The 129803-nt window shown below is 39.9% G+C and overlaps 2 protein-coding genes and 1 long non-coding RNA gene across 3 annotated transcripts; 1 reads left to right on the top strand and 2 right to left on the bottom strand.

Annotated features, from left to right (window-relative positions):
- Positions 1-35381: 35381 nt before the first annotated feature.
- ankef1a (ankyrin repeat and EF-hand domain containing 1a) lies at positions 35382-57429 on the bottom strand. Its single transcript, XM_041805697.1, has 11 exons — positions 57243-57429; positions 55312-55519; positions 54753-54914; positions 50632-50831; positions 50316-50465; positions 46247-46370; positions 45316-46138; positions 42388-42614; positions 40366-40505; positions 38077-38232; positions 35382-36209 (listed from the first exon to the last, which is right to left on the bottom strand). Exons 2-11 carry the CDS (start codon positions 55499-55501, stop codon positions 36054-36056), a joined length of 2328 nt encoding a protein of 775 aa, XP_041661631.1. The 5' UTR covers positions 55502-55519; positions 57243-57429; the 3' UTR covers positions 35382-36053.
- Positions 57430-63815: 6386 nt separating this feature from the next.
- emilin1a (elastin microfibril interfacer 1a) lies at positions 63816-116273 on the bottom strand. The gene is made up of 12 exons (XM_041805816.1): positions 115851-116273; positions 84066-84182; positions 80248-80435; positions 79743-79842; positions 79333-79441; positions 79077-79241; positions 75106-76383; positions 70869-71283; positions 70400-70525; positions 67473-67490; positions 67242-67376; positions 63816-65468 (listed from the first exon to the last, which is right to left on the bottom strand). The coding sequence occupies exons 1-12, from the start codon at positions 115958-115960 to the stop codon at positions 65149-65151; spliced, it is 3081 nt and encodes a 1026-aa protein (XP_041661750.1). The 5' UTR covers positions 115961-116273; the 3' UTR covers positions 63816-65148.
- Positions 115828-121016, top strand: LOC121521683. The gene is made up of 3 exons (XR_005992871.1): positions 115828-115942; positions 116617-116691; positions 120603-121016. It is a non-coding gene; the product is annotated as an uncharacterized LOC121521683 (long non-coding RNA).
- The last annotated feature ends 8787 nt before the right edge of the window (positions 121017-129803 follow it).

The following is a 129803-nucleotide window of genomic DNA, read 5'->3' as shown; positions in this document are numbered from 1 at the left end:
TTAACCTCATTTTTGCCACTTTGAACCTTTTTTTGACAACTTTTAATCCATTTTTGCCACTCATTAACCACTTTTCACCATGTTTGCCACCATTTTTTATGCCTTATACCCCAATTTTTGCCACTTTTAACAATTTTTGCCATTTTTTGCCTTTATTTTGCAATTATCTACTTATTTTCCCTTATAGTTGTTTCAGTTCCCTCTTTATTCTGTAGAATCTTTGAGATTCTTCTTTGATTTTTTAAATTTTTAATTTCGTCTTTCTTTGAGAGAAAGAACAGGAAATTTCCATCAAGAAAAACCCAAAAAAGGTGAAAAGGAGACCTCAGTCTCAACTACAACTCCTGGCTAGCTTAAAAGCTAAAAACTACCAGTAACTGCAACGGACCACTGCCTTATCAAAAGGAGATTACTGAATGGTACTTATTGAGGTAGCATGGGGGGGTGCGTACGAATGCAGCGGCCCAGCTCTCCATCACTAGCAGCAAAAAAAGAGCCCTGCACTTACACCAGAACTGACAGCCTGCCAACGGATTTTATATCTTTCCTGATGGAGATTATCCAGAGAACGGAGCGCTCAGAGACTGACAGGAGGAGGACGTGGAGCAGCACGACACCTACAGCCAATGGGGAGGAGGCAGCGACGGCATTGTGCGAGAAGGGGAAAGCGGGGCAAACAAGCCGGGCTACAGGCTAGGCTAAAAGGGTTCCCATACAAACCTGTCGTACTGAGCATCTTTCTCCCGGGTGCCCGCTCCCTCGCCAGCAGGATGGAAGATGTGAGGCTGCAGATTTCTAACTACTGCTTGGACGACCGTGTTTGCTGCTACAGAGGAGACTGCCAAATATAATTTTGTTGTGTTTTTACAATGGAATGACCATAAACGGCTATCTATCTATCTATCTATCTATCTATCTATCTATCTATCTATCTATAATCCTAGCATTTGTGCAAATAATGACTTACTTAGTCTGAAACAACAGAGGTAAGAAAATATGTTTACATTTTTTTAAGACTATATTGTACTACTGCATAAACAAATAAAAGTCATTTTTTGTTGCTTTGATAATATTCAGGTTAAAAATAAAATATGGTTATCACAGATCACCTTTACAATGGACCACCATGGGCCCCCAATTTGGCTGGGCTCCAGAAAGCTTCCCCCCCGCATCCCCCTTACAGGTTGCCCTGATCAAAGCACAAATAGCTGTCATATTTCCTTTAGGGTTTCCTTTGTTCCTTTGCTGGAATCAGCTGTTAAAAACCCTACAAATACAGGCTGAAAGCTGCATTATCTATGTTTTAGTAAGTCTTTTAATGTCAGTTATACCCCCACAGCTCCTCAAATCAATGAATTCTTCATCTAATCATCACTCCTAGAATCAGAATCCAATCATGAGGTACTGAAAAATTCACAACCCTAGGTAACAAACCTGTCACATTAGTTTCTGCAAGTCCTGAAAACGTGTATCTTTTCACTGTCAGATATTGAAATAAAAAAGGTTTTTGCCCCTCTGTAAATTGATTTTGTTAGTTGCTCATTTGCTCTGTATCTGTTCTGCATGCCACTGGTAGGGAACGTAGTGTAAAAAATTGCTGTGTCACCACTAATGTCCATTATTAATTTGGTGAAAGTATTGTTTCTTCTCACAGTTGTTTTCTCACTCCTTCACATTCAAATGTTAGGACTAAGTGTGCGGATTACTGCTGGAGGTTTCTGCTTCGGATCAATTACTGAGATGAACAAGAGAGCGATTGATGTTTTCTCAGCACGTCCACACTGAATCGTCTGTGGACTCAGCAGTGTGGGAATGTCCCCAGTCTCTTCTCCCCCAGCTGCTTGGCACTGTAACAAATGTGTCTTCAATTGCTCTGAAGCGAACCTGTCTGCTAAATTAATGATAATGATAACTCTGCATGAAAAATCCATTTGGAGAGGAGAGCCAGAGGAGATGAGCAGAGAGGAGAGGGGGGAGCGTGTGCACAGACTCCATGTATGTCTGTAAGGGGGGTAAATGTGTGAGTGTCTGTGGGTGGGTGTGCAGGTCCCCTTCTCTCCTCTAAAACAATATTTCAGGAGTAAAACGAACCAAATTAGGACAAAAATGAAACAAATGAATGTGGTTTCTTTTTGTGTGATGAATCAGGTTAGGGTAAGGTCTCAAACTGAGGTTCATTGGGGTCTTTGGGGTAGATTCAGGGGTCCCAGCACCATGACACATCCAGTTATAGTTCTCTAAAATTTAAGTGTTTAAAGGCCTAAATTTGGTCATTACAGCTAAACCAGTATTCTGGTCAAGTCAAGTGGAAATGTCATTTGTTTATTAGGAATTGGTCATAAAACAAATCAGTTATATTATATAAGACTATAACTACACACACTGAAATGTGTGTTTGTTTGGAGTACCCATCCTGATAAGGATGTGGATTTCTGTAGCAATTTCATATCGATACTCCATACTTTGAAATAAGCTACCCAATAACTGACATGGCTACCAGGTAATGAATAACTGCAACTAAAATCAGGTTAATGGAAGTCCAAGCAGGAAGACCGATACTACTCATTCATTAGTCACCACACATGCATCTCCATTCATCCAGTCTTTCTCTCCTCCCGCTCTGGTGATTAGCTGATCATGGGTGTTCACTCTCTTGAGTACTAAACTAATCAGATTCTGCCCTAGCCTCTTTGGACCAATCATCTTTCACCTGTCAACACTCCTCCAACCCAGCCACCTCCATTCAGTTCATCAGCATCTAGTCCAGATTCCCACAGGTCACCTGCTCATGTCATCCTGCATACCTCAGTCTCCTCCTCCAAGCCATGTCATCAGGGTCCAGGTCCGGCTTCTCAGAAATCTACTCTCATCTGATCCTGCATCCCTCATCAACATCACCACCAGTGTCTAGTATCCATAGGGATGGTATCCTATTCCTGCCATTCGCCTCACTATCCCCTATAGTTCAAGAAGTCATCACGATGGAGTCTAATCGGCAAAGATATTGCACAGTTCTCTTTCATCAAAATGTGTAAAATAAACTCTTATTAAACTCGCATTAAGTCTCTCCTGATTGAGCTGCTAGTTAACCAGTTAACTACAGTTGCAATTGGAAGCTATCAATAGCTGCGGTTACATGAGCATTTTTTTCACAATCAGATTAAATTTTTTCGGATCAGAGATAACATGGATGCTGGAAGATACAATCTGATTCAGATAGACGTGCTCATGCATCTCAATCTGATCTGAATAAAAACATCTCGTCTTACTGGTTGAATCTACCGACAACTTGACATACAAGAATTCTTCTTCTGCACCTGTAATCAAACTGCCATGACTTTATACCATCAGGCATTTTTTTCAACTCATCCCAACACGCAACAGGCATTCCTAACATTAATCCACCATAAGCAACATTTAGAGTTTTAGTGTCAAAGACAGACTTTCATTTACCAGGAAGAAAAACCTGGAGCAGAAACAGATTCATGCTGAACAATCACTCTCATGATTGCCCACTACCCTCAGCATTGTTTTGATTAAGAGCCTGCCGCTGGTGGAATTTACATACTGTGAGTTCAATATGACTAGAAACTCCTGAAATCAATGAAGAATTGGTTAGCTGAGACATGAGTGAATTATAGACAAATATCAGTTACTTGTGGTGGCCATGTCCTTCATCGACAATGTTTCAGTCTGAGCTGAATCTTCATTAACTCTGAATGTTTTGGTCAGTGGTTAAAGCACAGACCACATACCCACAGGGCATCCAGATTGACCCATGATGTGTCAGTTTTGTCATTTTTACTGCAATTATTTCTCAGGAGTTGTACTCTGCAGGGACAATAAAGTCAGGCCAAGTTTGAATGTTTCAACACTTATAACCTTGTATGTCATTTACAGTCTACTGCCATAGCAAATTTACCATCTAGTATTTATCGATTAACCTCTTCAATTCCTCTGAATGTACCTCCTGAGATTCGATCCATATGCAGTGATTTTTTTGTCATCAAATATGTTTTTATTTATACATACAGATTCTATATAGAGTGTTTTCCCTGTATGTTGACTCTTCTGGTTTCCGTTTGAAGAGCATTTTTAGTCTAAACTGTGCTGACCAAACTCATATATATACAGCAGGATTTTGTGTATAGAGATAAAGCTTTAAGGGCTAGTATAGATGCTTGAAATCCTTGAAAATGCTTGAATATTTATATCGTGTTTTAAAGGCTTGCAAAATGCTTGTGAAAACTGTTACTATCACAGGGGCTCATGTTTCATCAAACATTCTGCACAGTAATACCATATTATATTATATATTTTCAGCTATGAAGAGATATAAATTGGCATTAAATTAACTATGGTTGGATAATTCAGGTCTGACTCTCAACATTTGAGCACAAAGTTTTAGATGTGACATTTTGTGTAAGAAATGTGCATAGTGACTGCCCTCTACTGGTTGAAACCAGGCAACTTCACCAAAAATTTTCTATTGGCTGAGCTTCTACTATATGACATCATCACTTTTGAACCGTCACCGCAATAATGTTTTTGTTTAATGCGGCACTTTTAGTAAGCTGTTTTATCTAAACACACTCAAAAGGTGTAAAATATTTTGAAGGTATATCACATGAAACTCAGCATTAGTTCATGCAGAACAGCAAGCTGATCCCAATTATCGCCTCCCAGCTCCCACAGCTAATCACAGCTCTTTTTCTCCACAGCAGTGTACTTAAATATGACGCACTTCTCACTAATCCCTGCTTGCATTAATGCTGATGTACCATGTTGCAGCTGCTGGCAAAGCTCAACCTCCTCCACCCCAGCCTCCTCCATTATAGCATAAAGCTGTTGCAACATTATCCTCAGATTCATGCTACTGTGGATTAATTACTTTTGAACTTATTTTATTGTGTTTAATACAAATTGTCATAAAAGTGTCTATCCATACGGGGGATTTAGCCATGCACTCCCTGGAAAATCAAAGCATGCTGCTTGACCAACCCAGAGAGAATCTTTTGAGCTGAGCTTTCTTTCAGTAAAACTGCATATCCAATTTGCAATAAAATGGCTAAATATGCGACAGAAGAATTCCTGAATGGAATACTTTTCAAAATTCCAGGGTGGATGCAATTCAGCAAAAACTCTACATACTACTCCATCTGTGCAGTTATCTGCGTGTAAAGAGCACTCCAGGGCAAATGTTCTTGTCCCTTTGTAGTCCATCTTTGTAGTCCAATTCCACAGCAGATGCTTTGGAGTGTCTTTGTTGTGTGCTAGAAGCAACACCATGCTCTGTTTTTTTTACAATCGTGATACACACCAGGTTCATTTTGAGAGGAGGCTGCTGTAAAAATGTGACAAGTCTATGTAGAGCAGATTCCCTCTGCATCCCCCTCTTCTCTCTTCTAGTGCCGCTTCGGCAGATGGCTGTCAACATGAGTCTGGTTGTGCTTGAGGTTCCTGTCTGTTAAAGTGAAGGTATTCCTCGCCACTGTAACAAGGGTAAACAATAAATAAATAATGCTAGGTCTAAGCTCATAGTGATTAGCATTGGCTCTTTATGATTATGTATCAGAGTGTATGGCGTAGACCTGCCCTCTTTGTAAAGGGTATTGAGATCATTTTGTCAAATTGGTGCTATACAAACAAAGACTGATTGATTAATTGATTGGCCAAAATAGGAGCGCACAAAGCATCTGGTCAGTTTTACAATGCACACAATCCCAACTGTAAATTTAATCACTCTCATCATCACGCATCAACAGGGGCAGAGGTCACAGGTCATCAGTCGGTCAAAAAGTCACAGGGGTGAAACGATGCCATGGATGAGAGGAGTTAATGTTTGAGATGGAGAAACTCAGGATTTTAAATGACACAGCAGATCCTTTCTAGAAAACATAAAGTGTATTATTTCCTAATGTACTTGCACATGCAAAAATATGATGAAATAATATTGAATTGAAAATCTGTTGTTTGCATGCTATTTTATATGCTATGCATCCAGTGGGCGATGTCGCACACCAGTCAGAGCAAAATCTCTGTGTGCATGAAACCCTGCTGTATGAAGTATGTGAAATGTGCAGGTGAGACCAACCATTTCCTTCATCAGAATTTAAGAAAAACCCCTCCAATCCCAGAGGTATAAGGCCTTTATCCGAGGATGACTGCCGATGAATTCTGAGACTGGATGTCTTACAATGACTCAGCATAATCAGCAGAAATTCCTGTTCATCCTTCAAGAGCACCAGATTTGTGAGAGAATACTGTACTTTCATTTGAATCAGGTTAAACCTACTTTAGAGTCTCTTCCATCAATGCAGTGAGAGTTTAAATCAATATTAACTTTTGTCTACAAGGGTTATCAGCAGCCAGGCATTGTCACTGCTGCTGCTGCTGCTTATCTGACACTCTCAATCCTCCACTGAGCAGTTCCAGATTGGACATGTTGATGTCTCTAGTCTTAAACCTGCAGGCTTTACTCCTCTTGCAAGTGGATTTGAGGGTGAGCCTGGAAGTCTTTAAGGGTTTGATTACAATAGGATGCCTTCAGATGGTTTATATTTAGGGTAGAAATAAAGGGAACAGAATCACAGAGAGAGGGAGATCTTTAGCATGTCAGCCTTTCTTTGTGTTTCTTGTTCTTTTCATGAATTAAACCGGCTGTATTTTGGTTTTTGGAGCAGATTAAAGAGAATGGCTAACTTTTTCTGAGGCTTTTGAAGTCTTCGAAGGGACGGTGGTGAGGGGTCTAGGGAACTGAGAGCTCGGCTGTAGCAGTGATTTGTCTCACGGTCAAAGAGCAAAACACAGCAAGTGGAGGAGAAGATTAGCCGCAGCATTATCAACCCTGTAGCAGACAAGCTCGTGCACTCTGATCTCCCTCTCTCTCGCTCTCTTCTACTGATTTTCTTTCTTAATTAAACTTCACAGGGAAGGTGGGAGGCTGGAGGGAGGAAACAGGACGGGGGTGAGCTGTGAAAGAATGACACGGCAGAAAAAAACAATAGGGACAGGTTAGAAGCAAAAAAGAGGTGTGAAGGATCCGTAAAGGATAATCGACCGAGACAGAACATTAAAGATGAGGAGAGACAGAGACGGTACACACTCGTGAGATGCCAGGAGGGACTGTGTCGATGTGTGTGTGAGAGGAGAGGAAGAGGAAAGGATGAGAGATGAAGCCAGTCAGCCAGGCTGTGTTGTTCGGTGTGGGGGAGGGTGCTGCTGCAGCAGGCTTGCTGTGACTCAGCATTAAAATCTGCCTCTCCCTCTCTCTTTTCCTCAAATATCAGCCCTTAGTCATTGTACCAAACACACTATTACAGCGCTTACTTATCAGACTGTGAGTGTGTCACGACAGTTCATCTCTAATGATTTCACTGTCATGTCTGAATGTACCATTACATGAAAATTTTGGCATGTCTGAAAATGCAAAGAATGCATTTAGATAGATCTGATTTTTTGGTTTATTAGTAGGCATGCACAAGATAATCAGCATCATGTCTGTGCTCGCAGGTTGAGCAAAAGAAGTCGATCATTGGTAACAGCAGGTATGGACATTTCTGCAGATATCAGCCTCACAGATTGTACAAATGCACCATAATGCTTCACCTTAGAAGACAGAGCATTATGTTTGATGACTTTTAAGCAGCACTACTTCAGAAATTTCAATCTTTTTCATCTCCATTCATTCAATTTTAAAGAAGAAGAACTCTCCTAGGATTGTTTCAGGGAAGCCCCCATGCAAGTCTGTAGTTTGAAGGTGACATATCATACCAGGGCCATCATGCAAGCCAAAATTTGGAGGGTCTAAAGGCTGGCTCAGACTTCACAAATTCAGCCAGATTTGGCCTGACTGCAATGTCGCAGCTCATCATCAAAAACTCTGATTTTGAGAGTCGGGAACAACAAACAGTCTTGTAGTGTGACCAGGGCTGCCCATAACAGGGGATAAAGGGGAGAGCTCTCTGAGGCCCAACCAGCCAATTTTATTTTAATATTGTTAACAATGAGGATGGCCACACTGAACTAAACAGTCTGTAAAGAAATGTCACACTTCAGCTAAGCATGATGTGCAAAAACATCAGGATGCCAGAGAATAAAGTAGAAGGAACTGAAATACCTTAAACGGAAAAATTAATCTATCAATTTAGAAAAAGGACAAAAAAAAAGCAATAAATTTGCACCAATAGGCTGGAAAAGGGTGGAGAAAATTGGTTAAAAAGTGGCAAAAATGGCTGAAAAGAGACAAAATGGGATAGCAGCAAACATGATTTTGCATGGATGAGTAGGAAAATTGTGAAAAGTGGGTTAAAAGTGGCAAAGATTGAACAACAGCTGCAAAAATGGGTTAAGAAAGGCAACAAAATGATGAAAAGTTGTTAAAAAGTGGCAAAAACGAGTCATAGGATGGCATGAATAAGTAACTTGAATCTCAGTATCCACTAACAGCTTGGCACTTTTCAGCTCCAAAATGAAGCAACTGCTGGCAGGACGCTAGCACCAATGCTACCGATCCAACACACATGCATTATACCATCATTAAACAACAGCTGGGGAGGTTCCCTTTGCTGTTTTTTTCAGGGGTCCAGCCAACTCTGTGGGCAGGCATGAGTGTGACACAATTAGCAACGCCTCCAAGACGCTCTCTGGACCACGATTCAACAAGACTAGTAATGTCAGAATTTTTCTTGCGTTGCAGTAATCTACCTGATGTGAATCTTGATGCCAACCAGTGGGAGAACCTTGGCTCCTTATGTTTTTAAAATGTTTGTAGGGCATTTCTGCATTTATTTGAGTGGGGGGAGACATGCATTAAACATGTGCAGAGACTGGGAATTGATCTTGTGACCAGTATGCTGAGGACCTTCAAACCTCAAGTTCTGTTTAAAGGAGAGCAGGTCCATAATTGTTATCCATCGTCCATAATACAATCAATAATTGCTTCTTGTTTTGTTTTTTTCTTTTTGTCACAGCAGAAGACCCCTAGCATCACACGGAGCACTTCTATGATTAGTTCACTTTGGCCCGCCCCCCCGACAACCTGTGAACCCACACGGAGACAGTGGTGATGTCAGAATATGATGAGCGGTCAGGATCACATTTGTAGTGTGACAAGGCTGTCAGCCAAGACGGGACAAGAGTCTTGTCATGCAGTCTGATATGGTGCCGACCAAAATAATTATGTAGTCTGAGTTGGCCTAAAGTTAGACTGGGATCCCCGTAAGAAACAAGGATCATGATTTCCTGAACACGCTAAGTCATTGATGCAAATTAAACTGGACTCTGGCAAAATGTTTATGTTGTATATTTGTACTGTTTTGTGCTGTGGTATTCTGTTTGTGCTCCTGCTTTGTATTTGTCTTTGAAATTTAAAAAAAACATTTTCTGCATTTAGAAACACATATATAATCAATATCATGAGGTTTTTTTTCTATCTGTCTTAAAGTTTTAAGAAAACTTGAATCAAAATATCATAATTAAAAAAAATTGACAACCTTAGCCTAAACAAGTACAGCTCTGGGTTTCCATGTCTGTAGGAGGAGAGCAGGTGACAGGTATTATTATAATGACATCATTATGATGCCACAAGGATTGCAGATTCTGAACAGACAATCATATTTTGTGTTTTCAGCCGCTTTAGGCTGCTGCTCAGATTTAACTGAAATGAGACAGTCTTGCTGTCAGATAATTTCCCATTTGCACAACAAGTCAGCCAAGCCCTTAATGTTACATTTCTGAACTCCGCCATGTCCCCTATCAACTTCAACAGATGTAGATTAGCTGATTTTATAACAGCCTAAATACTATCCCCAGTTAATTCATCCACAAACGTAGATCTATTATTATCAGTAGCAGACTGCTGTTCCTAAGCTCCATGACAGAGCCGGCAATCTTGAAGAAAACACTGACATGTGCTAATATAAACAAGTCATTTTGATGCACAAGGCTTGAGGCTAAAGATAACAGGCCTGATTAGACTTTGGACTTCGTATTTTGACCTGTAAAATCTTCATACCTGTATTTCATTGTGGTTTGTTTCTGAAAACTCATGCTTAGACTGTAATTGCACACTGTGAGCCAGTTTGTAACTGCAATGTCAGACTGACATTATAAATAAAGGTTTACAAAATAAAGGAAAAATAGGAATTTTCTAGACAGATCTTACACTGAATGGGCAAAGAAGTCCAAATTTGTGAGACACATTTGGAGGAGTCTCAGAGTGGGACAGCCTTTGAGGCTCCGCTGTGACGTTACTGGTCTTCAAACGCACTCCATCGACTGCAGACTCTTAAATGGGACAGCGATAGACTACCACAGAAAGGGTGATTAGGTGAAAGACTTGGAGCTTGGTGCATATTACTATACTCCAATGAAAAACAAAGATATTTTAATATGCACTGTAACAGACTGTCACTTTTCATCCCTTCAGGATTCTGTTTCATCACTGATAGCGTCTACTGCAGCTCTGTTGTGTTGTTTTGTCCTCACAGGGGCACTGAACTGTGTGTGAAAGCACATCAGCAAAGACATGCATGAAAAATAGTTTTCACCACAGGGGAGAGTGATATTCAATCTGATAATTGAGGTATTGATGAATCGGGAGTGAGTGGCGACATTGATAAGTGTGGGACTGAAGGTCTTGCATCCGACAGTGAGGATGGCTGTCAGAGGGAGAATCGATCCGCATCGACCAGCCGCTCTACACCTTACTGGCTCCTTTATTCTTGTCTTTTCTGTCCTCGGCTATTCTTTCCTCTTTGCCCTTTTCTTATTTATTTACCTTCCTGTTTTGTCAACCCTTCCTTGCATCGCCCTCCCCTTCTATCCTCTTTTTGACAAGGCGAATAAAACCGACTTTGGGCTGAATTTGCTATTTTAAAATCCACAAAAAAGCAGGGGCTAAAGTTGGAAACCTTGTGTGTAAACAGCTAAGTAGAGTTCAACAAAGCAGACGAGATGAGACTAAAAGAGAACAGTGAAGCAGCTGGACTGAGCAAAAAGAAAAAAAAAAAAGAAGAAGAGCACCTCATGATGGAACATGAGGTTATGTAAGTAATCAGGTACCAAAATCTAGCACAACAAAACATGCGCAAACCCTGTGTAGAGACACACAAATGATTGAAGTAATGTGACATAATGTAAACTAAGGCTATTGTAGGAGTATAACAGAAAGTAAAGGGGAGAAAAAGGAAACAAATGGAATAGAATTTGTGAGGGTGCACTGGCCCAGAATCTAACGTCCCTCCTGGCTAACTTGCAGGAAGTGGCACATTACTGTCGACTGAACTCAAAATGTGCGTACTCTCAATCTCCCATATGTGCATATGTGTGCATATAAAGTGTGTGAGTGTGAGTCTAAATGTTTGAACAGCTGAGATTGCCCGGCTGCATGACCAGAGTTGACAGCCCAGTGGGCAGGGAAATGCAATGAGCTCTGTATGAAGATAGGGACAACTGAAATATGGTCAATGTTCAGATTCACTGATAGGATCTGAAACATACCCGTTATTTTTATTGATTTTAGGCCATTTTCCCTTTGATAAAACAGCCCAAAAAGACAATCTGTTGGCGACAGTGAGGTCTTTATGTACAAGAAAGTAAGACCCCAAAATTTATTTTACAACCCAGTGAAGCAGAATCAAAAACTGTGATTCATCTTCTCCAAAAATAGCATGAATCTCTTAACCTGACATACCAGATAAACTGTTTCACATATCCAGTGCTTGGAAGATATTTCACAGCCATCTGGGCAACCATCCGTCTATGTTTGGAAGCAGGCAGAACACTGGACAAATAATCTGTCTATTTTATGGAAAAAAATATTTGGCCACACCTGTTAATTACTGAATTCAGGTGTTTCAATCAGACCTGTTGCCAAAGGTCTACAAAATCAATCACTTAGCCATGCAGTCTTCATTTACAAACATTTGTGATACAAAATGGGTCATTCTGGGCTCAGTGACTTCAGCTGTGGTGCTGTGATGGATGCCACCTTTGCAAAAGACAGTTTGTGAAATGTTACTCTCAGCAGTAAATGCTATTATTAGAAAAGTGGAAGCGTTCAGGAACAACAGCAGCTCAGCCATGTAAGATCACAGAGCAGGGTCAATGACTGCATTGTACGTAAAAGTCACCAATGCTAAGTTAAATTAATGGCTGAAGAGTTTCAAACTTTCATGTAAGCTCAAAAACTGTATGGTGGAAACTCAATGAATGGGTTTCCAATGGCCAAGCAGCTGCATGCAAGCCTCACATCATCAAGTCCAGTGTCAAGCATCGGATGGAGTCATGTAAAGCAAACCAACACTGGACTGTGGAGCAGGGGAATCGTGTTCTGTGAAGTGATGAATGGGGTGATCTGGGTTTGGCAGATGCTAGGAAAACATTACTTGCTTGACTTCATTGTGCCAGTTGTGAAGTTTGGTAGTGGAGTGATAATGGCATGGAGTGTGGGCCAGGCACCTTATCTCCTGTTAAGGTCAATCTTAATGCTTCAGCATACCAAGACATTTGAGCAATGCTATGCTTCCGACTTTGTGGCAACAGTTTAGGGAAGGCCCTTTTCTATTCCAACATGACTGTGCCTCAGGGCACAAAGCAAGGACTATAAAGACATAGTTTGATGAGTTTGGTGTGGAGGAACTTGACTGGGCCACACAGAGCCCTAACCTCAACCCCATTGAGCACCTTTGGGATGAACTGGGATGAAGACTGTGTGCCAGGCTTTCTCATCCAACATCAGTGCCTGACCTCATAAATGCTCAGCAGAATGAAGGGTCACAAATTCAAACCATTCAAAATCTTGTGGAACATCTTCCAAGAAGAATGCAGTTGCAAGAGGGGGGCCAACTCTGGTAGAAACTGTCAGTGTAGGTACATCCTTGCTTATTGCCTCACAGGCAGCCATTGTTTACCAGTTTGAAATTCAGCTGAGCCAAGCCCAGAGCTACCACCTCGTTCTCCTCAAACAGTGCAGGGTGATCTGTCTTTTCTCAGACTTGGCACAAATGTTTCAGACTGAAGCTTTTCAAGATGATCTGGCCTGTGCACAGAAATGCCTGGGCCTCTAATAGACTCAGTAAATGGGCTCATTACCATTACTGGAGCTGTTAATCTCTGTAATGATAGATTTGATTTGATTTGATTATTGTGTCATGTGCAAGCTCTTTGAACAGCCCAAAGAGGTTTAAGAGACACCATCATTGTTAATACAAACAGACCAGAAGCCAAAAGGAGACACTTGACAAAAACAACACTAATGATATAAAGTAGTCTGTCATTTCTTTCAGACTTGTGCAACACAACAAGCCAACTTATAAACACTGAACATGAACATCTACTCCATCCTGTCATCATCAGTGCTCCAAAATTTTAAGAATATGAGCACTTACACTAAACAAAAGATTTTTCACTGTCATGAGTTTTTACAAGAACAAATCTACTTAATCAACAGACAAATAAAATCAGCAGGATATACTCTAGTTTAGAGAGAGTTTAAAACACGGCACCTACACACTTTGACCCCTTTCTATGACCTTATGTAGAGCCACAGTCTGATCATTCAACTCATAGTAAAATTGAAAATTAGAGCGCTCTAGAGTGGCTCTAGAGCCACATGTGGCTCTTTTGTGATGATTCGTGGCTCTTTTATTTCTTAATTTGAAATATTATTGCCCCAGAAAAACCTCAGAAGTTATCCATTGCAAGTCACATTAATCAGTGTGTTTTCCACGCTCATATAGTTGGCTTTAATGGTCAACTATTATGTTTGTCTGTGTATAATCCCATTGCCCTTATTTATGCCACTTATCAATTTTTACTGCTTTAAGCCCACTTTTTTTTCTTCTTTTCACCCGTTTTTTGACTCTTTTATCCTGCTTTTTACTATTTGCAATTGTTTCCCTATTTCTGCCACTTACACCCATTTAAGCTGCTTTTTGCCATTAAATGTCACTTTTTCCCCCAAACTTTTGCCACTATTTGCTGCTTTTTGCCCATTTTAGTCACTTTCCACTCATTTTTTTTGTCATGTTTTCACCACATTTTGACAATTTTTGCCACCTGGAACTGATTTTTTTTAATCAATTCTCACCCAAATTTTGCCACTTTCTGCCCATTATGCTAACTTTTCTTACCCATTTTTGTCACTTTTAACCCAGTATTTGGCATTTTATGCCGATATTGCCCCTTTTCACCCCTTTTTGCTGCCTTTTGACCATTTTGCCCCCCTTAACTTATTTTCATTGCCACTTGAACCAATTTTTGCAACTTTTTACCATTAAGACTATGGCTCTTGCAAAGGTATTTTTCAACAATTTGGTCTTTGGTTGAGCAGGGTTAAGAACGCTGTGCTAGAGCAATGCATGCTGATGACTGAACTCAGACAGAGCTGCTTTCTGTCACATATCACTCTGCTACACCAGCGGTAGCAAATCTGTTCAAAAATCTGTTCTTTTGCAGAAATTCTACAGGTGATACCAGTTTACTGCCCACTATCGCTGAGCACGGTGACTGTGGCTCAGTAGGTAGAGTCGGTCAAAGGCTGTGGGTTCGATCCTCAGTTGTCACAATTATGTGTCATTGTGTCTTTGGGCAAAACATTTAAAGGGATATTTTGGGAGTTTTAAAGCTGGGCTTGGCTAAAGTCGAAAACGTACAAAGCAATACATTTCTCCCAAAAACTCCCTGTGTTAGGCGCTAATTCATGATGCAGCTTTCGGCATTTTATCTTCTTCTGCCGTGCACTGATGCTCTGATCAGCTGTGTGGGTCTGCGGGCTCCTACAGGAATAATTACACCACACCAAGCTAAAACAAAGAGTTTACTGTGGATACGAGAAGATATTTGTATGGACCAGAATACACCGAAGAAGAACATATGCAGATGGAGAGTCAGCAGGCTGTAAGGGAGAGCAGAGAAAATTCATTTGAAAGTTTTGAGCTGGAGAGATCCCGAGGTACCTAGTGGTGTAGTGTGGAAAATGCAAACCCATGCTCGGGAAATAGCTTGATCCCTATGCAACCTCACAGAGCCTGGACAGTTTTGCAAAGAAGAATGGAGTAGAACTGCAGTGCTCAGAGGTGCAAGCCTGATTGAGACCTGTCCACACAGACTCAGTGATGTGATTGCAGCAGAAGGTGATCTAAATACTGACTTGAAGGGGGTGAACATTTATGCAGTCACTTATTTTACCTTACATATTTTTATCTAACCCACATTATTTTGTTTACTTTGACACTAAAGAGTTTTTTGCATTTGTTTTAGGTAAAAAAAATTACATGGATCTTTGACTGATTTATAAAATCAATAAAAGGGTAAAACATCCAAGGGGGTGAACACTTTTACATGCACTGTAAGTAGAGTATTGCAAAGCCCTCTATTGCGGCTGTATGCCTATGCCTAAACTTCAGAGGCTTTGGTTCTTCTTCACTCTGTCTGCCAAGTTGTCAGTTTCTTTCTTTCATAATAACCTGACAACTTTTCTAGAACAGAAACTGTTTATAGCAGCTCCAAATTTTCCTCCTTCCTACTCCCCCTTCTCAGCTTCCCCACTTCCGATCCTCCTTGTCAACCTTTTTTCTCTTTCAGTCTCATCGACCCCTCATCCACCCCCTCTCCTCCTCCTCCTCCTCCTCCTCTTTTCTCTTCTTCATCATGTATTTCACCCCCAGGGTACGGATCAACTCTCCTTTCCCCCCCTTTCCCCCCTTTAATCTGTCTCTACTGCCTCAACCATTCCTCTCCCTCTATGCCTTTCTTGTCAGCTCCCTTTCATCCTCGTCCCATCCCTGTGTATCTTCAACGTGTCAGGCATTCCCATGTACGGGGTCAAAGATGTCAGGCTTCTGGTTGGCCAATTACATTTTCTCTCTACCAGCTAATATCAGTGAGCGTCATGGTACATACCCTGATCTGGTCTTGGTTTGAGCTCAGCAGGCATTTCCTTTTTCTCATATTGTGTCGTCACATGTCTGAGTGTGTAGTCCCTCTAAGAATCACATGTTCATGTGTTAAATGCCTTTGAGTCAGTGCATGTGCGCGTTTGCTACTCACACTGCAGTGTGAATGCAAATGTTTCACCTCAGCAGATCGAAAAAGCAAGATTAGCTCTCAGTGTCTTGCACCTGCCTGTTGCTATGGAAACTGGGTATCCTCTGTGCGTCACCTGTGCCCATGTTTGGTCTGGTTTCCTGCTCCTTTTTATCAGCTTCCCCCTCGCTCTCTCTCTCTGGTTTCTGCTCCGTGCCTGTGTCTCTTACCCTAAACCACACTTGCTGTAACAGAAACACACAAATACACACACGATAAAGCCCTGGTCACAAACCACAGCTTCAAAGTCTTCTGGTCACCGGATTAATAACAGTGTTTACATAAGCTGTACACTAAGCAGGAGTCATGCAGCGCTCAGACACACTCATACAAAAAGTATGAAACATTTTGAAAACATGCGGATCATGAGGGAAATAATGCTGCTCTGTTATGGTCTTAATAAAAGGAGCAGAGCAAACAGATGTCTTTTTCCTTATGGAACAGCTCTAATGGAAAAAAAATGTCGTATTGAAATCTGTTAATTGTGGCTAACTAGTGTTCAAGAAAAAATTATAATTAATGCTTTTAGACTGTTGAGATATTTGTCCAGAATGCTTACCAAAGTCTAAGTAATTTAATTAAATTTGGGACAATATGCCATTTGGATATTTCAGGGTATTTGCTTGGAAATTTTCAAGAATTTTCATGGAAATTTAGCATAATTTTTTCAATATTTTAAAGAGCTGAATTGGAAGTTCTGGGAGAAATTTGCTTTGATTTTTTTCTTTTTGAATATTCATGGGAATATTGGAAAATCTGGGGGATGTTTGGGAAAATTTGTTTGGAATTTTTCGAGCCTTTTTATGGAAATCAAGGAAATTAATTTGTAATTTTTTGGGAGTTTTCTTTTTTTTAATTTAGAGGTCAGGGGTGTTCCTTAGAATGCTGAAGAACTATCGTGGAAATTTCAAGTAATTTTTTTGAATGTTTGGATGTTTCGTGTTTGTAATGAAAATTTGGAGAATGTTTTTGCAAATTTTTAGGAATAAGCTACGAAATTTTTTGAGGGATTTGCTTTCAAATTTGGGGAATGGGGGGGTCCTTTTTTTACTGTTAAAAAAAGGACTTATGATAAAGTTTTACCAAAAATTTGGGGACTTTTCGAGGAAAAGTAGTATTTCTATAACCTTGCAAAGCAGATGGATACGCCTGTTTCCTTGTTTTTCACTGGCGAATCCATCTTGCAAAGCTCCCATCTGAACCGTTTGGGCCCGGTTAGAAAGTGACAGGACCAATCAGCGACGAGGGGCAGTTCTTTCAGGCACGGCAGAGTCGTGACGTAAACAAGCAGTAGCAAGGGGCCGGTGCAGTTATGGAGGAAGAGATTAGCGTGGATGCTGCTAAAGCACCAGTTTGTCAGAACTTGACAACATTTCTTCATTCAAAGAAGAACAAAGAACAGCAGTGAGTTGTTTTCTTTTCAAAAACAACAAAAGTCGAGTACTTACATGTCTGTAGTTGCCATGTTTCGCGTTTTTCATCAGTGGCTGCGCACGCGCAGCTTGATAGCGGCTACGTCACGTGTTCTGTTGCTCTGATTGGCCCGTAGAGATGTGACAGACAGAACGTTCACCCAATCATACTCCGAGTTTTTTTTCAAAGCTTCTGCCTTTTCTCAAACGTTTTTCTCAAACCTATTGAAGCTTTCCCAGATGGATGTGTGAAACACATCCATCTGGTGTGTCAGGTTAGTATTTCTATAAAGCTATGAGAATATGTCTTCACAGAAATTTTAGGTCATTTCTTTGAAATTTTGCAGAATTTGTGTGGATTTTGGAAAGGAATATCTCTGTTCAAAGACCAGGTTGATGTTTTAAACTATCAGATCCTCTTTAAAATGCTTTCAAAACAAAAGCTCAGATCTCAGGAGGTTAAGTTCTGGCCAGAAGTGTCCTGATTAATTGGCATCAAAAAATAAATTTTGATTATTGAGTCATAGAAAGCACACTGACTTCATCACACAACTGCCCACAGTATCTTTGTAAATCTGATTAAGAAAATAAGTCCAGGCAAGCGAAATTTGTCAAAAAATGGCTTAGGGCTCAGAGGGTTAAACACATGCCAGAAAATGTCTGTGCTCTTGGTTTTTATTATTTTATCCATCACAAAGAACATACCATCTGCCTTTGGAATCTCCTCCTCCCATACCTGTCTGCCTTTAGTGAGACTGTGGCTGTAACTATGGCTCAATACCATCACAACAGCATGGCTTCACAATTGAAAAGTCTGGATGCTGAACTGGTCTGCCTGCAGTCCAGACCTTGCACCATCATCATAAAAGGAAAAAACACAACAGAGAAGACCCAGGACTGTTGAGCAGCTAGAATCCTATATCAGACAACAATGGGACAACATTCATCTCCCAAAACCCCAGCAGTTGGTATCCTCACTTCCCAGATATTTACAGACTTTTGTTAAAAGAAGAGGGGCTGCTACACAATGTGAACATGGCCCTATCCATACTTTTTTCAGGTGTGTTGCTGCCTTAAAATTCAAAATGAGCTTTTCATGAAATGGTAAAATGTCTCAGTTTCAATGTTTGATATTTTGTTTATGTTCTATATGTTCTATAAAATATGTATCCCATCATGACAGGGAAAACAGAAATAAATTATTTTTGAAAAATTATTAGAAAAAACCCTGAAAAATCACAATGACATGAGTATTCAGACCCTTTGCAAAAACAATAAAAATCTAGCTCAGGTTCCCATTTGTCTCAATCTTTGCTGAGATTTTTCCACACCTTGACTGGAGTCCGTCTGTGATAACTGAACTGTGATAACATCAGATCTGATGTCAGAGCAAAAACCAAACCATGAGGTCAAAGGAACTGCCTGCAGAGCTCAGGGACAGGATTGTTGCAAGGCATAGATCTGGGGAAGGCTACAGAAAAAAGTCTGCTGCGCTGAAGGTCCCCAAGAGCACAGTGGCCTCCATAATTCTCAAATTGAAGAAGTTTGGCACAATCAGGACTTTTCTAAGAGCTGGTCACCTGGACACAATGGGCAAGGAGGGAGAAAGGGCCTTAGTAAGAGAGTTGACCAAGATCCCAGGGTAACTCTGACTGAGCTCTGGAGATCCTGTGTGGAGATGGGACAAAGCTCCCCTGCAGTCCTCCACTGCCTCCGCCTCTCCTCAGTGCAAAACAAAGAGGCGTACTTGGAGTTTGCAAAAAGATCCAAAAGAAAGCCAAGCATCAGGCTGCAAAATACATTAAAAAGTAGAGTCTGAAGACTTTCTGAATGTACTGTAGAACACAAGTTGTAAAAGCATCCTAAATAAGGATGACTTTGTGCTCCTTTAATCAGTTTATGCTGCCACCTGTTGGACGCCTCAGTACATTGCAAAGCTAAGTAGACTGAGCAACCATTAAACCAGGATCTAAACACTAAATATGATCAGTATCAGCAGATCCCACCCATCCTCGGGTGATTGGTATCAGCAGCAAAACTAATAATTAGGGCTTCTTTAATCATGATTATATCAGTGCTCATTCTTTCAAATTTAGCAGTGTTGCCTTGATGTTTTTTTATTAAGAAAGAAATCATCAATCACTTTTACCTCTAAAACAAGGGTTTAGATATTCTGCTAAATTTCTGCAGCTGCCGCATCGACCATCACTGGGTTTAAAGCTAATATGCTGTGTCCTGATCGGTGAAAAACTCATGCAGGACACATGTATGATTCTAAGGCAGTGTAAAATGCACTCTGCAAGAGCCTGAAGTGGTAAGTTAATGCAGAAAACTGCCCATTTAATCAGGACTGGTATGATAAGTTTATATTTATTATGCATCTGTTTTGTCTGACAGGTGGATTTCTGCAAAACAGACTGAAATTATGTCATTCCTGATGAAACTGATTCAATACTAGTCATTTTTAGGGTCCAGGCAATGGCTGTATTGCTGGATTTAAAGACAAAAGACAACCTGAAAACCACATCTTTTTCCTCCTCATAGTTTCTGAATTTAATCCTCTTTAGAGTAAGCTTTTGAGGGCCTGATATTTCAATTGGGCTGCCAGTCGATGATCACCCCTCTAAAAGAAGTTTTATGCAATAATGCAGAGTCACTATCTGGCAGACGCTGATGCAGCTAAAACTTATAAAAGTGTGCATCGTGGCTAACTTCACAACGCCTGGGCACAGCAAAACCTGGAAATAAGCGTACCAGAGGTTGCCAGATTAGTTCTAGACAGCGGGGCACCAGGTATCAGAGAGCAGCAGACGTCCTGAGGGGAACAAGGATAAGGACAGAGAGACACAGAGCTATGCAAAGACTTAAACGTGAAACTGAGAATGACAGCAGATGGGGTCTATCAACTTGGAGCAAAAGGGGGGGAGGACAAAAAGCTCCCACTGCAGTGAGCCAGTCCCCGACCAAACTGACCCTCCTCCCCTCTCCTCTCTCCTCCTCTCCTCATCGATTCAGTGCAGCAGCGCTAGCAGCATAACAAATCTCTGGCAAAAAAAAAAACTCCTCAGTCTCAGGCACTGCAGTGGTTGAAGCTTTGGGAAACCACCCACCCCCTTTTTTATTTTTTTTTTTACCTTTCTCTGCATCCCCACTGCAAGTTTCAAACAGTACCCCCTCTAGGACAGCCCCTCTCTGCTGTTTGATATCTTTCAATGCAGCATGACAGGTCCAACAGCACTCTAGTTTATCCCAGCCACACTTACGAATTCATCACTCGCCTTCCTTTACGCCTGACAGTCACAAAACAACCTCTTGACCTACCGTAACCCCATATTGATCCTCATTTTAGCCCCCTTTTCTTCTCCCTTTTCGTGTTACTCACTTTCACTCTTTTCCACAATCTCTATAGGGGTCATCTACTGCAAGCCCACACTCATCTTTACATAGGAGAGAATCAGGAGCATATGAGTCGAATGTTTTCTCGTGAAAGCTTCAGAATTATCCAAACTACAGCCATAAATCCATCATCATAACCACCCAGTGAGAGATTATGCAGAGACAAGATGAATTTGATGTGCAGAACTGTAGGGAATAATGCTAATGAGAAACTCTCAGGCTTCTTCATGATCAGATAAATACTCTGTAGAAGTCATGTTTTTCTCATAAATTGCACATCTAAAATCGGATATTTAAATGCTGCATAAAGAAATGTCTCGAGATTTAAATACGGTCATATGTTGATGCATTAGAGGCAGACCGATTTCTTAAAGTCATTTCTTCTCCTTGTCAGCCTCCCCCCTTTACATAATACGCATCTGTATTATTTATATTCGTATCAGAAAGCCTGGCTGACAATCCCTTATATAACATTCATATTTTATGACTGTTTCCTGGTTGAAGTTTGATTAAAATATCCAGCTTGCTCAGGAATCCAACTACAGCTGAGAGATTGGCCACTGAGGACGCTTTAATCAACTGAGAGAGGGAGAGCGAGAGAGAGAAAGTGACTGGAGGAATCAGATTGAGGATGATGCAGTAAAAAGCAGAGTCAAAATGCAACAGCATTACAAGTTAACTTTTCTCAAACTGTTGGAGTGGGAACTTTTCAACATATTATCTTATTGTTAACAAGCTAACCTTGTAATGCCAACAGACTGGCCGGATTATGTCTGTTATCAGGCAGATCCATCCTGCTAAGCTTCAAGCTGAAGCGCTTGTCCCTGGTCAGTGAATGAACGGACCAATCAGTGTCATGTTTGGAGAAGGCGTGGTTTAGCTGAAACAACTACAAGCCCGTAAACAATGGCAGCTAGAAAAGAGACTGGTGTGAATGCAGATATGGTGGCAGTGAAAGGTACACGTACTGATACATACAAAATGGACAAAATTATTCGGCCACATCTGTTAATTACTGAATTTAAGAGTTTCAATAAGACCCCTTGTCACAGGTGTGTAAAATCAAGTACTGTAGACTCCATTGTCAAACATTTGTGGTACAACCTAGGCCGTTCTGGAGAGCTCAGTGACTTCAAGCATGGTACCGTGATGATGCCACCTTTGCAATAAGATGGTACATGAAATTTCATCCCTGCTGGATATTCCACAGTCAACTGGAGGATGTAGAAGCGTTTAGGAACAACAGACACTCAGCAATGAAGCAGAAGATCACTTAAAATCACAGACCAATGCTAAGCATCAGATGGAGTGGAGTGAAGCACACAGAAACTGGACTGTGGAGCAGTGGAAACGTGTTCTGTGGAGAGACTGATCACACTTCTCTGTATGGCAGTCAGACAGGCGACTCTTGTATGGTGGATGCTGGGAGAACGTTACCTGCCTGACTGCATTGTGCCAACTGTGAAGTTTGGCGGAGGAGGGGTAATGGTATGGGGCTGTTTTTCAGGGTCTGGGCTAAGGTCTGGGCTATCTCCAGTGAAGGCCAATCTTAATGCTCCCACATACCAAGACATTTTGGACAATGCTATGCTTCGAATTTTGTTGCAACAGTTCAGGGAATGCTCTTTTCTATTCCATGACTGTGCACAAAGCAAGGACTAGCAAGCATATTTGGGATGAACTGAAAAGGAGACTTTTCAGAGCTGTTCTTTGCTTTTATTTATTAAAGAAACATGGTCCATTTCTGACAAAAACGCAGCTAAACTATAGCTCAATCCAAGCTAATCACTACACGGCTCGGAGCTATTGTTACTCTCTTCCAGTGCAACTAAACCCTCATAGCTACCACCTCGTTCTCCTTGATCCACTGATGGGTTAGATCCGTTTTCATACCTGGCACAATCGTTTGAGATAATAAAAATGAAAGACCATAAATGAATAAGTAAACCTTGTCTTACATGATCATGATAGAAACTTGATCATAATATGATTTTCAGTCTCTGACTTAACAAAAAAATAGCCGGAGTTTGTGCTCATATCACCTTTTCATAGCCATTTTGTCTGAATCAGTGTGACAGTTTAACTGGTTTTGGATAAACCAGTGACACTCTGTCAAACTATGATGCTCACTTCCAAATTGTAGGACATCTTTGAAGGCATGTATGCTACTAGAAAAGAGATTTCTGAGCCACAAAGTATATTAACAGAGATAAATACTGAAAAAAAAAATTAAGTGATTTACATATGCCTGATAGAAACAAAATGAATGGTAGTGACTCACTGTTTATACTTTGTGACTCCATAAACACTTTCAAAGTGATGCTAATGTATCTAAAAGAGAAGCATTCACCAAGCATGGGTTAAAGGTAGCAATATGTGCTGGAAAAGAATTGAGAAAAGCGGTTACAGAGTGGCAAACATGGGTGAAAAGAGGCAAAAATAGGATAAAAGCTGCAAAAATGAGATAAGAAAAATAAACAAGGCGCAGAATTCGGTGAAAAGCAGTTATAAAAAGATGCAGAAATAGGCTAAACTTTGAAAAAAGGGCAGACACAGTGATGAAAAGCGGTTAAAAAGTGGCACAAATAAGTCATTTGAACATCAGAACCCATTTATAGCTTGACAGCTCCAAAGTGGACAGGATGCTAGCATCAATGCTACTGATACAACACACACGCATCTGATATCATCAATAAATCACAACTGGGGAGGGCCTTTTCATTGGGGTTTGCCTTCAGATAACTGATGCTTTTAAAAAGGGCTGATAGTGGCCAATACCAATCTAAAACCAATGCATCCCTCATTTAAACATGCCTACCATTTAAGGGTAACTTGTCCTCCAGTTCCACAAAACTCTAAAAGCGTGCATTTTGTCACATGATGTGGTTGTTTTGACATGGCACATTTAGCCTTTAATAGTTCTTCAGTAACTATTTTGTTTTTTACATCTTTGTGATAAATTTGAATGTTGGAGGTAACTCTAAATGTGTGTTAAGGCACTGATGATGTGCAAACATATTGCAGACTAAAATAACTTCAGAGTTATAAAGCGCAGCTAAAATTAGAAGTTTTATTAAGGTATTCGCCAAGCAGCATCCCTCTGGTTTCTATGATCTCTGCTGGCAACATGAATGAGCTATTTTTAGGGCAGGAAAAACTTCTGTTCCTGTCTTTTAAACAAAGCATCAAAAAGCCCTTTAGTGCCAATGTGCTCCTAAGAGAAGCCACACAAAAAATACAGTCATGTTTTCAAAATGTAAGCTCTTTAGTCTGTCTATAATCTGGATGTAAACCACTCACATCAACAATTCTTCAATTTATATAACTCTTCTTCTTCAAGGTATTTCTTAAATAACCCCTTGCATGGATAGAATTAGATGGAATCTCTCATCTTTAGCCATTAAACCTTTTAAATCCTGCCGTTATGAAGTAGGTACTGTCAGTAAAATTTTGCAACTGTGGTCTGTTTAATGAGTTATTTATTGCATCAGTTTTTGGTTTCTTTCCCAGGAACTAGTCTTTTTTTATCAGCGCCAACACTCGGTCCTGTGTTTACCACCCAGCATTATTGGTCTCACTATGAAACTCTAATCAATATCCTCATCATAAAAGTCCCAGACTGCAGCAGATTTAAATCTATAACTAAAGAGATCTATGGAACAGCCTGGGCCGCTCTAATGAATGACGAATCACAGAGATTCACACATATCTGCTCACTCAGTAAACCTGCAGACATCCGTGGACAGGCCACTAAAGATGCTTACACATGCCAACAGTACACACATGCAGATCTGTTGTGTCACATGCAGCCAGTCAGGCTGGTGTGAAACATGACTCCCTCATCAATAATGGATGATAAACCAGAATCTGCACAACACTACCATTGTTTCAGTAGACGCAGCATTTCCATACCACCCATGCTGTGTTTACACTTATTGACTCGTTTGGGAAGAGAGACACTACAAGCGCTCAATCCATCTTAGCATGAAATTACAGGAAATGGATTTTTTTTGAACCTGAAACTGTGAATACATTATATCATATATACCTTCTGAAGTTATTGAAGTCTGAAGCCATGCTGCATTACAAATAGTGTATTGAATTTATGAGGTAGGAAGAGACAGCCAGATAACATCTTACATAAAACTGTTTTACAAATCCTTCTCCACCTATTTTTCACTTGATTTCAAGACAAAGGCAAGATATTTATTCAAAAAAGAGCACTTTTAAAGGGCTCAGGTATTCAGTGTCAACAATGCTGTGAGATTCTTCACTCTGTGGAAGACTGCATCAGCAAACAGTCCAACAGTTTATGAACAATGTTCCTCAATGTGCCAACTAAAGAGAATTGAGATTTCACCATCTACAGTCCATAATATCATCAAAAGATTCAGATAATCCGGAGAAATCTGAGGATAAGGGGATACCTAATAATGCTGCATCATTCTGCAATAGCTATTACAACATGGGCTTGGAGGCACTTCAGAAAATTAAGACTCTACTATGCAAAGTCAAAGCCATATATCAACAACATCCGAAAGTGCTGCAGGTTTCTCTGACCCAGAGCTCATCTGAGATCTGACCTAAAGTGGAAAATGCTCTGTGGTCTGATGAGTCCACATTTCAGCTGTTTCAGGGAATAATGGTTGTCAACTCCTCCAGGCTGAAGAGCATCCAGATTGTAACATAAAGTTCAAAAGCCAGCATCTGTGATGGTGTGGGGGTGTATTAGCGCTGATGGCATGGATCACCTGCGCATCTGTGAAGGTACCATCAATACTAAGAGATACATGCAGGATTTGGAACAACATATGCCTCCATCCAGATGTGTTTTTCAGGGAAGTCCCTTTATACTCCAGCAAGACAATACCAAGCTACATTCTGCTTAAGTTACAACAGCATGGCTTCACAGTAAAACTAGGATTATCAGTCTACGATATGTCAATGATCTGCAACAAAACTGGTTTTGTTAGATAACTGCTTTTTGTGAAATTACAAAAAATACAAAAAACTAACACCCTCCCATCTGCAGCTCTAAAAGGGATACCATAAATACATAGCCTTCATAAATAATGAAAACATGATACACTAATATTACATTACAATTATTTTATAAACTTTTTAAACTGAAATGAAATTGATGTCAAACATGTAAATATTGTTTTTGTTTGCACACAGATAGAAATGTACAATTCTGTCCCTGGCTAAACTTCTAACTCTATTAGAAGGTGAATCTGAGGTGCCTGGCTGCATTGTTTACATTCTGCCCTGCTGGGGTTGGCTACTTCTTGGTTCACAAACGTTTTTATGATGCAGCCATGTTTGCAAAGGTCAAGGAACACAAAGATGCCATTTTCAAATGAATGAACTTGGCTTACGACCCTCAAATCCCTTTAATCCTAGAAGTAGCATTTGCACCATATAATCTAACCTACTGGAAATGCCATGTAATGACGAAAAACACTAAAAACTACAACTTTGAAGGTTTTAGTCCCAGATGCATTCCTCACATAATCAAATTCATGTTTATTTTCATATCATGGCTATGAGATACAAAAATGCCGTTTTTCTTGGTTTTCATGAAGACATTTTTTTCAACAGATTTCAGTTTGGGTCTTGGCTGCGCCTACACCCTCACCAGCACACACACTAATTTCTCAATACACATACACTCCAGACTCTGACATCCATAGTAAACACCCAAAATAGTTTTAGTTGAAATAATTTATTCCACTGGCTTATAGTTTTTTTATATGTGCATTTTTTTGCCTTTGAAGTAGGATTATAGAGGAATTAACAGGATTTAATATTCCTGTACTGCAACAGCAGTAGAATAAAAACAAGTGGTTTTAATGATAGTCAAGGGGGCCAAAAAGGGCTAAAGGAGGAAGACTGTCAGGTTTTTTTTTTTTGTGTACACAGTGGAAAATTTTGTCAACATAGTGTGGATGCTGAAATTCCCAAATTCATTAAATAGTGAACATCTTTGTCAGATATCCTCAGGGTTATAGGAGGGCCTGAGGGTTAATCTGACTGCATTTCATAACAAGCTGATAAATGAGTCGTCATAGCCTGTTATCTAATTAGCAGCATGGTCAGCTAGAACACTGCCATACTGTTTCTCAGAAATCTACACAAAATATCAACTTTTTCAACATACTTGTGGCACATGTGGGACGCAAATATTACAGAGAGGTGTAGTTTTGGATGCAGGTCGAACATCCCAGAGATTCCTGTAGTAATGAATAGATGTCCGGCTGACTTATCTCCACAGCAGAGCAGGCGCTGGCATTAGTACTACACTATGTATCAGGGTTGGAAATAAACTCTTTTGCTAACCTGCCACCATGGCTGGTGGATTCAAAAATCTACCAGCCACTTTATTTTATTGAGCAGCACAATGTAATGAGGTATAGTATAATGGTCCACGTTGAAACTATTTAAGTTATAGGTTATTTTAATACATGAGAATGTTCTAATTATTAAAGAAAATACTGGAAATCTCTCTCTTGTTCATAAATATAAAAAGTTTACTTTTTGGTTATTTGAGTGGCCATAATTTCCATTGCAGTCAGGTTTTTAGAACTACTTAGACCTACATGTACAGGACAAGATCAGAGAGGACAGATGTACTATTTTCTTTACAGGGCTCTGGGTCTGCAGAGCATTATCAGAGTTTTATTTTGATCCATGGTCAAAATAATAATCTGACTTGTCAACATAAGGGCAAAAATAGTCTTTAAATGCTTATCAATACCAACCACCACACTCCTGTTTCTCCACATTCAAAATAAGAGCTCTAGATGTCATAATATTTACAAGGGGAAGATAAAATTTAGACGTCAGAGAATTAAATATTTATGCAGTGTGGACAGAGAATGTGCAACGCTATGTGATACCTGACACTCAGATGCTGTTGGGATACTGTGTAGTACTTGTCTAAAAAAATGATGTGGCTTTCAGTCATGACATAATTATATAATACATGCTCAAGGGTTCTAAGAAAAACTGAAAATTCAATGCTCCATGAAGATACAATATATGAAAGATGTACTGAATACATGGATTGTGAATTTGCACTGGGCTATTTTTAGCTTTTTTTACCTCCTCATGCAAATTTCCCCTTGCTGTAATTTGTGCAATTAACATTCTGACGAGATAAATCCCAGCATGCATGTACCGTGAGGGTTTTGTTTTCTCTGTGGCTTTCTGCCTTTCCTCAAATCAGCACTTATAAGGAGGCAGTGTGGGCCTATGTGAGAGAAACTTCTGACAGTGTTTGAGGTTTAAATAAAGAGTCTGTTCTTGCAAAAAGCATTAAGAAATATTCAACCAAATAAAGGGTTGAATCCATCAGAGGAAAAATAAAAGGATGGATGACATGCATGACAGTGTGTTGCATGGAATGACTGAGGATTTGACACTCAACTTTGTACAATTTTGTGCATGAATGCAATTATTTCTTTGATCCTATTGCTCTGAATGAGACTAAGACAGGGCTGGGGTAGGATCTAAATCCCATGAGGTCCCCAGGTAGTCCTAGTCCCATGTGTTTGAGCTTCGATGTGGTTAATAAAATAGCCAGGAAGAATCACAAAGCACCTCCAGTGCATTACTGTGTAGTTCAGTGTTTGTGTGCATGTGTGTCAGTGCATGCCTGCTTTCATATGTAATTATTGGATCATATGCATGTGTGAGCACATCTGTGAGCATATATACTTACTATAACTGAGAGTAATGCTTTAATAGATCTAAATTATAACATATTATCATGTGGTAAACAGTCATATGCTGAGAGTTAGTGCATGCTTGTGTGTGTTTGTGTGAGTGCATGTCCCAGTGGGTTGTTTTGGGAAGTGAAGGGTTGGAGAGTGGAGTGCTGAGTAAGCGGTGCAGGACCAGAGCCGGGAGACTGCAGTGCTGCTGGCAGCAACACACACTGATCAGAACTCAGACGGATACTCAGCAGAGGAGGAGAGGAGAGGAGGACAGGAAGGAGAGGAAAAGAGGAGGATCGAAAGTTTGAAAAATACTCCAGGACATAAATTATTAGTGTCTATTGTATTACACTCTTATTTTAGTGTAGCACACAGACTCCCTCTCACTAAGACAAATTCAACACCTACTGCATTGTTTTCCTTTTGTGATGCACAGCAGAGCCTTAGTTATGAAACACATAAACTCCCATGTTTTCAAATAAACATGCATGTGATGCAATTCATCCACTAAATTTGCAATTAATCTACCTCTGCTAGAGAGGCAGTATGACACATTAACTCTTCCCCCTGCATCTTTATCATACTGATAATGTGTAACATCAGGCTGTGCGACTCCTACAACTCCTCAACATTGCACATATAAACACAAAAATACTAAGCTAGCTAAATCATGTTATAACTAAGATATCTGCTGAGAATACCAAATTTCCCATGGACAATTTTGGCTCCAAGAGACTTTACACTCTAAACATATTAGCTCATATAGTGCCATGTGTCCTGCTCATGTGCACAGCTGATGGAGGAGGCAGGAATGTTTATAGGCTGAAGTTTCTGTGTGAGAAGTTAAAAGATGAAGCTATTTCCATGATTCACAGCATGATCATGAATTTTCTTCTTCAAACATATATATGTTGGCATTTATAGCCCAAAATGAGATTTCCATTTCACATCAGCTGTTCATCAGCAGCAACTGTCACTAGTGATGTTCCAAAATGGTCCTGTTGCATCACAAGTCTTCGGTCTGAGCTGGGCTCAAGAGAGGCATCAAAATAAGGTGTATTACAACAGTCAAGATGTACAGTGATAAAAGACTCCACAACCTTCCCAAAATCATTAAATGATAAAGAGAACCTTAGCTAAAAGCTGAGGATGGAAGAAGCTGGCTTTCAAAGCTACATTTATCTGCAGACCCAAAATCTTTACCAAGAACCCCCAGATTCTTTGCAGAAGGTAAAAGACAGGGCTCAAGAGGGAGCAGATCCATACTCAGGTTTGTAAATCAACCATGAGGTTCAAATACAATGACATCAGTCCCACTGTTGTTGAGCTCGAGAAAATTTAAAGCCAACCAAGCTTTAACGTCTCTAAGACAATCCAAGATTGGTCACAAAGAGTTTGAAGCTTTCATTTTCAGCTGCACATAAAGTTGTTTATCTTCAGCATAAAAATGGAACGACATGCAGTGTTTCCTTGAAATGAAACCCAGGAAAAGCATGTTCATAGAAAAAGGAAAGGACCAAGTATGGAGCCCTGGGGTACTCAACAGTACAAAGAAAAAAGAATAAGACCAAGTATGGAGTCCTAGGGGACTCCACATCCAACCATTTTCTATACCGCTTATCCCGTTGGGGGCTGCGGGGGGCCTGTCGCAGCTGTCATTGGGTGAGAGGTGGGGTACACCCTGGACTGGTTGAGAGCGAATCACAGGGCTGACGTATAAAGAAAGACAACTAGGCGCGCTCATATCCACAGCCAATTTAGGATCACCAGTTAACCTAATGAGCATGTTTTGGTGGTGGGAGGAAGCCAGAGTACCCAGAGAGAACCCATGCATGTGCAGGGAGAACATGCCAACACCGCAAAGAAAGGCCCTGACCGAGAACCTTCAGCACTAACCCCTGTGCTGCCGTGCAGCCCAAGATTCCACATGTACTATAAAAAAGAACGGGACCAAGAGGAAGAGAATGTGTATTCCTGAGAGAATACACACGTACAAAGAAAAAAGACTAGGACCAAATATGGGAACCAGGGGGGCTCCACATGGAAGAGGGGCTGCTGAGGAGCTGAAATCACTGAAGCTGACACAAAACCTCCTGTCAGCCAGGTAAGACCTAAACCACTCCAGAGCGTTATCCTCAACCAGTCTGGTCTACAGTGTCAAAAGCAGCAGGGAGATCTTAAGAGAAAACTTAGGAGCAGCTGAACACCAGAATCAGTAATTAATAAAAGGTCATGAAAAACCTTTAAAATGCAGTTTTAGTGTTGAGAAGTGCTTTTAAACCTGATTGGAATACTTCAGGGATACCACTTGTGTCTAAAAATGCTTATAACTGACTAAAATAAGGTTTCCTCAAGATTTCAGAAAGGAATAGGAGTTTAAAAACTGTTTTGAAGTCAGACATTTTTACACAGAAACCACAACAGAGATGGGAAAATTCCAGTTTCACAAAAGCAAACCTCTCTGTTTATGCCTCATAAATGATGCCTCATTACTTAAAAACGAGCATCCCTACATGCTGAAAAGCCACATCTTAATTAGACACATGCTTGCACAACAGGAGTATCTCTAACCACGCAAGCACACAAGCACGCATACTGCAAGAGCCGGAGCCCACGCCCTGACAGACTCACTGCGTCACGGCCAGCAGTCAGAGCCAGCAGCCTTGTTTACTCCCTTTAACCTGTGTGCCACTTATTGTGCTAGAAAAGCCCTCATCTTCTCCTCCCGCCCACTCCCCAGCTCCCATCTTCTCCCTCCGCCGTGCTGCCTCCCCATCCTCTGAGTCACCCTCTGCTGCTCTCTCCACCCCACCCCCTCTCCTCTCCTATCTTCACGTCCTTTCGCCTTCCCTCGCCTCACTGTCAGTCCTCTCCTTCTCTCATCTCTTGCCTCATTATGAATGGCTCTGCTGAGCTTACAGAGATGTTTTCATTCTCTATTCACCGTCTTCCTTTATTGCATTACACATGCCTCTTTCTGCCTCATCTCTCTGCTTTTTCCCCTCTCTGTCTTTCTCATCGCTCCCATGCATTGCCTCTGTCATCACATCTATTTCATCAATCGTACTGCAACTGTACATTTAAATATGAAAATCCAGGCCTTGAATAACGACCCTCAAAGCTCTAACCCCCGCCCCCCTCTGCCTGTATATTCGATTATATAACTGTGTCCCTGTGGACCTTGAGGACACTGCAATCTAATTTTATCTGTTGATATCGGTGTGATGATGGGAGAGTGCATCAGTGCAACATTTAACACAGAAAATTCTATTTCCTCCTGATTCCTGATACATCAACATCATGAAACATGACCCAAAAACTGGCTGCAGTCAGCTGCCCTGAAGCCCTCTAAGTATTGCATTTATCCAGGCAAAAATACTTTCAAGAGGGAGGCACTATCTTTTAACGATACCCTCATTAATATTGTATGTGAGATGCAGATTCCTCTTTCATTGCTCTCTGAGCGACTAACATGAGAACAGTAAACACATGGCTGCCATTTTGAAGTCTTTCTGTGCAAGGAACTCGAGAGCTCCCTCCAAGTTTTTCTGTTCTCTCTGCATACAGCAATAAACAGCCCAACTAGAGCACTGTTAAGTTTGACAAACAGCACCACCTGGTGGTTGCACCATAGAGCAGCATCAGGGCGAAAAAAAAGTTATTTTCTGCATGCAGTTTGATGTCTTTGCGGTTAGTTTAAGCCAAGGTTATCATAATTAACTAAACCTAAATAACCAAAAGTACAATATAGAAATAGTTGCAGTCATTTGTTTTGGTTTTTATATATTTTCGACTTCTTGTCTTCAATTTCAGTTTAGTCTTTCTTGCTGTTTTTTTTAGTTTCCTTTTAATTTAGCAAAAATGCTACATTTTAGTTTAGTTTTTGATTAGTTTAAATGTGACTTTTAGTTTTCCCACAAAAATGGGCTGCTTATCAAGGGTTAGACCCATAGGGACCAGAAGAAATAAACAACAGATGGTTTTAAAAAAACATTTACGTAAGCAACTCTTCCCTTTTTATTTATTCTTATTCAAATTTCATATCAGAGGACAACTCAAGGCCTAAAATCACCATTTGAGATCCATTAAATCAGGCAATTTTACACTCACCAGTCTTGAGTGGAAGGGTAAAGGTGGCAGGGTCGGTTGGTCCCATGCATTTACAATATTCAACCCCCATTGCAAGTCAGGTTTATTGTGAAAATTTGCAGACTTTCAGATGCTGTAATAAAGACATCAAACAAAAGGAATTGATATAGCTCAATACAACTACTTTAAGTGGTTTCCCCAAATTCAACTGAAAGCACAACATATAGAGACTTCTATATATAAAGACTTCTCCTGTCTAAAAAATTTTCAACCCCTGAAAGAATCCCTCACAACAGCTCAAATATGATAAACCATTGGTGTTTTAAGCACACCTGATGCAGCTAATCAAGGACTTCAATGGTTGTACCAGGTTTGCTTGAGCTAGAACACATGAAATACCTGAACCGTGAGGGGTTTGTTGAGTGTCACATTTAACTGCACATTAGAAACATGGGGTTTAATCATTTTTAGACTGGAGAAGTCTTTATAGGTTGTGTTTCCAGATGAATTTGGGGAAAACATTGGAAGCATTAGTTGTGTTGACCTATTGCTTTTGTTTGATTTGTTTCAGTTGTTGTTAACAGCTGTACATTTTTACAATAAAGATTTGCGATGGAGGTTAAATAATTTTGATTGCAACTGTACATGAATAATAGAGGTTAAAGTGAGTGTTTTGTACTGATCAGAGGCTTCCAGCTAACCACTCTGCCATGAGCCATGATATATCATAAGTCACTGGTTTTGGACCTGGGGACTGTCTTTTGCTTGGAACATGTGTTAATAGGCCTTTTCTGTATATTTTCTTGGTTATACCATTTAAAATGCATGGATCTTAATTTATATGTAACGCGAGCATAAATGAGTTTATGGCGTTCACAACTTTGCTGGTCAGGAGGTTAATATTGTTAAAGGTGCAGAGGTAAAACTGGGAATATCAGCAGCATCTAAGAATCAATTCTAGGTTGTGATGCTTATTTCCCTCGTGGAAACTGGCAACCAGTGGAATTCATAAAAAAATGTATCTGTGGTTTGGTTCCTACTGTGCTACCATAGAAACATGCATAATACAAAAATCCAAGATGGCAGCATCAGTGAAGAAAAACCTTATTCTGAGTTAATTTATTTATTTGTTATCCATGTGCTTAAACACATTATGATAGCCCTACCTACAAATATTACATTTCATTTTTACCAAGTTTGTTCTGCCGAGTGCTACAGGGCCAAATATTACACAAAACAAAATGGAATATTCAGTTAAACATGCCATGCTAGTTGAATTAAAGAGGTACTTTAGTCTCATTAATTGAAAAAAAAATAAGCTGATCATGTCTGGTTCTGCTAATAAATTTGAAAAGACAAAGAATCCATTTTTGTCATATGATAACAGCACAGCATGCCATTTGTCTTTGGACTAAGCTCTGCTTTGGTTTACTTTGCTCTGTTTAATTTACTTTTTCATAATCTTGTGCTGCTGTGCCTTTCCAGTTGTCCAGTATTAGAGGATATACGCTGAGGAGGGGGAGAGATTAAGTTTGTTTTTCGCTGTTTGTTTGTCTCTTTGTTCTTGAATAAAAACTACTTTCATCAGTCAGTGTAAAAGTCAGGGTCGTAAATCTTCAAGCATTTATTATGGCAGCATAACACGTTGTTAGGCGTCAGACCCTGGCTTCATTGCTCCTCCCAGATTTATTTTCCATGCAGAATTGAGGCATGATGAGAAGACATTATAAACCCCCAGTTAGAGCCTACAGGAGGATGCTGGGGTGGAGGTGGGCTGAAAGCAGTGTGCAGTACTGATTCACGGGCAGGGAACTGCAGAGCAGAGGAAGAGACTGTGAATCTAGCAGCTTAAATAAACCACTGAGTTAGGAGGGTGTGCATCAAGGGATTTGATTATGATGCATGTCAGGTGTGAATCATTAAGTTTGAGTTTGACTGCCTGACCTAGCATGCAGGCGTCGCTCCCTTCGTTTAATATGCAAAAATCAATAGAAAGCAAAGACTCCAAAGAGGAAGCACAGAGAAAATGCTTGGATATGTAAATGTGTAACTAATCCGATGCTTTTTTCTTCTAATTAAGAAGAACTAGTGCCCTTTTGTAACTGTAAGAAAGAAAGAAGGACAGAATGAAACACAGAAAACATTAAAGCCAGGGATGGGTATCACTGAGACAGAAAAAAGAAAAAGTAGTAAACAAGAATGGACAAAAGAGAAGACCAATGAATAAAAGGTTTAAGAAAGAATGAAAAGAGAAAAAAAGAGAAAGAATAACAAAGAAAGGCTGAGCATTTTTGTATTCTGTGAGCTAACGGCCTCTGCCATTTCCTTTCCTCAGCAGCTTCCTCCAGCTACTTCTAAAAGACTCTTCACGTCTCTCACTGCAGATCCAGACACTGCAGAGTCAGGGGAGGATTTTACACAACTTTATGACTGCAGTCCGTACATACAGCACACTCTCTGCTCTGGCCTGCACTCTAAAGCCTGAGTTCTTTCATCAAAATGGTATCAGTCTATCCAGGATTATTTGACAAAATTAGACTGAAGTAAACCCATGTCATCACACATTGTATAAATAACTTGATCTTTGCTGCAAACCATTCATCTATCAGTGAGTGCCAGTGGAGACAAAGAGAAGGTAGATATAGATGGTTTTATTGCATAATGTATTTGCACAGAGGAAACCTCAGATGTACCTCCACTGCTGCTGCAGAGTTTTAGATTTAGTGTTTGTACTGAGATGAAATATGTATTAGTTGTTTAGTAAGAGTATTCTGATCATTTGGCTTGTCAAAGTTTAGGTTAGTTTGTCGTTAATGCCAACATCAATAAGAGGATTAATTAAGTTTATGAGTTCCTGACTCTTTTAATGATAGAGTTTAAAAAATCTGAGCCAAGACTAGCTGACCCAAAGAGCTAAAAGGTTAAATTAGACCTCAAAGCTTTATTAAGTATTGCGGTGCCGGTCACTGCCGCATATTGAGGATAACAGTACTAAACCATGTGTACCTGAGAATTAAACCTTTTCTTAAAATTGCTTTTGAAACACTTAAAGGAAATATGTCTCTTTTGACTCTTAACACAGATTTTAACCCTGCTAAGTAACTGTTATGTAAACATACATCCAGTACTGTACAACCTGCTGAATATTTTGTATTGAGAGTGTAAGGCCTTAAATTATTATGCACATAAAAAAAGAGGTAACATGACATCCAGCTGTATGTTGATAGAATCTGTTGATAAAATGAATTAACCCAAACAATCCTGTGTGAATATTTGTAACAGCTGGCCAGTCAGCTCATGATTCAGTTCTAAAATGTCTGAGTGTCTCTCTGCCTAACCTCCTCTGGGTCTAGTCTTTGGTTTTGGAAGGCTCCGGCGGTTTCCTCTGGATGTTTAGGCTGAAAGGAATCATGAAGTCGTCAAAGTCGACCTCCAGGGACAAGAGCTCTTTCCGTCGTTCAATCTTTGACATCAGCTGGCTGGTGTTTGGCGGTTTCCCCCAAACCTGAGCAAGACAGACAGATCACAAACGATACAGTATAGATTGACAGTTAAAGAGTGTGCAATTGTTTATGCAGGTGGGTAAAACTGATGCTCACATGAGGGGAAGTATGCCTAAGTAAATACAACATACCTACTTTAGTAACGCATGCTTTATAAGAGGGAAGACTCCTCAAACTGAAAAGTACATGCATTATTTATCTGTCATCAAAATGCAGGTAGTGCTAACCAGAAGCTAATAAGTAGAGCCTGAGTGGTGGTATTAGTAGTAGCAGCAGTAAATGTGGCATCATGCCAAAATAATTGCTAATATGGGGACCTTAAAATTCTCACAAATTCACAAAAATGTGCACAAAATTCAGCTAGAGACAGAATTTGTATGTGATAGTTGTTCCGTGGAATTGCTTCACAAAATGGCTCCAAAGCACTCCTTAAAGTCAGTCGGGGACTGGATAAGAGCTGTATGCATAAAAAAATCAGTACAAATACAGGTGTCTAATATATGTATATAAAGATCAAGTTAAATTTTTCCTGTGACTTACACCAGAAAGTTCTAGACTCATTTCATACAAAGTCAGACATTTCAAGAATGTTTTGTTTTAATCTTGATGATTAAGGCTTACAGCTAATTAGTGTCTAAGACCCAGTATCTCACCTTTTTAGAATATTTTGGAAAAGTCCAATTTGTAAAGGTTCCACAAGCCTGCTGACTTGACAAATCATTGTCATCCTCCATAAGGAGGGTAAGCCACAGAAGGTCACTGCTGAAAGGGGCAGCCCGTTCTCAGAGGCTGAATCAAAACATATTCATGGAAAGTTGACTGGAAGAGAAAAGCATGGCAAGAAAACAGCAGGGATGAGCTCAGCCTTTAGAGGATTGTCAAACAAAGACGATTCAAGAACCTAAGGGAGCTTCACAAGAAGTGGACTGAGGCTGGAGTCAGTAAATCAAGAGCCACCACACACAAAGATGGGTCCAGGAGATGGACTACAAGTGTCATGTTCCTTGTGTCAAGCAGATCCTGTACCACAGACGTTATAAGCTTTTCACCCAATCTAAGGAGAAAAATAACTGGACTGTTGCTTGGTGGTCCAATGTTCTGTTTTCAGATAAAAGTGAATTTTGAATTTCACTTGGAAATCAAGGTCCCAGAGTCTGGAGGAGGAACAGAGAGATCAAGAATCCAAGGTGATTGAAGTCAGGTGTTTCCACAATCAGTGACAGTTCAGGGTGCTATGTCATCTGCTGCTGTTGGTCCACTGGTCTGTGTTTGACTGGCCAGCCAACTGGTCTGACCTGAATCCCGTAGAGAATCTCTGGAGGAATGTTAAGAGGAAGTTGAGACACACCAGACTCAACAATACCGACGAGCTGAAGGCAGCTATCAGAGCAACCTGGGCTTCATAACACCCCAGCAGTGCCACGGACTGATCAGCTCCATGCCAGGTCACTGATGCAGTAATTTGTTTAAGACGAGCTCAAACCAAGAACTGAGTGCAAAAATTGGCATAATTTTCCAGAAAGATCAACATTTCACTAATCACTTTTGGACTGATGTTTTGTGATTTTCTATTTTTGTTTAGCTGCAAGCCGTAATCATCAAGATTAAAACAAAGCAAATTCATGAAATATTTCACTTTGTAATGATGAATATAGAATTTTTTAGATACTATTTTCCAAGATGGAGGGTCCAAAATATCTAAATATGTCAAAACTTAAGAGTGTATTGTACATGTTGATTATCACCGATTTATTTATCTTAAGACCAAGTAATGTGAATCATCCATGTATTTTTAATAGAATTCTTAAAAAGAGATATCAAAAATGGCAGATGTTATAATGCAGTAAGTAAAACGACAATGAATCCTACTGTTTTTGGCACAAAGGTGATATCCACAGTGTTGGTTTGCCCTATAGTGATCCTGTTGTTCTGCAGGATGATACTCTTTAAGTCCTTCTGTGGAGACGTTTGTCCTGCTGTTGCTGTTGATGCCCCAGCACGCGCAGACATCGATGCAGAAGCACCCTAGAAGACAAAAAGACTGTAAGAGTTGCCATAATATCAACCCAGTATTCTTGCAAAGGTCTCCATGATGAAATAGGATACTGAAGGATTTAGCAAAATCTACTTGTTCTAAAGATGACTAACAGCATTGTTATTATTTCATAATATTGGCAGTGAGTTCAGAAATACAGACCATATTTAAATTAAGAAATCAATAAAAGGGCAAAACATTCAAGGGGGTGAATACTTTCATAGGCACTGAATAACAGATAGAATATGAAAACTATTATACTGAATTATACCATGAAGTTAAGTTTTTGGTTCAGTCAAATCTACCTGTGTCATATTCGAAATGAAGCACAGGCAACTGTGGCCCCAGTAGATAGCATCAGTCAGGGTCTGGTCCCCAAATTCTGCACTTGAATGTTGACACTTCTTTGGTCACAATACTGCTACATTAGTTGTGTGTTAATGAGTAAGGATGCGTATAAATGGGGTTGGCAAACTTTGCCGTCAGTGTGTGAATCTGTAGTGAATGGGTGTGAATGGATGAGCAGGACCAGCGTTGTAGTTTAGAGCAGTGGTTCCCAAAGTGGCGGTCCAGGCCCCAAGGGGCATCACAAGTCATTGATGAGGGGTCGTGGGATGCTTTTCAAAAATTGTCAAATTTAAACTAGCATATTCTATCCATTATTGTCAAAATATCTTCAAAATGAGTTCAATTTAAAATAAAATTATTGAGTAAGATTTGTACAAGAATGCCCTAAATTATACATCTGTACATAATGCTCTGCAGTATGTTACACTTTTACCACCTCCAGGGAAAGGTGGGGGTCCCCAATCTCTGGCACCATTATTTTGGGCGTCACAGGCCGTAAAGTTTAGGAACCTCTGCTTTGGAGGAACTAATGTCACTTCTAATCAGTGGAGCAAACACATCATTGAGACTGTATTTCACCAGTGGTGTACATTTGGTATTTATAATCATAAGTTAGAGCAGCTCTGGAGAAGTAGGGATTACTCCAAACGCACTACAAGAAAATCCATCAAGATAATCTTTGGATCCATCTGATAATTGGACTCTTGCTGACTCTGTTCGAAAGAGGGAGTCTGGCTAAAAATCAGCATGATAATCTTGTGGTATGTGCTCGGTTTTGGAAAGACTCAGTCAACTTTTAATTTAATGTGTTACCCACTTGACTTCATCCTTGGGATCTAAGACACTGACTTGTTGTCGAAACACACAATGTGCCCTTTATTCTAAAACCAGCTGTTAGTGGCTCTGCAAACTGAAGTAAGGAACACCAGTCAGGCTGATTCAAGCTGCAATGGCTTGGATCACATTGCTTTAACTTTCCCTCTTTGGTCTGAACCAGGCTTTATACTGCAAAGAAAAACTATGAGGATAAATGAATCTTTATAGTTGCCTCTTATTGCAGTCAGCCTAAAATCCTCATCAGGTTCTCATTTAACTGGGTAAATTTATGAATTTCTTTACATAATATCCATTTTCTTTATCATATACACTGAAACAGCAGGTGGAATTTATTATCCCAAAGTTTTCTCTCATTAAAAATGCCAAGTTGGGAGAGAACTCAAAGTAGTAACTGTGTGTAATTTATTTCATTGATCCTTGCCCCCCTGAATAACCACTTGCTGCTTTATTGACCATTGAATATTCTTTTGAATCTGTGCTACTGCACCACCTGGTAGTTTCAGAGCTCCTAATGAAAAAAAATCTATACTTTTTGCCCAATTTAGGTCAAGTTACAAGAAATGCAAACTGGAGCAGCAGTGTGGAACAAAACACTGCTGGTCTAATTTGCTCACAAGTACCTTACAGTAATCAGATCTCTATACAGGCTAAGGTTTCTCATGCTGAAAGACAAAGCAGGAGTAAAAGGATGAAATATTAGAAGAAAACCTCCAGTCAAGTGTTGTTTAAGTTTCAGTCCGAGTGTGTATTAGCTGTCTATGTCTCCATGATTAGAAGCAGCAGGGAGAAGTGTGAGGGTCGCTGGGACCAGTGAGAGAGGAAAGAGTGAATTTTTGATCCAACAGATAAACACAAAATCAGTGAAGTTTTGAAGGCAGAAAGTTTTAATATTTTTGATGTAGAGGGGTAGGAAGGTGTTGATTGGATTACTTAGATACCTTTCCTTTAGGCTTTTTAGCCGTACCCCCCTTTTCCTTCACTGTCTCCTTTGGTTTTGGTAAAGAATCCATTTTGTCCTTTACCAATTCAATTATCCTGGCATCTCCAAAAGCTCTTGCGATATGAAGGCAGTTTTGTCCTGAGGGGAAAGCAAATAAATGATATTTATTTACAAATAGTCATAGTGCTTAAGTAGCGCAATGTGAAACTTTGCATTTACATTTCTACTTTAATTAAAAATGGAGTAAATCCATTATAATAATTTAGCTGAGTACTTTCACTACATTTGGTATTTCCAACACTTTTCAAAGACAGAAAAATTCTAAACTTTTATATCTTTAAAATGGTGTGTATTGTCCTGGCAGCCTCCATGACAGCCTTTTTAAAAATTGTCATATCTACATTAAAAATGTGCACCTAAAAAACATACTGGTGCAAAAACAACTGCCTGCTGAGATTAATTTAAAAATGGAGGCAGAGAACTAAAGGGAGCTCTCAAATGAGTGTTTAACACTGTTGTTTCATATCATCAGAACAAGATATACTAATGATTCATGCCTCGCAGCATCAACAGTCGTTCTCCAGAGTGAGATCCAATCATGTTCTCGTTAATGACTTCAAAATTAAAGAGTTCAGTTTGAAGTTCATGAAATATGAGCATGTTCAGGCATAAAATACATTCAGAATCCATTAAGACATCTCCACTTTTTAAAGATTTCTCATGTTGCAGCATGATGCTACAGTACAAATATATATGTATATATATATATATATTCTCATTAATCTACACTCGGTACCCCATCATGACAAAGTGAAAACAGACTCTTTGCAACAACACTTGAAATTTAGCTCAGGTTCCTCTCATTTCTCTGGATCTTTGCTGAGATGTTTCTACATCTTGATTGGAATCCATCTGTGGTAAATTAAATTGATTGGACATGATTTGGAAAGGCACACACCTCTCAATAGAAGGCCTCACAACTGACAATTCATATCAGAGCAAAAACCAAGCCATGAGGTCAAAGGAACCGACTGCAGAGCTCAGAGACAGGATTGTTGCAAGGTACAGATCAGGGGAAGGCCACAAAAAAAATTCTACTGCACTGAAGGTTTCCAAGAGCACAGTGGCCTCCATAATTCTCAAATGGAGTTTGGCACAACCACTGGAGAATCAGAGAAGGGCCTAAGAAAGAGATGTACCAAGAACCCAATGACCACTCTGACTGAGCTCCAGATATCCTGGATGGAGATGACTAGACAGGAGACAGTGCAAAACACATGAAAGCCCACTTGGCTTTCACATGGAGGGTTTTTTTTTACAAACTCCATGCAAAGATAAATGTAATATTTAAGTTTTTGTTTTTCATAGATTTGCAAAACAATTCTACAATTCTGTTTTCACTTTGTCATTATGCGGTACTGAGTGAAGATTTGTAAGAAAAAAAATGTTTTTTTTTTTTTCGACTATAGCATCAGGCTGCAAAACACAAAAACTGAAAAAGAGTGAAGGGGGTCTGAATGCTTCCTGAATGCACTGTAGCACTACCCATGATTCCCTTCTACATCATCTTCTGATATTGTTTTGATTAGACGTGTAAATTTTTAAGTATAAGCAATTCTGATTCAAGGTCTCATTGTTATTATTATTATTATTATTAAAAGACCTTAAATCCCTTCAAGACTCCAGGGTTATGTGATATTGACCTGAGTTAGCTCAGATTTAACAGGATGATCAGTATTCTCACAAAATGTGAGGAAAGTTTCAGAATATTGGGGGGGTCTGAAGGAAGCTGTCTTCAGCTGTCTGAAGGAAGCTTGTTTTATATTCAAATAACCTACAAATCTGCTTTTACTTGCAACTTTAAAAAGGTTATTATGCTATTCTATCAGCAATATATTATGTGTTATATGTTATATATTATGTGTAGTATAATGTCATTAATACTTTCACATATGCATTAAAATATGAGTAGTGTTTTTAAAAAATCAGCCCAAACATGCAGTGTGTTAGCTGTACAAACCTTTTTTGTTCTCTGCGTACACGCTGGCTCCAGCTTTGATGAGGAAGTCCACACAGGAGGGTCGTGAGCTTTCAATGGCCCTCATTAGAGGTGTGCCTCCACTGAGGGCCTTGGCATCTATGTTGGCCCCTGCTTTCACCAAGAGCTCAATGAGTTCTAGTTCTCCAGCGTGAGCAGCGTGGTGGAGAGGCGTCCAGGAGAACTGGTCACAGATATTCACACTGGCCCTGTCAAAAAAAAAAAAGAAATAAAAAAGATGTATCTGCAATATTTCTATAGCTTTCCAAATTCTGGACAGGTGGGAAGACAGCCGTGAAACATCAGAAAGTAAACCTATTGCTGTGTCAGTGTGCACCCGTAGCAAGGTGACCGAGAGGACAGCAAGATATGAGCCAGCCATAAAAAACATATGACAGGATTTTTCTTCATATCGCCAACCCTACTTTAATGCCACAGATTGAAAAACAACAAGTATTTGTTTCTCTTACTTAGACACTGACACTATAATAGAGGGAGCAGGAATTTTTCCCTATTACGTATCTCCATGTCATAAACTCTGTGGGAGAGGCTGGGCGTGTCATGTAAATGATGATTGTTTCAGCCTATTCATCAACTCCTGCTTAGTCGTTGTTGGCCAGATATGCACAGTTCATTAATCACACGAGCTTAGCGTAAGACGGCGGTGTCCAAACTATGGCCTGGGGGCTAAATGCAGCCTTCAGTCCAATATTGACTGGCCCTGCAGCAAATTCTAGAAATAAAGTGAAACATGGCCCACATTGGAACATGAAGCTTGTGCTCAGCTGTACTATACTTCATGGTTTCAGCACAAACAAGGTGCTACCATGCTAATTTTATAAACAAACATCTCAGCAAGAAGAATTTATTGATGTGTCTTTGTGAATAAACCAAGAAAGTATTGTAAATGGTAAAAATATTGGCAATCAAAATAATAATATCTTGTTTTCTAAAAACTTGATGAGTTTCGGCAGCAAACATCAGTACTATTGATATTCAAGGGGCTGAGCCAGAGGTAGCTAGGGCCAAACAGGGCCCCCTGAAATCTGATTGGTATTCCCAAAAACCTGGAAATGATTGTCTTTTTGCTTTGTCAACTATTAAACAAGTGTTTAGCGTTAGTTTAGGCAGGCCACAGAGTCAAACTCTGCCCCAGTCAGCTGATCTAACGCAAGCCCCTATCAGATGCCGGCCAGCTGATTTACTCTAAGCATGCTGTTAGCCCATCCCTCTCATGCTGCCTTATTTAAACTGCTCTTGCCTGGTCACACTCTGCTGCTCCCTTTGCAAGCTATTCTTACGACCCTCCTCCACCCCAGCTCCTCCTTTATTCTGCTTCTGACGTAATCAGTGTGATATACCTCGTCTTGTGGATATCGAAGTGGCTCCACCGTCCTTATGTATTTCTTTGTGTGGCCCTCATTGGAAAAAGTTTGGAAAAAGTTTGGACACCCCTGATGTGCAGTTGGTCAGGCTGCGGTTGGTCATCATGTGCCCCTTTACATTGCACGACAGTGCAGGATCAGCAACTCTAAATCTGCATCTAAATAGACTGAAAATTTCTCAGTGTGCACCCGGCTTTCCTCATAACACAGTGAAGTAACAGTAGATTTTTACAATGTTACAATGTTACAATGTCATTTAGCAGACGCTTTTCTCCAAAGCGACGTACATTTGAGAGCAAGAACAACACAAGCAATGATCAAGACAAGAAGAAACAACATCAGTAAGTGCCATCAAGTGCTTCAGGTCCAATTGGACGCAAGTGCTGCCATGTAGAGTTTAAGGCAGAGTACCTAAAATATACGTTGTTTATGGAGTTTTTTTTTTTTTTGTTTTTTTTTTTTTGTTTTGTTTTTTTTGTTTTGTTTTTTTGTTTGTTTGTTTTTTTTTGTTTTTTTTTGTTATTAGACAGCAACAATGAATCAAGGAAAATGTGGGATCACTAATCGCCATTCATTAGACTTCACAACAACTATTTACCAAGTACCAAGTGCTGGATCATTCCCAAAGAGCTGGGCAAAGAAATCCCAGAAGTAGAGCAGGACAGTGCGAGCCAACTATAGTTGGGAAACTCATTCAACCACTGGGGGCAGCAGTGGAGAATAGTCTGGCTGAGACTCAATCTACTACTGGGGACAACAGTAGAGAATTGCCTAGCTAAGTGCAAAGTGTTCTCTGAAGAGCTGGGTCTTTAGCCTTCTCTTGAAAGTAGACAGGGAGTCTGTAGATCGAATGGAGTTGGGTAATTCATTCCACCATTTAGGGACAACAGAGGAGAAGAGTCGAGCTAGTGACTTAGGAGCATGATGTGCTGGAAGTACCAGGCGCCTTTCGCTGGCTGAGCGTAGTGGGCGAGAAGGGGTGTAGACCTGGATGAGGGACTCCAGGTAAACAGGAGCAGTTTTAGTTACTGCTTTGTAAGCAATGATTAGAGTTTTGAATTTAATGCGAGCTGCAACTGGAAGCCAGTGTAGAGAGATTAAAAGAGGCGTGACATGAGCTCTCTTGGGTTGGTTGAAGACCAGACGTGCTGCTGCGTTCTGGATCAACTGCAGAGGTATAACTGTGCATGCAGGTAGGCCTGCCAGTAATGAGTTACAGTAGTCAATATGTGATATTATAAGAGCCTGTACCAGGAGTTGTGTAGCATGCTCTGTCAAGTAGGGTCTGATTCTCTTGATGTTGTAGAGGGCGAAACGGCAGGACCGAGCAATCGAGGCCACATGGAGCTTGAAGGTTATTTAAGCTTTTTAAGCCAATAGTTCTGCTAAATAATGAGTTACTCTTCAAAATTATGTTAACAGACATTGAACTTGACTAAACTAAAACCTGACTATGACTATTGTTGGAAAATGTGGGAAAATTACTGTTTCAAGGGGTAAAAGACAAAAATAAATTTTTCCTCACCCATGACTGAGGAGAAACTGAGCCACCTCATAGTTGCCACTGGTGCAGGCTGCCATCAGTGGGGTCTTGTAATACTGATCTTTAACATCCACAGGAACACCCTGACTAAATGCCAGGTTCAGGGACTCCAGGTCTCCACTTCTTACACAATGGTTGATATTAACAAAGATCTTTTGTGGCTTTTCCAGATACCACCCTGAGTCATTCATGATGGGATGTTCTGGAGGGTGATCTGGGTCAAAACGAAGGGGGTCTGAGCAGTTGAAGTAGCTCTCAATCATAAAGTGAGGGGGGCCTCCATCGTTTCTTCGTGGCATGAGCTCTGGTGGGAGTGTGCAAATAGGCAAAGGAAGGACATATTTACCCTTCTTCTTTCCTCCTTTTCCTCCCTTCTCCCCCCTCTTCTTCTTCGGCATGTAAGAGGAGATGAGGAACTTTTTTTGGATGTACTTGACACCTCTGAAGAAATCACTGATGTTGATAAAACCCTCTCCACCTTTGTTATGAGCTACGATGACCGTATTGAGCTGGTCGAGTTCAGCTGGAGCTTTCAGTTCTTCCAACACTGAGATAAACATTTCAGTGGTTACAGTTTCAGATTGGTCCCCAAAGGCTTTCCGTAGCTCTGTCTCATACTCATAAGACCAGTCATGGAGGGTCAGGGCCCACAGGTCTGACAGGGGACCATCACTGCTTGATTTTTTGTCTTTTCCCTGTTTTCTCTCTGCTTTCTTCAGCTCCGAGGCTGCCGCTTTGTGACCAGATTCTTTGGCAATCTGAGATGGCAGGAAACCTTCTAGGTTCTTATGTTTTGGGTTACAACCTAAAGAAAGAACACATTTTCAGGATATAATAAACAAACGTGACTTAATCTAGTTTATCATTTTGATGGCTGCAGTAAAGCCTGATATTGTAAACCCTCTGGTAGTACCTCTTTGAGCCAGGAACTTGCAGCAGTTAACATTGCCTGTGGCAGCAGCGTAGTGTAGGGGTGTGCAGTCCTGTAGGTTGATTACACCCATGTCTGCTGCGTACGCTGACAGCACCTGAATCACCTGAAGGACACAGAACACCCAAAGACAACTCATCTAAATCATGCATCTCAAATCCCATTTTCACCACAAGAAACAACAGTCTAATAAAGCTGAAATAACAAAAGTTAGAAAAACTGCAAGAAATTCAATTAATGTAACTTTATATCTGTAACGAGACATGTCTTTTCATGGAGGTAGCTGTGCTAAGACATGTCCTGGGCCAGTGCTGTCCAAAATCATCAAAAGCATGCAAAAAGATGTAGACTGAAAGTGTAAAAACTGTTGACACAGACTGTATCAGGAGTTAACACAGCGAGTATGTCTCTCCACTCTACTTCCTGTCTGTGTTTGAACACATCCCAAACACTTTATGTGTCCATTTCAGACTGCATCCAAGTACAAACATCCCTGTATCCATTAGTCATACTGATGATGATACAGTGTTAATTTTGGCAGCTATTTTTAATTTAAGCCATCTTAGCCACTTTCTATCTAATTCTGGTTCAGAAAAGAGATTTGCAATGTGATGAGACAGCCTTAGAACGTCTGAACCGAGCCATAGCAGCTTGAATCAAGCCGTCTGATGCAGTCATTAGCTACTCAGCTCATCAAACTGCAGACAGTTGCAGGCAGTTGCAAGCATGTAAATGTGAAAAAGGGAACTATAAATCTTGTTTTGAAAGGCTATAAAAGCCAAATTCATAAGATAAAGTCCTGCTATGAATTTTGAAAATGACAACAACTTTCTTTTTTTTAAGTTTTCACATGGAAAGTCCAGCCTCTAAACACTCCTGTAACCTCCATCCTCAAGGTTTAACCCTTTATTGGGCAAGGAACCATATATGGTCACTTCAGTCCACTTCCTTTGTGGCAACTAGGGGTGTAAATCACCAGTTTCATCACGATACGATACAATATCGATTCTCAGAACAACAATTCGATATTTGCCGATATCACAAAGTCTGCTACGATTCGATTTCAATTTGATTTGATTTAGAGGCCTGCGATCGATATCAGATGATATTGTGAACACATTTACCACAATCTGTTACTTTTCACATAAAGGAAAAACACACAATATTGATACTCTCTTGGCTGCTAGCCATTACCTGCTATCCGCGTCTAGTGGTGTTGTGACTCGTGGATGGGCATAAACTGTCATAACCAAGCACGTGAGGGAACTTTCAAAATAAAAGGTGAGGTAAAATGGGGATTAATATCGATGTTTTATACTTTCAATCGATTTGACTAAATCATTGCTCAAACAATCGTTATATCGATCCAGATCGATGAATTGTTACACCCCTAGTGGCAACCCACTACTCTCTATGATAGAACCAGAATGATTTTGCTCAGCCAATCAGTGGAGATGAGTCAATGTCAATAAAGGTGACATCACACCATCTGACCAATTAACAGTAGTCCAGAGCGTCTCGAACTACCTGTTTCCTCCAGAACTAGAAAATTCCTCTTTTGGTCCCAAACAAATAGCTCTAAAATGAAAACTTACCATGATAAGTTCATAAAACCCTCACATTATTGCAGATTTCTAGCAATTACTAAAATTTCAGCATGAAAAATGGAAGAACCACATTTGGTCAAACACCATTTAAGGGGTATAAAATGTTGTCTATATTAGACAAATGGCAAACTCATTTATCATTACCAGTATTTTCTTGACATATAACTCATTATAATTTAGGATAGCAGTACTATATAGCAGGGGGTCCCAAACTTTTCAGCCCCTGACCCCAAAAAGTGGCGTCAGAGATCCGGTACCACCATCTTCCCTGGAGGGGAATAAAGTGCACGTTATTGCACAAAGCATCATGAGCAAAACTTGCATTTAAGGTTGTTTTTTTACAACTTTTTTTGCATTTAAGCACAAATATCACTTAATAACAGTGTTTTGATTTTATTTTTTTAAATAAGAGATCAAATTTATGATTTTCAATCATATGAAACTTCTTGTTTTATGGAAAGCATCTCATGACTCCCACTTTGGGAACCACTGCTCTACACTGTAAAAAGCAACATCCATCTTACTCATAAACATTGAGTTGAAATGACTCAGTTCTTCTTAACCTGTTCTAAATACTTACTATAAACAATTTAATTGTACTTCTTGGCCATAACAGCAAAAGGGCTTGATTTACTTAAGTTTACTTAGTTTAAAAAAATTAAGTAAAAAGGGGGTATAATTAAGTTGTGTTAACTTAAAAATCCAAAACAGCCATTTGAACTCTATTTTTATGAGCTGATAGAACTTATTTCAGTTTTAAGTGAACAGTACTCAAACAATTTAAGTATTTTTTGTTATAACTCATATTATTTGAGTTGTGGCAAATCTGCAGTTTTCCCAGAATGCCTTTGGGCACTAAACCTTTATGCACTGTGTTTGCTGCAGCTGTCTTTGCCAGGACACTTTTGAAAAAGAGATTTTTAATCTCAATGAGGTTTTCTCCTGGTTAAAAAAAGGTGAAATAACATAAATAAATAAAATGCACCATGAGTGAAGTTGCTGTCTCAATTAAAGATGTCCCACCCATAGGGGGCAGTAATAATGTCATCAGCATCAGTGAAAGCTGTATGGCACCCTGTCATTGATGAAGTGGGTCACCAACAGCCATTGTTGCAAATGGTGGCACAAGATAATCCACCTTAGGTGAAATAATAACTTACAAAACTTTTGTACTAGCTGTTGTTCTAAGGTAATCAGTTATCTAAGATATTTTGAGTCCTATTTACTTATCAGTGTTTACAATGCACTAAAAATATTAAGTATTACACACTCAAAGTAGATGATTTAGGCTAAGTCCTGCAAACTTAAATTAACATTTGAATCTCAGTTGCAAAAATTTAAAATAATTGATTTTAAACTAGTAGTGAATACTTAAATAGTTCAAGTAGAACAAGTACTGCACACAACTAACAAACAAGTTTTTTTAACTCACAAAAGTCAAGTGTAGTTTACTTGTTATTTTTGAGGCAACGACTTTCCATAATTTTTTTAAGTAAGCTCAACTAATTTTTTCTTACAGTGTATAGCAAAGTTGGATGTTGCCACAGTTTGTAAAGAATAAAAGAGTGATCCAATGTTGAATTTCAAAAATCTATAGAAATTTTCAAGGTGTAACTCGTAAAATAAGTGTGATTTATGGTCAGTTTTATTAAAGTTACAGTATAGTATAGTTATATAGTTTATCGTTTACATCAGTTTTTATATTTACTGTGAGCTTATTTCTGCTTAAATTAAATAGGACATTTAATGTTTGTAATGTTTTTTATAGGCTTTCTGGTGGAATTATAAAGAAAAATAAGCAATATTAATAGTGAAATAAATGTAATTTTAGTCTGTTTTACAGTATATCAGTTTCATGATACTTTAATGGCATGAATCAGTATTAATTTTAATGTCAGCCACATCACTGCTTAAATAAAGTTAGTTACTCAATATTTGTGATTATTAAAGGTGTCCTGTATAAGATCAAAGGTGGTACCACCATTACTTCTACAGTATTCTGAAGCTAGTCATGTCTTGCCTCTAAAAGAGGCAAGGAACTAAGGGCAACCTCACTATGTCTTGCAAAATCAATATTTTGTATCCAAATAACTTTTTAATTTGCAAGTTAATACTTATTAGACTCCATGTGTTTATTTTCCATTATTAGCTTTCACTTTATGGAACTTTTTTAATCATATATGGCAAGAAACCATTTATGGTCATGTCATTGACTTTGATTTTTCACCATGATGATGTAAAATATATAAGTGACAAAAGTTTAAAAAAGAGGTGTCCACCAATAACATTCTAGGGCTTAACTTTTAATGTTTTCCAATGAGTACCCTATAAAAGGTTAATCCCGACTCTGAGTGAAGACTTTCATAGCCTCCTCTGAACTCTGTCTTATGGCCCATGTTTGTTAAATGGTAAAAAAATGTACATTGATTGAGCTGATGAATTACCTCAAAAAAGCCACCCATGGCAGCATAGTGTGCTGCTGTCATGCGTTTTTTATCCAGGGCATTGGGATTTCCACCTGTCCTGAGGATGGCTCTAACAAGCCGGAGTGAGCCGGCCTTAGCCGCCCCCATCAAAGCTGTGACGCCGGTTTTCTGAAGTCAGAGCAGAGAAAAGGAGAGTACTTTAAGTCAAAAAACATCAAGAGCATCTCAGCTCCATTTGTAGCAGAACATTGTGTCTTACTTAAAGCATTAGCTGTGATTTCCAAACACTTGCTGAGCACACACAGTATAATGTCTCAGTTTGATGAATTTTCACCTGGTTTGTTGCATTCGGGTCTGCCCCTGCATTCAGCATGATGAGACACATGGAGGTGCACTCCTCGGCTCTTTCACACATCAACTGGAGGACATGAAGTCCCTGAGCCGACACATTGTTGACATCTGCCTTGTACTGCAGTGCCACCTGCAGGCAGCGAATGTGACCCTTGGTGGGGTAGATGCAGTAGAACAACACACCTAATGAAGGGAGGGGAAAATACACGGTCAAACTGGCTGCAAAGGTGAGTGGTATCATACTGACATTCAGCCTCTTGGACTGATGAAGGAAAAAATCCTTTTATAGACATGATCAAAATGAATTCAGAAAGGTCTGTCCAAGAATTCCAGTGGGTGTCAGCCAGCTCATTTTGTATACTACAGCTGATAACAAGGATCAGAGTCCATTAATGTATTTTTAATCTGATCTGTCAGCTACATTGAACCGTTCTGAGCATAATATGATCTTTTGTTTGAAATCAGCTGTCAAACTGTGATTGGAAAGACTTTTAAGCAGAAATGCAATGATGGCGGCTGTCTTCAACTCAACGCCCTGTCTGTCATACACTTGGCTGAGATCCAGGAACATGTATGAGAAGAGGTCAAGCCCTAGTCTGCTTAGTTTATGTTAGCTTTCATATTTCAGAGTCTCTTGCTGTCATCTGTAGTGCAGTGTTTCACCACATAGAGGCCATTTCTAATAGGGGACAGACAGTGTGAAGAGCCAACAACAACCATGCTCACTATGTCACTGCAAGTGCAATAACAAAGAAAAAAGTAAAAGCAAAAGGCCATCAGGAAACCTGCTAGTTTTTGCATTGATAAAGCCCTGATATATATTTTTTTCATCAAGCTTTTATTCAATGTGTCTGAACTATGTGGGAAAATACTTAAAATGCCTGACTGATCCACCAACATGGACTGTAATGGCACTATATTCAAATAAATGTACTTTAATATGGAGTTGGCCCCCTTCTACAGTCGGGGTGACAGCCTCCACTTGTCTTGGAAGGCTTTCCATGAGATTTTCTGTGGGAATTCATTCTGTGGAGCATACATGAGGTCAGGCAGTGATGTTGGACAATAAGACCTGGATCACAATCTTCATCCCGAAGGTGCTAGATGGGGTTGAGGTCAGGGCTCAGCGTGGGCCAGTCAAGATCTTCAACACCAAACTCATCAAACCATGTCTTTATAGTCCTTGCTTTGTGCACTGGGGCACAGTTATGTTCGAATGGAAAAGGGCCTTCCTCAAACTGTTGCAACAAATTTGGATGTATAGCATTGTCTAAAATGTCTTGGTATGCTGAAACATTAAGATTGCCCTCACAGGAGATAAGGGTCAATGCCTAAACCCTGAAAAACATTATCCCTTTTCCACCAAACATCACAGTTGGCACAATGCAGTCGGCAGTCTTGGCATTGGACTTGGTGATGTGAGGCTTGCATGCAGCTGCTCAGCTATGGAAATCCATTCCATGAAGCTCCATGCACAATATTTGTGCTTACATTAATGCCAGTGGAAGTTCAGAACTCTGCAGCTATTTAACAGGCTGAGGCTATGGTGGATAGGACCCAGCCTTGGCTGAACTACAGTAGCTAAATACATGTAAAAGGACAAATTACCATGGAATCAAATTATTTTTCTTTTAATAAATGTGTTATTGTTGGATATAATTATTCTCATGCTAATTAATGCATTGACACTGACAGCCCTAATATAAAGATTATGTACTCTTCTATGATGTACAACTGGGGAGATGGAGGGCTCTGCACAATGGTACTTCTGTCAAAGTGATTGAGAAGTACACGTGTGGCTCTTTTCCAACCCTAAACCAGACACATATGACTATTGACACGGAGCCTTCAGGGGAAAAGACTTGGCTGTGAGTGTTGACTCTTAGCTGAACTGGTCCTCGGGGACTGTGGAGTCAGATCAGGTTTCTCAGCATGGAGCACAGGAGAGCAGTGCCATCAGCAGTTGATCTGTAATTAGATGTACCAACACTGCCTAACTCACATAAGCACACAGCTGTGAGCACTAATCCACATACATCTGCTATAAACATAACAAAAAAGCATGTGTTCATGCACCCCAGCACACATCCTACTACTTTTGACTTATCCGACCTCTGCCTCTCTCCATTTCTCCCTCCTCTCTCTCATTCACTCCCTCAGAGCGGAGTGCCATTTGCAGTAATTGATGCCCCGAGTACACAGTAATTACAGCCATTATCACAATTGGTTTAAAATGGTCCTGAAGAACAAGTTTGGGCGCAGTGACTGGAGTTGTCCAGGATACTGTCTCCTCATCAATATGTAAACAGAGGCAGCATGCATTTTTATGAGCTGTAAGACAAGGCAGGGCATTCAGAGCCAACTGGCTGGTCTAACATGAGATGGAAAACACCTCTATTTGAGAAATCGACACTTCAGGCTCAAATGAGAATACATTAGAGGAAGAGAAGTTGTTTCATAACCTCTACCATTGAAACCACTGAATTATTGACATCACAGGTTCATGTATGAAGTTAGTAGGGATTGATTTTTCCCTGTCTAATATAGGCTGAGCTTTGGCAATTTTTGTATTTTCATGGCATTTCAAAAATGTCTGTCTTATCTCATACCCTATGCCTATAATGCAGTGTGTACAAAAATCCTGACATTAGTCTCCCTAGTGTCCATTTTGGTCTCATCTACTTTCATTATAATTTGAGTTTTTGTTCCTGGAGCCATTAGAACATAAAACACGCATTCAAGAAATGCTGGGGATTTTTTCTTCAGTATTTTTGTGAAAGTTGTATTTCTACTACATTCCATCAGATGGTGGCATTTTTCCTATTGTGGTCTATGGGCCAATAAAGGGTTAAAAATTGTCAAACTTATTAATTTTAAATTTTATGATAAGAGAAGATGTTGCTTCAAAAGGCAACTCAAAAAAGTAGAAGAAAAACTGAATGTATAATAATTTAATAGTCTGATATATGAAATCAGCCATTTTGGTCCAAAAGGACACAAAAATCAGGGTTTTGTTATATTCTGAATGGTATGAAAAATAACTAAGCATAAAAACCCATGTTGATGAAAATCATTGGCATTTACCACGTTCTGATAACCAGAAAAAATGTGACTGCATGCAGTATATTAAAAATAACTGGAGGTTTAAAAAGATATTAATGTATGGCATTTTTATAGCCTAACTTATGAAATGGGCCAATTTGGTCCAAAGGGGCACAAACGAGTGTGAAATCAAAGGGATGCATGAAGGTAAATCTTTGCATTTTTTTGTCAGAACATGTTGTGAAAAAAGTCAAACTATTGTGTTAGACCAACTATAACTAGACTTTTAAAATGCATGCAGCCATGTTAGTCTGATTGACATTGTACTAAATTGATTCTCAAAGTCCAGCCAACACACCTACATGCAGTTGGAGATCAATTTTCTCTTGCACATTTACTCTTCAATCAGACCTAAATGGAATTTAACCTGGAAGTTGAACAGCATAAATGCCAAACATAACAAGACCTAGGTTGTTGTTTGCCAGCAAGCTATGAAGGTACTACACTCCTATATTTGGAAAAAAAGTAAAATTTGAGGTGTGCACAAAATTTATGGAGCCGTAATTTTTTCCCCCATGTCTCAACTGTATTATATGGAGCCGATCAGCTGCTAGCTAACTTGTTAGCAAGGTTAATAGGAAGAAAGTCAAAAAGTAACTAGCTGAAAGGAGCATACCATCATCCACCATAGAGAAGACAGATATGCTCCCATCATTAATCTGATTCTGATGCTGTGCATGCACTCTGGGAAAAGTTGCTATTGCCTGATCATGCTATAACTGTAGACAGACTTTACAATGCATGTAAATACACAGCACAGACAATCCTCATAGATAAGCAGAACTCATCCTTGTTGTATTGTCTATGTTCGTTATACTCAAATCCTTCAAATCCCTACCTTTTTCAGTGTCTTCTGGTTTTCCCAGGGTTCTGTCCCGGCCCCCTTCTATCCATAATCTGTTTTCTACCCCTGGTCATATCTTCCGTAAATTCCACATCAACTTCCACTCCTACGCAAACAATACCAGGCTCTACCTATCCACCAAACTTGTCACTGCTTACCTTTGCCCTCAGCATCTTGTAGCCTCATGTTAGCATTGTTTTGGGCCAGCATAGTCAATATGAGATTATTTCCTCTCTCTGCAGCCAACATGGCAGGAGTGTGACCCTTCTTGTCCTGGATGTCAGGGTGAGCTCCGTGTGAGAGGAGGAAGCTGACCAGGTCTGCAGAAGAGTTGGTACAAGAATGGACAATCAGGAGGATGAACTGACATTGGAACAGCACAATAGATTTTACTGAATGGCAGGAATTTTAAGTGTAATAATAAAAGAAAAACAAAAAATGGAATTGTGTGCAGTACAGTATTAAGACCTTGCACTTGAACAATACTTAATAAGTTCAGAAAAAATCTTAATTTAAATAGGCAAAGAAGAAGTTGTCAACACGTTGGCATAATAAAATGGCATTAATATGGATTTTTACTGTGCTTAAGATAATGAAAACTGCTTGTGTCAGATTCTGGCCTCTACCAGATCAGACTTAAACTGGAGATGATCAGATGATACTGCAGGTCAGTTAAGCAGCTACAGTATCTGATGGAGTAACTAAAAGGTCCATCACCCTGGTTGTTGGCTGAAACTGCCACGTGAAGTGCCCCTACGCCGTCTTTTGGCTCAGTGAGATTGATGAGGTCTTTCACCCCATGGTACACCATCTTCTCTATTTGCTCCACATCTCCCTGATGGATGTACTGCAGCAGGCGGTAGATCTGACAGACCTCCAGGTGCTCCTTTGCTTCTCTGCTGCTCATTGTAAGGTCACACAAAGGCTGGTAGGAAGAAGGAAAGTGAGATACTGTATTACTACAAGTAGTCACATCTATGATTGACCAACGTGAAAAAGTGTATTACAGTAGAATAATGCCAATCCAAATTTAAGTGGTTTTTACAAGCCTGATTCTGCAGCACTTATTTACAGTGCCTCCACACCAGTGGAAGCCATCCTTGTAAACCTGACATCTCAAGGAAGCTTGGACAGATTTTCTTCTAACTTTGCTTACATGTTCATCCTGAATCAGTGATGAACTGATTCGATTTTGGAGGTCACTGATCAAAGGTCACAGTCATGGGGCCTGTATACATTACATCCCTTGCTTGTAAGAACAAAACATTGAGAATGGCTTCAGGCTCACTTAGGGATGACTGATTTAGATTTTGGAAACCATATTTCAAAGGTAAAGGTCATGGGGGTCATGGTCAGTTCTTGTTTATACAATTGACATTTCAGAAAGCACCAGAGCCAAAAAGAAAAAAAAAAAAAAAAAAAAAGGGTAATTTAATAGTAGCCTACATCAGTGATACTCATCATGTGGCTCTAGAGCCACATGTGGCTCTTTTGTAATGATTTTTGGCTCTTTTATGTTTTAATCTGAAACACTACTCCCATTTTTGACACTTCTTTTTGACACTTTTATACCTGCTTTCAATTTTTTGCCCCTTTTTTCGCCTTCTTTGCACTTTTTGCCCATTCAAGCTGCATTTGCAATCAAATTCTACCTATTTCCCATTTTCCCACCTTTTTGCTGATTTTTGCCCATTTTAGTCACTCATTTTTTTGCCATGGTTTTGCCACTTTTGGACAATTTTTGCCACCTGTAACTAATTTTTTTCCCACTTCCTACCCATTTTTGCCACTTCCTGCCTAATTTGCCACTTTTTCTCCTTATTTTTGACACTTTTCTCCCAGTGTTTGCTGCTTTTAGCCCATTTTTGCCTCTTCTTTTTGGCACTTTTCACCCATTTTTGACACTTTATCCTGCGTTTTGCAGATTTTTTGCCTATCTTCGCAACTTTTTTGCCCATTTAAGCTGCCTTTTGCAGTTTAATGCCACTTCATTCCTGTTTCCCTACCATTACTCTGATTATTGCCACTTTTTGACAACTTTTGCCACCTTTAACTTATTTTTGGGTCACGTCCCTCCCATTTTTGCCACTTTCTGCCCTTTTTTGACACTTTTCTCCCAGTGTTTGCCGCTTTTTGATCACTTTTTCCAACGTTAACTTATTTTAATTGCCACTTTTCACCACTTAGATTGTGGCTCTTGCAAATGTGTTTTTAAACAGTTTGGCTCTTTGGTTGAGCAGGGTTGGTTAACACCGGCCTACATAGTTGTATCAAATGATATAAAAAACTGTAACATCACTTCAGTTGAGCTACTGTGGCAGGCAGCAAAGCCTTACATAGTATAAAACTTCGCTATAAAGATTAATCTTTTTATTTTAGTGTATTTCCAGGCGTTTGACCTCAATACAAGTCTGAGCTAAAGCCTGAATTTCTTATTATTTGGCTAACTATACACTGAACATTTTAGCTAAAACAGGCTAAGTTTAGCATGCTCCCCTGAATGGTGAAGTGACTTTTAATTCCTGCTCTACCTTTGACAGTTTGAAAATATACCGTATGAAACTTTAAACTGTGATGGCTAAAACGTTGAGACGCCTGAATAAGACGTTACAAAAAGCTGATGAACGTCAAGTACTGATTATACCCACCTGCTCGCCTCCTTGAGCTGTTTCCTTGTTTGGCACGAGTTTCTGAAGTCACAGTCCCCTCACTTTACAGTCCACATACCGAGCATTTTAAGACAACGGGAGCAGAAATACTCATCCTTTCATATGAGGTCCGTAACTGATTTTAAAGCATGACTTGTCACTTCGTGTAAAATATAGGAAGGAAACAAACTCGTCTCTATGGCAACGGAACGCGCGAAAATCCCGGGAAGGATCTTTTGAGCTTTGGTGGTTCCTCGTGCTGCCTTCATGTACTGCTGCAGAGCTCGTTAATACCAAACACAATAGAGACACAGTATGCCTGCTGTAACGATAGCTCTGCATTAGAATTAATCATTTTACAAAGCTGTGAAAAGTATTTGCCCCGTTCATGATGTCTTATTTTTGTATATTTGTCACACTTCAATGTTTCAAATCATCAGATAAATTTTAATATTAGACAAAGATAACCACAGTAAAGAAAAATGTAGTGTTTAAAAGATGATACCTAAAAACTGGCTGTACCCATATAGACATAATATACGTAGACGCCTCATTGACTGGCTGGCTGTACGTGGAAGCTTTGTGCTTTCACTTAATAAATCCTAGAGCAGCTCAGAAGTCGATCGATTTTCTTTTTACATCCTGTAACTGGTTGCAAACATGTTCTCATTCAAACCTACTTATATATTAAAATGGGTTACCACTACAGTTATGGCGGCTTGTGCGTTCTTTGCGCTTCACATGTTTTGTTTTTGTCTAATAAATGTTGCAGATGTTGCTGAGAACATATGGCCTCAGTCTTGAGATGTTGCTTCATTATTTCCACATAATGTTCTTTCTTCATGATGTCATCTATTTTGTGAAGTGCACCAGTCCCTCCTGCAGCAAAACAACCCCACAACATGATGCTGCCATCCCCATGTTTCACAGTTGGGATGGTGTTCTCAGGCTTGCAAGCTTCCCCCTTTTTCTCCAAATGTAACGATGGTCATTATGGCCAGAAAGTTCAATTTTAGATTCATCAGACCACAGAACATGTCTCCAAAAATTAAGGTCTTTGTCCCTGTGTGCATTTGCAAACTGTAATCTGGCTTTTTTATGTTTCTTTTGGAGTAATGGCTTCTTCCTGGGAGAGTGGCCTTTCAGCCCATGTCGATACAGGACTCGTTTGACTGTTGATAATGACACACTCTTACCAGCTTCAGCCAGCATCTTCACAAGGTCTTTTGCCTTTGTTCTTGGGTTGAGATGCACTTTTCGGACCAAAGCACGTTCATCTCTGGGACACAGAACCCGTCTCCTTCCTGAGCGGTATGATGGCTGGACATTCCCATGGTGTTTATACTTGCGTATAATTGTTTGAACAGATGAACGTGGCACCGTCAGGCATCTGGAAATTGCACCCAAGGATGAACCAGACTTGTGCAAGTCCACAATTCTGTTCCTGATATCTTGGCTGATTTGATTTTCCCATGATGTTACACAAAGTAGCAGTGTGTTTCAGGTGTGCCTTAAAATACATCCACAGGTGTGCCTCTAATTACCTCAAATGTTGTCAATAAACCTATCAGAGGCTTCCAAAGACATGACATCATCATCTGGGCTTTCCCAAATTGTTTAAAGGCATAGTAATCTTAGTGTATGCAAATTTCTGACTCTCAAGAAAATAATAAAAAATTGTCTAAAAAATGATCTCTCTCATTATTCTGGCATTTAGCAAATAGAAATAATTTTGGTAATCCTAATTGACCAAAAACAGGAAAAGTTTAATCTGATTTCATGTTAGACGGTGAGAAAAAAAAGTTTATGTGCCTTTTTATATAGTGTATGTAAACTTCTGGTTTCAACTATACCCATTTTTAATCAATTTTCAATCTTACCTTTAACTTTTAAAAGGACCTGTTCCATTAAAATAATTGACTAGTTAACAGATCATTTTCTGGAAATTAGAAATTAAATGTTTCTTTCATGACACATTGTGCAAAGTGAAGATGAAATTTAAAATTCTAATTCAATAATTTTGAGTCAAAAAATGCACATTTTTCCTTTTGTGTAAGGGGGCCTCTATGTTTGAGTCATATAATCTCATTTGCAAAGACTGGCATTGAGTCTTCCCCACTGATGTGGAGAAATTTTGGCCCATTCCTCTTTCCTCAGAAATGTTTAAATTAAGAGGGGTCTGAATGGACATCTCTGACGGCCCCTCTCACCGAGCATTCATGTGAGATTTGTCTCTTTCAAAAAAGAAATACACACTCAAACTTTTAAAATGAAATTAGATTAAATTTCCATTTAGGATTAGGGTAAGGGGTTAAGCTAAGAGTTATGATACCAAAAGTTGAAAGTGTAAAACCTGACCTGAAAAACCTGATTACAAAACGTTAAATAAAGCCGTATAAGCAGTCTGCTAACAGGAAAAAAGCTCATTCTCCTTGAAAACATTCTAACCCAGCAAGCATAGCTTACGTATCTCTGTTAACTACGTAAGCTACGTAGATAACGAAGCCTAGTAGCTTGTGAAGCTTCTGAGTTCAACTAAGCTCACAAAGCATCTATGTAAGCTACAAAGCCATGTTATCTACATGGCTAACTTAGCTGTAGTTATGTATGCTACAGCCCACAATGCTTAAGCCTAAGCTGCTAAGGCTAACTAAACCATAGATAACTGAGCTATGTGGCTAATGTAGCTATGTAGCCAATATAGCTAAAGCTAAGCTAACAAAGCAGCTATGTAAGCTACGAAGCTATGTTATCTATGTAGCTACATTAGCTTTAGTTTTGCTTGATAAAGCTCACACTGCAAAAGCTAACTTAGCTACATTGGCTTATGCAGTAACTTTTATTATGTAGCTAGCATAGTTATGTTAGATTTAGCTTAAACTATCAAAGATAAAGCGAACTTTCCCAGGAGTAGCCAGCAATTTTGGTAGGCTGGCTCCTCCTGGTAATGTTCACCACAGTTTCAAGTTTTCTCCATTTGTGGATAATGGCTCCCTAAACCTTAACTCTTTCCAGACTGATGTCGATGACTTTGTAATCTTTCAGACAGGTTCTATTTAAGAGATTTCTTAAATACAAACAGGTCTGGTAGTCATCAGGTCTGGGTGTGGCTAGTGAAATTAGCTTTTATAAAAACGTGGTTAATAACGGGGGAGAATGCTTTTTTTCACAGCACCATATGTGACACATTTTCTCTGTTTGGATTAAATTGAACACATGTGAAAATAATCACTTACCACTTCTCACTTTTCCCCAACATTTAGTTGTAAATTTTCATTGTGTTATTCATTCAAATCCAGCACTAGGTCATTCATTATCTATACATAATTTAGACCCGCTGGCCCTCATAGACTGCTGCTCAGATAATCAGCTTCTTATCAGTATAAACCCAGTAGCCTACTTTACATGCCCACCATGTATCCTTACATCTTAAATACCCTAGATAGAATTACCACTTCTTTGCCCTTGACCGCCACTGCATGGATCATCTTACATAGTCCTGGAGAAGACTTTGTCTGTGTGAGTGACAGCTATTGAGAGCAGAGGGGCTTAAAAAGACTCCCGTAATCTCTGTTGATAAGTAATAGCCTGAATGCACAAAGACAGGAAGCACTCTTTCCTTCAGTGGATTTCCTTACAGTCTCCAGGTTGTTCAGCTGAGACATCACAGCCAGGCAAATAGGCCCAATCATGCTGAACACAAGGTGTCACTGCAGCGCTGCATAACAAATAGCTTCTCAAGCACCTACTTGAAGTTTGCAATTAAAATTATCCCAAAGATGATACAAGACAGACCCAGGAGGGTCGAAAGTATGAGCCAGAAATAAAAGTACATCCAGCTGTGTGTATTTGTGAAAGCCAAAAAGTGCCAGTTTAAATATATGAGGTCCAAAAACGAGCTAGACAGTGGATAAAATACAACCCCTATTCCAAAAAAGTTGTGAGATTATATAAAATGTGACCAATAATGTTATTGAATTTAGCAAAAGGACAGGATACTTACTATCAAAACTGATCAACATTATTGTATGTTATTGAAATACACATTCATTCTGAATTTAATGCCTTCGACATGTTCCAAAAAAGTTGAGACAGGGTCAAGAAAACACTGGGAAAAGCTCACCTGGAACATTCCACAGGTAAGCAGGTTAACTGGTAAATGCTGATTGTACCATGAATAAGAATAAAGAAAGGACTACTGACTACTGTTCAGTCATTCACAATCAGTGATAGAGCAAGGTTCTCCTTTGTTTTGGCATGCGTTGCAAGGAATTTAGAGAATTCACCATCTGTAGTCCATAATATCATGACAAAAATCTGAGAATCTTGAGAAATCTTTGCTTGTAAAGGCAAAAATCAACATTTAATACCCATGACCTTTAATCTTTTAGGCAATGCTGCCTTAAAAACAGGCATCATTTTGTGATGGATATTACAACGTGGGCTTGGGAACTCTTACAAAAATATTGTCAGCTAACACAGCATGTTGGTGCATCTACAAATGTTAGACACTGGCATGCAAAGCCAATGTCATATGTCAAGAACATCCAAAAGTGCCATTGACCTCTCTGGGCCTGAGCCAATCTAAGATAAACTGACCATAGTTTTAACATCAGCAATTTTGATGGTATGGGGGTGTATTAGTGCCAGTGTCATGGGTTACTAGCACATCTGTGAAGGCACCATTAATACTGAAAGATACATTCAGGTTTTGCAGAAACAGACATCTTGTTAAGGGATGTCCCTGCTTATGTCACCTAAACAATGTCAAACCACACTCTGCACACACTGTAAAAAACCCAAGTTAGTTAATGTTGAGTGATCAAATTATTAAGTATTAAGTGCACTTTTGTTAGCTTAACTAGTTGATATAAATCATTATATTAAGTTTTTAAATTATGTAATGTATGTACCAAGGGATATAGTTGGTGTAAATACTTTAACTGAGCCAGCTGGGAAACAGATTTCTGTTAAAAAATAAATAAATAAAAAATAAAAACAAAACTTGAGATTTTAGCTATGAGCATTTTCTGTCAACTACCCAGCTCCTTGAAGAATTAAGTTGGACCCATCAACTCAAAAGAGCTGTGAAACTTGTTACCAAACTATTTTATGTTGGGCTCTCATATTTGTTACAGCGCAAGTTACAACAGCATGGCTTCGCAGTGAAAAACTAGATACTAGACTGGCTAGTTTGCAGTCGAGACCCGTCTCGGATTGAAGATTTATGCTATCTTATGAGGGACATAAAACGAGTTGAGCAACTTAGAGGTGCAGTTTGTGAAAATGGGGAATATTAGCAACATCTGACTGGCAGATTCGAGTTTGCGATGCTCACCTCTGGTGATAATCATAGCAACCAGTCACATAAAAAAATGGGTTCCTGTTATTTGGTCCCTTCTGTGGTACTACAGAAGCATGCAAGATATGGAAATCCAATATGGCTGAGTCCATGGAGGGGACCCTCCCTATGTATGAATAAAAGCCTTATTCTGAGTAAATTAAAAAAAAAAAAAAAAAACATTTTTTATACAGTGCTTAACAAATTTATTGGACCACCCTAACCCTAACCAAAGTAAGGTTGATGCCACAGCTGCCCTAAATTAACAGCATTGGTAATTACCAAAATCATTTTTTATGTTTCTGCAATGGCTAATACACCAATATGTAGAAGCTCTTTAACCCAAATGATATTTTTAATGCTAAAATATCATTATTATTGTTATCCATGAATTTTCAAATTTCCTGATTTACAAAAAACTGAAAAAATAGTAAAGCACATTAATATTTCTTGATTAATATGTCAAATTATAGTTATTTATTTGCATTCCTCAACAGAAAATGTTATTTTTAGTGGTTGAATGTTATGCTTGATTAATTTCTGACTTCTCAGAGAAGCCCAGTGAGCCGGCTCAAATTTAGGTATAAAAAGGTGAATTCAGTTTGAAATTCCTCATTCCTGTTCAAAATAGTAAAACATGGAGAGCTCACTGAAAATGAAAGAGTCCCCATTAAAGCACTTCATGATGCTGGATGGTCTCTGAGACAAATATGACAGGTGGTCTAGTAAATTTGTGAAGCACTGTACATTCAGATAATCAAACACTAACTTGGATGGGCCTTTTTATATATGCAATGTTCAATTTTTTACCATAGTTTTTCCACTAAATGCTACTAAGATAAGTCTTACACGCTGCTCCTTTAAGATGTACATTAAGCCAGAATGGAAAAGATTTTAACTTTTAATATTTCAACAATCAGTGTCTTCCGTCCCCATGCTTACAGTGTTGTAAACTTGATATATCAAAGTGGTAAACATGTTTCTATCCCAACTTTTCTGGAATATGTTGCAGGCATCAAACTCAGAACATGTGTATATTTCCTTAAAAAAACCCTGTAAGTCTGAGCATTAAATATCTTTGTGATGTGTTAAATTGAATATTAGTAAAATCAATAGTTTAAAAATCACTGTTAATCCTGTCTTTAGTCACCATTTTGTCCCGACTTTTTGGAAACAGGGGTTGTTCTTGCTCTATAAAGGGAACAGGTAAAACTGAGACTGCTGACAGCAGCTGTGTAAAACTTGGTTTCTGTATTCGAGGCATACTTGTGGAAAATCATACAAAACATATACAGTACCTGACAAGGTGAAGTGGTATCACAAAAATATTTACATTCCTTCAAGGTTATACAATACATAAAAATACATTAAAATACAGTTTCACACCTTATACAGAGGGAAATATTTTTGCATTGTAAGAAAAAAAAGCTTCATTTGAAGATATTTTAATGAATTAGTTCCTCAATATGTAAGTAGAATATATTATGTTTATCATTAGCTGTATTGTCTCTGCAGATAAATGTGCAATGTTCCTTTTAAAATCCATTTAATAATATGTACAAGCTTGACATCATGCACACTTTAAGAGACAGCTTAATATAACTACTGAATGCAGCTGTGTCTTCATTTAAAAAGGGGGTGGTATAAAATAAAAAATGGAAGTGTAGCTATGTTATTTTTCTAGCCTTACATAATGACTCCCCCATAAGATGGACTGATAGTGACAGATTATGGCCTCAAGTACTTGATCTTCCTCGATGTTTAGATGTCCCTTATTAGGGCGGAGAAAGAAATCCCCTTCCTCCAGCCTGCCCTTTGTTTCTGGGCAGAGCTGATGGCCTAAAATGGTCTCATTATTTTGCTGACATATGATTTATAAATTCCTATGGTTGCCTAGCTGAACAGTCACTGACTTCATTTGTGCATTTCCTTCTTAAGAATAGTGGTTTGGACCGTGACCCCCTCCACCTACATCTCTAATTTTTTCCAAACAATTGGCATTCAGCATTATGTTTCTGGGAATATGCTTGTGGTCTAAGAGAAACAATGAGCATGAAGAAATCAAATCTTGCCAGGAACAGAAATGTGAGTGCAGACATGCGATATGATGTGTGTTGATAGCAGAAAAAATAAGAAACCCACATCTTTTATCTTCTGACAGAATTTCCTTTGTTGGCAGGAGAGAGCTGAAGGCAATCTGGTGTAATCAGTCAAGAGTTCAAGTCTATGGCACAGCGTGATATATAGAATAATAATAAGATTACCCTGCAGAGGCTTTCTCTGAGCAAAACATGAAAAAGAGAATGGCTTTTTGTAGAAACTGCTCTCTTTAAAGCTGTGTGTCACACAAACGATTGTAGATGAAAAGGAACTTTTTTCCCTTTCTTATCAGCACATAAAGTAGAATACAAAACACATCTCTCCACACTGCATGAATCTGGTCCAGTAATTTCAGTCTCTTTGACTTTCCAGCCAGTGTGATCTGTCTCAAACAGTTCAGCAGACAAATGCGACGCTCTGTGCCAAAGTTTCATTGAGAGAGACTGATCATAACACTTGTTCAAATCAGACCGTCTTATACAGCAGCATCCCGCTGAAGACGGTCAACGGTTCGGAGGAGTAGGCCAGTTTGCCCGTGACGAGGTCGATGCAGACGGTGTCTCCTGCCTCCATGGGCAGTATGATGTTGAAGACTGCCACAGCTCCGGGGATGTGCTTCGTCTCTGCCATGGGTTTCTCCAGACCTTCGGGCTGATATCCAGCTGAGTCTACTCTGGCCACACCTGTGTTGGACTTGGACAGCACTGCCTCTATCTTCATGTTTTTATGGCCTGTAAGGATGCCACTGAAAAAGTACTTTCCACTCACTGGAGCTGTGAAATAACCTAGAGAGCAGACATGGGAAAAAGAGGCTTAAAATTGTGAGATATTTTGAAAACTGGAAAGCCATTTAATATCACCTGTTGGATAACTGTACAATTTCAATGTATGGAAACAACACTGATACAAAAGGTCAGGCAATACTTTAAAACATGCTTAAATCTAAGTGTTTGCACCGTTATAAATCAGACGATTTTTTAATTGTTGTTTCCATATTCCAATATCCTAAAGTGGGCCAAAGCAAACCATTACAGTCTGACTGCAGACCATTCATCTGAGACGCCATATATCTCAGAACAGAAATACACTCATAAACTTTCAAAATAAAATCAGGTTAAACTTCTACTTTGGGTTAAAATAAGAGTTAAGGTAAGGGTTAGTATAGTCAGAATTAAAAGACTCAAACCTGACCTGCAAGACCATGATAAAACATGTAAAAAGCTGAGTAAACAGTCTACTTACAGGGAAAAAACATGTCTCCATGAAAACAATCTAATATAGGAAGTGTGGCTCACATAGCTCTGTTAGCTAATTAGATACGTAGATAATGTAGCTACATAGCTAAAGCTATGCTCAAAAAGTAGCTTTGTAAGCTACATTATCTACAAAGCTAAGTTAGCTTTAGCCATGTTTGCTTAAGCTCAAGCTGCAAAAGATAAGTTAACTACAGATAACAGAGCAACGTAGCTAGTGTAGCTAAAGCTAAGTTCACAATGCAGCTATGTAAAGTACATAGATACGTTATCTAAGTAGCTAAGTTTACTTTAACTACATTTGCTAAAGCTTTTGTGCTAAAGCTTACATTGCAAAAGCTAATTTAGCTATACTGGCTTATGTCGTAACATTAATTATGTAGCTATATTAGCTTTAGCTATGGCTAATAAAGCCAAAGCAAGCCACTGTTCCTGTAACTAGTTCAAAAATGAATCTATAAAAAACTTTGTCCTGAAATAGACCTCTGACATTTTTCTCTTTTGAATTTATGAAACAGTTCTTAGTCTGTAATGTTTGCAATGTGGTGATTTCATGAATGTAACTGCCGGACTTTGTTTATGATTACAGTTAAATTTAAACGAAATAGATAAACTGGAAATACTAGTATGTTGTGTTGGCAAATTACAGCACGTCCCTGCTGAGATATACATCTTAGATGAAAGGTCTGCAGCCATGTAGACACCAATGGCAGGCCATTCTTACATTGCAGCCTAGCTTTACCTCTGTGTATCAGTAAAAATTGCTCTGTACACTTTCATGACAACAAAACAAAATGTTGAACAGTGTATGTTGTCATGTGAGGCTCATGTGAAAACATGATGAGTAACATTAGCCTGTTGTTATTCTTCTGCTAACTAGTGCCCTATTTGATCAAAAATGATAATTATTACTTTACCATTGTTTGTAATTCAAAGTCGCCCTTTGACCACAGCTACTGTTTTTTACAGTAAAAGCTACTGGAGAGTGACGGGACAACCAGTTTTTTGTGCTGGTTGTATTCTCACTGCAAACAAATATCTTCAGGTTTAGAATGAAAGCGAGCCGAGTCAACCTCTGTCAAGTGCTTGTTCTGTTCTGAGAAAGAGTTTGATTGTCATGTTCATTTATGGTTTCTTCAATTTATTGTACAGTGGTTATGTCTGAGCAAATATCAGCACCTTTCCAGTGTGTCATTCCTCACTCTCTATCTCCCAAGTTTAAGACTCTATTCACTATCCTATTTTGATTAAGGCATAAAGGCCAAAAAAATCCATCTCTGAAAGTAATATCTTACATAGACTCACCTGTTTTCGGATTGTAGACATTATTTTCATTGACAAAGACGTTGTTGAACACTATCGTCCCTGCGCTTCTCATGGGACGAGTCAGTGCAGCAGAGAAAGAAAGGCGCGGCACGTGGGCATCAGACCCTGCAGGACCTGACCACAATAGAGAGGTACAGTGAACAAGTTAGTACGGAGCAGAAGTCACAACAATTAATACTTTGATTACTGTAGAATAAGAACAGCACATACCTTGCTCCCCCCTGAGACCTGTGAAATAACAATAGATAAAAATAATCATCCAAATGTAAAATCCTGTATTTATCATCAGCACAATACGAGCAGATGCACAGAGAGTAATAATGGTCCTACAGCGTTTGATGTGAGCGAGCCTCAGCAACCAAATCATCCTGGTTTATTATTTTCCTCTCTGCTGTTCAGGTTAAGGTAAAGAGGAACAACAAAAAAGGAGATAACCAGGTATCAGGAGTGTCTGACAGAAATATTTTTTGATGTTCTTTCACTTTCCTCACTCAGCAGAGCTTTTAGCTTGCTTTACAAAGAGGAGATAGTTCTGCATGAACATCCCTAATTGAAATGTGTTGTGTTGACTCGTACTACCAAAGTTATACGTTTTGCTCAGCACCACACTTCTGTTTCTCCACTTCAAAAAAAGCTAAATTTCAAACTTTTTTATAGGAGAAACCTAGAGTTTCAAGAGTTAAATATTTAACAGATTGCGCTAGGCAGGTAAAGTTATCCACCTTATTCTGAGCCCTCATGATACTTTGTGTGAATTCTGGTTCTGACTTCTGGTGATTTCAGTCAAACCAGCATTTTTCCAAAGTAATGTGACACCAATCCTGATTATTAGTGATTCAGAGATCAAAACTATGCGGGGATCATCTGTTACATCTCAAATAGGATGGTATGATTATTCAGCTGCCTTCTGCTATGGAGGACAAAAAGGAAGAAATGGCCTCTTATAATGTACACAAGCATATTTAGCTAACTTTATTAGCTCTCTATCAGTATTTACATAGTAACAAGTTGGCTGGCATTCTGTTAGAGGTGAGACACAATTTTATATACTATAAAGCAGACACTTAACAGATAGATTAATGCACGCTTCTATCACTAACAGGCCAGACAATTGTAATGCATCCATTACAAAGTCCTTACACTGTTAGTTTCCATATTGATCTTAAAATTCTTTTTTAGTTATCACTACATGGCCTTTGCTCAAGACAAGTTCAAGGGATGGTTTAAGTCTATGAACCAAGACTGCCCCTTAGATCCTCTAGTTCTTCTTTCTTGGCTGTTCTACAAGCAGAATTAAAAAGTTTGGTAATTCTTCAATAAGCCGTGACAGAGCCTGCAAGAGGGTCTTAGGGGATTGTGAGTTGAAAAAGCAAGCTAAAAACGTATTTATTCATTTATATTTAAGTAGTTCTTTATAATTTTATGAGAATTAGTAGCAGTTTTCCAATTTAAAGACTTTTAATGACTTCAGATTTTTAATCTTTTATCATTGATTTATTATCTTTTACTAACTGTATTGTTTCTTATTTATTTATTATTTCCTTTATTGCTTTGCGTTTTATCTCTCACTTTTTATTTTAATTCTCTTTCCATCGTTTTGATCATTTTATTAAATAAATGTTGGTGTACACTGGTCTCTAAACCCTTTAACCATTATAACTTTATGTCAGTCACTTTTGCACTCTCCTGTAAAGCATTCTGAACTGCAATTAAATTTGTTTGAAACGTGTTTTTTAAATAAAGATCTCTAAAAAAACTGTCACAGCCTTATTATCCCACACCACAATGCTTGGATTTTAGATTCAGTGTGATTTGCCATACTGTTAGTTACTGGCTAACACTGTATTGTCACACTTTAAAGTAAATGAAGAGTCTGCAGAAAAAAATAGACATGGTTAACATGGTTCATGGTTTTCTCTAAGCAAGCTGACTTAAAGCTCAACATTAATATTAGCATAGATAATAAGAAAAGTATCATCACCAGCTTTAGTTTGTGGATGCTCTGACAATCTCATTATTCCACAAATAACTCCCTCTTTAAATGTATTTTTTGGTTCAACTCTTACATTATCTTAAATATTTCCAGTTTTCAATACATTTTAAATTCTATAAATGTAGCAGGACGTGTTCTGTCAATTTGGCTGTCATGGTGGATCAAACATTACAGACAGGACTTTGTTAATGTTGACATGAAACCATTGGATGCTGCATGAAAGACCGCTACATAACGTAGTCTGACCTGCTACAGGACGCTGTAAACACATGTAAAATCTCATGATTATTCTCTGCCATTAGCTGCAAATTCAGTCAACCAAGCTCACCCCCACAACACAGAACTCCACCCCCCAACAGTAATGCCCCATTAGGCATTTTAAGGTTGAGTAGAGACCAGCCCAGCTGACACTGCACCAACCTCTGCAAATTTATTCTTGATTTTTATCAAAGACTCCACTGATTGAGCATGACACTCCATAGGGTATATATACTGAACAATAAACCACTGTTTTGGATTCATGGATGAACTTAAAAAGGTAGAAATGCTGTTAAAAATAGTCCAGTTCATGCTGCAAACAGTCTCATTTGCACTTTTTTTCCCCCTTCAGTATGTGAAATTCATCCATGAAACCAAAACATTGGTTTACAGTGTAGTAGATACACCTGATAGACTGTTGGTTTTGTTAAACAGTCCTCAGTTCAAAACCAGAAGTAGACAGCAGAGACAGGCAGAGCTGAGCAGCGCTGGTTTCTACCTATTATAATTTGGTGTCTTGATTGAGTGCCCCCTAGTGGCAGAATTTATATACTCTGTGTTAAAAACATGATATAACTTAACGTCAAGATTCATTCTGGCAGGATCAAATCCAGTCAAACAGGGAACAGCATGCATAAAGCTGTTCAAGAAAAACATTTAGCTTCATTGTACAACCATAAGGAGAACAGGTACCAGAGCTCGAACAATTCAGAAAATAGAGCTTGTTGGTGGTTAGCCAAAGATAGAAATTTATTTTATCTACCTCTAGTATATAACTTGAAGTTCCCGGTAATCATATCTACAGTAGAGACCTCAGGAATAAGGTGGATAGTGATTAAACTAAAATTAATCCAACAGATCATAGGGTAAATGTCTCATCTTTTACCTGGAGGACCAACGATCCCCTGCTTCCCCTCTCTGCCAGGAGGTCCCACTCTCCCTTGAGGACCTACAACTCCTTGGGGCCCACGTTCTCCTCTCTCTCCACGGGGTCCCGCAGGACCAGGTGGACCTTGATCCAAAAAAAGAGACATCACAGCTGTGAAAAACACTCCTGAAAATCCTCTTTACCAGTAAAGGGTTCACTTGGGAGATTCTAAAAAAAGCCTGATCAGTAAGCCCAGAAAGCCAAAACATTTAATCTGGTGTGCTTTGTGATCCGCCTTTCACCCTCATGTTTACTTTAACTCCTTTATACAGACTTAATAGGCTCTTTAAGTGAGTGCTTCTCAGAAATGCAGCCAGGATTCCTTCTTTGGCCTATTTTTCCTTCATCCTGACCTTGCCTCCCTCACACTGAGAGCTATCTCTTATCCTAAAGTTAAATCCCATGCCCTCTGTACGCCGAGACTCACCCATGAAGTCCTGCTGAACGAAATCGTGGAACTCCTCAGCTAAGTCCAATAGTGAAGAGTTCAGTCTGTGTATGTCTGAGTGGACTTTCTCCAGCTGGATGTTCTGGATATCATCAATAATATCTCCGTGAGACGTCACCGTGACATTGAGTCCATTAACACAGTTCCACAGCCCAGACACGTGTCTGTTCAGGCCCTCCCTGATCTTCACCAGGCTGTCTGAGAAAGAGTCAAAGCGGTCACACACTCCCTCCAGCTTGGTGAGTCTTTGGTCCAGGCCGTCACTGGAGCGCCGGCACTCTCCAATCTCTGTCACAAAGTTGCTCCTTATTTCTCGGATCTCTTTGCCCAGGTTGCCAAACCTTGTCTTGGAGTCATCCACATGGTCGGTCAGCTCTTTCTGCAAATTGTCCACCTTGTAGAGAATGTAGACACTTGTTAATGTGTGTATTTTGGAAGACTTCCTCAAGAACAAATATTCTTCTCCACCTTTGCTCTGATTTGTTTTTATATAGTATCTTAAACACACACAAATATGTAAGTGTATAATCTAAACCATGTCTGTCAAGAACTCAGGGTTTGTAATAGGCTCAAATATTTTTACAACTATAATAATATTATGTCAAAAGACGGTTGGCAAGATAACTAGAAGGAATGTTTGATTGACGCTGAAGCTGTTTGGAAGTCATTGAAGAAAAGTTTTGTTTTAGTATGTACAGTTTACTGGAGCAACAAACGCATCATGAGCAAAATTAACATTAATGTTTTTACAATGATAGTTTGATCTTCTGTGTAGTTTAGATGGGGAGTCTAACATATCATAGTGCAGTGTTTCTGGTTAGTCATGGTAAACCTTCCTCTACTCAGGAGCCACAATGGTAAAAAATGTTTAAGCAAAAGCCACAATTAAAAAAGAAAGCATTTTAGAATAGGGACTATAGTGATGGTTGATCAAGGAATGAAATCATGATGTACAGTGTAATAAGAAATAAGGATCAAAAGTTTCAAATTGAAACTGATAGTTTTATCAATACATTTCAACAATCCTCATCCTTTTTACCACTATAGATACTTTTCTGTAATTTGGGGGAAAGACAAGATGACTATACATTTCAAACAGACCTGATAGCTGAGATGATCTTGTAAGTAGAAGTTATAAAAGGCTTTTATTCCAACTGTCATATCTGTTTTATTTAAATTCACCCAATACAGTTCAACAGTGCCCAGCCCACTTTTTCAGGGGCGCTGGCTCAGAGGCAAAATTTGCCGTTCAACCTCCCCGAAAAGTAAAATCCTTTTAACAATAACATTAATATATAAACACGGCTAAACAGCTACCTGAAAACCATCACTGTACCTTTTATCCGTGCTTGTCTTTATGATAGAGTTTACATTTTCAGTGGTTACTGAAGACTTCACCAATCAGAGAGCTGCTGTCACACTCTAGGATTGTGGGTACTGTAGTATTCTTGGCAGAGATTGAGAATAAACAATGCTTTTCCTTAAAAAGAGGTTAATATTTTACAAACTTCTGTAGAGGAGAGCATATATCATCGTTTTACACTCAGGTGGCTTGTGGTAAGTCAAACTTGGCTATTTCGGGTCATATTGCTCATAATCAAATCCACTATGGAGAAAATAAATGGGATTTTCACTTCCTGAAGCAGTCAGGTTTGGTTCAGTTCAGTTTTGCACAATTCAGCATAATAAACCCTGAACTTGCTTTTGTTTCCAAATCCTGTCCATTCAGCCTTGATAAATTTGGAAATCTGTCCTTCATAAGAGAACGAGACTAGATGTGGCTCAGCTCAGTAATAAGAACCTTTCATTTGGCTTGTCATTTGGTACCCATTTGCGCTTTTACATGTGTATTTAATAAAAGAAAACAGGAAACTGGCTCTGAAATGGGAACCAGCTCCTGTGGTTCATATGAAAGAGCCGACTCAGAGAACTGGCTCGTTTGTGAACAACTCATCATTACTCAGTCCCTTTCCCAGCAAGCTTTGTTGCTGAACAGTAAGTCAACATTTCCATTAAAAGCATGTTTGTGACAAAACCGAAAAAAATCAGCAAAAGAGGCTGAGCTAGCCTTTTAGCTCTGTATGAGACTCCTCGACACTCCTGTCTCCCTTCATCTGGCTTGATGTGTAGCATGAGGTCTGCAGGACTAAGCCATTTGTCATACTGATTTCCTTCAAGTCAGGATATTTGTTAACCTGTGGCTTCTGTAAAGTCTAGAAATCACGCTGAATTTTCAAATAGCTACAGCGTGCAGCTCCAGCTAGAGCTAAAACATAGTAAACTTACTTCCATTACAATTCATTGCTAGCTGGTGTTCGTCACTTCCTGTCCCCAGTATGACTTTCTCGCATCATTACAATCACTTGATTGTATACAATCTAAAGTCATTTCACTGAGCTGACCTTGACCACACTATAGTTTAGCCTGTCACCTTGTGTAGTTAGCTATCCACCTTTTAAAAGGAATCCTGCTGGTTAAGAGTTTTCAACTTTGTCAAATGAACAGTATGTAAAATTCCACCACCAGGGAGCTCTCACCCAAAACAGAAACCCAACATGACAAGTACAGACCAGAACTGCCCAGATCTGCTGTTTACTTCTTGTTTTGAACTGATGACTGTGTTCAATAAAAACTTCACACCATAAGGTGCATGTACTGAAAGGAAAGCCAATGTTTTTTTTTATTCATAAAAATGTTAATCTTGCAAAGCAGATGGATATGAGCGTTTCCATGTTTCTCACTGGCAAATCCATCTTGCAAAGCTCCCATCTGAACAGTTTGGGTTCGGTTAGAAAGTGACAGGAACAATCAGCGTCGAGGGGCAGCGCTTTCGGATGCGGCGGAGTCGTGCAATTATGGTGGAAGAGATTAGTGTGCGTGGATGCTGCTAAAGCTCCGGTTTTATCGGAACTTGATGACATTTCTTCATTAAATGAAGAACAAAAAACTACAGTGAGTTGTTTTCTTTTCAAAAACGACAAAAGTCGTGTACTGACATGTCTACAGTCGCCATGGTTCGTGTTATGCAGTTTGGTCTCTAGGGAGTTTACTCTTTCGGTAGGGTGCAGGCACAGCTTGTTAGTGGCTATGTCATGTGTTTTGTTACTCTGATTGGATCATAAAGATTTGACAGACAGAACGTTCATCCAATCACCCTCCAATTTTTATTTTTAAAGCCTCTGCCCTTTCCCAAACGCTGTGTATGAGTGGTTTTCCAGATGGATACATGAAACAAATCCATCTGGATGTCAGGTTATAAAAATCTCATAACAAGGCAGAAATTTTTTTAAAAAGGCACTTCTGTGTTCACGCTGGAAGCAGTCCCAGGATGCTCATGTGCCCTGGAGGCTGCGCTAGAGCACATGAGCATCCTGGTACCACTTTAAGTGCTTTTCTCTCTCCTTCTAAGAAGTTTAGGAATGAAACCAAGATGTTGGTTTTCTGTTGAGTAAACATGCCTTATGGTGTGCCATTTTTATTGAACAGAGTCCTCAGTTCAAAACAAGAGGTAGTATTGAGAAGGAGGCTGTGGAGGTGGCTGGGCTGAGCAGTGCTGGTCTCAAGTCACTAGAAATGCGAAGTGTGGGGGCATCAGTGTTACAGAAGTGAATTTGGGTGATTGGAATCCCAATCCATGGCAGCCTCCATAAAACACACATCATTTCAATTATAAAAAATTAATAATTTATCTGTCTTTAAAAATTTTAGGAAATATCGAAGACACTGTAAGATGCCAATAAAATGTATATAAAGTAGCAATGGTCAAAGTTCAAAATATCATAGACATTTCAGTCCTGAAAGTCTGCATACTGTATCTGTAAATTAACATAATTGTCTTTAACATGCATGTATGGGGTTAGCGCTGTTGCCTCATAACATGCAGGTCCCTGGTTTCGCTTCCTGGTCAGGGCCTTTGTGTGGGTTCTCTCCAGGTACTCTGGCTCATTAGGTGATTTTGATCACTCTAAAATTGGCTGTAGGTGTGAATATGAGCATGCCTGGTTGTCTGTTTTTATATGTCAGCCCTGCGATTGACTAGGGACTAGTCCAGGGTGTACCCTGCCTTTTGCCCAGTGACAGCTGGGATAGGCTCCAGCCCTCCAACCCAGTGATAAAACTTTGAGTGTGCAACATTTACGGCTCAATTAGACTAGACATTTTTAAACTGCCAATTAGTGGCCGTCACACTATCCTTATAATCAGCAGATCACCTTACCTCAGAGAGGATGTTGTCCTTAGTGTTGGTCAAGTCAGTTATTGTGTTTCCATGCCTCTGTACAGTCCTCCCCAGGCCCTTTATGGTATCGTTGATGGAGTTAAATTTAATGAAAAACCCAGCCAGCTCTCCTTGGATGGACTTCAGGTCCCCTCCTAACCTCCCAGTATGGACGCCATGACCATCTAGACGATTCTTCAGATCATCTATGTTGATTTTACACTGCCCGGTACATTCCTCCACCTCCTCTCTGAGTCGTCCTACCTCCTCCTGAAGGTTGGAGCATACTTGAGAGCAAACAGATTCTCCTGAGTCCACCTTTCTCCGCAGATCTGTTAGTTCTGTCTGGCATTTGTTAAGGCGGGTGTTGGTGGAGTTGGTGAGTAAACGTAACTCGTCTTCTATACTGCTGCAGATGTAACAGTCCTCTAAATCACGGCCCAATGTTTCGACATCTGTGACGATCCTGTTGAAATTCTCACCATCTTCTCCTGTTAGATCCTTTATCTTTTTAACATCATTTGATAAGTCGATCACTCTGTCAAGCAGTGAGTCTCCGGTAACGGACAAATCTTTTAATCTTGTGTTAAACTTTTGAATCTCCTCTTCATTGGCTACAACTCTCCACTGTAAGGTTTTCACAGTTTCATCAGTCTTTTTGCCTTTTCCGTTAGGTCCACACGTCTCATTGCACATATTTGTGGTTGATGTTAGCCTTCTGTCCAGGAAGGTTGTAATGTTTTCTAGCTGACCTAACCTCCTGCTGTGATCAGTGACTGTGTCTCCAAGAACAGCCACGTCCAGCTCTAGCTTACCAATCTTGAAGCTGTGGTCGTCCAGCCTGCTGACGACCATGTTACGGAGCTGCGTGACGTCTCTCTGGACACTGTCCTTCACGTTATTCCCAGTGTTAGTACACCTCTGCTCTGCTTTTCTCACAGTACTATTCAATCTCTTTTCCAGTTCTCTCAGTCTGCCATTCAGCCTGTCCTCCGTCACTCTTCCCTTTCCTCCACCTGTCCCAGCTAGCTCTTTATCCAGGCGTCCTTTAATGGTGTCACATTTACTTGCTGTGGTTGTGACACGGACTTCTACGTCAGACATCCTCTTCTCTAGCTCAGTGACGGTGTTACAACAGGCCTGAGAGCGTTCTGTCTCTCTGCGGGAGATGTCCAGACTTTGTCTCAGGTGCTGGTCCAGTGAGCCAACCAGCTTCTCCAGGGCTTGGATACGCTCCCGGTCCTCTTGCTGCTGGCGCCTCAGGTCCTCCACACCCGCCTAAAAAGAGACAGGCAGAACAAGAATGGTTAAATGTATTGATCTTGTTCTTTACATGTTTTTTACATGTTTTCTGAAGTAAATGACAGGAAAAAATGAATCTCTACATGATATTCTTATTTTTTTAGATGCACCTGTATTTCTCATCCATTTGGAAACCCTCTTATACAAAGTGTTTCAGAAGTGCAGGGCTTTTAAAAAAATTCTTGGAGGGTAACTGGACAAATGTTGTCAACAAGAGCAACAAGATAAAATGAGGCAGTAGACATACACAGCTCAGGTAAGTAACATGAGCTTAGCAGGCTGGTGCTGTGGTATTTTTATGAACAGGGGAGCTTGTTGGTGGATCAAACTAATGGCGAGGCTGGTTGAGAGAAGAGCAAACACATCTCATCCACCAAGAAAACCTTTGAGTGCAGTTCCTTGCTCCTCTTTCAATAAAGAAAATGTTGTTCAGATTTAAAATAACTGCTGCTAAAGCTACATACAATCTAAATGCTTGGATTGCCCAGAGCTACCACCTCATTCTCCTTAAATGATGCTTATTGGTCAGGTCCATTCTCAAACTGGGAATAGTCATTTAAGGTCTTGTACACACGTAGCTGAGTATTTTCTAAAACGAATATCCCCCTTCATTTGTTTTTAAAAACACTTTTGTCCACATCTGATTGTTTACAAAAATAAACTCGTCCACATGTAACCGGCAAATCCGCCGTTAAATGCTGCCCTAAGTATGCCAAACCCATAGATGGCAGTGTTTTTCAGATGTGAAACCCATGCCAGCCAATCAGAATAAACTTCTGTCATTCTGTCTCTTCCGCCAGATTCAAACACGACGCAAGCTGTGACGTTTGAGAACCAAAAACTTCATTTCCCGGCGTACACATGTAACCACAAAACCGGAGTTTTCCAAAATCTCCACTTTGGCCGGAGTTTTCAGAAAAGATCATTTTTAGTGACGTAAAACTGCGGTTTCGTGTGGATGACAGGCCTAAACGTATAAAAATATATGCGGTTTCCCAGATACCTGGCTACGTGTGTACAAGACCTAAGATTGCAGCTTTGCAAGATGGATCAGCCTGATGACAGACATGGAATCTGGCCAATACATCAGCTTTGCAAGGTTATGTCCATGGAGCAGGATTGCAAAAACAGTTTCTAAATATGTAACACACTTCCCTGCTTGTGAAGGTACCTTGCAGGGGGTGGTGGGGGTTGTCTAAGATGCAGAGCAGTTTGTTGAGGGTGCTTCTCTCTGCCACAGTCGCAAGATAGACTATCTCCCACCCCATCTCACAGAGATAGCCTTCCTTGCCAGCCTGTCCTGCAGCTTCACATCCCTCCTCATGCTGCTGGCCCCCACAGACTAGTAAAACATCTATAACAGCTTTTTAAAGATGTTGAAGGACCCTGGCCTTTTAAGGAAGTACAGATGGCCCTCTCCTTTTTAAAGCTGGGTATCATTGGGTTTTTTCCCATGCCGGTGCAAAATTAGTACATTTAAAGGGTGCCAATGCCTCATCAGTGCCTGAATTGATACTTTTAAGAGGAAGAAATCATCTTTAAAGTCTTGAGTTAAATAAAAGTTGCCGTGGTATTGTAAATGATTCAAAAATAGGATGCCAAATGAGCATATAAGCAAAGGAAACAGGTGCCATTTCTTTACATAACATATTTCGTCCCATTCCTTTGGAGTGGCGGGATCGCGCTGGGGTTATGAAATGAAGCACCAAAATCTGTCTTGCAATTCGACACAACGGGTATTAGACGTGTTGGTACCAATACTATGGCGGTACCAGATTTTGATACTCATCCAGAGTTGCTTCCTGTGGAGAATGTCTGTGTTTGCTGTCCTGTACAGCCTTTTTTCCAACTGTAGCCCCAGGTATGTGTAGGTCCTCACCATCTGTAACACCTCTGCAGTGCCACAGACTGATTGCCTCCATGCCACTCCATACTGATGCAATAATTTGTGCAAAAAGAACCTGCCCCAAGAACTGAGTGCAGAAATTATATACTTGGCAGATGGTCAGCATTTCTACATTATAAATCCTTTTTTGTTTTATGTAACATTTTAGTTTTTGAAATACTGGATTTTTTGATTTTCACACTGTAAGCCATAATCACCAAGAGTATTACAAAAAAAGGCTTAAAATATTTTTACTTTTTATGTGAAATTGATCTGGAATTTATGAAAATTTCACTTAACACATGTGATATAATGATATTTTGAGATACACCTGTATTTCTAGATACTGAAAGTCAGGTTAAAAAGGAAAACATGACAAAGACACTGAGTAAAAGAGTCATTTGCAATTCCTCAAGGGTGTAAGATTAACAAAAATTGCTGGATTTTCGTTCAGTCCTAACCTTCCAATCCTTTAAAAAAGCTCAGTCATAGTGGTTTGACCACAGGATACATGCGTCCCATTTCTTATTCTTCAATGATGCAGCGGTTTATAGAGGAATGCATTTTTCATTTATAACAGTCTGCAGGTGGCTAATATTTGTCTGAGCTTCAGGCAGCGGAAATCACTGACAGAAATCTATGTGAAGCAAAGTTAATACATTTTATGGCTGAGCAAACTATGACTAGAAATAACACATCATGACATCAGTAAATACCAGGAACAAAGGAGAGCAATGTCTGCCCCTGAGGCCTGCAGCTCTGATTTGTCCATACTAAGCCTTACCTGGCAGGAGGAGCAGGACAAAGACACCCTTCTCTCCAGCTCCGTCAGTATCTCTTCCTTCAGAGTATTCAGCTGGTTTCCCCCTCCTCTGGCCGCTCCGTCCAGCTCATTTCCCACTCCATTCACAAGGTGGTTGTTGATGGTAAGCAGGGTCTGGTCATGGAGCTGAAGAAGACAAAGTCCAATCATGGTAAAATGGTCTATCTCTGAATTATGGTTACATTACATACAAGACATGCCCAGAGATAAAGTTTACTTGTGTCCTGTTGTAGAGCTGGTCCAGCTTAGTCTGGATGCTGTTGATGGTTTCCTTCATGTGTGGCTGAGCTGAATCAGCAGGGACAATGGCCCCATTCAGTCCAGGTCTACACAGAACAAGGATAAAGGTCTCTTTAAGTTTAGGATGTTTTTTAGATATTAAAGAAGTACATGATGGATTAGACAAAAACAAGTATTCAAGTACAAACTAAAGTATTTTCCAGTGGATGCTTGGAGACAATGCAAGATTATACACATGCAGTTTGTTTATGTAGCATCACATTAGGTTTTTTGAAGATTTCCTTTCGTATGTCTTCTCACCCTAAAAAAATATCAATATATCTTGATAAAAAAACTGTTTTGTCAAAAACTTGTGTGAATTATTAAGCAAAAACAGCATTTACATACAGCCTCTGATTTATGCCATGAATGGTGGTCTGCATGTTGTGGAGGTCTTTGGTCAGGCCACGGATTGTGTCCTCAAGCTGTCTGATCTTCTCTGAGTCACCTGAAGTCAAAAAAGAAGGGGAAAAGAAGATGTAAAATTGAAAAAAAAAAAAAAAAAAAAAATATATATATATATATATATATATATATATATATATATATATCATTTGTTAAGATGCTACAGGCAAAAGCCAAGGACTGTAAATAGGAAACAAAATATATATATATACACATACATAATGCAAATGTATCAATTTTCTCCATAACCCATTGTTGCTTCTGTAAAATAAAACTCAAGCGCGTATGAATTGGATATCAAAAACAACACAATGCGCAGATGGTCCAAGCCAACAAAACCATGTCAAACAGAAAACTATTCATTAAAAATTGAAATACCAAATGAAAACATAAAACTATTTCCAGAGTAAGTGTGGTTTGCCTTTCAGGGAGCTTTTAAACAATCTACCTTCTCCACTCTGTCCGCCGCCATTGTTATACCCAGTTGTTGTGACACGAGGTCGACCTCCGTGGTCTGTGGATCCTCTTGGCCCATCTTGGCAGTCTTCTCCAGAATAACCATGGCAACATTTCCACTCCATTTCTGTCACCATTTTGTAGGCGACCTTATACCTGGGCCTTCTGTACGTGCGATACCTGCGGATAAAAGGGAAAGATAACATTGTGACTAACAATGTCAGTCACAACAGCATTTAACACTTGTATTGTGAGCCTGATAACATAGAAAAGGACCCAGAGTGTTGCCTGTACCCATGTGAGCACTGTTAATGTTATTTGTGTGACAAACTTAAGGCCTTATTTTGATGATTTAACCCTCTGAACACTGAGCCTATTTTTTAGGTTTCTGCTTGAAAATTGCATACCCATAATAAAATGGGTAAATCTCTGCAACCACAAGGTCTATTTGAATAATTTGGTGTCATAGTAAAGGAATTCTGTTTTTTTTTATTTTTACAAAAAATATATATTACAGCTATAGTCTGAAAAAGTGATTTCTGTTTTTGTGATTCTTTGGCCTCTATCTCTCTGATATTTTGGTGTAGACTGCTTTGGCATATATCATTGAAATCTGTGGAGTCTCTGCTTTCATTTGAGGTGTCAATCGTGTGTTCTGCATTAAATGTTGTAGTGGTAGTGCCGGAAATATGGTGAGTGGGTTGACACAGCGGAGCTGTACGGAGTTTGATATGTCGTAGATCATTTAGTTGTTATTTGAGTTGTGTTTGGGGCAAGTAAAAAAGGTTTATATAGTCTTGTAGCCCAGGTTCTGCTGTTTAGTTTGATGTGCAACATTATTTTATTCTTTCGTGATTAGTGCATTATTTCACACTATTTTTGCCAGTGCCTCCAACAACTGGGGCACCTGAGGGTTCAAGAGGTTAAATTGCATTTCCTGAAGTGCATGATGCACAGCAATTTGGTGCATGTCCATCTACATTTCCCAATTTAATAGCGCACATTCCTAGTGCAAACTAAGATACAGAGAACTAAAGATAGATGTAGAGGCTTGATTATAGATGCATCATTGTGCCAATGACAGAATGCACACGCCTGCTGATGCTTAAGTATTTTAACAGCTGATTACAGTTTTTATTTCTTTAATAAACTGGACTCCAGCCAGCTCTTTAAACTTCTCTCATTTCGTTGTGCCTCTGGGCACAGAAAACACTAGTGAGCTCTGTGCCTGACCAGTCCTCATTTCAGGATACACATATAAGCAACCTGAGTGTACAAAATAAAAATTATAACTGCATCAGGAGGGAAAATAGCAAAGACACCTGTGCCAAAATGCTTTGAACAGGGTGAAAAATTTGGCTCTCAACATGTGGAAATAACTGAAAATCACAGGACCACTATATAAAAATTTTATTTTATCAACTGCTTTTAGCTGGTACTAAATCTTCCTATTTTGACTGTAAATGATTCAAATAAAAAAATCATGTGGTTTTTGGATCGTTTCTATATGTGTCATATAGCTAGCTATGCAGCTGAAAAGACTGACTGTTTGAGTAACAATACAATAAATAGACCAGAATTGGCCGGAAGTCTCCATAAAGATTTACGGCAGTGACACAGGCACATTAACAACCCTCACTGTAAAACCTAAGCACGCTGCTTTCCTTTCTGCCAGCCCACAAACATCACAGTAGGTATCACAGGGCCGTTTTCTGTGCCATAGAGAGGATTTCATCCCCAGTCTTGTGCTTCGAGAGCGTGAGAAAAAGGAATTTGACGTCCTCTCAGAGGAAAAACAAAAACAGGGCTTGGAGAGACGGCTGTAGGAGGAGTTTGTGGAGTAAGGAAAATTGTCAGAAGGGAGGAGAGTTATAAAAGAAAGAGAGAGTAAGAAGAAGAGATTGTTTTTACAGGACAGGAGGCTAGACTGTGGTGCCTGGAACCCCTGTCGGCCTCATTCTTAGCATAGCCCAGGTTTAGGCCAAGGCCTCTGGCAGGCATGGGGATCAAGCTGCCAGGCCGGGGTCAGAACTGGAGAGAGCTTCAAAGAGGTAAAACATCAGGAGAGTTTGATTAATGTTGTACTGAAAACATCCATGTTTGGAGTAATTATGCAATCAGGAGATTTTTATCCCAACATAAGTATTATCAAATCTCCCCTGGTCTGCATCAGGCACTGTGGCCGTGTCTGAAATGACTCTGTTCACTATATAGTGGTTAAACGACTTTGCAGGGGTGTCCATATTCTAAATGAGCATTGACCAATGGTCACTGTCCCTGCCGTATTTACAGTGCCTTGGATGTTTAACCCTTTTATTGATTCTATACATCAATCATGGTCAATATAATTTTGTTTTTTAACTACAAAAATTGCAAATGATTCTGTTTCATGTAAAAGTGAAAAGAAATTTCTACAAAACAATGTAAATTCAATAAAAATATGAAATATAAAATAAGTGGCTGTATAAATATTCACCTTATTCAAGTCAGTATTTAGTAGAGTCACCTTTGGCTGCAATCACAGCACTGAGTCTATGTGGATAGATCTCAATCAGGCTCGCACATCTGGACACGGCAAATTTCCTCCATTCTTCTTTGCAACGGTCTGGGCTTTGACTCGGCCACCTTGTTCTTCTCCCATGCTGCAGTTCTCTTGCAGACTGGATAAGATTCTCCTCCAGAATTTTCCTACATTTTGCCACATTCATTTTACCCTCAACCTTTACAAGTCTTCCAGGACTGTCTGATGAGAAGCATCCCCACAGCATGATGCTGCCACCACCACATTTCACAGAGGGGATGGTGTGTTTGTGGAGATGGGCAGTTTGACATAACATCTTGTCTGATGGCCAATAAGCTCCATTTTGGTCTTGTGAGACCTAAGAACTTTATTCCACTTGACCATGGAGTCTCCCACATGCCTTTTGGTGAACCAAAAGGCATGTGGGAGACTCCATGGTCTAGTCCAGATTTAATCTGAGCTGTCTTTAACACTGGCTTTCTCTTCGCCACTCTCCCATTAAGCTTTGACATGTGAAAAACCTGGGCAACCTGGGTTGTATGCAGAGTCTCTCCCATCTCAGCTGCTGAAGCTTGTAACTCCTGCAGAGTAGTCATTGGTGTCTTGGTGGCTTCTCTCACTTGTCTCCTTCTTGCAAGGCCACTCAGTTTGTGAGGACGACCTGATCTGGGCAGGTTTACACATGTTGATGATGGATCTAACTGAACAAAATAACCTTTTCTCTAACTTTTTTGGAGTGTTCTTTTGTCTTCATGGTGTAGTGGTAGCCAGGAATACTGATACATTGATATATATAAAATCAATAAAAGGCTAAAACATCCAAGGGGGTGAATACTTTCATAGGCACTGTACAAGGCGTCTATTAGAGTATGATAGAGGATGATTGCCAGTGGGGCTCTGCAATTGAGGAAAGGAAATGAGTGTGATTTCAGACATTATGACCACAGTAATTTGAGTATGAGACCAGGATTTAGTTCATGGGAATAAATGACCAAATGCAGGTCTATCAAAACATCTGCAGTGATGCTCTGCCTACACAAGTAAAGCCACAACCTGATACTCCTCTGGCTAGACTCTCCTGATAAATAGCAGACAGAAAATGAAAAGAGCAGAATAAAATCCGTATCTAAAGGCAGGAAAGGATGGATGAACAGAGGATACAAACTTCTGTGGAATTCCAGGACAGGAAGTTGCTGCAGCTAAATTGAATAGCTTACAGATTAAATTTCAGTCACAGAAGAAGAATCAGGGGAGATAAAAAAAATACCAAAGATGTGATGGATACTCACGCAACTCTCGGACACTGGCCCCAGGTACAGCGTTGGTAGTCTGGTTTGATGTATGTCTCCACTCCATCCTCCATCACACAGCTAACAGTGCGTGTCACCACATAGGCACACCAGTTCCTACAAAACCACACAAAAACAGAAATGGAGAATGAGAAGTGTGAGGAATCAGGCGTTGACACAAACAAAGCAGACACCCTACATAACACATCCATACTCCCTGTACACTCTGTTTGTCTTTAGGCTAAAAGAAGAAAGACTTGGACAAATATGAATGTAAATTCTTGTCACTTGTTTGACTGTTTAGCTCCAATATGAGGTCTGAGATACATATCTCAAGCCCTGGACTGATTATTTTTCTCTGCAAGTTTCAAGAGAAATTGTTCCCCCACACAAACGTCAGATCTGCTCAGGATAACAGCATGATTTCAACAATGGCTGCCATTGTATGCTTCCCAAACTCAACATCAACCAACCCACAAAAAGACACAAACACACACATGCTCACATACTCTTGAAGGATTGAAACTGCACAAACATGTAAAACTCCACCACTGGTTATATTCAAGCCATGAAAAACATGGCATTGAGATTAAAATTTCCTTCTCAGATTTATATAACTCCATGTTAATCCTTGAATATTTGTATTAGTTTACAGGGAATGAAATAAATGACCTCTAGGATAAATATGTTGTTATATTTCATGATATGAGTCTAATTTCTTTAGGACAGTGGGTCTTAACTGTTCTTACCTGAGCATCCATCACTGCCTCTGTAATAAAAAACCACCCACATTTCTGAAAAACGTCATTGTCTCAAATTAATTTCATGCACTTTGGACCTTGAAAATGCATATTCAAAAAGCATTATTAAAGAAGCTCAGAAGACATCCATACTCATCATCACACTGTTATCACTGGTTTAAATGCATGCCTTGTGTAGTAGGAGATGTAACTGATGCCACTGCTAGCATAGCAAAGTGATACGTAAGCTTAGTCTGAGTCCACACATCAGCATGTTTTGCTCCATCACTAAAGAGAAGCCAATTAACAAGCCAAAAGCCCTGTTTGTGTCAGTATGAATATTGTGAAGCATAGCAGTGAGGTAAAAAGTTTGTTCCCTCCTATCTAAGTTTCATGTCTGTAATAACAGTAACATACAGTGAGTAGGCTCGCTATGCGGAGTGTCTTTGTTAGCCTGTCTGAGGCTTTAACACAAGCTGTGAGCTGCACTGGATTAACTCGGTTTGACTTAAGACCAGTGCCGCAGAAATTTGTACAACAGTAGGACTAGGCAAAAATTAGATTAAATTGCAATATGGTCTGCTGCAATTTTTAAAATCGCAAAAGGTGCAATATTTCTTTGACCCTAAATCTGTGTCAAAATACCAGTTTTAAACTTGTTTTTTGTAGCAGAGATGTCATGCATGGCATATCATGCAATCATTCAGGTGCCATTTATTTTAGAACAATCTTCAAAAAATCCCACCTTCTTCATTTTAGTCCTTTTTTCTTATTAAATGTAAGAATGACAAAAACTCTTCAATGCAACAATTCATACCCAATTTGCAATACGAGTCAGAATGATCAGAATTAGACACTTCAAAAGAATTGTTCAGCCCCTGTTTAGGAATAAAATAAAGTTAAGTTATAATCGCATGTCAAATTGCAGTTGCAAAAGTGGGGGGAAAAAAACGCAACTAGATTATTTCTCAAATCGTTTAGCCCTCTACAACAGCAGCTTTAACAGCTATTTAAGGGTGTGTTTAAACTAAAGAATCACTTTTTTTAAAGTCCACAATGCTCAAAGAAGCAGAGTGTAGTATTAAATAAGGTTGGAGAAGCAGCTATAAGCACCATAGCTCCGTACACTTACCTCTACCTCTGCTAAAGGTTAGTTAAATTAATCGTGAACATGCTGTCTCCTGCAAATTCTTCACAATAGAAGTCTGTTATGTTATTTTGCTCATATGCTTTAATAGTTAATGACTACACATGAGGAAATGTGTTTCTCCTCAGCAGGAGAGAAATGAAACTGAAAACTGCAAGTGCATTTACAAAGAAGTGCACACAAAGTTGCTTATAAAGTCATTTTTTTGTGGTTGGAGAAGGGTGCTGTAACACCTGAATATCACTGCCATTGGGCCTTAACCTCTCATGATTTTATTTTTTTCATATTTTTCATACATCAGTGCTTTGGTCACCTTTCCATCTGTCAGTGGGTGTTAACAATATTTTAAGCAATAAAACAAAAAAGAGAGGTTTTGGCCCCACGCCAGCGATATGCAATAAAATGCATCAACTATTTTTATTTATTTAGTACAACGATATAATACCATTACTGTAAAAAGCACAAAAACACTTTGATATAAATTCATGGCCTTATCGCCAGCCCCAATGCATGCATTTTATTTACATGTATAATGCTTTGTTGTTTTCTAGAGATCTTAAGAAGTAACATCATTATGGTCCCCATAAGGCTTCTGGTTCTGTTTTACCCTGGGGGCAAAAGCCAAGTTTTGGGGGCTTCCTGTGTAGCTAGAGATTAGCGATAAAAGACTTCCTGCCAAGACTTCCTCTACCTTGCACTTTATTGTTTTCAGTCAAAGCAGTAGTGTGAGACACAGGAAGGGAGGTGGTGCTGAGAAACAACATCTTAGAATTAATAAGTGTCTATTCAGCGATAATAAAGCGAATAGTAGAATATTTCCTATGAGATGTTCTGCTCAAACTTTGTACTGTTCAAACTGAAGTTTCACTGTGGCTTTGCTAAATGTTGCATAGTGCTGTTCTCATGGTAGATTAACAATGGGTCTCTATGAATAATAATACAGATAGTACAGTCTAGACCTGCCCTCTTTGTAAAGTGTCTTGAGATAACATTGGTTAAGATTTGGGGCTATCCAAATTAAGATCAACTGACTGAGTGATGAGTTGTCTCGATTTATGTTTTTATTTGAATACTTACATTATCTCACATATTTTTAACAGTTTTCTAAGCCAGAGAAATCCTTAATTTTTAGAGTTAGAGTACATATACATGAGTGAAACGTCAGAGCACAGCCTGGTTTGAGGGCAAGAATGAGGGTCATAGCACTTCAACTTACATTAAAATGAGTAATCCTTATGAATTTGTTATACTAATAGTGCAATTAGAGAAAAAATATGATATATTACAAATTTCAGGTCATATCATCTACCTCTAGTACCTAGCATAATGGAGTATAATGTCAAAAGAGATACACAACTCAGAGATTATACTGGTTTATAGTTATTACACACTCTTTGTAGTGTACAAGCTTCTTAGAAAACCACACTAGGGCCATTAGTTGACTAAATGTTCCATCCGTTGGCTCTACTCTTTGCTGACTCGGCTTATCTGATCTCTTGTAGCTTTAAAAAACACTGAAACAGCCCTCTGTCAGTACTGGATGGATGACAACAAGAGCTCATCTTAAAGTCTACAAACAGCTGGAAAACCAATGCATGGAGATAAAAAAGTGGCCGTGTCAAGCTTGTTTGCCAATTCTTTGTGTGTTTGGCACCAGCAGCAAATGAGCTGCTGTTTTAAACATCCAGACACACAGAACAACTTCAGATGGAGTCGTGTTTCTGGCAACCTGGCAAATGAAAGTGGAATATTCACCCCCAGACATAGCTTGTTGCCCTCCATCGAATCCTCTGAGACTAACTTGGTCATGGCTGGTAGACGTGCTGGCAGTTAGTCTTCAGCTTTGTCTCCTTTAGGAAAAATCTGGTTGTCTATAGTGGAGATTTAGGTGTTTTGCTCAATACAGACGGCTGTTGCAGGGGGTTTGTCGGAAACTTTTTGTTGTGTTTCATAAGAGTAGCCATATATTCAAACCTCCAAAAAAGGGACACTTTCATGTTACCACAAACCTTCATGTATGAGCACATAGTACAGTCTGATTTTTCCTACCTTCACCCACTGTTTGTGTAAGCCAGTTTCAATATGGCTTCATCGATACCATTTCCATCACGGGTGACTGAAAATGGAACCATGTAGTGTGTGTAAAATGCAACATATTCATTGCCTAGTGCTTTTCCAAGAAAGCTCTACCTCTCCTGGTGCTCTTTGGAAAACACTGACTTCCTTTTCAGGTAGACAAACCGCCTGATGTTATGCAGCAGGTCCTGTCAGAATGATAAGCTGGGCCAGCTAAACAACGCTGACGCATGCATGGACTGAGACGCACTGATTGTGGAAATTAGGGCCAATGCAGATGCCGGTGTTTAAAATAACAATCAAACTGATGCTAAACTGGTGCAAAACCCCCACCATGCAAACATTTTCTCTTATGTTTGACAGTAAAAACAGAACAGAGTTTGTCCAACAGGTGGCTACTTCTGCCCAGTAAAATAAGTCTGATCAGGGCTGAACAATACTGGAAAAAACAGACACTCCATACTTCACCTTTCTATGATATATGTTGGTATTTTTAACGTGACACTTTTAACATGTGTTTCACACATCCATCTAGAAAACCTCCCATAGGTGGTGTTTGGGCATGTTTGGGCCCTTGCCGAATCGTTCGAGAGAAGGGCAAAAACATTGTTTCCGCAAAGAAATGAAATGTCATCAAGTTCTGATAAAACTGACGTTATAGCAGCATCCATGTCCATGTCTTGTGATGTGACTCTTGAGTTAGCTTAGTTTGGTGTAAATCGTTCAGCCCTGCAACTGATATCTGTCCATGCCACACTGTTTGCCAATGGGCAATGTCGGTCCACAGGGTGGATATCACCTGTTACCGATGGTAAAGACATACATTAGTGCATCCCTTGCTGCAAATCTAATAGGCCTTCCTGCAATCAAAGAAGCATCACTGATGGCACGTTTTTGTGTTTACAATGCATGCTCTGCCCATAAAAATTGCCATGCGGTCTAATGTTTGATAATATCTTAAATATTTCAAGAAATACATTCACCTGTTCACTGAGGCTTTCAGCATCAATGCACTAATCGTGATGAAGAATGGTCCATACTTGGTAAATTAACTTTTTGAATCACTTTATTGCAGTGCTACTTTTGACAGCTATTCTTAATTTTAGTTTTAGTCTTTTGATTACATGTCTTTTAGTTTTAGTCACATTTTAGTCATTTAGTCACTTAGCTCATTCTCTCCACTAAGTGAGAGCGAGGTCACCAGGCTTCTGCTTGACTCTAAGCCCACAACCTGTCCCCTCGATCCGATACCATCACATCTCTTGCAGGCAATTGAGCCCACAATCAGCCCTGCTGTGAGTTGTATCATTAACTCCTCTCTGTCCACAGGTGTTTTCCCAGCTGCTTTCAAGCAAGCGCGGGTTACACCACTGCTCAAAAAACCCACTCTCAACCCAGCCCTGGTTAAAAATTACAGGCCGGTCTCACTTCTCCCATTCCTATCAAAAATACTGGAGCGCACAGTCTTCAACCAGCTCTCAGAACACTTGCAGAACAATGATCTACTTGATCAGAATCAGTCTGGCTTTAGGCGGGGCCACTCTACTGAAACTGCACTTTTGTCGGTAACGGAATCACTTCGCTTGGCCAGAGCAGCTGGTCAGTCCTCAGTTCTTTTACTGCTGGATCTGTCTGCTGCCTTTGACACAGTAAACCACCAAATCCTCCTCTCCACACTCTCTTCACTTGGTATCTCAGGATCTGCCCTACAGTGGTTTAAGTCCTACCTCACAGGGAGATCTTTTAGAGTATCATGGAAGGGAGGAGTGTCTAAACTGCATGGCTTATCAACAGGGGTGCCTCAAGGGTCTGTGCTTGGTCCCCTACTTTTCTCAATATACACCACCTCACTTGGTGCAATCATCCGCTCCCATGGCTTTTCTTATCACTGCTATGCAGACGACACACAGCTATTCCTGTCCTTTCCACCAGATGACACAACTGTCTCAGCTCGGATCTCATCCTGCCTTGCTGATATTTCTAAATGGATGAGGGAACGTCACCTTCAGCTCAACCTGCCCAAAACTGAGCTAATTATCATCCCAGCCAGTCCCACTATGGAACCGCAGATCAGTATCCAGCTTGGATCAAATAATCTCTTGCCCACTAAGTCAGCCCGGAATCTGGGTGTCATGATTGATGACCAGCTAACCTTCAAGCTCCATGTGGCCTCGATTGCTCAGTCCTGCCGTTTCGCCCTCTACAACATCAAGAGGATCAGACCCTACTTGACAGAGCATGCTACACAACTCCTGGTACAGGCTCTTATAATATCACGTATTGACTCCTGTAACTCATTACTGGCAGGCCTACCTGCATGCACAGTTATACCTCTGCAGCTGATCCAGAACGCACCAGCACGTCTGGTCTTCAACCAACCCAAGAGAGCTCATGTCACGCCTCTTTTAATCTCTCTACACTGGCTTCCAGTTGCAGCTCGCATTAAATTCAAAACTCTAATCATTGCTTACAAAGCAGTAACTAAAACTGCTCCTGTTTACCTGGAGTCCCTCATCCAGGTCTACACCCCTTCTCGCCCACTACGCTCAGCCAGCGAAAGGCGCCTGGTACTTCCAGCACATCATGCTCCTAAGTCACTAGCTCGACTCTTCTCCTCTGTTGTCCCTAAATGGTGGAATGAATTACCCAACTCCATTCGATCTACAGACTCCCTGTCTACTTTCAAGAGAAGGCTAAAGACCCAGCTCTTCAGAGAACACTTTGCACTTAGCTAGGCAATTCTCTACTGTTGTCCCCAGTAGTAGATTGAGTCTCAGCCAGACTATTCTCCACTGCTGTCCCCAGTGGTTGAATGAGTTTCCCAACTATAGTTAGCTCGTACTGTCCTGCTCTACTTCTGGGATTTCTTTGCCCAGCTCTTTGGGAATGATCCAGCACTTGGTACTTGGTAAATACTTGTTGTGAAGCCTAATGAATGGTGATTAGTGATCCCACATTTTCCTTGATTCATTGTTGCTGTCTAAAAAAAACAAAAAAAAACCATAAAAAAAAAACATAAAAACAAAAAACAAAAAAAAAAAAAAACAAAAAAAAACTACATAAACAACGTATATTTTAGGTACTCTGCCTTAAACTCTACACGGCAGCACTTGCGTCCAATTGAACCTGAAGCACTTGATGGCACTTACTGATGTTGTTTCTTCTTGTCTAGATCATTGCTTGTGTTGTTCTTGCTCTCAAATGTACGTCGCTTTGGAGAAAAGCGTCTGCTAAATGACATTGTAACATTGTAACATTGTAACATTTCTAGCCTTTTTAATTTTAGTCTAGTTTTAGTCGACAAAAACTCAAACTTCAGTCTAGTTTTAGTCCATAAAAAGTCCTCAAATTCCAGTCTTTACTTTTAGTCCAAGCCATTGTTTTCTTGTCTAAATCTGGTACCAAATCATGGTATTGTGTTCTTTGTACCCTGCCAATCCTGGGGTCCCTGCTTTCTACAGCAGAGAGGAAGAATAGATGCAGATGCATTGGTTTTTGACAGATTTACCCAGTGGAGAAATATCAAGGAATTTTAGTGTCGGACAAAAACTAAATGACATTTTAGTCTAGTTTTAGTAAATTTGACAAAAACTGAATGTACTTTTTGTCAGTTTTACTCATCACAGATCTATCTTTGGCTAGTCTTAGTCTACTTTCGGTCATGGAAAAAAAGGCTGTTGACGAACATTAACACTGCTTTATTGCCCCTTTTGGCGCACTTTGGTTAAGCCACAGTGACGTAAAATAAATCCATCACTGCTCCTTAATGTCTAATTTCACCTAAGAAATCTCACAGACAGCTCAGTGGACCAGTCAAAAGTCATCTTCACCTGGTATTATCAAAAATATACCTTTTTATTTGTCCCTTATTTCCTTCTATGTTCTCTATACTCTAATTTACTCAACTTGCTTCTATTAGTTGGTTAAAACAGCAGCAGCTTCAACATCTATAGAGACTTATCTGTTCTTAAACAGGGTGCATGTTTGGCCCAAAATTAATGCAAATTCCCACTTAAACTGGGATGTGTGATCAGCCTATATTTGATTGAATTTTTGTTAAAAACACTGATTACTGCAGCTTTTTGAGTAAACATGATCTCATTAAACCATGACTCCTATCTCCTAACTTCCTAAATAAACCCTGCAGTTAAAGCTATGATTATTCCACAGAGGAAAATTGTCGACACGCACGTCATGAAACACGATCTGAAATGCTCAGAGTTATTAGAAGCACACAAACACTCCCACATACTCCCCCATGTCTACATGCTTCTCAATTTGTCCTTATCCCCACTGACCTCCTCTGACCCACAGATATCTTTCATGATAAGAGCCACAGATAAGTTTAAGACACAGACGTTCTTCAGATGCTTTCTATCATCATTTGCCTATTACCCTGAATCCTCATCCACTGCTATTTCCCTGACGGTTATTATGGCCAATTAGTGTCAGTCTCACATTCATCTGAGCAGAACTATGGAGGGTTGATAGATACAAGGAGTTCCTTCATGAAGGACAGTCAATCAGCAGCCTCCGTCTCTCTGTCTGTCCGTCTGCCAGTCTCTCTGATGTCTCTTTCTGACTTCATGTCACTTCTTCTCTCTGCTCGCTGCAGCTCATTTCATTTCCCCTTTCTGGGCCCTCCCTGCCCGTGTGGAATTCTTTCTTTCCATCTCACTCTGGCTGTCTCTGTTAATTCGTCCCTCTCTGCCTGTGTCTCCATCTCTGTTTATTATCTGCTCTTCTTCCTCTCAGCTTGACTTTATCTCCTCCTCTGTGCGACTACACCTCTCCACTGTTCCCCGAGGACTAACGTAAGACTGTTATCCTCCTCTTCATTCCTGAGCCGGTCTGACTGACAGAGAGAGTTTATCATGTTTCGATCCTCCCCTGGCCCTGATGACCTCCTGCCCATGACCCCTATTCCTGTGGCTACTGTACGTGGGAAAGTGAACAGGACTAATTAACTGTCAGCTTTATCATAAAAGCTTTTACTCTACAATCACGAGGAGCTGGTTGACCTGTGTGACATGCATGTAGAAGAACACATTCTCAGTTTCAGCAGGTGGCATATAGAAAAATGATGCATACATATGTGTTTAAATCTTTCAACTTTTCTGAACTACTCAATAAAATAAAAACAGTTTTGTCGTGTTTGGTAATAACTGGTTTAGTGGAGAAAGGGAAATCCTGTAGTAGTTTGCAGATATGTTTGGTTATCAGGAGTGTCCACCAGTCCACGAAACCAGAAGTAAGCCAACCACCTGTGTGCGAAAACCTAACAAAAAGCTGCAAAAACCAACATAACCAACATGCACTATATGAACAAAAGTATTTGGCCACACCGGTTATTTATTGAATTATTCAGGTGTTTAAATCAGATCTGTTGCCACAGGAGAATAAAATCAAGCTCCTAGCCATGCAGTCTACATTTGCAAACATTTTTGAAACGGGTCGTTTTGAGGAGCTCAGTAACTTCAAGCGTGGTACTGTGATGGATGCCACCTTTGCAACAAGACAGTTCGTGAAATTTCAAGTGATAATTTTAGAAAGTGGAAGCATTTAGGAACAACAGAAACTCAGACACAAAGCAGAGGACCTCATAAAATCACAGAGCGGGTTCAACAACTGCTAAGGTGCATACAATGCTCTCCTGATTCCACAGCTAAAGAGTTCTGAACTTTCACTGGCATAAATGTAAGTACAAAAACAGAGCAGCAGGAGTTTTATAGATGCATCACCTTACATCACCAAGTCAAATGCCAGTGGACGATAAAGTGGTATAAAGCACCATGACACTGGACTGTGGAGCAGTGGAAACGTGTTCTGTAGAGTGATGAATCAAGCTTCTCTGATTGGAAGTCAGATGGCTGAGTCTGGGTTTGGTGGATGTCGGGAGAACAACGTTACCTGCCTGACTGCATTGTGCCAACTGTGAAGTTTAGTGGAGGAGGGATAATGGTATGGGGATGTTTTTCAGGGTTTTGGCAAGTCCCCTTATCTCCAGTGAAGGACAGTCTTAATGGTTAAGCATACCAAGACATTTTGGACAATGCTCTACGTCCAACTTTGTGGCAACAGTTCAGGGAAGGCCCTTTTCTATTGAAACATGACCGTGCCCCCAGTGCACAAAGCAAGGACTACAAAGACATGGTTTGATTAGTTCAGTGTGGAAGAACTGTCTGGCCTGCACAGAGCCTTGACCTCAACCCCGTCGAGCACCTTTGGGATGAACTGGAGAGGAGATTGTGATCCAGGCCTTCTTGTCTTACATCAGTGCCTGACCTCATAAAGAATGAATGGACACAGGCTCCCACAGAAACACTTCAAAATCTTGTGGAAAGCCTTCCAAGATCAGTGGCAGCTTTTTTCACTGTTTATCATGCTGATACCTGATTGGTCAATTGAGCTTGGATTGCAAATGTTCTGCAAACTGAATTGAGAAGACTCAAAATAGTGAAAATCCAAACCACTGTGAACAGATTCTGTCAAAGATCAGTGGATTTCTAGTTTTCCTGAAAACAGTTGAATGGATTCCACTTCAACAACAGGGAAAGTTTTCACCATGAAGATTTGACTCATTTTGTAAATTTACGATATATCATGTTTCTTTGACCTGATCGAATCAAAGAATGTCTTTTAAATGAGTCAACCAGCTTTCATACATCTAAAGAGTTCTGTCTAGCCTTTTCCAAACATGTGGCTTGTCAGATCCATACTCTGCTCTATTGATGCACATGATTGCATTACAGTTTTCCATTCTGCGGTTGGTGACATTGCCTAATGTTGCTGTCATCACTCAGAGCTGGTGATGTTAAAGATCTCTACCATCATATCTGGTATCCACAAACCCAAGAACATCCAAACACAGCTGTGCCTCCCCTCATGTGTTTCCAGAAAGCTGTGGTTCCTTGCAGCGATCTTTATTTCATTATACCCTTGGATGATTTGCTGGGTTATCTTGTACTGCGGCTTGTTATACTTTCATGTGTACATTGGACTGAAAGTTTCTGAAAAGCAGTCTAACATCTCCATCAGGAATTCAGAAGAGATCAGAAGTGTTTAAAATAAGACAGTGGTGATAGATCATAACAGCTCTGTCTCCTCCCCCTGCAGTCCCACCGTGTTGCTCTAAGTCACTATGATTCAGTGGGACAGTTCTGCCCATCTATTATCCTGACGTAGCGACTCTCAAGGTCCCAGACACAGCAGATAAAACATGAAGTTGGCAACATTCACACATCATCTTCCCTGATGGAGAACAGGCGCTGTGTCCCGTATAAATAAACACAACCAGCTCTATTTCTCTCCACTGAGCAGACACAGACATGCATTTCCCACACATATACATGTAAACGTACTAATCTCTGCATCTGCGGCTTTAAAACACCCACATTTCTGTGCATACCCTCCCTGCTGGGGTATTTTCCATCATGGGTTGTCACTCCAGAGAAATACATAAGAGAGGTCTTTATACTGGAGGCAGGATGACTAAGTGTTAGTGCAGCACCAACAGCATGTCTGTGGGTGTGTGTGCTCTTGCCTTCTCCACAAAAGAGAGTACAGTGTGTTAGTTGTGACCATGCATGAGTGCCTGAACGCATGTTTCCTGTTTCATGGATGACACCTCCCACATTTCTTCACATCGCCCTCCTCTCTCTCCCTCTCTGACCACTGGGAAGTTGAGCCTTTCAAACAATAATCCAATAAAAACTCATTAATCCGAATAGCTGCAGAGGAATGGCTCGAATGAAAGTTCACTAACAGCACTTGGCTCTTTTCCACCAGTGTAAAACACAATTACAAATACACGTTTTAACACAAACACACAGCATGTGTTTATGCACACAGTAATGCCACAAATGAACACTGAATGTGTGTTTGACTGCATGTTTGTATGTGTTTAGCCTCCTTACAATGGCACTGTGAGCCGTTAACCTCCATGTTTCCTCAACAATATCAGCATCACAGGACAACACTGCAAATAAACAGTCCAGTTCCTGCACATTTAACCCAACGTTCAAGGCTCCAGATCAGATAAAGATAGATTAAATAAATGTCAAACTGTAGAACAATGCTGCTACAGCGTTAATGAAGCCTTCAAACTGGTAATGACATGCAGGTGAATCAACCAGCACAGATTTATACTCTGCAATCAAGCAGAAACCTGTTGGTGACAAATACAGCCAGTTCAAAAGTGTAAAAATGCAGTTCCTCAAGAGTCCACTAGAGGCTGGCTGCAGAAGCTGCAAAATCAAATACAGAACCCTAGTTAAAATGCTGATTTTCACACCAGAAATAAGCGTGTTTACAGCCTGGTTGGAAATATGATTTTTGCTGTAATAGTTAAGAGGTTAATATTCAACTGTATAAGGACTGGAATTTTGATTCCTTCTTATTTCAAAAGGCATATAAGGTGTGCAAAATTAAGGGCATGGCTGACATGACTGCAAGGCAACATGCTAATGCTATTTATGGCTGTTCTGGACCGGGTGCACAGGGTGGGGCAGGTAACAGCTGTGTGACAGCTTCATTTTCAGGGTGCTTTTGTTATTTGTCCGAATAGTGCAAAACTTAATTTGTCAGCGTCAGAGCAGAAAAAAATCTGGAACCCCGAGAAATCTTTGGCTCTCCCCTCTAGGGGGGCATGGACCCACATTAGGAACCTATATTTTTATCAGTTCTGCAAAGGAGGATTGTTGGTGTCCCCTCTGTTAATTCACATTTTGGCTCTGAAGAAGTGTGAGAGAACACACACACACACAGTCAAAAATATAGATACACATAGCATTCTGCTCCCCCTGCTGGCTCCACCACTCTTGTCTTGCCCCTGTAACATCTCTGTTTCTACCTTTGAACCCTGCACAGAGGGAGGGATGCCCCTGTTGCCTCTGTGTCAGTGATACTGGAGGAGAAATGTCACAGGGGCAGAAATATCACACCGACCAGAAGGGCTGGGCCCCTGAAAAACCCAGAGACTAGGCCGTCCCCAGGTGTGAGTTACTGATGTCATTGTTAGCATCCTGGCTAACAGTTCCCTGATTTTGGACCTAAAAAAAGGTGTCAAACTATTACTGGGCTCAGATGTTAGAATCATTTATCCATGCTACCTTTAAAACTATTTTCATCACTTTTTTCTGCCCATCTGTGTTAGCTTTCTGCCATTTCTAACCCATTTTGGCTGTTTTTCACCCTTTCTCTCCCATCTTTTGTCACTTTACACCCTTTCCGCCAGTTTTTGCCCATTTTTTCACTGTGTTGCTACTCAACATCCATTTTAGCCACCTCTTTTTGGCATTTATATCCAATTTTGCCACTTTCGCCCATGAAAGTTACTTTTCACTTGTTTTGGCCACATCTTTTTGCCCATCGTTGCCACTTTCTTTGCAAGTTTTAACCCGTTTTGCCACTTTATGACATTTTTTGCTGTTTTTGGCCCTTTCAATGCCTCTCTTTTGACATTTACGCCAGTTTGCAAGGGTTTGCCCATTTTTCCACTGTTGTGCCACTTTACGCCCATTTTAGCCACTTCTTTTTGACATTTATAGACCAGTTTTTCTGCTTTTTGCCTGTTTCTGTTGCTTTTCACTCATTTTGGCCAATATTTGCCCATTTTCTTTGTTTTTTGCTCTTGAATGGAGCAAAAAAGAAGATTATGATATGGATTTAACACAGCAGCTGGTCTGGAGAAGAAGGAAAACATCTTCTCTGCCAAGTGGAGCTGACAGTGTGGTTCTTTGCTCTTGTTTTAATAAAGAAATGTGGTCCATTTCTGATTAAACTGCCAGTGTACCGTACCAAGGCTACAGCCAAGCTAACCACTACAATCTTTTTTAACATGGTGACCGCCACAGATTGGGTGATGTAACTCAGATTTCATTGTACTTTCTATAGTCTATGGTTCAACCAAAAATTGTAAAAAGTTGTAAAGCTATGCTTTTTAAGGTTCCAGAGTTTCCAAAGATCTCAACATCTGCCTGAATATTTGTCTGAGTTTAAGTCACGTAAGTCTTGTGCTTCTCACGGGACAAAGTGCTGCTGATGTTATGTGCTGCTTCCTAATAAATGTTAATGAGAGAATGAACCAAACCAAAGCATCTTTATTGTAAGTGTTTCCTAACACCAACATTTGTTTTAACATGTGGAAGGACTTAAAGATGACTGGTTGGTTTGGAGAATGCACATCTGGTTAACTTTGCCAAAACAATAAAACCACTTGGGTTAAGTCTGTAAATTCATGTAACACATTCTGAAAAAGTGAGTAGAGTGAGTAAATTAAGGTTTATGGGAGAAACGTTGCCATAGAATTTGCAGATTGAGTCGTACTGACAGTCAGTGAAGAATCAAATCTGAACATTTGGCGTTTATTACCTCTAACCACTTTGTATGTCTTTGAGGCCTTTCAAGCGAGTTGACAGCATTTATTACCCTGTAAAATGGTTGAAAAGCCATAAACGCTGCATTGTTTTCATCCATGTTTGCTCTAAAAGTCCCTTTCATTCCTCTCCTTTGCTGGAACAATGCAGCATGGCCTTCTCTGCAAGTTAAAGGCATCAAGAGTCAATCAGTGGACAGGGTTAAACCAATACAGCATTGTGATGTGCTGCTGAGTAGACGTGTGACAAAAACACATATTTAAGGAGTGATTCTAATAAAAGCCACAGTAACAAATCATATCTTTTCTTCCAGGGTTATATGTTATGATATGAAAAAACAGATTTTCAGATGAAAGCAGCTGGTTTACAAAGGTTTTAACATGAGTAATCAACAATCAAATCCTAATATTATTTCATACATTGATCCACTTTAACATTTTAAGTGATTACTGATGTTTTTCTATTGTTTCTCTTGATATAGAACTCCCAAAATGCCGACATTTTCAGTCTGGTTTGACCAGGAAACAGAGTAGAGTTGGCCCAACAGGTCGCTTCTTCTGCCTGATAAAAATTCTCTTTTCATAATCAGTGGTTTGGTGAACCAGATGCCAGAATTAAACTGGTACTACACGGATAAAAACCTGCAACTTACATCTATTTATGCCACAATGTTTTTTAAGACGCTTGTATTGGTGCATCCTTAATATTAAGAATTCATTTCATCTTTAACTATAGTGTCTTGCAACATTCAATAAGCATGTTAGTTTCACTAAACTCACACTGGCACTGATTAAACAGAGTAGCAGATCACTTATCTTCACCTGGCACTGAAATAGTCTAGGAACACTGATCAGTCCTCCTTTCAACAGGTGAAAAGTACAGTGGGTATAGATCAGGCACCCATAAAAGAGGAGATAGTCCTCAACACACTGGTCACCGTTCTTGGTGCTGTTTGTTGCATGTCTTTCCAAACCCTCTCCTCATATTTCCTGTCTCTCTTCAGCAGCCATAAAGGCAAAGATCCCCAAAAATAACAAAAAGAAAGAGTACTCAAGCTGAGTGAAAATGCATATCTTGTTTCCTTAAAAAAAAAAACAGTCTTCTTTTCAGAGATAAATTCAGACTCGTATGATGTGTTTATTGCAAATGCTCTTACTGTAAAAACAAAATTGCAATTTACTGCAGCTGTAGTTTAATTTTTTCCTTCCATTCCTTCATTTTACTTCTTCTTTACCCGACCCTGGGCTCTGTAGCTGCTGTCTCTTATTAGGTACTGAGCCTTGGGTTTTAAGAGCATTTCTAGCCAAAAACAGCGGCCTATTAAACTGGGTGATGAGAGCGGTGAGTGAACAAAAACAAAGAAGTGTAAGGCCGTAAAACCAAAACAATGAGCTGAGATGTGCAGTAAAGCTCTTAACTAAACTGCAGGGTCTACTGATTTTTTTTTTGCTTGACCCTGTGGGGGTGAGGGCACCTCATCCTGTCTCTGCACCCCCTTTCCTCTCTTCACACTTCTCTCCGTCTTTGTATTTTCTCTTTAGAGTTCCATGTTTAATGTTGTCACAAAGATTAGTTGTTTTGTGGTGATAATTATGTAGAATAGGTAAGATGAAGATTGTCTGCATGTTGGCATGGTGGGTGGTGAGAGCTGTAGGATGGGGGTTGGGTGGCTCTGGGACACTGGAGATCACTGATCAGCCCTCTGGAGGTGTCGTGGGACCAACTGAACAAAACACCAGGGGAGGGCAGCCTCATGTAATTGATTGTTTACACAAAACATTGAGTTTTGACCTCTCGCTGGTTTGTTTGCACCAGTTAGCACACGTCATTTGTGATGACACCAGATCAGAGAAGATTAGCCAGCTAATAATGAAACTGGTGACTGAGGGCATGTTTATGTTAAGGTTTGTGTGAGGAGAAGGCTTCAGGGAGTCAATGGTGTTTATACCAGGTTCTTTGTGAACACTTGATTCTGATTGGCTCTGGAAGTTTCATTGGTGTCCATTAACTTCTGATATATGGACACCTATGGAACTTCTCGAATAGTTCTGGCCAACACTGTTCCAAATTAATGCGCAGCAGCTGTTAGATGGTAGGAGAAACCATGGCAACCTGAGGGAATCTCTAGGAAAAAAGGAAGAGACAGAGGCAGCACAATGAAAAAGTTAACACCCAAAGATTTAAATCAACTGGAAAATGAGACACATGAAATCAACTACAAAAATGGGCGATTAAAAAAGACCAACTGACTTGCTTGCATAAAAATGGATGGATTCAAACTTTGAGAACTTCCCTGTCGATGTTCTGAATGATACCCTGCTGGAGTTTAATGCTGCCGCCCAGTCAGCCAAGGCAGGCAGGAAGTACAGGCCAGCATCAACCGTCACTTAACTGACAAATATTATGGCAGACTCCAGGTTAAAGACCAGTAACGCAGTGTTTACAGCCATCCTAAACGCTACAGGAAGAGCAGAAAAGATACAAGCTTCACCATCCTGTGACCTCTAAGTCAGATCGTGAATTGCGCGTTACAATTACAGATCATAGAGGACTCTCCGTCTCCCTCGTCTTCATGCCTTTTCATTGATAAATCCATTAAGAGAGTGCTGAATTACATTTACATTCTCTTGACGGACTTGAATGACTATTCCAGTTATTATTTAAACCTTCAGTTGTTGCTGGGGAAAGGAATTGCTGCTTTAGTAAAACTTTCCATTTTGATCGCAAAACATATGATTTTTGAGGGTCATAAACTTAAAAGTTTGGGAGCCCTTGATGTAAAGAATCAACACCACATAACTTTGTGATGACTCTGGTGATGTACACCCCTACAACAAAGCTCCATGTTGAAGTTTCCTTTATATTTAAACACATGAAAATCTGGAGAGGTCATTTTTCCAGTTCCAAGTATTCTACCCCGCCCCTCTAACACTAAAATATAAAGTCACAGAGCAGTTCATCTCAGTACAGTCTGTTGTTAGCTGATGTCATTGCCTTTATTGAAATTTAACAGTCAGTTAAATGCTGTTTTTTTGTTCATTGTCAGGTAAATTTTGCCAATCAGCCACAGCGGTCTATGGATCATTTGAAGCATCATAACCATAGACTGTAGAAAGAATTGGACAAACCCCGTGTGACATCAGCCATCTGCTTACAACAGGCGGACTCAAACAGCTCTTGAAGCCGATCAATGGCGGCTTCCACATTGAAATCGCGGCCTCAACCGAACTTTGGATCAACCTAACGGCCTGCCCACTAAGCGCAACTTCCTGTCAGCTAGCTAGCTAGCATTCTGGTCGACAGAAACGTAGCTTCTTCCTGTTGAGCTATCTGTTAATCAAATGGGACACGCCAATCGGTCCGCAGTAAGGTTTTTCCTAAATATAATCTAAACCATTGAGGTCCAAAAAAAATTCACCCCCTGTACAGTGAGAGTACATGAAGAACACATTTGCAACCAAAATCATAACAATATCTTGATTTATAACTCCCTGATGGATTACTGCAGCCAATAGCACTACCAGTAACATTTCAGGGGCGGAGCTAGTGGTAGCCAGACCTGCACAAGGCCCCCTGAAATCTGATCAGCCTCCCAAAAGCCTGAAAATGTTTGTCTTTTTACCTTGTCAGCTGTTAACCATTTAGGCATACTCAATAACTTGGCATATCTGAGCATATTAGATTGGTTTTATTGTTTTTAAATATCCTCAAGGGTAGGATTATAAAAAATAGCTCCACCATCCTTATATATTTCTGTATGCAGCCCTCAGTGGAAAAAGTTTGGACAGACACCCCTGTTTTAGAGTAAAAACAGCTCTAAAACATTACTCTGCAAGCAGAGTAAAATTTACACCAAACATTAAAATTTTCAATGTAAAAATTTATTAAATTTTTGTAAATTTACAGTTCAGTCACAACTAATAACCCACAGTTATTTTTCATTCAGAATGAGATCTGATGAGAAGCTTTAAACTGAAGTATCTGTATTGGCAAATATGAAAATTTCTCCTGATATTAAATCCACATATCAGCTGTAAATATTAGGCAAATGTAGAAATAAGTTTGAGAAGTCTTAGGCTTGACTGTCTGACTAATGTCAGAAGTCTTTTTATTTGTTTGTCCTCATTTCTTTGATTTTGAAGTGTGTTTTAAGGATGGAGGTTTAATGTCTGAACTACATTTAGGTATCAGAATCAATATCAACCATAATTTGGAAATTTTAGACAAAATCCAAACTTGAGCATCCCTAACAGAATCCCCTCTCTAATGTGAATGTGCAGATCTTTGATGAAGAGTTTACTCAGACCGCAGTGATAGGAAAGGCCTGATCCCCCACTTTCATTGCACACATTTCTAAAACAAACCAGACATAAACACAAGCACAGAGCGCTGAAAAACACTTACATGCATGTTAACCTAGACAAATAGACTTTGCCCTTCACCTGCAGACGCAGTCAAACAAACAAAGATTTCATTACCTCTTCAGCAGACTCTACGCAGTAAACTCTGAACACATCTTCTTTTATTTACTGAGCTATAACTCAGCATGAGTGGAACTCTTACACCTGTCTGAGCATCATTTTATTTACCAATAAATTTCACCTCCTCATTAAACTCCAAACAGACACTCCAACAACGAGGCAGGAAGTAGAAGTCTGACAACTCAACCTCACATACCAGGTCCATTTAATTCAGCAGCATCTCTGCATGAGGCCCACAGAGAGGAATTGTGTAAAAGTGGACTAGTGAGTGACAAAGAGAGTAAGTGGGAGGAAGAAGGAATAAAAGACAGAAAGAGAAAGAAAACGGGGGTTCAGTGCTTAAACAAAGAAAACACTTGGCGGCGCCTATTGTTGAAGGATCTTTCATTTAGCTTCAAGGGACGGCTTCGACAGCGTCTCAATGAGTGGATGGAAAGGGGCGGGTCTAATGTTTGAACTGTGACCCAAAGGTCAAGCGCCCCTCCAACGTCCTTGTAAAGGTATCTCCCTGTAAACACGGAGCAAAGCACACAGACTGTCACCAACGACGGCCTGCACACTCGAGCGCTCTCACTCACGGCTGAGTGAACGCACGCCAGCGGACAAACACAATCACATTCTTCCAGTCTCTCTCTGCGCCTTCTTTAAATGCAGTTTTACTCACGCGCACGCCGTTTTCTCTATGGACCCGTTCCAACATCAAGGGACAGTGTGACTGTGTAAACCTCTCTCTGATTGTTTAGCCTGGCGGTCACAAAGATATATGGAGAATGCCATTTGTTTTAGCCTGAGTGCTCAGATAGATCACGCTCTGAGGTCTGCACTCAGGGTTTTTGTGTCTCACTTGAATTTTAACCATTTAAGGAGCGGTGCGTTTGAAGCAGAATTTCCCTTAAAGCCTAAGAAAATACTCTTACTTAAAATAGAAAAGGCGGCTACAAAAGTGTTTCACGGTTTAATGCCTAGTCATGTTCTCTATTTATTGTTTAAGATGAGAGATCCAATCATGTTTGTCCAGTGGAAGAGGCCCTTATCTCCCTATAGAGTTCTGTACTTTAAACAAGGTAAACAAAGCTTTGTCCATTGAACTGCATGCTGGGAACTATGGTAATTAGGACACAATCGCTCTAACTGGAATGGATCCCATTCCCACATTTGCATTCCCATATATAATGAGATTTCTTTACTTGTCTAATTAGCAGAAAGCAGAAAATCATGTGGATAAAGGGAATCTGGAAAATTTCCAAGTTCTTCTCCAGGACAATCCTGTTACAGCCTCACTGCGTGGAAATATGGTGCAGCTTGGAACATAATTAGTTGTTCTGACTTTTGCATCACAGCAAAAATAAAATTCAAAATTTTACACATCACTCTAAAAATGTAAGAGAGGATAAAAAGTCTTGTGCCTACTTTGTGGGGCTACTTTGTAGGGGGGTAACAGTATTTGTATTCATCCAGAGCTGTCACACTCAGGGTGTCATGGTTTGCTTCAGTCATATGTGGAAACCGTCCAAATGAAGAAAAACTAATCACACATGGCTGAATTTACACACCAATCTAGTGGCTGTTACACTCAAAATTACTATTAAGTAAGACCACAGAGGCAGACACAACAAAACACACAAGGAAAAAGTTAGATTCAGTAACAAGAACAGGTGTTTCAATCAGACCAGGTGTATAAAATCACCCAGCCATGCAGTCTCCATTTGTAAACATTTGTGATACTAAATCTGTCGCTGTAAAAAAGATCATTGTCGTCATGTGTGGTACTGTGATGGATGCCACCTTTGCAATATGATGGTTTGGGTAATTTTATCCCTGCTGCAGATTCTACAGTCAACTGTAAGTGATCTTATTAGAAAGTGGAAGCATTTAGGAACAACAGCAACTCAGCAGCGTGGAATCACAGTGCAAGTCAACACCTGCTAAAGTGCATGATGTGTAAAAGTTTTCAATGCTTGGCTGATTCCATAGCTGAAGAGTTCTAAACTTCCACTGGCATAAATGTAAGCAGATAAACTGTGCAGCAGGAGCTTCCTGGATGCATGCAGACGCATGCAAGCCTGCCATGCCAAGACATTTTAGACAATGCTACGCTTCCAACTTTGTAGCAACAGTTTGGGGAAGGCCCTTGTCTCTTCCAACATGGCTGTGCATCTGTGCACAAAGCAAGGACCAAAAAGACATGGTTTGATGAGTTTGGTTTGAAAGAACTTGACTTGCCTGACCTGAACCCCATCAAGCACCTTTGTGATGAACTAGAACAGAGACTGTGAGCCAGGCCTTCTTGTCCAACATCAGTGCCTGACTGCATAAATGCTCTATAGAAGGAATGGGCACAAATTCCCATAGAAACACTCCAAAATCTTGAAGAAAGTCTTCCAAGAGTGAAGGCTGTTATATCTGCAAAAGGAGGCCAACTCCATGTTAAAGTACATAACAGAGAGTATCACAAAAGAATGCAATGACATTGTTGTTGAAAACAGATTCCTGTTGGTGTAACAGTCAGGCATCCGAATACTTTTGTCCAAGTGATGTATACAGAAGTACAGACCGCCAACTACAAGAGTGCTGTAGTGTCCCTGCTCCATTCAGGGTCTGTTACTGTGGCCCATCCTATGCATTACTGTTACCATCTGACAACTAAAATGGACGTGTTTTTGTTGTCACTCTCATGTATTCCTGCTTCCTTTGACATCACCTTTTGTTTAATCCGGAGCACCCTGTCAGTAGAATTTACATTCTGTGTGTTTAGTATTAGTCAACAATAAATAAACAATAGAGATTAGTCTGATGGGATTATATCAGCTGTGCAAATGCTGAAACCAAAACCATTAACAGAGTATAAGCTACTTTAAAAAGTTGACCTAATGAGGGTGTCTGTAGTATATTTCACAGCTATCAAGTTAAAAGATGCCAACAAATTTATTCAAAAATAACATCATGGCGGTCCTAGTTGTAATAATCACACAGAACTCCAAGATGAAACATAAAAACCCCTTAATCTAAACAGGAAGTCAAAAATGCCATGAAGTAAAGAAACTCTTCTTCATTCACATATAGAGGACAGGATCAGGGTTAGGAAACGGTCAGGGTGAGTGTGACTCTGAAGTTGTTGGATGAGGTTGAGGTCAGGGTTCTGTGAACATCAGGCGAGGTCTTTCACATCAAGCCAGGACAAAAAAATAATGGGTCTGCCTTTGTCTTTGGGGGCATTGTGACACTAAACAGGAAAGGGCTTTACTCAAACTGTTGCCATGAAGTTTGTAGCTTCATCAGATTAAATTGGAGGATATTGCATTGAAGCCCTAGTTCCTTCATAAAAATGTGGGTCCAGATTGTGTGTAGTTATATTAGTGCGCCAATAACTCCAGAACACAAAGACATTCATAAGTGTCGCCTCTTTGGCTCCTGTTAAAATCAACAAGACCAAAAACAACTTTATTTGATATGGCCCTAGACTGACATTAGGGCTGGTCAGGGCTGGGCAATAGGTTGTTTGCAGATGACGTCTCATCACATTGAAAATGCTAGATGGGGGGCAGGAAGTGATTTTGGCATAGAGAAGCATGATCAAAACGCCAGAGTTTTAAATTGTTTGTTAATCTGCCAACCAGAATAAAACGCAGTCTTGAGCTATGAGGCCCGAAAGTAGTGACATATGACAGAAAAAAAGTTTACAGCCGTGATTCCAAAAAAGTTGGGACACTGTGTGAAATGTACTTTAAAACAGAATGCAATAATGTGCAAATATCACAAACCTGTATTTTAATAACAAGACAAAATAAAAAAAACCCATTAGATGTTGAAACTGAGACATTTTAACCTTGTCATGAATACATTTCCTTATTTTGAATTTGATGGCAGAAACACATCTCAAAAAAGAAGGGAGCAACAAAAAGGTTGGAAAAGTAAGTGGCACAAATGAAAACAGCTGGAGGAGCATTTTTCAACTAATTATTTTAACTGGCAACAGGTCAGTAACATGACTCTGTATAAAAGGAGCATTTAAGAGAGGTGGTGTCTCTCAGAAGTAAGGCTGGGCAGAGGATCACCAATCAGTGACTAATTTTTCTAAAAATTGTGGAACAATTTCATAAAAATGTTCCTCAATGTAAAATTGCTAAGACTTTGAATATCCCACCATCCACAGTCCAAAATATCATTAAAAGATTCAGAGAATCTGGAGGAATCTCTGTGCAGAAGGGGCAAAGCCAGAGGTCAGTATTGGATGTTGATGATCTTTGTGTCCTCAGGCAGCACTGCATTAAAAACAGTCAAGATGCTGTCCTGGGAGTCACTGCATCGGCTCAGGAACACTTCCAGAAATCACTGTGTGCCATCCACAGATGCAAGTTAAAGCTGTTCCATGAAAAGAAGAAGTCATGTGTGAACAGGATCCGGAAATGCAGCAACTGTCTCTGGGCCAAAGCTCATTTAAAATAGACTGAGGCAAAATGTAAAACTGTTCTGTGGTCAGATTAATTACAATTTAGAAACTCTTTAACAATCATGGATGCCGTTTCCTTCTAAAGAGGAGAGGGACAATCCAGCTTGTTATCAGCGCACATCTCAAAAGCCTGCATCTCTGATGGTATGGGGTTGCATTAGTGCTAGGGATGGGTAACGAAAGCTGGTACTGACATGGTGCCGGTACCAACACATCCTACCTACCGATATTAACACTTCATTTCAATACCCTGCCACCCCAATGTGACCCCATGCCACCCCAAATGAAAGGCACAAATACGTAATAAGATTAGTGTTTTTTATGCGCTGACTATATTTCAGCAGAGCATGAAACTAACTTCTTGGATGTGTTGTTGTCTGGAGTAACGTCTCTGCTCTGCTTGCATTTTCCTACCAAGGAATTAATCACATTGACAGACACATTTACTTTACTGTTCGTCTGGTATCAACGCCAGTATATAAATTTAGCTTGAGCCTCTTAAAGAAGTCGCCGGTTTCCTTTTGGTTTCTTGAGCTCTAATATCAACATTTTAAAGATATTTCTGTGAATCATTTACCGACAGCTTTTATTCTCCCACTGACTTTCAGCACCCTTTTTCTCTCAAAAGTATCGATTCAGGCACCATTTAGGCATTGGACACAGTATAAAAAAGTATTGACTTAGCACTGGTATCAGAAAAACCCAAACGACACCCAACCCTAATTAGTGTCTATGGCGTTGGAGGCTAACACATCTGGAAAGGCACTATCATTAGAGCAACATATGCTCCCATATAGACAATGTCTTTAAACGTTGCCTCATCCCAACTTTTTTGAGATGTGTAGCCGCCATCAAATTCAAAATGAGCTAATGTGAAATAATTTCTCATTAAATGGTAAAATGTCTCAGTTTCATCGAATTAAATGTTGTTTGTGTTCTATTATCAATAAAATATGGATTTATGGGATTCACAATTGGATTCTCTTTATATTTACATTTTCCACAGTGCCCCAACTTTTTTGGAAATGGGCTTCTAAAAAGTGCACAGAAAAACAAAATTAGACACTGATTAAAAGCCTCCATCTCTAGTCTGGATAGGAAGTCAGTTACTTTGCAAAATAGTGGAATTTTAGAATGTGATAAAAATGATGGGATTAATCACGATTAACTACAGAGATTCTGAGATTAGATGCTGTTTGAAATATAAATATAAATAAGTCTTTTGACAGCCATAACTGAGATTTAAATCATATATTTCCATTCATCTAGAAGATCAAGATGATGTTCGGGTCACGTCTCAGTGCTAGCGTAAAGAAAAAAAAGGAGAAGAAATGAAGCGTGCTTCCTGACTGAGACGTCCCGAGTCTGTATTCAATCCCCGCTCGGCTCAGATGTTGCGTCCTTTAAACTGCACGTGAGCGTAAAAACATCAGCAGTCCACCTGCATCAAACTCCAAACAGCCGGCTCCGTCCCTCTTCCCCTGTCACTGCCTGGAACTGACGGGATGACGTGCAGCTCAGACATTTTGGCAGGAGATGTGTTGGGACAGCTCTGGGTGCTCCTAAGCCCCCCGTGTTAGACCCCTGCTGGATGTCTTCAGTTCATTCAACAGCCTTTACCGCTTATGGAATACTTCACACATCTGTCAAAACAGATCAATTGAGTTCAAACAGATGTCAGAAGGGCAAACCGCACTGCCACGGGCCAGCGCATTCCTCTCCCCGATGCGTCACAGTGGAAGTGTGTGTGGTTTGATTGTGTGTGTTTGTCGCAGACCAGTCATGCTGACTCCTTCATAGCCTACTGGTTTCAGCAGGGGGAAGGCATTTAAGGACCCTGGCCCCTTCTTTTCTTCTTAAACAGTCTGTTTCTTCTCTTGGTGAGTTGCTTGGCCCTGACTTTCTTTACTTTTTCACCCTTCTGTCATGCCTGCTCAGTTTCTCTCACTTCCTCTAGAGTTTCTGTCTTTTTCACTTTCTTCTGTTTTTGTCGAAGGTTTTTATTACATAAAGTTGCCTTTTCAGGAATCTTTCTATCTACTTTTACATGCACAGCAAAGTCAAACTACAGTTATAGCTAGGCTTTTTAACTGGACTGCTGTCCTTGTCCCCATACGAGCACATGAGGTGAATCAATTACAGACACCTGACTCTACAACAAAGATGGCAATATGCCTCATTTCAGCTAGTTATCAGCCTAAATTATACATTAATCTATAGCACTACCCAGCCTTCATCCATGTGAGAGAGCCGGGAACGCCAGAATCGATGCGTATGTGGAGATCCTACATGGATATGAGTTAGAGAGGAACAAGTGCAGGGGAAGTTGTGTTTTACCTGAAATTTTTCACAGCTTTACCTCCACTGGCGTGTGTCTGCAGCCACTCACACAGAGCTTGTGTCCACTCCAAATCCTCTGGATCTGTTTACTTGTGTGCACATCATGGCTAAAGTGCTTGCATATTAGACTATGGCAGTGCGGCATGGTCTAGATCAGGGGTCATCAACTCCATTTTCACAAGGGCCAGCTTTCCTGACCAATGCTGTGGGGGACGGACATTGAAAGAAACAAAAATAAAATCAATGTTGTTGTCTAATTAACATATTCTTATAAAAATATCCTCCCAAAATCAATGCAACTTTGAGCATTGAACAGTGAGATCAGTCCCTATCACATATACTGCCGCCAGCCACAAGGGGGTGATAAAGATATTTTAGCTACATATACTATATTGCCAAAAGTATTCACTCACCCATCCAAATAATTGAAATCAGGTGTTCCAATCACTTCCATGGCCACAGGTGTATAAAATCAAGCACCTAGGCATGCAGACTGTTTCTACAAACATTTGTGAAAGAATGGGTTGCTCTCAGGAGCTCAGTGAATTCCAGTGTGGTACTGTGATAGGATGCCACCTGTGCAACAAGTCCAGTGGTGAAATTTCTTCGCTCCTAAATATTCCACAGTCAACTGTCAGTGGTATTATAACAAAGTGGAAGCAATTAGGAACAACAGCAACTCAGCCACAAAGTGGTAGGCCACATAAAATGACAGAGCAGGGTCAGTGGATGCTGAGGGGCTTGGTACGCAGAGGTTGCCAACTTTCTGCAGAGTCAATCGCTACAGACCTCCAAACCTTAATGTGGCCTTCAGATTAGCAGAAGAACAGTGCATAGAGAGCTTCATGGAATGGGTTTCCATGGCCGAGCAGCTGCATCCAAGCCATACATTACTAAGTGCAATGCAAAGCGTTGGATGCAGAGGTGTAAAGCACGCCACCACTGGACTCTAGAGCAGTGGAGATGCGTTGTCTGGAGTGTCGAATCGCGGTTCTCCATCTGGCAATCTGATGGATGAGTTTGGGTTTGGCGGTTGCCAGGAGAACAGTACTTGTCTGACTGCATTGTGCCAAGTGTAAAGTTTGGTGGAGGGGGGATGGTGTGGGCTTGTTTTTCAGGAGCTGGGCTTGGCCCCTTAGTTCCAGTGAAAGGAACTCTGAATGCTTCAGCATACCAAGAGATTTTGGACAATTCCATGCTCCCAAATTTGTGGGAACAGTTTGGGGATGGCCCCTTCCTGTTCCAACATGACTGTGCACCAGTGCACAAAGAAAGGTCCATAAAGACATGGATGAGAGAGTTTGGTGTGAATGAACTTGACTGGCCTGCACAGAGTCCTGACCTCAACCCGATAGAACACCTTTGGGATGAATTAGACATAGACTGAGAGCCAGGCCTTCTCGTCCAATATCAGTGTGTGACCTCACAAATGCGCTTCTGGAAGAATGGTCAATTATTTCCATAAACACACTCCCAAACCTTGTGGAAAGCCTTCCCAGAAGAGCTGAAGCTGTTACAGCTGCAAAGGGTGGACTGACATCATATTAAACCCTATGGACTAAGAATGGGATGTCACTTAAGTTCTGAAGCATTTGGATACCAAATGGAAAACATCATGTAAATGATGTAATATCTGATAGCTCGTAATAAAAGTATGTTTTAGTTCGTCTGCCAAGCCTCACCTGAAAGTGATAGAAATTAAGGCTGTTCTAAGAAACCTAGAGCCAGTCTTTTGGTTCAGAAACAACTCTTCATTTGGGACCTTTTTGCCTTTTTCATATCTTTAAAACAACAAGTTGTCATTTTAATCTTACCTGTACCCCACTGACTAAAAAGCAAAGTTCTTTAACAGCATTTGTATGACAAAACAAGGGAGAAAAGCTGTTAAAGAGGCAAGGCTAGCCTCTTAGCTTGTGACCAGTTTACCCCCATTTATTTGTTTTGCCAGCAGCTTCCCTGCTTACAGCATAAAGGGATACTAAGCTACAGAAAGAGGGCCACAGAAATGAGGTCTAAGCTGTTTGCTTCAGAGGCGGGCAAGTAAGCGATGATATCCGTAGTCCCTAAGGTCACAGTGTTAATGCATAATAAGGACAGAAGTACTACAGTTCAGTCTCTTGGTATAAAAATGTCCAAAATGCAACAAGAATGCAGACTTTGAGAAATTAAATTCAGTACAACTTCAGTCAAACTAACACATTTCAGTCTATTTAACATAAAAGCACTGATTTTGTCTAACTTTATCCAAGTGAACAGGTTTGTTGCCTTTCTTTCCCCATGTTTGGCTCAGTATCTCTGTAGTCATATGCCTCTTGCTGTCTCCCATTCACAGTAGCCAAGAGTTCAGCTTCATCATACACCAAAGAGGTCGGCCGTCCACACATCATGACTCAGGCAGCGGTAGCCGCTCTGATGTGGAGAGAAACCTGATAGAATCTCATATTGCAGAGGATCAACTCCCAGAAGTCTGGCTTGCCTTGCATACACACGTACACACAGGCTAAGTGCAAACACATGGAGGCATGCAGGCAGACACGGACCACATGTGCGAGGTATAGACTCTGTCCTTCATTAACTCAGCCTTTGTGTTGTGACCCCTTTTTCATACACATGCACACACATATTCAGTCAATTAATGAGCCCTAAGTTTCTCAGTCAGTCAGATACAGTCTCACAGCTTCTGTTCAGAGAAATAAAGGGGGTCTTCAACGTATTGGGGGACATGGCTTCAGGGAGAAGCTCAATTACATGCTAATAACACACTGAGGCTGTGACAGCACATTAAAACAAACATAACCGCGGTAGACCAAAAACAGTCTGGAATACTGATGTCTAAAAATAAAACTTTGTAGTAACTTATCACTTCCATGGAGCTGATGATTCACCTCAACTTCCCTAGAAAACAAGCAATGTCCAAGTGATGGATTCCACTGAAACAAAGCTGAGGCTGGGGGTGTCTTTAAAAATTCTGCACCCCCTGAGAACTTTTCACTCGGGGCCCTGAAACAGTAAATATCTGTAATCCCTGAAAGCCCTGTCCAGCTCTCGGCCCCCTGAATCATCACACTCCTTCACCCACCCATCACTCCCCATTCTGGGAGAGCCCCCACAGGGAGGAGGATGTAGTCATCGATCACGGATTCTCCCAAAACAGTAACTCAGAGCATGTTAACTTCAGCTGTGACTACAACCTGGAACCACATATGTACAACTTTATCCCTATTATCTTGATCAAAATAGTGCTAAACTGTGCCATTCTATCGGTGCTTATCAGTTTGCTATTGTTTACACTGGATTAAAGAGCATAATTGCAGCATGACAGTGGTGATTAACCATTTATACAGCGGCCACTAGTGGCAGGGGGGCTCCCTTACAGTTTAGACAGAGCATCTGACAGGAACTATGGCTGTACAGTGACAGGAAATATCAAGACTCAAACTAACTGACAGTGAATTTCGGTATTTAGAGATGTGACACATTACTCCCTGTAAACTGAAAAAACACAAAGCCTCGTCCACTGACGTTAGCCTTTACAAAAGACTCAAACATGAAAACAGACAGAAGAATAGAGAAATGCACTAATGAGAAAATAAAAGCAACAAGTGACGACATTCAGCTCAGGCTTGTAAAGAGATCTTGCAATACTAAAATATCACAAGATTTCCTGTCAAGATGAAAATGTCTTGTGAGGATAACAGGCTGCACAGACCCAGAGCAGCAGCTTCCATGAAGCTGTCCAACTGAACTGGAAATTGCCCCCGACATTTTCAAATAATTTGTGACAACTAGTAAAGCAACGGAGCACAGCTGATCCTCTTTGACCCAGTAGAATTACTGCTGTTGACTAGATTCTACAACACGATGCAAGGGATTCCCTTCAAACTTTGCACAGATGTCTACTATCCACTATGACTCATGGATGAATCACAGAAAACACCACCGCTTTTTCACTCTCCTGCATCTGGATACCTTGTGTGGGCATATAACCAGTTGTTTTAATTGGTCTTACGTAATATTGAAATAAACTTAAAGCAAAAAGTAAGAAAATTTGTGTTTGGTACATTATTTCTTTGTTGTAACAATGCTTCTTAGTAATAAATCTTATACCGTTGGAAAGCCTGTTTATTACCCTTTTAAATGGTGCCACATTTGTAAGGATCATGCATTTGTGGGATGAGCAGCAGAGCTGAGTATGTAGGTTGCACCCATGAAAAATGTGCCAAATCTTCTGTTATTTTGAAATACTTGATTTTGGATTTTCATGAAGTTTAAGCCACTATCATCAAGACTAAAACCAAAACAAGGCTGGAAATGTTTCACTCTTTCTCCGTTAGCCTAAATCTAGAAAATATGACATGACAGTCATGCCACAGACTGTTACTTGACTGTACTGTGTTACTTAGTCGGAAGAGAAATTACATAATTTGCCGGTACAACGTATTCCCAGTTGATTTTTTTTTTCTAATTCACTTTCATTTATAAACAAAAACAAAAATGGCAGTTATATTCACGAAACAACCGCATTACAAACATTACATACTGAACAACATTTCATAAACAGAGCAGAGAAAAGGTGAAAGGTCTTACCCTGGGTAAATGATGTATAGATTCGTTTTAGAAGTAGATAGCAGTGGCTTGCCTCTCCTCTGTTAGCTAGCTACATTAGCAAAGTAGTTAATGTTACTACATAAGCCAACATAGCGACGTTAGCTTTAGAAACATAAACCCTAGCTAACATAACTACATAGATAACATCTACATAGTTTATATAGATGCTTTGTGAGCTTTAGCTATGTAGCTGTGTTAGCTATTTTAGCTTAGTTAGCATGAGCTTTAGCAAATATGGCTAAAGCTAACATAGCTACATAGATTACATAGATAAGGTAAATATGTAGCTGCTTTCTGAGCTTAGAATTAGCCAAGTAGCTATGTTAGCTAAGTGGCTGTGTTAGCTACATAGCTCCATTATCTAATGAAGCTTTGTAGATGTCATGTATGTAGATATCATATGTAGCTATTTTGGCTGTGCAGCTCTATTATCTATGTTGTTTATGTAGCTAACAGAGCTATATAAGCTACCCTTGCTACATGTGAATGTTTTCATGGAGGATGAGATGAACGGTCTGAAGTCAGACTGTCAGACTGGCTTATTTTGTATTGTAGAACTGAGCTTGTTTTTGGGCTGGCTTTACCAGCTGTATGGCTAGTTTTGATCAGCAGTTGGGTTTTCTGCACTGTCTTAGACAAACAGTGCTCAGCTTGTCTGTTTTCTAGGTCTGTTCTTTAAACTTGTCATCTTAACAGCCGTACAATTTGCTTTTAATCATATGTGAAATTATTTGCCAAGGGACATCACAACAATTGATTATTATTAAGGAATTGCCAACAAATTTTTGATTCAAAACTTCCTTAAATTACCTTCCCTTGTGGACGAAGGATGGGCGGGGTTGCTACTCCAAGTGATTTTTTTAAAAGTCAAAAATGAGTTGACTGATAGGGATCAGCACAGAACACAGAAGTCCAGTAAAGTAGCCCCCCGACTCATGCATGGCTAATAACTGGAAGCATAATGTGTATGCATTTACTCTATCTTCTCAGGGGAACTGCAATTAGCCAGTTTACATGACAACAGAGAGAAACCCTTTTCAAAGGTTTGCACTCTGACCTAAATCACTGTTTTTGGTGTACACATGCAGCCACAACACAACAAAAGGTTACCATTTAAATCATCAAGTAAACATGTCCTGAATGAGCATGTTTACATGATGATTTGGTCTTTCTTTAAGTTAGACTTAAACTACAGATCAGTCTGTTTAAATCGTCTTACAATAATTAGATCAATTAATTGTTTATCCTACTAACTAGCCTATTACCAATGATTAACACCATTCCCTTTTTTGATAAAATTTCAGTCAAAACTAAAAGAGTAAGCCACCCTGTTCACAGCTGCTTCAGTCCTAGACCCCTGCATTGTGTTTTAAAGGTGGTCTGGAAGGACCCCCTATGGTCCCCAGACCTCATTTTGGGAACCACATGACAGGACCGGTCCCATCATCTCAGTTCTTTAATATTCTCTAATGAGAGTTTTGGACAACTCTTCCCCTTTAACCTCTAACAAAAGCAATGAACCGTAATGAGCCACAGGTGCTAACATTCACACCCATGCTGCTCCTACCTGTGCCTGCTGGCTGCTCTCTGTCCCGCCTGGATACTGGACTCCGAATACCCCAGACCCCAGCAAACCCGGGCCAACATGAAGGCTAACAGGTAAAACACCGTCTCCATCCTCCGCTCCAGCGAGTATTCAAGTCAAATAAATGTCATTTAGTCCCAAAGTATATCGAAGAAAAGTCTCCCGGGTCCACTCAGTTATCCTCAGTGAAGTGGTGCCGTTGAATGAGGATGGTTAGCCATGCCTGTTAGGAGAAACGTCCCGTTAACGTCGCACTGACCAGTCAAGTGCATTTCAGAGGGTGAACTGAAGAGATGGAGTCAGTCTGCTGCTGCTCCTGCTGAAGAGTGGAGGGAGCCACATGAGGAAAGTTTCCTGTCGGAGCTCCAGGAGCAGCCATGCCCTCCCTCCCTCTCCCTCTCTCCCTCCCTCTCTCTCTCTCTCTCTCCTGTTGGTTTAAATGTCTCTCCCCCTCTCCCCTCTCTGCCCTGTATAGCCTAGCTTACACCATTTCTCAGAACTCAATTTTCGTTTCACTTCCATCTAACATAATCGTCTTTATCGGTAATGTACAGTCATTTTTAACCTTTCCAAAGAAAATGTTTAACAGCATAACAAAAATAGTCCAGAAATAACAAGAAGACTGCAAAAAAACACAGATGTAATGTTCAACCTTTATTCACGAGGGGTTTCGAAATCATTATAAATGTTTTATTTTGGGTTAAATTCAGTATGAATTTATGAGGTGTTTTTTTTTTTTGAGGGGCAGGGGGGACATAGCAGCTATCGAGCTGAGCATGCCCAGCTACCGAGGAATAACGCGAAACATGGCGACTACAGACATGTAAGTACTCAACTTTTGTTGTTTTTGAAAAGAAAACAACTCACTGCTGTTCTTTGTCCTCCTTTCACGAAGAATTGTTGTCAAGTTCTGATAAAACTGGCGCTTTAGCAGCATCCACGCTAAGCTCTTCCACCATAACTGCACCGGCCTCTTGTTGCTGCTTGTTTACGTCACGACTCTGCCGTGTCTGAAAGTACTGCCCCTCGTCGCTGATTGGTCCTGTCACTTTCTAACCTGGCCCAAACGGTTCAGACGGGAGCTTAACAAGATGGATTCGCCAGTAAAAAACAAGGAAATGGGCGTATCCATCTGCTTTGCAAGGTTATTATCTTTCCTTATTGGTTAGAACATCAAGAGAATAGCTAGATCTCTAACCAGGTTGTTCAGGTAAAGTCACACCTCTATAATAAAGTTAAATACACAGCAAAATTGTCAGTGTTATTTAAATTAATCTAGAGTTAAATATAACACTTGAAAAGTGTTCGTATTGGTCTCACACTACTATAACTACAGTTTTCAAGCATTAATTGTTGTACAATATGACAGAGCTGCAGTAACTTGCAAATCAGGCAATCCATACTGATAAAGAATATCTGCTATGTGTCTTTTTAGGGACGTCTAAATTAACAGGTGGGAACCCTAACTCAGTGGATAACTTCAGTCATGGTGCAACTGCATCTAACATGAAAAATAACAACAATCCACCAGAAAAATTAGCGAAAAACCCAAGCAGGGATCACTGTACAACAGGCAACTTCCAGCTAAACACATATAAAACACATATAAACACTCTGCCCAAGGGCATGATGGGAAACTCTGCCTGCTCATCCCCACAGATTTGAAACTGCACTGGAAACAGTTTTGATAATTTGCTCTTCATGGTGCGTTTAGAAGCATCTAAATTTACAGGTGGGAACCCTAACTCAGTGGATAACTTAAGTCATGGTGCAACTGCATCTTACATCAAAAACAACAATAATCCACCAGAAAAATTAGCAAAGGAACCCAAGCAGAGATCACTGTACAACAGGCAACCTCCAGCTAAACACATATAAAACACATCTAGCCCCCCTGCCTAAGGGCAAGATGGGAAACTCCACCTGCCTGTGCAACCCCTCAGATTTAAAACTGCAGTGGAAACTTCTTAGATAATCGACTCTTTACAGGTGCATACCTGGAAACTACCTGGAAAAAAACTACCTGGAAATCTAGACTTCCAGAGTAAAGCATTGGTTAATAATTCAGCGAAGAGAAAACTGGCATCTTTTGAAGTGCAGTGGTTGAGCAGCAGCTTATTTACCCTCAGAAAACAGAGGAGAGGGAGTATGCATGCGGATGGCGATAGCTGTAATCTCCTTCATAATCACAGTCCGTCTTAAAACAGTCTGTCTGTCTGCCCTGTTTCCCTTTAGATCATACAGCAGATTTTACTCTGAGAAGTGGCTGAAATCTAACAGCCTTACTTCAGACTGGTGCGTAGTAGCAGCTCCTTATCTGCTGCCTGTTGTCGGGGTGTGATTGATGCTGCTGCTCTACCACAGCAGAGACAGAGTTTGACTCCATGCCATCATTAACATTCACAGCATTTCACTCCACCGCTTTACTGTTATTATCTGTACCTAAATTTAGCTTACAGAGCAAACGGTAAATATAGCATAATCTAAGCATTTCAAAGTTCAAGATAGATCACCCAAATTTCAGTTTAGATTCCATGCCGGTGAAGTTTATTTTTAGTGAATCAACAGGAGACCCGTTACCACATTTATGCATTGTTTAATCTTTGCAAATTCACATTCTTGAAGGCCTGAATGCTCTCAGTCTTCTTATCAACACCTATTGTGGGAATTTTTGTGGGTGGTTATTTGCTTTTCCTCTTGTGCCTCCTTTCCTTCCTGGTTTATTTCTATGTTTAAACATATTTGAAGCTGTGCATCTCCTCCTCTGCTGCCACAGAGGAATGCCCAGCTCAGCAAACCTCCCCTCAGTCCACTAATGAGATCAGCTCTCCCAGCTGCTCTGTCACAGACTCTGCGACTCCCTTCTGAGAGCGATGCCAGGCCTGCTGAGGAGGATGAGACTGTTTAAAACATACAGCAACTTTTTTATCATGACGTGAAGCAGATACCCACAAACTTGACATCTAATGGCAGTATTTGTCAATTTTTCCAACACATATATATAGATCATCAAACAAAACTTAGTATTAGACAAAGGTAGCTGGAGTAAATGCACAGTGCAGATTTTAAATGATGATTTCATTTACTTAGGGAAAAAGCCATCCAAACCTACCTGGCCCTATGTAAATAAGTAATTGGCCCCTAAACCTAATAGCTGGTTGTTCCATTCTTGGCACTGTCCAGGTCCTGAAGCAGCAAAGCAGCCCAAGACCATCACACTACCACCACCATGTTTGACTGTTGGTATGATGTTCTTTTGATGAGATGTTGTGTTAGTTTTACTCCTGATGTAACGGGACATACACCTCCTAAAAAGTTAAACTTTTGTCTCGTCAGTCCACAGAATAGTTCCCCAAAAGTGATACAAGCCTTTGCGTTCATTTATGTCAGCAGTGGTTTTGGCCTTGGAACTCTCCCATGGGTGCCATTTTTACCCAGTGTCTTTCTTATGGTTGAGTCATGAACTCTGACCTTAACTGAGTCCACTGAGGCCTGCAGGTCTTTAGATGTTGTTCTGGGTTCTTTTGTGACCTCCTGGATGAGTCCTCGATGCGCCCTTGGAGTCATTTTGGTAGGCTGGCCACTCCTGTGAATGTTCCCCACTGTTCCAAGTTTTCCCCATTTGTGGATAATGGCACAAAATCCCCATTCTATAAAAACCCACCTCGGTGCAGCTATAAACCAAAAACACCTCAACTGACTACTTTAGACTTTTTAGCTTACGTTCTAGGGTTGTGAATCTCTTCTTTTAAGACAATGCTCATGCTGTGACCCAATTCACTGACAATTCAGTGAAATATTGAATATTGAGTCTGAATTATCAGGTGTAAATTGATGAAGAAATCCCAATAACTTTTGTTGCTTTATATAACTGATAAAATAGGGAAAAATGTTCTCAAAAAAGGGTTGGATACTTTGAGTTTGGTATTTATTTAAAGGACCACATCCCAGGTCTCTTGTACAAATATTTTAACATTTTGTTAATGACCCGATGTCTCAATTAAATTTCAAGACTCTTGGAAGGTGACACACATGAATCATCCACCCTGACTTGTTAACGTGATGCTGAAATGATAATCGAGCCATGAAGCAGCCATTATGGGCCTCTCTGACACCAAGTCTGAAATAAAATAAAATGAAAAGACTGTGAGGAGATGAGACATGCAGAATCAGTCACTTCTTTTAAAATCCTTTTTTACAGCTCATTTTTATAGTCTGGCTTTTATGTTATGTTTAGCCTATTTCTATTCTTAGCCCATTAACCTATTGACTTTTTAAGCTTATATTTAATCTTGAGTGTCGTTATTAATGTAGATTCCTCTCTCTGTTTTTACTGCTTGTTCCTCTTTTGTTGTTTTTCTTTCTATAACTGCCTCTATTGACTGTTAATTTTACTGCTTTAAAGTTTCTAGTCCTTAATCAGTTGTTTTCTCATGTTATTCATCCTATCTCAATTTACTACTTCTGCCCTGCTTTATTTGTCCTTACCTTTTCTATTGTTTCATCGATTATTGTTTTTTTTTCCCTCTTGGTCTCATTTGGTAGTTGGGTTCCTGTTTTTCCTACGTTTTTATGATGATATTTTATGATTTCTGGTTCTTGCATTGTTTGGGTTCCTGCAATATCTGTGTACTGGGTTTTGGGTTTTTGTCAGGGTTATTTTATTGTGGGAGGGATGTTGATATTGTTGGTTGTTTTGCTGTCTTGGTTATTTTGTTTTTGTTTGTTTTCTAGTGTATGCTTCTCCATCTGTCAAAGCACTTTGTAAACCATCCATCTGCATCCATCCATCTGCATCCATCCGTCCATTCATCCATCTTCCTCTAGTTTGCTGTAGCAACATGCCTTCAAGTCAGCCCAAACATTCTTCTCCCCAGAAACATTTCCAGTTCCTCTTTGAGGGTTCCAAGGTTTCCCCAGGCCAGTGGAGATATATATAGTCGTTTCAGAAGGTTTTGGGTCTTCCTAAGAGTCCTCCCAGTTAAGCATGCCAAAGGTACACAGAGGGCACCCTGATCAGAAGTCCAAACCACCTCAACTAACTCCTTTTGACGCTAGGGGGCAGAGGCTCTCCTTCAAGCTCATCAGATCTCTAAGGCTAAAGATGCCTGGCTGTTAATAACTACTGTCATGATGGATATACATGCAAAAAATAAATAAATAAATAAATAAAATTTGATTAATAATCATTCTGTGACAAATAGTCATGAAAATATTCACATATTTGCAAAAAAGGTCCCTGCGCTGTCTTTTTTGCCTTGGCTGTTTTTGTGCCAAAGTACTTCCTGTCTGCAGTGACACCAAGGGCCACATCACAGACTCTCTGTCTCTTTTTACCCACGCCGATGAAATCAGCAGGGGGTTATGCAAAGGGTTCTGTATCTTTGTTTGTTTCTTTGTTTGTTTGTATGTGTACAGGATAACTAGAGAACGGAAAGCCGGATCTTCACCAGACTTTCAGGGAATATTGGAATAGTGACAGGGAAGAATCAGTTAGATATTGGTGATGATCCTCGCACCCGTTTGGTTTTTCTCAAACTTCGAAATTTGGAACACTATAGTAATCAATGGGAGAGTAAGTTCCTTGGTGGTGCTGCTTAGGCGTGGGTCTGTCGCCTTAGATGGTCATTCTAGTTCTTTCTGTTATTATCTATTGGCTATTCATAACCTGGCACGTCAGATGGATGTGTTTCACACATCCATCTGGAAAACCACTCATACACAGTGTTTGGCAAAGGGCAGAGCCTTTGAAAAAAACTTGGAGTGTGGTTGGATGAACGTTCTGTCTGTCACATCTTTACGGGCCAATCATAGTAACAAAACATGTGACGTAGCCGCCACCCAGCTGCGCACCTACCGAGGACTAAACTCCACAGGGAGGTGTGTAACGCGAACCATGGCGACTGTCGACATGTCAGTACACAACTTTTGTCATTTTTGAAAAGAAAACCACTCAGTGCTGTTCTTTGTTCTTCTTTTAAAGAAGAAATGTTGTCAACTTCTGATAAAACAGGTGCTTTAGCAGCATGCACACTAATGTCTTCTGCCACAATTGCACTGGTCTCTTGCTGCTGCTTGAATGCGTCACAACTCCACTGCACCCAAAAGTACTACCACTCGTTGCTGATTGGTCCTGCAAGGTTGGGCTATTCAGGCCATCTCCAACGTTCTAAAGATGTGCAGTTTGGCAAAGTTTAACACGGCAATGGTACAACTTGCAAAGCATTACTGGAAAGCAATATTTGGGGCTAGAATGCTAAGCTAGTGGCAGAATTGATCAAAAATAAATTTAAAAAATGGATATAAAGACGTTCCACATCAGAGTTTCTGGTGTGGAGTCAATCTTTACAGGTCCTAGAAAGTCACCCAAGTTCCAGGCTAACTAGATAAGCTCTGTAAGAGCTATGAAGGCATGGATAGCGTCATTAGAAAGGCACAATGGTAGGCTGCAAGAGGGAAAAGAATAAGTTTTTAGGATTTATTATTCAGAAGTAACTTAACTTCAAATAACCTGTCCTTTCTTGTTGTGTACGACAACGAAGCCTTTTACACCAAAAGTAACAAACCTGACTGTTAAAGACCTAAATACAAAACATTTTAAACAGCCAACCAAACAGTGTGCTTACAGAAAACACACTATCACAGCAGAGTAGCTAAAGCTAGCCACAGTTTGCTAACATCTTTTAAAATGGCCAAACGGCAGTTTACATCACTTCCATTCCTGTGGTGTCTCACAGTGGCTTTCTGCGGGACAGGGTGTCTTATAGAGCAGTGGTCTGCAGCCAGACTTCTCTCCTAAGGCTGGACACAGCCATCCTTCCGAGGAAACTAATTTCAGCTGCTTGCATTGCCTTCTGGCTTGGCTCTTTTACACCACAATGGTCCCGTACAAGGCCTGCAATACTGCTGATGCTGCACCAATCAAAATCCCTTCTACCCTCTCTTGTGAACAAGACCCTGAGATATTTGAAGTCCTTCACCTTGAGCAAAACAGCAATCCACCTTTGTCCAGAAGAGAACCATGGCCTTGGTCTTGAAGGTGCAAACCCTCATCCCAGCTGCTCCACACTCAGCTGCAAACTGCTTTGACACCTGCTACAGGTCACCGGCTATAGAAGACAACAGAACCACATCATCTGCAAAAAGCAGATGATGTGGTCCCCCCCGCAAACCCAATCGCTATACAAATCAAGTTATTATTATTATTTCATTATAACAAGCCAAAAAGTAGTGTTGTTTCTCTACTAAGGAGAACTGAGGGAGTCAAGTTCTTCCACGGCTTCTATTTTAGTCTTGTATTTTATGCTCTTAGCTTGTAACTTACCATCATTATAAATCTAGCTGACAGTTAAAAGAGTTCAGGTATCTGGTCTGCACATAAAGTTAGCCACAGCCTGCTGGGACTCTTGTAAACCGGATCCATCACACAGACCTCTGAACTTTCTTAGTCCATGAAAACAATGTATTAAGATTCTTGTCAAACAGAAGTTGGACCACATTAAGCAGCTTGGGGAAGCGGTGACCTCCGTTTGGTGATGGGAGTCCCGCTGCACTTTGTCCAAAAGGCTTATGGCTCATTAACTGTAGCTCCAAAATTACAACCTGGCCACTGTACCTTTCAAATGAACCATGGTTGGTGTGGGAGGCCGGCTAGGCTGCAGTTAAAGTGATAAGACTGAGAATAAATGAGAGGCCTCACAAACCATGTGATACTTGACACAAAGCAGATATGAGAGGGTCTCTAATGGGGATAAGTTGAAAGACGGGATGAAGGCTGTGAAGAAGGATATACATCTTTAAAGAGGGCAAAAATTATCCTTACATTCCTCCTTGTTAACTATCAATCTCTAAAAGTAATTCACCCTGATGAAGCCAAATGCAGGCCGAATTCCCAATCTGAGACAATCAAATGTGGAAATTAGTTTCACTTTAAGCTTCAAGGTCCTGTGTTTATGCAGAGACAGGTGCTGCCAGCTTATCTACTTCACATTTCAAACAAACTCAAGTTCATTCAACCTCTTTGGTGCAGAACAGAGCATATTTCCCCTTCCTGGAAGTGTGTCTTACTGTAAGGGCAACTTTTAGAAGGTTTTTCCAGTTACTAAAGTTTTCAGTTTCTTTTAACCCTTGAAAGAGGAACATGATGGTTTCTATATCAAACTGCCTGTGAGGAAAAATCGTCTGACTTAAATGAGCAAATAGAACTAAAAAATACAACAGTTTGCCCTGAATACCCTTTATAGTGCATGAAAGGCTGCATCCTATGACCTTGCCAAATCATGGCCTCCCCATAACTGTGAATCTTCATGTACCATTTAAGTTATAAACCATATCTTTCCTTTTAGTTTCTGAACTCCCATCTCTCACTGGTTCCTCCAATCGTTGGAATGAATGGCTTGAATTTGATTTGCTTATGACTGTAAGCATTTGCTAGCATCTTCCCCTCGACTTCGGGGCATCCTCTGGCCAAGCCTCCTCAGTGTGGGGTTGCAAAATTGTGGCCATAACTTAATGAGGACTTCTCCTTCCATTTCTTAAACTGAGGGTTTAATATAAAAAATATTGTCATAGCATTTATCTGTGTAGACAACCACAATGACAATTCAACCCACTTAGAAGTACAAAGAATACTTACTCATGCTCAAAGGTACAGGCAAACATAATTAATGCTGATAATTCTCTGTCAATTTGGTATTTTTGGAGTTGGGTTGTACACTCTGGAGGCACCAGCAAGAAAGTAAGAATATACAGTGCTACAGTTGGGTACAGAAGCTCCACATAATTTAGTGAGTTTTAGACACAGATTGGCCAAAAAAACAATGATGGCTCAAATGTACTCTAGAAACATTTTGAAGCATTTTAGTTTCCCCCCTGTAAACCAAGCCATGATTGTCACTATTTTTGATGCAGCTTTTGACGTGTACATCTGCCTCAGTGTTTTTCCACTTGAGTGAGTGACGATGATGTGCCAGCCACCGTTGATGCTTTTATGAACCACAGAGGAACAACTTCTAGACACAGACTCAATGGCCATAAGAGAGATGGACAAAACTTCACTGGGAACTGGTTAGCAGAAGAGATTTCAAGTTACCTGGTGGCAAAGGCGTGCAAACTGTGAGCCTGGAGAGCTACAGAGGAGGACTCAACTACAACACTTCTTCAGGACTTTTCTGAAAGAGGACGGCAGACTCACAGACACCTGCAGCCTGCATCACTTCCCAGCCAGAGTTCCCTGCCTTATTGAACACTGCTGTTTATGGACCTTAACTTTATAAAGATAAATTGGAAAAAATGGCCCTGACCAGAAAAGCTGAATGGAAAATTGTAATGGAGTTAGTTTATGACTGTTGTATTATTCTTTTATTCTAGCAATTTTTAGTTCACAAATTACTCCACTAATTACAATTAGTGGTAGTTTTTTCAGTAAGCATAATGTAATATTGACATTGCTATTCTGTACATTTAGCTTACTAGCATAAAATCAAGTCAACTTAATGCTAGTCTGTAGAGGCAGATTGGGGTGTAAAACATTGACTTGACAGCTAATGTTAGCAACATTACTAGCTTTGGACAAAGACACCCTGTTGTATCTTTGTCTCTACTCTTTCTCTGAAGCCAAGCTTATAAAATAATCAAATCAAAGAAAGATACATAAAAAGGAGAAATTGTAGGGCATTTTTAATTGTTTCAAGTGGAAAGGAGGCGAGCGGCATCCTCAGTGGTGGAAAAATGAACTGCAGTTCCTCAAGTGTCCACTTGAGGTCTGCTTCAGAAACAATGGAACTCACATACACACCCCATGTTCAAATGCTGATTTTTACAGAAGAAATAATCGTATTTACAACCCGGTAAAACAATTTTTGGAGCACTTCATGTCTTTATGGCCACATACTATATGAAGAGCTCATTTGCCTGGCTCTCTGGAGCCAGTTGGTAAACTGAAAGCTTGTCAAAGCAGGTTGAGAGAAAAGCAAACCACATATTCCACCAAGAAAAATTCTTAGTGTGGTTCTTACAGAAATGTTGTCCAGTCATGATAAATCCACGTTAATCTCTTCACTGGCTGCCATTGTTTACAGAAGTGGTTTGCAACCTTTTCTTTTGGGCCCCTCTACTCATATCTAAGAAAAGTCCTACCATACACATCAGTTCGAATTAATTTCATTGCCAAATCCCAACATAACTGGCCTCATACCCCTGCTGTTGAAAATGAGCTATGTATAAACTATCCATGATTATGACGGTGTATTAGAGTCACTCTAAAGAAAAATAAATACATAAAGAGGATCTCGATTCCAAATTCATTCATTTAAAAGTTATTCATTAACTAGACAAAAACATTTTTTTACTCAAAAGTTGTAAATGCATGTGAACCAAAACTTCAAATTTTGATATTAGAAATATATATATAAATTTATTTATTTATTTATTTATTTTTTACAATTTTCTGGTTCGGTTTTATGTACATTTTGACTTACACTGGTGTAGATTTTTTGAAGATTTAAAGATTTTTTTATATGAAGACATTGTACATTTTTCCATATAAATCAACATTTTGAACTTTGAATTTCTGAGTTTGCTTTCTTGTTGATTTACAACTTTCTTATTTTAAAAACTGTGATTTTTTTGTTCAAAAAGATTAAGACTTTGACACTAAAAAAAAAAAAAAAATGCATCCTCTTTATTTTCTCCTCTGTTGTACATTATGTCTCTTATAATTTTGTTATTTGGTCAAAAATTTGAAGGTCAACCACTGGTTTTGATATGGTTTTTGAAAATGTTTGATGTTACACTGTTATAATTCATCATTTTGAAAACTTGAAATTTTTGAGTTTTTAAATGTTAAAATTTAAGACTTTTGGTACTTGCTTTTTTCAGAAAATATTCAATTTTCTAAAAAATTAAATCATTTTTATTTTATTTTTTTGTAGTGTCCTTTATATATTGTCATACATTGTGTTTGTTATCATGATTTAAAAAGAAGATATGCACATTTAAGTTTAACAATGTCAGAGCAGACAGGACCCTCACCCCCCAGATCTTGGACGCACCCCCAAGGGGACCCCAGATTGGGAAACACTGGTTTCAACTAAACCAAGCTTGTAGCTTGTAGCTAGCTATTGTCTCTTTCTCTAAAATGATGCAGATTGGTGAAGTCATTCTACATAATGTCACATTGTCATTAAAGACTTTTTCCTTGAATCTTTAACACTTAACAATGAGGAGTACATAAATATGTGTGTTAAATACAGTCCATTAGTAGTAGAAGAGCTCGATCATAGAAAATAAACTGGAGTTTGTCATATCTTCTTGGGTCAATAAACATCCTTAAAATGTGCGATCGATCCAGCTGATGGTTTCAGAAATATTTTGGTTCATCTGAAGGAGTGAGCTGACTAATTGGGAGACAAATAGGCTGACATTCTCATTCCTAGAGTTTTCCCAGAAGCATTGTCAGTGAGATTGAGTCTTTAGAAATGTCATCGTTTTTAAGGAAGATTTTCCATGCTGCTGTTATTTCACATCTCTCAGCTCACAGCCATCCTCTGTCCCAAACCTGTGATAACATTCATGTTGAAGACTCTCTGGGGTCGGGTCTAGAGGGAGTCATCGTCCATCAGACAGAGTGACAGACTGTTTCTTTAACTTTACGTGCTGCTAAATTTCATTTTCTCCTGCAGATGCTGCAGGAGGGAAACTGCTTTCTGTTTTGCTTTCTCACAGTTCGCCTCAGCTCCCTGGAATCTCTGGCCTTTTCCTCGGTTTATGTGGTTTGCTCTGTGAGGCTGTGTACAAAGAATGCGACTGACAGCATTTCTCTCCTTTCCTGTGGTTTTCGATTAATTGTGTCCTCCTGAAAGGGCCAACTTGCAAACTTGGACTGACCCTGTCAGCTGTGTGGCGGTCTTTGGCTGGTCTACTGGACTCTTGACCAAAGCCACCAAAGCCCTTGGGAAGATTAACATTCCTGTGAGGAGGGGAGGGGGGTTACTGTTTCTTGCCATTATAAATAGTGAGGATTAAGCCGTACACAACAAAACAAACAGGGCTTTTTGTTGTAGCAGCATACAGTATGTGTAGATGAGGGCACTATGCTTGTAAACAGCTGTTTATAGATCTGAAATGTGCATTCTTACAGTCTTATTGTTCTATTTCACCCTGTTTCTGTTCTACGTACTCCCACTGCTTCCTCCACAGCCTTTATCTTCTCTTTGTCTGTGTGTGGCGTTTGACCAGCGCATGTTTCTGATGCTTTGTGGCTGCCATGTTGACATTCTGTAAGGCTTGGCCTGCATTTCACATTTGTGCAGGTCAGGGTGTTTTGTTTGCTTTTACTATTATGGGAGACCCCCAGTTGTTATTTCGCACTTTGGAGGAACCTTTAAAATGCCTCTGCTGGGGTGGTATGCTCTGCTGCATTGAAAAGACTCCAGCTCCGGGGGAGGTCTCTTCAGGGTGTAATTCTGTCAGGCTAGCTGAGTCCAGCTCTGGGATCACTGGCTGCTTTTATTCTGCTCAGGCTTTACATGCCCAGGCCACATGTACATACAAGGCTGCCTTCATTCATAAGTCACAGCCTGCAGTTTGTGTGCAGCAAACATACAGTAGTCCTAAGCAAACCCAGACTCCTTACTCACAAAGTTCCTTTAATATTTCCAGACTTTACTCTCACAGCAGGAGCCTCTGTGTTTGAAACATATCTGGACTCTTTTATATTGTTCCAACAAAAACTCACTCTTACACTGTAAATCCTCGTTGAAAGATAAAAAGTTGAGAGACTGTAGTGCAGAGGTGTCAAATTCAATCACAGCAGGGGCCGGATTCTGGATTCAGGTCTAATCTGACGTCCTAACAGGCTCACCTTTTCAACCATAAACCGTCAACCACAAATCACCAGTAATAAAATTTAAAAAACAAACAAACTTTGCCCCGATGATACATTATTTTGAGGTTAAAAAAGTAAAAAAGATAAGTTTAAAGGCTCATAATCTGAGAAAAGTACGTTTATTAGTTTAAAAGGGTCAAAACATGAAATTAAAATTGAAAATTATGTTTTTGAAAGGCAAATATATTAGAAAGAAAGTAAAAATTATGAGTTTGAAAGGAAATAAAATTTGTAATCATGAAATTAAAGGTCAAAATGTTATTCAAAATATTAAATTATGAGTCTAAAAGGTCAAACTATGGGATTATGAAGTCAAAATAAGGACCCAAAAATATGAGGAAATGCAAAATGCAAAATAATTAGTTCAAAAGGTCAAAATATTTAGAATTTTAAATTATGAATCTTAAAAGTCAAAATGTAATATAAGAAGTCAAAATTCTGAGATGAAATGCTCAAAATATGAAATAAAAGGTCAAAATCCCAAATTTGAGTCCTTATTGTGAGATACAAAATTGAAAGTATGAAATTAAAACACAAATCAATTTATTTTCCTACATTCCTGACTTCTTATCTAATTGGTTTTACTCCCTAATTTTTCAGATTTTATGACTTAAAAAGGATATCTTAAATCATCAATGATAAGTTCAATTTTTTATACTTGAGGAAATCTGCAGACCTCATGCTGCTGGGCCAGTTATAACAGAAATATCACAACTTAACTGTTCCATCGGCCGGATTTGGCCCCCGGGCCTTGGGTTTGACACCCCTGCTGTAGTGAGAATGTTCATACATAAGACTTTATTTATGTTTTACAAGCCTCCTGTCTGACGTCTGCATTCATATCCATATGTTCTTTCACATTCCCTAAAGCTTACAGACACAGACTAATTGTTGCAATATAATAGAGATGCTGAGGTGGAGTTGTTTTTTTTCTACCCGCTGTAACAGATGTTTGTAAGTAGTCACAGTTGTATTGACTGAAATGCACGGATCTATTTTCACACATGCAGGATGCATTGTGCATTTAAAGGGATATTTCATATTTTTGT

This window comes from Cheilinus undulatus, linkage group 14, assembly GCF_018320785.1.
Source record: "Cheilinus undulatus linkage group 14, ASM1832078v1, whole genome shotgun sequence".
NCBI lineage: Eukaryota > Metazoa > Chordata > Actinopteri > Labriformes > Labridae > Cheilinus > Cheilinus undulatus.
The sequence above is the reverse complement of the archived record's forward strand: the minus strand, read 5'-3'. Positions and strand labels throughout refer to the sequence as shown.

Coding starts and splice junctions, on each gene's coding strand:
- ankef1a (XM_041805697.1), bottom strand. CDS start 55,501: ATGAGCAGCAGAGAAGCAAAGGAGCACCTGGAGGTCTGTCAGATCTAC. Junction 46,371..50,315: donor CCATGGGTGGCTTTTTTGAG/GTAATTCATCAG, acceptor TGTGTCCTTCAG/GTGATTCAGGTGCTGTCAGC. Junction 42,615..45,315: donor CAGTTTCTCCTCAGTCATGG/GTGAGGAAAAAT, acceptor TTTTTTTGACAG/GGCCAGTGTGAATATCTGTG.
- emilin1a (XM_041805816.1), bottom strand. CDS start 115,960: ATGGAGACGGTGTTTTACCTGTTAGCCTTCATGTTGGCCCGGGTTTGC. Junction 84,183..115,850: donor AGAGCAGCCAGCAGGCACAG/GTAGGAGCAGCA, acceptor GTGGTTTTGTAG/GAACTGGTGTGCCTATGTGG. Junction 71,284..75,105: donor AGGACAACATCCTCTCTGAG/GTAAGGTGATCT, acceptor ATTCTCTACAAG/GTGGACAATTTGCAGAAAGA.